Raw genomic sequence first — 144,179 nt, 5'->3', positions numbered from 1 at the left:
AGACTCATTCCATAACAGAGGAAAGCTCTTCTAAGTGAAGGAGAGACACTGAACCCACAGAGGCAAACCAAGATCTAATGCGAGTAGAGAGAAATGAGTCGTAGTAAAACTGAGAGCAAAGAGCTTAATAGATGAAAATGGGTCTGTATTTCTCCTTGGCAGCCATGTTTATCTTCTCTTTGGATTCTTTTCAAGCTGGAGTTTGATTACAAAATGATATCACTAAGGACAGAGGCCTCAGCTCTCTAAAAGTCTAAGTAAAATAGATGTATATGTTAAGTCCTTAACCCAGTTACCTCAACCATCACTGGAAGAAAAGAACCACATCATTACTTCTGTGGAAATCTATTCATTTTAGCTAAGAAAGGCCCTCTCTTCAGGCTGGAGACAAGCACAAATGTTGGTTTACTGTAGGAGCAGACAGACGCTGGGCATTACAATCTCAAGAGTGTGACAAAGACAAACATTATTTCAAAGAGTGAAGACGGTCGGGTGAGCAGTGTAGGCCACGGATCATGGTTGAAGGCATGGCCAGCCGAAGGGTCAGCATCTCCTCAGATTCAGAAGATGGCTACCATGGAAGACTACGGGCTCAACGTGGTAAATCTGATACTCAGAGGAAAGATGAGTTGTCAGACGGGTAAATCTGATCTAAAGCTGGACAGTCATGAAACACGCTAGTAACTTTTCTGTTAATGATGAACTTGTTCACATCAAGTCAGCTGACGTGAAGGAGCTGCCGCTGATAAGCTATATGTACTTAAATGAATAAATCACTTTGCTTCCCCAAATCACAATATTCTTCCTGTCTTACAGATGGCCACCATCTTACTTTGTGGTCTCATGGCCCTTCCTTGGTGTGTGTGGTGGAGAAAGAACTCTCTCCATCTTACAAGGTGAGTCCTATTGGATTAAGACTCTATCCTTATGACCTCTCTTAACCTTAGCTACCCCTAAGGATGCTATCTCCAAATATAGTCACTGTAGGGGTCACAGCTTCAATATATGGTTTGGAGGGGGACACAAGTCAGTCCACTGAACCACTGAGCCCCAGGGATCCACTCAACTCGCTCCTGTCTGTGAGCATTCCCAGTTCTGCCGTATCTGAGGCAGAGAGATGCCAAAAAAATCAGACAGCAGAATGTGTTCACAGACAAAAGTATGCAAAATCGGTGATTCTCCATGTATTACTAGATCTATGAGTCAATTTCCCTTTGCAGAAAAAAAAATTGGAAAAAAAATTAAAAATCAACCTTTTCAGAGCGCAGGAAAACACCCAAAGGCAACCAAGAGCTTGAGAAGTATTTGTTCATGAAAAAGGATTGCTGCATTGTGAACACACACACACACACACACACACACACACACACACACACACACACACACTGAGCTTTTGGGATTCATGCCTAGGGGATTTCTCTAGCCCCCAAGTTCCAGAAGCAAAATTCTACTGGCCAGAGGTGGTGAACTTAGTTTTGGGTCAGTGGTAAAGTGAACAAAATTTTAATGAGGAGATTTTGGAAGCAGGAGAACCATAGAAAGGCTGATATAATCCACTCTCTGGCTGACTGCATGTGGGAGACAAGAGAATCTGGCAAAAATCAAAGGCCTGGGGAGACTCGTAAACTCTGAAAGTGTTCCTCAACCCCCACACGCAGCTTGGGGGGCAGAAGGCGGAAGCCTTAGTGACTTGAGGAGTTTCTGAACAGCCTCTGCTCAAGGCTAACCAGGAGAGCGCGTAGGCACAGGGGACACTCTGGAGAGGCGAGCACAAAGAACAAAGACTGAGCAGCGTGGACCTCAGCGCTCGCACACCACCGGGAAGACCGGTGCTTCGCTTCGAATCCACGCACGCGAATAGCCCACTAAAACGTAAAAACTGTACCTCTCAGAGGAAAAGATAAAGCCCAGACTCATTGTAACGCCTTATCTAAAATACTCACTTTTAAAGCGAAAAGGCCTCAGCCCTACACTTGGAGAGAACGTGGAGAAAGGGAAGCTTGGTGCATGGTCGGCGGGGATGGAAACCGACGCAGCCACTATGGAAACCAGCACGGAGGTGCCTCAAGAAATTCAAAACAGGGCTTACCATACAACCCCGCGATCCCAATGCTGGGTATATGTTCAAAGGAAATAAAACCAAGATATTAGAAACATATAAGCATTCTCAAATTCATTACAGCAGTATTCACAACAGCCAAGACATAGAACCACCTAAGTTCACATCAACAGAATAAAAAACACGAGATATGTGCGTCTACTATATATCCATGTATATAAGTATTTGTAAATCTATCTATATCCATATCCATATATATAGTAAATCATGTATATCTGTATATATATGGATATTTGTGTATCTATATCTGTATGTGTATGTAGTTGTGTGCTCAGTTGCTCAGTTGCGTCTGACTCTTTTCGACCCCATGGACTATAGCCCGCAAGGCTCCTTGATCCGTGGAAATTCCCAGGCAAGAATACTGGAGCAGGTTGCCATTTCCTCCTCCAGACTTTCCCGACGCAGGGATCGAACCCGTGTGTCTTGCATCTCCTGCCCTGACAGGCAGATTCTTCACCACTGTGTGTGTATACACACAAACACATACATAAAGGAAAAAGACAAAGGGAACCCTGTCATCTGCAACCACATGGCGGGCCTGGAGGGCATTATGGTAGTGAAATGAGCCAGGCAGAGGAAGACAAATTCTGCACGGCATCGTGTATATGTGAAGTCTAAATAAAAATCAGACTCGTAGGAACAGAGTAGAAAAGTGATTGCCAGGGCTGGCCAGTGGGGAAAGCAGTGAGAGGTTGGTAAAAGAGTACAAACTTTCGGCTATAAAATGGGTAAGACCTGAGGAGCTATGATCAAACACGGGGACTCTGGCTACCACCATCATACTGTGTAACAGAAATACACCAGCAGAGTGGCACTTAAGTTGTTCTCACACACACACACACACACACACACAAACGCAAAGTGAAACTTATGCCTAACAGCCCAGATGTTGGATACAGCAAAGACTTCTATGGAGCTGTTATGAATATGCTCAAAGCATTAAACAAAAATACACCAAGAATGAATAAACACACAGAAACTCTCAAGGGAGAGATGAAAACTATGAAAAAGAATAGGATCAAGTGGAAATTCTGGAACTTAAGAATTAACTGAATAGGCTATCTGGCATATTTGAGATGGCATAAGAAAAAATTCATGAATTGGGAAAATAGACCAGTAGAAATTATCCAGGCTGAAGAAGAGAAATAAAAATTTAAAGAAAACTGCACAGGCCACAGAAGTCCATGAGACAGCGTCACGTGCCCTAACACATATCTAATCCAGAGTGGCAGAAGCAGAAGAAAAGAGAAGGGAAAGAAAAATAAAGAAATGGTGACTAGGAAATCTTCCAAAATTTCATGAAAAGTACCATCCTTCAAGGCTCTCCTGGCAGCTCAATGGTAAAGAATCCACCTCCAGTGCAGGAGAAACTGGTTTGATCCCTGGGTTGGGAAGATCCCCTGGAGAAGGAAATGGCAGCCCATCCCAGCATTCTTGCCTGGAGAATCCCATGGACAGAGGAGCCTGCCTGGGGGGCTCAAAGTCCTTGGGGTCGCAAAGAGTTAGACACAACTTGGCAACTAAACAACAACGAAATTATCCTTCAAATCCAAGAAACTTAACAAACCCAACCAGGAAAGCACAAAACACACAAAGACACATTCTGATCAAACTGCTAAGAGACAAAGTCTTGAGAGCAATAAGGAAAAGCCACGTGTTATGGGAGAAAACAGCAGGATTTATGGGTGGATGATTCTAAATTTAAATACGGATGAATTTCACTGTATAAAATGGAAGTAGACTGAAGTGCACAGGTACTAATATAGTTAGCGTGTATGTACACACGGCTTCTCTGATAGCTCAGCTGGAAAACAATCTGTCTGCAATGCAGGAGACTCTGGTTAGATTCCTGGGTTGGGAAGATCCCCTGGAGAAGGGATAGGCTACCCTCTCCAGGATTCTGGCCTGGAGAAGTCCATGGACTATATAGTCCATGGGGTCGCAAAGAACTGGACATGACCGAGCGACTTTCACTTTCACACACGGGTGTATTTGCATGAATGTGTGTGTTTGTGCGTTTTCATGACTTTTCATTTCTTCCATGAAGCAACATTTTCTCCCACTTCACCATCTCTGGACTTTTGCTTAAGCATACTGATGAAAAAATGGCTTAGAAATTATTTTCTTGCCTACAACCTAAGTAGCTCAAGATCAGTGTGGCAGGGGAGACTTGAGAGCTACGAGTTAGCATTCATGACTGCCTGCTAAATGCTTTGGTCACATCATGAGAGAGTATGGTACATATTTCCATCTGAGGAAGAAAGGCACAGCTACATGGTATACTTCCTCTGGGAGCAGCAGCGAAGAAACACAGCCAGGATATCTGCAATTACTGTTCATTTTGAAGGATACCTCAAAATACTTCCCCGGTAGCTCAGCTGGTAAAGAATCCGCCCGCAGTGTGGGAGACCTGGGTTCGACCCCTGGGTTGGGAAGATCCCCTGGAGAAGGGAACGGCTACCCACTCCGGTATTCTGGCCTGGAGAATTCCATGGACGGCATAGTCCCTGGGGTGGCAAAGAGTCGGACACGACTGAGCGACTCTCACTTTCCCTTGCAGGATACTTGTAACCACTATTCGTGGTCATGAAGGCCCTGTTGATGGTGGTGAGGACACTGGCAGGGACGTGGGCAGTGGGGATAGTGGCAGCAGCGGAAGCTCGGGGATGGTGGGAGCGTGACTGGGGAAGGAGAGCAGGCCAACGCGTAAATGCAGCAGCCGCGTGCCCTCTCTTCCCTGGAGCCCTTTGCCCGTTCGTCACCACCGCTTGCCTTTAGGTTGAGTAGACCAGCCACTCTGCTGCCTTTTCATGGCATACGTGAAAAGGTGAGTCCAGCTGGCACCCCGTGGTATCTCCGCCCTCCACCTCCTGCACGGACGTCTGTTCTGCCATGTGCGGCTCTCTTGGTAACCCAACTCTTGGGCTCTGTGTGCAGCAAGAGGGCTTTGGAAGGGAAACAGTAACTGGCCATGCTGTTTCTCAGCCCTTAAGCTCCTCAGTGGAAAATGCCGCATGGACACGCTCCACCGTGGGCTTGCGCCGGGTTACTGGGTATTTTGTTCTCTAGGCTGAACAATGCTGTTTTGGTTTGGGCACTGGGTTGCCTAGAGAAGAAAGGGAAACGTCTGTTGTTGCTTGCTAAACATCAACCAGGTAACCAGCCAAACCACAGGAGCTAATCCCAAACTGCAGAGTTAACGTCTCACGGAAGAAGCCCTGTGGTTGGCGTTCCTCTTGAACGCGGCCTCCCGAGTCTCCGTGCTCTCCCACCTAACGCTCCTGTGTGCACGTCAACAGGGACAGCCTGGTTCCAGATCTGGAGCTATCGCAGTCTAGGCACTTTATCTGAATTTTCTTTCGAAGGAGGGAGAGCCCCCAGCTGCATACTTCTGTCCCCAGTGCTAAGTTAGACGGGGGCCAGAGCATGCTTTCCAAAGGCCTATTTTATAAGTTGGTTTGCCTCTTCTGTGTTACTCTCATCTCATCTTAAAAGCAGTATTCATTCATACATGTATTCTTCCAATAAACCTTTTAAAATACTTTCTAGAGACACTTCTAGGGGACTTCCCGGGGGTCCAGTGGCTAAGACTCTGCTCTCCCAGTGCAGGGGCCTGGGTTCGATCCCTGGTCGGGGAACTGGATCCCATACGCTGCAACTACAAGGTTGGGCGTGCCACCACCAGAAGTAACCTACAGTTCAGTGTAGGTAGACCCTGTCCATCAGACACCCAGAAGCAAACAGAACCTTCAAACAAGGTGCCTGAGAAGAGTCTCATGAAGACACTACTTACAAAGGATTCAGAGGAACCAAGAAGGCATGATAAGCACCCATAGCCAGGTAGGTCACAGATCCCTTATCACTGACAAGGCTGAAGAACAGGGCTGGACATGCATTACACACGGGGAGACTCATAGGAAGAGAGCGATAGAGTAAGAGCTACCTCCTTGGGCTGAGAATCGAAGCCTCCGAAACCTCGAGGCCAGCAGAAAAGGAGCTGGAAAACGAACTGTCTCGTTCTCATCCGACCCTCCCACCTGCTGCCAGCCCCACTCACTGGCTGAAGCCAACTGGAAGCCAGAGGCAGGGGAGTTTGGTTGACACGGTCGATAAAACTAAGTCTCCTAAGGAAAAGGCAGGCACAGGAAAAACACAGAGAGAGTCTGGAGAGACCAAGAGAAGATGTCTAGAATGTTATCTGTATCTAGAATACAGTCATATCTGACGATGAAAGCTGCTTTAGAAAAGGACTGAAAAGGTATATAATCGAATTAATTGATCCACCTCTCTATGCCGGGTCATAATTTTTTTTTTATTAGAAGAAAACAGATGCCAAGCCATAGCCATGAGTTTGTAAATTCAGAAATAGTAAGAAAGATGAATAGTGGGTCCTATTTTTTCAGAATAATTATTGCCCTATAATATGACTCGTTGCAATTGTTTTTTTTTTTCAATCTCTATGCACACTTCAATTTTAATTTGATTAGACAAATACTATATCCATATTGAAGAGTGTGGAAAGAGAAAGGAAGGGAGAATTAGCCAGGAGGTCAAGATAAGAAGGAGCAGAGAGGGGAAAGAGGAGATTCAGAGGCAAAAGGGCAACGAGAGGGAAATATTCTGTAGAAATCTTAAACAACCCTAAACAAAGCACGAGGAGTCATCGTCTGCCAAGAAATCCACAGTTCAGGCAAATAGCAAGCCCTGTTCATCCCCTTCACTCCCTCTGCCTCTTCTTTTCACATTGCTCTGCCTTTGAGTTCTCTCCTCTTGCTCTACCCAGTATCATCAAGCCGCATGCTCCAAACACCATCGCTGTTTATAACCACTGTATCTATAAATATATAAATCTAACAGGATTTAGCCTTTATTTTTCCCCAAGTTTAAGTCACATATGGCCAGGAAATTATGTGACATCTCTGTTTGGATTTCAGACACAGACCTCAAACTCAATGTGTTCAACATCCTGTAACTATCTCTACAGGGCTTCCCTGGAGGCTCAGTTGGTAGAGAACCTGCCTGTCGTGCAGGAGACCTGGGTTTGATCCCGGATCAGGAAGATCTCCCGGAGAAGGGAATGACAGCCCACTCCAGTATCCGTGCCTGGAGAATTCCACAGACAGGGGAACTTGGCAGGTAACAATCCATGGTGTTGCAGAGAGTCAGATACGACTGAGAGGCTAGCCCTTTGACCACTCCCTGTAAGCGAACCTTCCCTGTGCATCCACCGTAGACACTCAGCATCGGCCTTGGATCGTCTCCACTCTCATTTCCACGCCTCTCCAGATGCAGTCAAGCGCCAATTCCTTGGGTTCCTACAGGCTGTCTGAATGACCCCAGGCTTCCTCCTTCCTCCCAGCATCTGTAAACACTGCTCACGCTTCCTTCATCCTTTCTGTGCTTTCCTGAGCTTGTACCCCATCAGACGGACTCCAGCCCAAAACTCCAGAGTGCGGCCTAAACCTTCCATAACCTTGAGTCTGATTTTGATGACTCACTCATGTCATCTTAATACCATGTCTTAAAACCCTCTAATTAAAGCATTTTCACACTATATTGTAATTACATTATGCTATATTGTTTCGTATATGCCTCATTTACTAGATTAAATCTCCAGGAGGGACAAAGTTATATTTATTCTGTTCTCGCTAGCATCCCGAGTCTCTAACATCATGTCTGGGTCAGAGTAGACCTACAGATATTCCTTGAGTGAAAGGATGCTTCAGTTGCTTTTTTTGTTTGTTTTTCTTTAGTTTCTTTTATTATACCACTTAGTTATTATATCCAGACTTCAGTTGTGTCCAACTCTTTGCGACCCTATCTCTGTCCATGAGATTCTCCAGGCAAGAGTACTAGAGTGGGTTGCCGTGCCCTCCTCCAGGGAATCTTCCTAACCTAGGGATCAAACCCACATCTCCTGCATTGCAGGCGGATTCTTTACCGCTGAGCTACTGGGGAAGCCTATATTAGACTTAGAATCCTAAAATTAATGTAAAAAGTGTTTCCATAATTTTTTAGATACAAAATTTCTTTCTACATCCCTTTCTACATGAAAATTGAGCATTAATGCTGGCATATTAGGTTAAACTGACTCAGAGCCGTGTTTCTCTGCCCACGGGTAAGTCTCAGGCATGAAAGTCCACGTGCTACAGTTGTGCTTATCAAAGCAGACCCTTTTCAGGCACCGGTTTCTATTTCACCAGGTGCAACCCCAAAACTTGACGACGAGGGGGCTGAAAGGGTGCCACGCTGATCATCGGGCGTGTACTTCCCTTTGCTAGTGGGGGAGGTACCTCCCCTGACATCTCTCACTTACATTTTGCACTATCCAGGGTGCAAACACAGTTACAAATCTGACCTCTTGGAGAGCAAAACCTATCTAAACGAAATACGATTTGAACTTGGACTGCAGTGCTCTTGGGCACCTGGACTAATGAGCTCATTCTCAGAAATCTACTCTGGAATAAAACACAGCTGAACCACATACTGGTTAACAAGCTGGAACTTGGGTTACCTCTGACTATTGATTCATTCCTTGGCATCATCACCCTAAGAATCTTTGCCTCTCTTTAACCTTAGCTGAAGCCACAAACATTGTCTGATCTTGCTGACATCTGGGCTACGCTCGGAATGATGAACGTAAAGCTCTGGCAGGTGATAAAGTCACAATATTCATGACCTGAGACCAGCTCAAGGGCTAGCCATGGATAAACTTGATGACCTGCTGACCGCAGGGCCAGTTTGCAGCCTGCATGTCTGACACCGATTGCTATCCCTAAGGAATCTCAAGCTGCCTGTTCAGTTGAAGAGGGTACAAAAGCACATTTGGGTCTGTAATACACACCAAAGGAGCTGCTTGAGGATTTTGGTTGGCTGGTTTGGATTTTTGATAATGGTTGTAGAGTAAGCAAAATGGGCTTTAATCTCTCTTATATTTGCCTTATGACAGTATCTTTTTAAAATTTACTTTTTTACCGGAGGAAAATTGCTTTACAATGTTGTGTTGGTTTCTGCCGCACAACCATGCAAATCACCCATAATTATACATCTATCCCCTCCCTCTTAGGCTCCTTTCCTTCCCCCCACCCCACCCCTCTAGCTCAGCACAGGGCACCTGGCTGGATGAACAGAGAAAGTAGCATCGACACACATACACACCCATGTGCAAAACAGATGGCTGGTGAGAAGCTGCTGTGAAGCACAGGGGACGCGGCCTGACAGTATCTTCTTAACGAGGTGTATTATAAATTAGTCAATATCTATTGGGTACCTATGGAGGAAAGCACAAGAACACGCTGTTTTATAAGGAATTATAAACTATTCTCTCAATCTCTTGGCCTCAGTTTTTGTTCATTATCTGTTCACATCTGGTCAAAATTTAGGTAGAAGCAATTGATACTTGAGAGTAACAATCCAAGACAGTGGTCCCAATCTCCCGCCCACTCAGAGGCCATCAGAATCATCCAGGGGTGCTTCACAGACTCGTTGATTTTATTTCTGGAGTATAATTCCTTTAAATGTCATGGTAGTTTCTGCTGGACAATGGGGTGAATCAGCTAAACGTCTACATATATCCCCTCCCTCTTGGATTTCCCCTCCAACCCCCAACCCCATCCGTCTAGGTCATCCCAGAGCACCGAGCTGAGCTCATTCTTGACCCCTCAACCATAAAGTACCAGGTTCAGCACATCTGAATGAGGAGTGAGGTTCAGAAATCTCAGTTTAAAAGCCCTGCTGAAAATCCAACATAAGGGGTAGGTCCATCGTCTACACTCTAGATCCGGAAGCCTCTGTATCCAATCAGATAATAGGAAGCATTTCCTGCTGTTCTGGGTTTCCGGATCCTACAGAAGTGCCCTCTTATAGCTTGCATTTATATATGTGTGTGTGTATGTACATATATACACACACATGTAATATTTATATATATGTAATACTGGGGCTCCCCAGGTCACACTAGTGGTGAAGAATCCACCGCCAATGGAGGAGTTGTAAGACGTGGGTTTGACCCCTGGGTCAGGAAGGTCCCCTGGAGGAGGGCACTGCATCCCACGCCAGTCCTCTTGTCTGGAGAATCCCACGGACAGAGGAGCCTGGCGGGCTGCAGTCTATAGCATCGCACAGTCAGACATGACTGAAAAGACTCTGCAAGAGCACATATGTAATATTAATATATTCTGTATATAACAGCACATATCTTTACCTACATATATCTGTGTAGAGACAGGTATCTCTATGTATTTGCCCACCTCACTATTCAATACCATGTATTAATAATTCCTCCTATGACAAGTCCTTCACTGGCTTAGCGTCACAAAGGAGTGTGTCTGTCCTGGAGAGCTGTCTGATTTGTAAGCAGCACATGCTACATAATGCTTCTCTTTGCTGCTTTATCTGAAAAAGTGATAAATTTAAGCTCAGGGGCAATACTTCATGGGGGGGGTGCTATATATTTCCCATTGCTATTCATTAACTGACTCTTTAATTTTGATGAGTCTATTGTATGTGTGCTTTTAATTATATGCCTTTTACATCTTCTTTGGAAACAGAAGTGACACTAATTACAAATGCAAGAAATATGGGTAGAGGTGATTCAGCCAGCGTGAGAGAACCATGGGGAGAGAGCCAATTCAGTCATCGCCTTGCCAGACTAAACTGATTTGCTATTTCGATAGTATCTGGAAACTAGAAAAAAATGGAAGAATTGTGTAACTCGGCTTGTACCAAGTTAGAGGACAAAAATCTGAGCCCCCAATCTACACGACTCTGGCATGCCCAGGGCCTTTGGAAAAACTGCAGTGTCCTTCACAAGCACCGATGGTTATTTTCCACCTCTGACTCTGGACCACTGTCCCGGGCTTCTGGGTCAATAGCCATTTCAGCACTATTGACCCAACTGTCTCTTTCTTTGGCTGCTTCCTGACACTTTTGCTTTCCGAAGCACCGGGGACACGAGGTTGTCCCACAGAACAGGAAATTAGTAAGACTTTAGTCTGCCATAAAGAAATCACAGTGTCAAAAAGAGAGGAAGTGTAGGATTTCTCCCCAAGCCAGCTCACAGGAAGTCTCCTCCTGGGCCCCTCTCTCACTTCCCCTGGCTCGGCCGTGACATCACGACAGTACCGCCACCTGCCCTGCAGGTATCTCTCACATGAATCTCAGACCCGATTCCAATGATCAATGTACAACAGCATCAGCTAAGATACGAACTGTTTCAATGAAAGCTTTCCTTTTCCATTAATAAACAAAATAATTACTATCAAATTCAGAAGCATCTCTAATTTTATTCAGTGACTCAGTAGATACTTGTCCATGGGCAACAGGGGGACATCTTCCAGGGAAGATATTTTTCTTACTGGAATATTCTGAGCCACATGTGGAGCCTTACAAAGGAAAAGGTCAGATTATACCTCCAAATGTTATTTGATAACTGGTTATAGTGATTGTTTCTCATGATGTACTCTGCATAGAAGTTAAATAAGCAGGGTGACAATATACAGCCTTGATGTACTCCTTTTCCTATTTGGAACCAGTCTGTTGTTCCATGTCCAGTTCTAACTGTTGCTTCCTGGCCTGCATATAGGTTTCTCAAGAGGCAGATCAGGTGCTCTGATATTCCCATCTCTTTCAGAATTTTCCAGTTTATTGTGATTCCACACAATCAAAGGCTTTGGCATAGTCCATAAAGCAGAAATAGATGTTTTTCTGGAACTTTCTTGCTTTTTCCATGATCCAGCAGATGTTGGCAATTTGATCTCTCATTCCTCTGTCTTTTCTAAAACCAGCTTGAACATCTGGAAGTTCACAGTTCATGTACTGCTGAAGCCTGGCTTGGAGAATTTTGAGCATTACTTTACTAGTGTGTGAGATGAGTGCAATTGTGCGGTAGTTTGAACATTCTTTGGCATTGCCTTTCTTTGGGATTGGAATGAAAACTGACCTTTTCCAGTCCTGTGGCCACTGCTGAGTTTTCCAAATTTGCTGGCATATTGAGTGCAGCACTTTCACAGCATCATCTTTCAGGATTTGAAATAGCTCCACTGGAATTCCATCACCTCCACTAGCTTTGTTTGTAGTGATGCTTTCTAAGGCCCACTTGACTTCACATTCCAGGATGTCTGGCTCTAGGTGAGTGATCACACCATCGTGATTATCTTGGTCATGAAGATCTTTTTTGTATACTTCTTCTGTGTATTCTTGCCAACTCTTCTTAATATCTTCTGCTTCTGTTAGGTCCAGACCATTTCTGTCCTTTATCGAGCCTATCTTTGCATGAAATGTTCCCTTGGTATCTCTAATTTTCTTGACAAGATCTCTAGTCTTTCGCATTCTCTTGTTTTCCTCTATTTCTTTGCAGTGATCACTGAGGGAGGCTTTCTTATCTCTTCTTGCTATTCTTTGCAACTCTGCATTCAGATGCTTATATCTTTCCTTTTCTCCTTTGCTTTTCACTTCTCTTCTTTTGGCAGCTATTTGTAAGGCCTCCCCAGACAGCCATTTTGCTTTTTTGCATTTCTTTTCCATGGGGATGGTCTTGATCCCTGTCTCCTGTAACTTATATGCAGAGTACATCATGAGAAACGCTGGGCTGGATGAAGCACAAGCTGGAATCATGATTGCCAGGGGACATATCAATAACCTCAGAGGTGCAGATGACACCACCCTTGTGGCAGAAAGTGAAGAGGAACTAAAAGACCTCTTAATGAAAGTGAAAGTGGAGAGTGAAAAAGTTGGCTTAAAGCTCAACATTCAGAAAACAAAGATCATGGCATCTGGTCCCATCACTTCATGGGAAATAGATGGGGAAACAGTGGAAACAGTGTCAGACTTTATTTTGGGGGGCTCCAAAATCACTGCAGATGGTGACTGCAGCCATGAAATTAAAAGACGTTTACTCCTTGGAAGAAAAGTTATGACCAACCTAGATAGTATATTCAAAAGCAGAGACATTACTTTGCTGACTAAGGTCCATCTAGTCAAGGCTATGGTTTTTCCTGTGGTCATGTATGGATGTGAGAGTTGGACTGTGAAGAAAGCTGAGTGCCGAAGAATTGATGCTTTTGAACTATGGTGTTGGAGAAGACTCCTGAGAGTCCCTAGGACTGCAAGGAGATCCAACCAGTCCATTCTGAAGCAGATCACCCCTGGATGTTCTTTGGAAGGAATGATGCTAAAGCTGGAACTCCAGTACTTTGGCCACCTCATGTGAAGAGTTGACTCATTGGAAAAGACTCTGAAGCTGGGAGGGATTGGGGGCAGGAGGAGAAGGGGATGACCCAGGATGAGAGTGGACTCCGGGAGTTGGTGATGGACAGGGAGGCCTGGCGTGCTGTAATTCATGGGGTCGCAAAGAGTCGGACATGACTGAGCAACTGAACTGAACTGAACTGACAGTGATTGTATGTGCAACTATGGGGGTTTAAAGATGTAGGCTTTAAAAACAGAGTTTGAAACAGCTCTTTGCATAAGGTCCTTGAGAAATTATAGAAACACTCAAGTGGCTACACTGAAGCGTGGCTACACTGAAATACCAGTGAGCTGAGAGGGAGGCTTTCTACTTTCTCCTGCTGGGAGATGCTAAGGCTGTAGGTAAATTTGGATGTGTGGGTATAGCCTGTACTCCAGCAATGCCTTGACCTCCAGGATGGTCTTGCTCAGTGGTTACGATGTATCAGAGAAGCTGATACATCAGAAGTATCAGCACTTCTGGCAGGTAGTTCCTCTGAAGTGGCTTTGAACCTTAAACAACCTCAAGAGAAAGTGCCTAAGTGTCTGCAGGCACAGAGGCCACGTCAATGGAGGGAGCCCGGCGGCAGCTCAGCAAGCCCTGGGTGGGGGGCTGCACACACTAGAAGCATCCGGGTCAGGAGGGGAGGGGAGGGCAGGGTGACTGACTTGCAGTGGCTCACAGCATTCATGACCCAGTGAGAGCACCGCTAAACGTTCCTGGAAAGAGTTAGAATGTATTGGATATTTGGACAGTGCTTTGCTGGGGACCACAGCTCGCATCCTCTGTAGGAGGGCATACATGATTTTTATGTAAATATGACCCAACTTACACCCCGAGGCTGGTGTGGTCTGAAGAAATATGGTTTGTACTGACTTTGGCAAAGTCTTAGCCATTGTTTTTTCTTTTTTTTTTTTTTAAGTTAGTCATAGATAAGGCAGCAGGAGATGGTTAATGTGGAGTGTAGTCAGACCTGGCTGAAAGTTATGTCTTAAGAGTGCTGACTAAGGACTTCTTACCACTCTATAAAGGACTCCGCAATAATCTCTTCTACTTCTGGGTTTTCAGAAGCTGTGTTACTGATTGGGACTAACTAAGTGTACCATGTGTATATGTGGGTGTTTGCTATAGTGGCATAGTTACCTAATTTGCTGATGACATAAATGTGAACAGGGCCCTCAACACTGTAACTGACATAAAGATTTAATACAGGCTCATCAGTTTTGGAATGATAAATCAAAACCGAAAAAAGGAAACCACGTGGAGATAAACCCCCAAATAGTTTTTCTGTTATTCAATTACACAACCACAACATGATGGAAAGAGTGCTATAGAGGGAGCCTGGTTTCCAGCCCTTGCCTTGCCATGAAGTTAGGTCAATTTAGGCAAGTTAGATCTTGAAAGAGAATGTAAACCCCCATTTTAATATAACTAGGTTTGAAATAGGTCATCTCTAAACTCTTTTGAGACTTAATTATGGGTGTGAAGGTTGTCTGGTTTTGTTTATTGGAGGAAAAGCTTTCGGTTTAAACCCAGCTGATGTTACTCCAAGGTCTACTGTTTAGCCGCTATGTAAATATCAACAACCTACTTGAATTCTCTGAGCCTCAGTCTTCTCATCTGTAGGATGGAATTCAGAAATATTTTCTAGAGTTTGAGGAAGTATAAACTAAGATAATGCCTATGGAGCACCAGAAGAGAATCTAACACGGAGCACAAAATAATATACATAAGCCCATTCTCTTCTCTCGTTTTCTTACTTCATGGTCTAGTTGAAAGAAAGAAAGAAGGAAGGAAGGGAAGAACATTTCCTTTCCTTCAGGGAGAATTTTCTTTGTTCAGAAATTTAAATGAGCCAACAATATAATATTGACTGACCCAACCCTAACATTCTTATTGTTTATACCACGTAAGAAGAGTCCTCTGCTGATTTTTACACCCAGGAATGATGTCTCCAAATCAGATGGTCATGCTCCAAGCTGAACCACAGCCAATCAGAACTTACTAAAAGGAACTTCCGATACAGAGGAAAGAGTTGTGGGAAAGCGGGACATACAAAGAAAAACAGTGTATCATGGAAGACGGACGGGCTGCAGAGGAAGACTGAAAAATGAGCCCAGTTCTTTGCAGCATGCGGTAACCCATGACACTGGCTAGGGAGTCGTCTGCTTTTGTGCTCCCTTTGAGAGCCAGTTTAGAACCAAGTAATAGATCTGACAGGAGGGCAGATGTCCACTCCACATGAGCTGAGTATCACCTCAGTGCTCTGAGTCTACTGTTGAAAGGACTGCCTTGGGACTCAGTGAACTCCCTACCACTGGAGGCTTCAAGGAGATACAAGTGACCTTCAAATCAACACGGCAGGAAAGACTCTTGCGCTGGGGTAGAGGGTGAACTGCAAGGTATTCAGATTTTCGTGTAACTCGGAGACGCTGTAATTCCAAGAAGGAAGTGGGTTGACAAGGATTATCTTCTGCAAACCAGTTTCATCAGAACGGCTGTGTTGTGACCTGAAACGCGAAGGCGTCTTTCACAAACAATAAGACAGCCTTCTTCCCAGCACAAGAATTTCCCCAGAGGAATTCTCCACCGTTGGCACCTTTTGAAATAGTGCTTAGGCAACATCCAGGGGCCTGGGGCAAATATTTCCAGACCCCATCTGCTCTGCTTCCTCCTCGTCACCCTTTGCCAACACGCTGTACTTGGCTTTATTGATTAGTTCGAATCACTGTGGATTTATCCAGGTTTCAAGCTCCTTGAGCCTCCCTCTCCCCCTCTTACTTTACCGAGTGCTTGTGGGTACACTCATTTAAATATAGCTTTTGGCTCTGGCTTCGACCACAGACATTGAGTTGTTTTTTATTGCCGTGCCTTTAGGAACCATAGAGGAAGGTGGAGAGGGCTGAGAATCAGGGCGCGAGACACACGCTGTGAGAACTCCGCTTCTGTCCTCATAGTTAAAGCGAGAAGCATCAGGGACACGGAAAGGTCATGGCCTGGACCATGGTCTCTTCCCCTTCTCAGAGACTGACTTCTCTGCGCTCTCACTGCCCATCTCAGGGCTTCCCCTAATGGATATTACTCGAAAAAGCCCTGTTTTCGGGAAACTTGGTGCAGCAGCCAGTCTTCCAGGCTAGCCCCTCGGCAGCCTCACCTCCTGCTGCGCACCCCCTTTTCCCTCCCCCTTCCTTTGGTGAGGGCGGGGCCGAGGGACTTGCTTCTGAGGGACAGAAGGTGCCAGAAGCAGCGGGAGTGTTATCTCTGCAAGTATGTTACAGAAGCCTGCTGTGTCAGTACACCCCTCTCCCCGCCAGCTCTGACGAACCGAGCTGCCAGGACCACACGGCATAGAACTGAGGTCAGGGTCCATTTAAAAAGCCAGCAAGGAGCTGAGGCTCTCCCTCTAGCAACCGATGAGGGACTGATTCCACCTAACAAACTGTGAGCGTGGAAGTGGATCTCTCCCCAGTTTAGCTTTGAGACAAGACCCCAGTTTCAACCAATGCCTTGATTCCAGCCCATGACCAACCCTGAAGCACAGAACCCAGCTGGCCAGGTCTGGATCCCTGACCCACAGCAACTGTGAGATCATAAGTGTGTGTCACTCTAAACGACTTAAGTTTTGGGGTAATAAGTGATACAGAAACCGCTGTTGTTTAGTTGCTCAGTCATCCTGACTCTTTGCGACCCCGTGGACTGCAGCCCACCAGGCTCCTCGGTCCATGGGATTCTCCAGGCAAGGATACTGGAATGGGTTGCCATTTCCTTCTCCAGAGGATCTTCTCCACCCAGGGATCAAACCCTTGTCTCCCTGCATTGGCCAGCTAATTCTTTACTACAGAACCTTCAGGGAAGTCCAATAAGCTATACAGAAATAGATACGTAATATACATTTGCTGTAATACATAAAGACTCAAGCCTTGAATACAAATAATGTATGTCGAAATTATTCATGTTGCTAAATAATTTGCTCTAGGGTTCCTTCTAACCAAACACCTTTTGAGAAATTAAGCATCGTGTATCTTTGACTATTAGGAATGATTTGAGTTTAAAAAAAAAAAATACTTTAATATTAAAAACTAACCAGAAAGCACAACAGAGCGTCTTTATAATTCCATGTGAATCATGGAATTTAACTAGAGACACAGAGCAGGAGGTACATGTTAGGAGACTTATTGCTGGGAAGGATTTAACTAGAGACAGGATTTAACTAGAGACACAGAGCAGGAGGTACATGTTAGGAGACTTATTGCTGGGAAGTAGCAGACGTGTTTGTGGGGCTGGTGAGGCAAGGCTGAAATTCACAGAGCGGGCCCTGAGGAAACACAGGCTGGACCCACAGGTACAAATGAAGCTGTCATCCAGGCAGAATTTTTTATTCCTCTGGGCCATCTCAGTTCTGCCCTCACAGTCATGGAACTGATAGAATCATCCAGGCAGAATTTTTTATTCCTCTGGGCCATCTCAGTTCTGCCCTCACAGTCATGGAACTGATAGAATCAGGCCCACCCAGCCTATCCGGGGTTAATCCCTCTTACCTAAAGTCAGCTATCTGTAGACTTTATCACGTCTAGCAAGGATCTTCATAGCAACACCTAGATTTGTCTGCAGCTGAGTAATGGCAGACTATTCTAACGCTGACTGTCTCATTATGAAATTCAAAGTTACCGCCAATCATTTAAATTGAAGGAAAATGCAGAAATGTGACTCACATAGGCTGACGTGTTCATACCATTCTTCTATGAAAATTAAACCAATCTTTTGTTTTCATCTTAATGGAGAAGCTCATATAGTTGAAAAGTTAATAGAGCCAGGTCTACAGTTAACTGTAAAATGTGCTTCTCCAACACAAAACGTATTTTATTATCATCAGAACGCTTAGAGCCACACTTGAATAACTTCACTTATATAAACTGTTCGAATATTTAACTTAATTACTTTCTAAATATTCAGCTGCTTACATAGTAGAAAATGTTAAATAAATATTACACACGTGTTTTATATCATTCTTATTGTTAAAAAGAAGGAAAGCATGATTTAAAATATGCCAAATGGTCAAAAGCATTAATATATTTTCCTTTGACTTGTTTATGGGATCTTCAAACTTGTTCTTTGTTATCCAACGATTGAGCCATCTTAGGGGAAAATGGTATGAGGATTCTTTCCCATTTTCCCAGTTACTGCTGATACTAATACTGGAAACAAGAAGTGACTTGGGACAGTATGCCATAAACTGTGGCTAAATTACCTATTATCACCAAAAATTAATTCATATACTCCTTCATTTTACAAACATTAAATGCCAGGAAGGAGTTTAGGCATTGGCAATAGAAAGATTCTTCCCTTTATTTTAACCTGAACATAAACAAAGAAGCAAGTAAACAAGAGTTGCGTGGACACAGTACAAATTGTGCTGGAGAAGACTCTTGAGAGTCTTCCCTTGGACTGCAAGGAGCTCAAACCAGCCCATCCTAAAGGAAATCAACCCTGAATGTTCACTGGAAGGACTAATGCAAAAGCTGAAACTCCGATATTTTGGCCATCTGATGCGAAGAGCCGACTCATTAGAAAAGACCCTGATGCTGGCAAAGATTGAAGGCAAAAGAAGGGGGCAGTATGAAATGGTTATATAGCATCACTGACTCAGTGGACGTGAATCTGAGCAAACTCTGGGAGATAGTGAAGGATGCAGGAACCTGGCGTGCTGCAGTTTACAGGGTGGCAAAGAGCTGGACACGACTTGGCAACTGAACAATCACAGCAAATGAAAATGATTAGAGAGGTAACGAGAAGACTCCATTTCTAGCAAGATAAATGAACCTGATTTGCCTGGATCCTTGTTCTTACAAGCGTACGTCTTCAAATATCCCACGGGAACATATTTTACCAGGCGTTTTCACTTCCTGGGAGTAGCTGCCACCCAGGAGTGGCTGGCAAGCCCAGAAGGGAAACCTGAGCCATCAGGAATGAAGGGCAAAAAAAATGGTGAGCGCCTCGGTAAACAGCCTGCCCGTCCTGCAAGCTTGAAAAGATGTTCGGTTAAAATCGACATCTGCCTGCCGGCGCTGCAATCTCTGGAGGTGGCTCCCTCCCAAAATGAGTGGACTCTCTGTTCAACAGCCTTGAGAAGACAGAGAGTCCTGGCAACTATGTTACATCAAGTACAATGCGCAGCTGGGGAGCCATTCAGATACCCGGCACTGGGGGCACGTTGAGATACTCTTGCTATTAAGGAGACCTTGGTTCAGTGTTGAATTCATAAAGACTTTATCAGCGAGATTACCACTGTGCTCAGCTCCGCAGCGTGGCGTGTGGTTGCCGCACTGTGTGGATGGGGGTGGGTCATACTCGTATGCCTCCATCCCTCTGCTCCCCCCCCTGCTCCTTCTTTATTCTCCGTCTCAAACTCATGATAAAAAGGCTAGTTTATGAGACACAATGCAGTCTACTGATAGCGAGCTATCTGTGGGTTCTTTGAGAAATCTGAGGCTGAAATTTTGTCACTTTAAGTAAAACATGGATATAAATAAATACAAATAAAGAAAAGAAAGGGTTTGTTGGACAGCAGGAGAAAATCTGAAACAAGTGGGGAAACACCTACGTTCTTACAATCAAATCTGAGCCCTTAAAAAAGAGTAAGTCTGCAGCTCAGTGACCCACTGGCACAGATCCCTCCTGGAAAACGGATCCCTGTCTGTTTCGTTCACTGCTCCATAGGTTGTGCCCAGCACCAAACACAGATAGGGCTAATATCGGGTAAATTAACGAGACGTTTTCAGGCGAATGTAGTAACAAGCACGTTCCTATGAGCTCCTGCTTTTCAGGATGACAGCTGCCAAGAGCTGATCAACTGAGGGGTGTGAATTTTGCAGGGGGGAAGGGGCCAACACTCACCTATCCAAGTCATAATGTCTTAGACCAATAGGACTGCCTTTGCAATAAATGCATTATTTTCAAGGGCATACCGAAGAAACCATCATTGCCCTCTACTTCCACAGCTCCTAGAGGAGTCAGAGAACCTGTCATTTAATTGCAGTCTTGCTGCTCGTCTCTGGTATCCTTAGGCAGGTTTGGACCTCAGTTTCCTCATTTAACTAATTGAGAAGTTTGGACAAATGATTCTTTGTAGCTGAAGGTCACAACAACCTCAAAGATCTCTAGAGTCAAGTGGCAAACACAGGGAAAAAAATATATCAAGTGAAACTTTCCTCACTTCACAGTCTTTTTCTGCAGGCTGGCTACCTCCACCTGCCTCAACATTACTTTGCATTTCAAGAACACATAATTTTTAAGTGATGAAGCCAGACATATTTTTAATATAAACAAAAACAACCCCGGTGGATTCAACATCTTTGGTGGCTAAGCCAGAGTGTAGATAAAACACAAACAGGTCAGCAAGAGAGTCCAGCCACCAACAAAAATATAAGCGAAAGTATGAAGACCATCCTAGTTTATCCTCTTGTTCGGAGTGAAAATGGAGATTAAAATGGAGTGTAAAAAATAAAAAAAAGAACCCTGACACAGAGATCACAGTCTAGAAACATATCCAGGGTTTGGTGTTGACTTGGCATTTGCTACTGTTTTCCATATAATTGCCACCCAAGTGAGGGTGTCTCAAAATAATGGAAACTCTAATAAAATCTGAGAGCGAAATTCTCCCAGACAGGTTCTACCGACAAATCCCCCATAGTCATCCTTTTGTCTCTAGAAATGGCGTGAAAGCCACCCAGAGTGGGGCAGGAAAACTGTACAGACTCCTGTTCATTGTGGGCACTTAAAACCTCACCACCAAATGTAGGCTTTGACTCTCTGCCCAGCGCAGCTTTGAAAGTTTTGCCATGAAGTCCTAATTGCTAAGTAAATGCTCACTCCATATTTCTCCATAAAGGGGAGAAAGATCTTGAAAAACAGAGATGAGAAAGTGGGAGAAAACATATGCCACTTTGTTAGGGAAAATATGCATCCCAGTTGTATTCTTAGGTTGAAAATTATTACTCTTGCCCATAAAATGGATAATTTCTTTATTTAAAAAAAGGTAGCTTTTGTGTTTCTAGGGCTTTGGGTAAAAAATGCGACCCCCCCTCCCCTCCTATTATACAGTCTGTTCTCCCCGAAGCCCACCCTGCACTTTATGAATGAGATGCCTTTCCTGTCAGTGGTATTTGCCGCTTTCTTGTCAGTGGTATTTGCAGAGAGGCTGTATCCAGAATCCCCTGACGTTTCACAAGCTGTGACAGCTTTACTTCTGATTGGAAGCAAGTTTTGTTTCCGGCCGAAAGTGCTGATTCCAGGTTCTCTGAGACTCTGTTAGACTCCTGATGGACACAGGGAAACTGAGTATCTAGGTATTTTCTTGAGGGGCTGATGGTATCTTGGGAGGCAAGCTAACTAACAGGTAAGTGGGCCCCAAACTGTGTACAATAGGAACATACATGCAGTAAGTGTTCTATCCATGGTGAACTTAATATAGGAAACACCATGTCTGGAAATCAGCCCTGAATATTCACTGGAAGGACTGATGCTGAAGCTCCAATACTTTGGCCACCTGATGCGAAGAGCCAGCTCCTTGGAAAAGACCCTGCTGCTGGGAAAGACTGAGGGCAGGAGGAGAAGGGGGCATCAGAAGATGAGACTGTTGGATGGCATCATCAACTCAATGGACGTGAGTCTGAGCGAACTCTGGGAGATGGTAAAGGACAGGAAAGCCAGGCGTGCTGCAGCCCACGGGGTCACCGAGAGTCGGACACAGCTTAGAGAGTGAGCAACAACAACGTAAGCAACAAAATAATGAGAAACAAGTCATTTGGGGTCTGAGTTGTTCTCTGGGTTTTACACCCTGATGCTTTCACTTGTCCCAGGGTTTCAGAAATCTCATCACCATGACTGTTTGGACCATGGCCTCCTTCTCTGCTGTGGAAGCTGACCTGTGCACTGCAGAATGCCTCACAGCATCTGTGGCCTCCGCCAGGGGATGTCAGCAGCAGCCTTCCTGGCACATCTGGGACCAACAGTGTCTCTTGTGCTGCTCGGTCAGGTCGAAGTCTTTGTGACCCCATGAACTGCAGCACGCCAGGCTCCTCCGTCCACGGGATTCTCCAGGCAGGGATACTGGAGTGGGTTGCCATTTCCTCCTCCAGGGGTTCTTCCCAAACCCAGGAATTGAACCCACGTCTCCTGCATTGGCAGGTAGATTCTTTACAGCTGAACCACCAGAGAGCCCCAGAATGGCTCTGGATGTAGTCAGATGTCCCCTGGTAGAGGAGACCAAGTGCACCCCTAGCAGAGAATCATTGATTATTGAGTACTCTGACTATGTACATTAATGGATTATTGAGGAAATTTAAAAAATGTATCTTTTCTTTCTGTAGAGGATGGATGGATGCAAATAATGATGCTTCTCCTGAATAGCTCATCTCTGAATCCAGATGATATACGTGATTTCAGCACTGATGGGCCATTTCCTGAAGGTAGCTCCAAGGTCTGCTGTTAACGCAGCAGCAGTGGGGTGGGCAAGGGGGCAGTTTCCCTGAGTGGCCCCAAGGATGTACAGTGCCCAAGTGACTGGCTGGCTGTAAGGACCTGCTCGCGAGTCACCTTGCCAATATTGTCTGGCGGGCTCAGTGCGCCAGCAAGAAGGTGGAGTTATGGTCACAGACAGAGCCGGGCTAGGTGGGGGGCCTTCCGTTCTTACTCAGAAACTCAGTAAGAGTCTCTGAGAAAGACCTGGGCCTGAGAGAAAACCACGCAGCTAGGTCACACAGAAGCAGGCTAGTGATGCTGTGGACCCCAGGTGGGGAGCCGGGAGAAAGGCCCCCATCACTCATGACTTAGATCTTGAATCATCCTGAAATGGAGAAAACAGCAATCCACATACAATCTATAAAAAATAGTCATAGAAGTCTAAGTTCCTTCTCAGAAGAGGGGGAAAAAAAAAAAAGAAATAAGACATTCTCTGGAGAAAACATGATCTTTTCTCCATGTTTGAGTTGTCAGTTTTGACAAGAATGATACAAGCTAATTAAATTTCTGTTAATTTATTTTGTCTGATTCAGTGACTGCCTGTCACACAAATCCCTCAATAGGTAAGATTTCTCTCTCTGCTATAAACTTCCTTCTCTTTCTCTGCAATGCCATTAGGTAAACGGACCAAAAGTGGACCTGCTATACTCAAATAAACACTGGAAGCACTTAAACTTGATCCGCCCTCAACAGTTCAGCTCCCCATGTCTTCTTTGGAGAGGACCTAAGTCTTCCCAGCTTATAAATCTCCAGTTGGGACCATTACCCTTTAAGAAGTAAAAGCCTTCATGCAGATAAAATACGAAGATGAAGTTAAGAAACTGATGGTGGATAAAGCAGAGGGACACACCACATTCCAGCTGGCCTTGAAATTCCCAAGAAATATGATCGCACATCGTTTCTCTGAACTGAAATTTGAGAATGACATTCTCAAATCACCTCAATCCTAGTTATTTAGAATGATGAAAATCTTTTTTTTTTTTTTTTTTTTTGTCTTGTCAAGTTGTTGTTTAGTCGCTAAGTCAAGTCTGACTCTCTGCGACCCCATGGTCTCTAGCCCACCAGGCTCCTGTGTCCATGGGATTCTCCAGGCAACAATACTGGAGTGGGTTGCCATTCCCTTCTCCAGGGGATCTCCCTGACCCAGGGATTGAACCCGACCTCCTGAATTGTCAAGTGGATTCTTTACTGCTGAGCCACCAAAAAGCCGCTCCTGTCAAGAGTGACACAGTAAAGTCACATTATCATGCATGAGCAGAGCTTGGTGTCTGAACAGACATCAACATACTTGAAAGGGACGATTATCCCATCATCTTCGGCACCGTTTTCACTGAAAGCTCAGTTCTTCCTCATCTTTTGAGATTTAGCCCAAACGTCACCTTCAGGCAGACTCTGCTCTCTGCCTTCCCCTGTCACGGTGACATTAAAAGAGCTTGGTTTTTCTCGCACTACAGGGCAATGTCTTGTGTGTCTGTTAGCTAGCCACAGTCCCTTTAGAGCAGAGCCTCAAATCACTCACTTAATGGATAGGATGGGGGCAGGCGGAAGGAACGAGATGGGTGGGGAGGGAGAGGGAAGGGAGAGAAAGGGGCTTTTTTAACAATTAGGCCAATGGTCCATCCCTCAGACAAGAGCAAGTCCCAGCTGACCTTCCTGTGGCCCCCCAGGGCTCCCCCATGACTCTGTGTGTGTCCATTATCATTATACAAAAGATTCCTCTGTGCATATTCCCAAGACTCTCTCCAGTTTCTGATATCCAGAACCAACATTTAGAATCTCGACAGTTTTCTCAGTTGTCAGTTCTACCACTGTTCTCTTGCAAATCCAGAGCAGAAGAGTATTCATTATACATTATGTTGAGATGACAATCTTACAGTAATAACTAGTCCATTGAGTATCTGTTTGTCCCAAGCTCTTTCCTACATAAACTGCCCTAAGGCTCAGGAGAACCACGTGGGACAGGTGCTGTTACCATTTCCATTGTAAAGATGGGAAAACTGCAACAAAAAGAGGTAAAATAAACTGTCCCTGGTCACACAGGCTAGAAATGGCCATGTCAGTCACTCAGCCGTGCCCAACTCTCTGCCTCCCCATGGACTGCAGCCCATCAGGCTCCTCGGTCCATGGGATTCTCTAGGCAAGAATGCTATAGTGGGCAGCCGTTCCCTTCTCCAGGGGATCTTTCTGATCCAGGGATCGAACCTGGGTCTCCCGCATTGCAGGCAGATGCTTTACCACCTGAGCCACCAGGAAGCCCCAGAAAAGGCAGAGACCAGACTGAAAATCAACAGAGCCCATGCTGTGGGCTGCTCACATGACTGTTAGAAGTGACTTTGATATAACCAATCAATAAGTATTTGATTTGTGGACATTTCATAAATCAGGGCTATGTCACAACTATGGTTTAACTTAAAACAGAGTGTCAATAAACCATGCTCTCTGTGTCCCCTTTTCTGCACTCTCTCAGGAGATAGACCCTTCTGTCACACCTCACTGATCTTTGCAGACATCTGTGCTTCTCTCCTAGACTCTGAACGTCACAGGAATTTACTCATTATCACACCTTTCACAACTGTTTTTGCGGAATTAAATCATTTCTTTTAAGAGAGAGTACAAACTTTCCCTTCTCGCTGCCCACCATAAGCACAATATACATTCACAAATGCGTTTGCCTGATTCTACTAATTCCCACGTTCGGGGGTACACTGTTAACCTTCATTTTTATCACACTTATGAATCTTCTTTTTCACTTTATATGAGAGGGAGAACTGTGTGATGAGCTTCCGTGGAAGAGGTTTGGGAATGCTCTTAGAAAACCAGGTTAGGATTCCAATCAAGGGAGGCAAGCAGGGCCTGTGATGCTCACAGCATCAGCTGAATTCTTCAGACATCCTTCAGAATTTTCTTCATTTGAGATAAGGCATTTTGTAGGAACTTCATACTCAAAGAACCTTTTAACACCAGAACAGGGGTTTTGCTATGTCATCTTGCATAACGTGGTCACTGCTGCATAAAGGCATCTGTGTATTTTCATTCTTCTTGGCAGCAGAACTTGCGGACGTGACTTGACACTCATCGGCGCTCTGGCACGTTGGCCACCCCCTCTCCCCCACACCTCACTTCCCTTCTCTCTTCTCTGTGGCTGGAGTTCACACACAGAACATCGTGCCCTCTCCCTCAGTTCAAACTGAACACCCAGGGGCAGGGAATTAAAATTATAAGGTGTCTCAGATTTGCTGAGTCACCTTGGGACAGGCGTTGATTTACCAATGCCCCACCGGGGGGATTCTCAGTCAGTCCAGTTAGTGCGTCTCAGGTGAGAGGCTGGACCCTCTGGGATGCTCTCTCTAACTGGGTTCCGTTCACTTTGCAGCCCTTTAAATCTGAAGGTGGTGGTGGATACTCCTATCCAAGAGAGCTTCCCACCTGGCCTGCCAGTACAGCAGACATAAGACACTTGGGTTCGATCCCTAGGTCAGGAAGATCCCCTGGAGGAGGGCATGGGAACCGACTCCAGGATTCTTGCCTGGAGAATCCCTTGGACAGAGGAGCCTGGTGGGCTACAGTCCATGGGATCACAAAGAGTCGGACACAACTGAGCAACTGAGCATGCAGCCACACACCCCTATCCAACAATATAGTATTTCCAAGACTGCAAGAGATAAAAAGGTGCGACGTATGCAATCATTGAATAAGCGCACTGAGTTTGCTAAGGTCCTATTTGGATTGTGCTGTAGAGGAACCAGAGATCAAGCTGCCAACATCAGCTGGATCATCAAAAAAGCAAGAGAGTTCCAGAAAAACACCTACTTCTGTTTTACTGACTACACCAAAGTCTTTGACTGTGTGGATCACAACAAACTGTGGAAAGTTATTCAAGAGATGGGAATACCAGACCACCTGACCTGCCTCCTGAGAAATCTGTATGCAGGTCAGGAAGCAACAGTTAGAACTGGACATGGAACAATAGGCTGGTTCCAAACTGGGCAAGGAGTACATCAAGGCTGTATATTGTCACCCTGCTTATTTAACTTCCATGCAGAGTACATTATGTGAAATGTTGGGCTGGATGAAGCACAAGCTAGAATCAAGATTGCTGGGAGAAATATCAATAACCTTAGATATGCAGATGACACCACCCTTATGGCAGAAAGTGAAGAACTAAAGAGCCTCTTGACAAAAGTGAAAGAGGAGAGTGAAAAAGTTGGCTTAAAACTCAACATTTAGAAAACTAACATCTTGGCATCGGGTCCCATCACTTCATGGCAAATAGATGGGGAAACAACAGAAACAGTGAGAGACTTTGTTTTGGGGGCTCCAAACTCACTGCAGATGGTGACTGCAGCCATGAAATTAAAAGATGCTTGCTCCTTGGAAGAAAAATTATGACCAATCTAGACAGCATATTAAAAAGCAGAGACATTACTTTACCAACAAAGGTCCGTCTAGTCAAGGCTATGGTTTTTCCAGCGGTCACGTATGGATGTGAGAGTTGGACCGTAAAGCAAGCTGAGTGCCAAAGAATCGATGCTTTTGAACTGTGGTATTGGAGAAGACTCTTGAGAGTCCCTTGGACTGCAAGGAGATCCAACCAGTCCATCCTAAAGGAGATCAGTCCTGAAAATTCATTGGAAGGACTGATGCTGAAGCTGAAACTCCAATATTTTGGCCACCTGATGCAAAGAACCAACTCACTGGAAAAGACCCTGATGCCAGGAAAGATTGAAGGTAGGAGGAGAAGGGGATGACAGAGAATGAGATGGTTGGATGTCATCACTGACTTGATGGACATGAGTTTGAGGAAACTCTGGGAGTTGGTGATGGACAGGGAGGTCTGGCGTGCTGCAGTCCGTGGGGTCGCAGAGTCAGACACGAATGAGTGACTGAACTGAGAGCCGCCATTTGACCAAGCCCAGCCTAGGGGAGAAGACCACATGGGCACATGAAGGTGGGTAGGAAACGCAGGGCAGAATGCCAGCCTTCTATGACTACTTGGGAACCTCAGAGGTGGGAGGTGGAGGGGAGTCCAGTGTCTTCCACAGTGGACTTTTAAAGTAAAGATCTATTACTCTACGAAATAAACTTCCAGAAGAACATGAGTGGTAACAGCTTTCCCTGTAGCCAAGCTACTTTCCAGGAGCAGAAAGTATGTGGGGAAAAGGGTGGCTCAGACGGTGAGCTCTGAAACATGAGGAGGCTCCGGGCAGGGTTTAGAAGGAAGATTTCCCTGCTTTAGTCACTGGGCGATCCAAATTCGGGGAAATGAATATTACATTACACGTATAATCTTCATTTCCTCTCCGACCTCGGGTGGACCCCAGTGCTCTTACTATAGCTGCCTGGGGGGAGGTTAATGTCCATTCCAGACCAGAAAGACCAGCCTCTAGCATGGAATATGTTGGCGTTGCTCAACCATGCGGTGATTTCTGCAGTCTGATGGGAGAGGAAAAATGACCCAGTCTCCTTGGAGAGTCTGCAAAGATGAGCCAGACCTGGGTCCCTGGTCTGGGCATATAATGATCATATCCCGGGTTCATCGTCTACTGATCCCTCCCACCCCCATGGCTGTAAATGTTCAGTAAATTAGCCTCCAATGTGATTAGTCACTTCATAAGTGGCCTTTTTGGGGGAAATTTGCCAGGACAACTGTTGAGTGATGTCTCAATTTATGGCCCAAGGGGGACACGGCATTGCTGGTAATGCCATTAAGCAGAGAAAGACGAGTGCAAATGTACCATTTTCCCCTTTCGCTGGTAACTTTAAAATGTTTTTAAATATCGCTGGCCCCATCGTCACGGCATTACTCCTGCCCAAGAAGGAAGAGATGGGGGCTCCGGAGGAAAAGAGGAGAACCCTTAAGTGGGGCTCCTCGGATTTCTTCACTTTTACTGCATAAAGTACTTTTCTTCCCTCCCTCTTGCATGGAAAAAAAAAAAAAAAACTTTCTGCTCTCAAAACTTGGATTGTGCAGTAAAGACTGCAAAGATGTAATAAAGATTTAATAAAATTCCTACAGCGGCTGATGGGAGGAAATGACCACAGGGCCCAGTCGTGGAGACGTGTCCCTGGGTCCCTGTTCACTGCAGACAAGGACCTGAAGTCCACGGGGCGCTCCAGGGTCCAGATCCAGGAGGTCCAGGGAGCTCTCACAAGATGGAACTGTGAGGAGCACCTTCTGTGCTTCTGTTTGAAACCGTCCTCTCCCTTGGCTTCTCGGCTCTTCACCGATAGGACAGAAACAAATGGGCCTAGGACCCTGAAGTGGGGCCTACAAACAGTCTGGCTGCTCGTCCAGTCCCATCCTAAGGTTATGGATTTGGTCACAGGTGAAAACAGGCTCCCTATTTCCTCTCGGGGCAAAAATAAAATAAAAGAGTAGTTTGCCAGAGCATCCTCAGATTAATTGGAGGAGACCCCACCCTGTCTAGACGTGCTAGCCCAGAGCCCTCCTGTTCCCCGTCAGCCCTGCCTCTCGGATCACGGAGGTCACTGACTCCCCGGGGGCGGCAGGCATCGTGGGTGTGGGAGGGCCTCGTCCCATTGACCTGCGGGGATCCCAGCACCGCCTCTCAGACAGCAGAGCATCGCTGCCGGCCTCCATTCCCTCCCTCAGGCTGCTTTCACTTCCTCCAGTAAAGCCCACCGGTTCTGCTGAGTTCATCTGCCACACTGACACGGCAAGGTGCAAAGGATGCGTCATCACAGATGCGGGTGCAAAGCATCCCCTTTCCCATCTAATACTAAGAATTATATTATACGCACATGTGACTTACATATATGAAGCAGCCACACACGCCCCCACTTTCGTAACATGGTCCTGAAATGAAGTGACAGCGTTAGCTGCTCAGCCATGTCCGACTCTTTGCCTCCCCATGGATCTTAGCCCACCAGGCTCCTCTGTCCAAGGAATTCTCCAGGCCGGAACACTGGACGGGGTTGCCATGCCCTTCTCCAGGAGATCTTCCAAACCCAGGGATGGAACCCAGGTCTCCCTGGGTTCATTGCAGGCAGATTCTTTACCATCTGAGCCACGAGGGAAGCCTCTTAATAAACCATCAGTTGTTAATATCAAACTTAACTAAGTATTGAAAACCATTTCTGATTATCATCTCCCAGGGGTCCCTTCTTAGAGCACATCTCTAGCAACAGGCTCTGGGCACACACAGTAAGGATGGCAGAAACTAGCAAGGCGGCTCACCCAGTTACCAGGAAGAGCAGGGAGACGTTCGCTGAGCACGACACCAAGGAGCGCAGACAGCACGTGGGCGGGACATGCACCCCAGAGACGGCCTGCAAACCCAGTTCCTCAGACCCTGCTTCCTGGTACCCACGTCTTATTCTTTCCTGGATTATTCGGAACATCTCATCTGTTTCTCACCTGACCTTCACACTCCGAAGTCGATGGGCAGGGCAGGCGTTGCAATCCTCATCTTGTGCTAAGGAGACTAACACAGAGCCCAGCGTCACACAGCTTGCCGGTGACGAAGCTGGGCCGTGAGCTTCCATCTCTGGACCCCGAGGAGGCGGATGCCCTTTTCCAAAATCCAGTCTTAGAGCCTTCTACTTGACGCTGCCCAAGCCGTCCCCAGCAGCCACACAGAAGTGAGCCAAGCACGAGTTCCTGCAGGGGCTCACGACTCCCCGGCAACGTCACACGAGATGCTGTGGTGTAGACGTGTTTGCACTCATCTGCGGGGCAAGCCCTCAGCTTTCAACTAAAGAGCTGGAATCCCAGCGATGTGTGAGAACAGCCATTTGCAGAAAAGCGGGAGATTGCCACTGCACAAAACCATCCCCATGTTTCCACCCGAGGGTCCCTGTAGAGGACCTGTGTGACCCGGAGAAAACAGGGAGGCTGTTCTCTGTCCTCCTCAGAGCAACCGTGGACACCCCTCAGGGACTCGGGCCCCACACGGAAGACTCCCCCCGGGCCCCAGTAACCCTTTCTTGTGGGAGAGGGGAAGAGTCCACGCCGGACGGCTGAGAAGGAAAAGGGTGGCTTTAAAAGTGAAAACGCTAGTCGCTCAGTTGTGTCCAACTCTTCGCGGCCCCATGGACTGTAGCCCACCAGGCTCCTCTGTCCATGGGATTCTCCAGGCCAGAATGCTGGAGTGGGTTGCTATTCCCTTCTCCAGGGGATCTTCCAGACCCAGGGATTGAACCCAGGTCTCCCGCATTTCAGGCAGACTCTTTACCGTCTGAGCCACCAGGGAAGCCCCACCGTTTCAAGTGGCTTTGATCCCTGACATTTTAAGCAGGGTACAGGGAGGTGGTTTTCTCCCACAAATGCTGACTCCTTGGACGAAACGGGGACTGGATGTCGTCAGGATTTCAGAGCTTGCGGCAGGCAGGGCTGGGCCGGGAGGTGAACTGAGGCAGTGAGCAGAGAGAAGGCTCCTGACAGGATGTGGCTCCGTGTTTATCTTTCGAGCCACCAAGGGCACGAGTTGGCCAGGTCTGGCAGAGGCTGGCGTGTGGCACTTCCCGCCTCGTGCTTCTGCCAAACCACCTCAGTCCCGACGTGGAGAACCTTCGCTGCCTTCCACAGGACCTCCCTGGAGATCAGCGGCTGGGACTCGGCACTTCCCCGCCCGGGGCAGACCGTCCAGACATGGGCCGCGAGAGGCCTGGTCTACCCGTCAGACGCCTTTCCGTCCCCCGTCACCACGATTCAGAGTCACGAACAAAAACACCCCAGGAGCTCTTTGGTTTTCCTGTGGCCCTGCAGTCCAGGAAATCGGATGTCTACCGCGAAATTACCCTGTGCTTGAGATGCAGCGTACTCTAGCTGGAAGCCTGCACGGCTGGAAATTTGGAACCTTTTCTTCAGAATCGGGGTCTATCACTAGTCCTGTGACTTTGGGCCCTTAATACAAACTACTGATTCAAGGACAGCTAACCGGGTAAAAACGGCCTTAGCTAAACGAGGCTAAACGGCCTTGTGAAAGCTTCAGAAATGGAAAATGTACAGAGACTGGACCACAAAGGAAGAGAAAACCAAGAGCAGAGTGAGGCTTTGCTGCAGCCAACGTCCTGCATATTCCTGTGTATGCTCTGAGCATCGGCTTCGTCCCCGGCTCTGTCTTGCCTCCCTGGGCTTCCTATTTCCTTTACCTCCATCTTCACGATGCTTTTTAAATGTTTCTTCTATATGCCTACATTACGTATATTTTAAAGCCGTCTTAAATCATTTTTAAAACATAAATTAAGGAAGGGAGAGAGGAAAGGTGGAAGGGAAAAAGGCTGGATGTCGTTCAACAACACCCACCACCGTCTCATCACTCAGGTCACTGAAATCTCAGCCGGTGCCGCCTCCTCTGAAGATGCTGCTTCACCCCTGGTCCTGGAATGATCATGGATGCCAAGGACAGCCGTCAAGATCTGGATCTCTCACGTGCTTGACCTCGTGATCTCCCCTGACCTCCAGTCCTGCTCCGCCAGCCACTTTACCACCAACCACCACGCCACACCACCATCTAGACTTCAAACTCCTGGGACCTTGCCATGTCTGAAACTGCAAATTCTGGCACAGCACTGATATCAGTTAGGCCTCCATATACTGCAGGTAAAGGAAGATGGTTTGAACTGTAAAGGGAACTCACTGGCTTATGAAACAGAAAAAGACTTCAGGGCTAGATGGATTCAGTGACTCAATATGGTCTTTCCAACCCAGGTTCTTTCCATATCCATCCCCTGCCTTCCTCAGTAGCATCTTCAAAGTGCAAATTATGTGTAGTTCTGGGCTTCACCCTGGGCCACTCCATTAGGAAGCAAAAGCAGGTCCTTTTCCAGAAACATCCAGAAAGATCTTCACTCTCACTGATGCAAGCTGGGTTCCATGTTCACCCTGGACTAGAAACGTGGCTCGTCGTTGGATTACTGTATGCTGATGAGCAGAGGCCTAAGACACTTATCTGCACTCCTAGGGCCAGTAGAATCAGCCTTACTATCATACACAGACTGCATGCAGGAAGTGTAGACACCAACGCAAAAGCCAAGTGACTCTGTGAGAGCAGAGGGATGGATGCTGGGCCAGGAACAACAGTGTTAGGCATTGCTTCCTGAACCTAGTCCCCCATTTTTCTGCTTCTCCGTCAATTAATCTAATCTACTAGCTCTTATCTTTATCAGGGGCCCCTAGCCTTAAGCAGCCCAAGATGGTAGCCACTCCTATGTAGCGTAATTGAAAAATAAACGGAATTTACAGTTCATTTTCTCAGTCCCGCTGGCCACATTTCAAGTGCTCAACGGCCCCATGTGGCTCGCAGCCATTGCACTGAACAACATGGACCCACACTTTCACCATTAAACCAAGGTTCACTGGACAATCTGGCTTCAGTTCCCACTATTCCCATTGTTCCTGCTCATCAGCTTCTTTCTACCCTGACTTCCACCTGAGACCCTCTGACCAGTATCTCCAACTTTTTGGTTCACCCACCTGGGGACCGTCCCTTTCTGATGAATTCACCTGTCTATACTCTTCATAAATATATATACTGCAACTGCCCAATGCCACTGGAATCAACCACACACACGGTCAGCATGGGGACCTCACAAATTTCATTTCCAATCTCATCTAGGGTCTCAGTGCTGCCAAGCAGTCTGGTTTTCTTGCCTACGGTCTCTTCTCTTTCCTTTTATCAACTTTTTCGACCTCCTCAAACATGTGCAATGATTCTAAGAAGGTGGCCTTACTTTCTTCCAGGGAGGAAGTTCAGTATGCCTTATCAACACACTGCAAATACACCTATTTTTTTTCTCCAGCCTATAATGTCAGACCTACCACCCCTGTCTGCCAAATTCCTCCTCGCTTAGCTAAATCATCACCATTGTGGTTGTTCAGTTGGTAAGTCATGTCCAACTCTTTGGCGACCCCATGGACTACAGCCCACCAGGCTCTTCTGTCCATAGGATTTCCCAGGCAGGAATAGTGCAGTGGGTTGCCATTTCCTGCTCCTGGGGATCTTCCTGACCCAGGGGTCAAACCCGCATCTCCTGCAATGCAGACGATTCTTTATGACACAGTCTTTCAGAGTGCCACTCGGCTTCTTTTCCTCCCCTCAACCCTCCAGTGTTTGAAGCCACCAAGATCCTAAGTCCACTTCTCAATGCGTTCCCTCACCCTATGCTTTGATTTTGTCTAAACACATGAACCCGCGGGTCTGTGTTTCAGCTCAGGCCTCCTCCTGGACTTTGGACCTGTTCACGCAACTGCCTACAGGTGCAGCTCCACAGGCCAGCAGACTCTAGAGAGCTAACCTGACCCTGTCCTCCACTGTCCACATGCCAGGTCCCTCACGCTGGCTCTCTTCCTACTCAAGCCGGGAACCCAGGCACTATCTTGACATCCTCTCACAACACTCTGGCCATGTTACCACCTAAAGAGCTCTCAGATGTGCTAAACTGGGGCCAGCGTCCACCGTCATCCCCCTGCCCATGCTATGGGGCCAGCGTCCACCGTCATCCCCCTGCCCATGCTACCATCATCTGTAACCGACATTACTGCATCTTCGGGTCTGACTCCTTCTCCAATCCATTTACCAAGCACAGGCAGAATGAACTTTTTAAGGACTATCTCCTAACTAAAATTCTTTGTCTGCTTCTCTTTGGAGAAACTCTAAGATGGAAAAAGACTTACACGGCTCTCCATCATCGGGATAGCGCTCATTCCTGTGACCTTTAATTTTCCCGACATAGTACAGATCCCACCGTAACTTATGGGAAAAGCACCGCACGGAAGCTAAGAGTTTGGATTCTGGTCCCCGAGATGTGGGCTCAAATCCTAGCTCTATTTTCATTGGTTTCTTCCCTTATAAAATGCTGTTAATCATAGTACTAACACTAAAAGGTTAATTTGAAGATGAGCTGAAGTAACAGTATAATTCCTGGCATGTAATATATGTTTAGTAAATATTTTGCAAATGAAAGAATAAACTATAGTTTTTTAAAAATAAGGTATCTTCATAACAATGTATTAGAGTTTAGACCTCGTCTGCATTAAGTGTGAAGAGGCTTGGTACCAATGTATGAAAAGAATACATACTGGCCAAGCTTCAGAAGGAGGTATATTTGGGCTATAGAATACTTTTTTTATCTTACAACAGATAAATACCACTTACTGAAAGGCATAGAAAAAATATCTAATTAATAACACTAAGGTAAATCCAGCATATACTGTAATAAAGCACTAATAATACTGTCAGCAAAGCATAACTCTTTCACGGTACTTTCTTCTTAATGGGGAAAGAAGACGGAAGAAAATAGGAAAATGAAGATATAAAATGTCAAGAAATGATAAGTGCTCTGAAGATAAAGTTTAAGGAGAAACACACGAAGGAGGTTGAGTAGTGGGTGAGTAGGGCGCCGTTGTGGTGGGTGGTTAAGGAAAGCCCGCCCGAGTCCAGGGCTGCAGGGACGGAGCAGGTGACCCCAGGAGCCACTCCAGGCAGGAGGCACAGCGTGCGCTGAGCCTCGAAGCTGGAGGGGGCTTTGTCCGGGCGGAGAACCTCAAGGAAATGTATGCAGCTGCACAGAAGCGAGCAGGGGAGCCGACAGGGGCAGGCGGGAGACAGATGACGTAGGACCTTGTAGGTCAGAGCGGAGACGGGCGCCACTCTAATCCAAGAGGGAGCCGCAGAGCTCTGTAACCAGGCTGGTGGAGACCACCATCGCCTGCAGCCTCCTGCCGCCCCCAGTGCCTGTTTCCCGGTGTGTAGCTGCAACACAGACGCATGGCAGTGAGACAATTTCAACAGAGCTGCCTGGTCTCGGCAGTGATGACAGAGAGGAGTCCGTACGGGGACAGTCAGAGTCTACTCTCGGATTAGCTACCATGCAACCTGGACCCCAAACGGATGGGCTGACTCCGTGCGTCACTTGGCACACAGTATCGTGACCACATGTTATCAACCACCTTCCTCTGAAACTGCATCTTCTCCAAAGAGGAACAGTAACAGGCAGATCTGCCATAGTTTGCTTCCCCCAATAAGGGGGCTCACAACTTTCACTTTTTCTATCAGCATCATTACTTTGCGGCACTTAATACTGCATTTTCCTCTTTGAACACAAGGTGCTGTTGAGATGAATGTATAAAGGTTTAGTACAGAAATTGTGAATCTCATCTGTAGGACTTCACTTGTTTAAAAAACTCCATGCATCACATTGAACAGGAGTGTTTGAACTCTGGATTTTTAGTACAATTATCTTGCTATTTGTCAATGAAGAAATTCTGATATTTGAATAAACAAATGAGAACACCAGTGACATCACCTTAACAGGTTTTTTTTTCCCCATTTTTTTGTAAGCAAACTTATTGAAAGAAAGACACAAGAAACTGCCTGTCTCTACAATTCCCTCTCTGGTCCCCATATTGCAGCTGCCCTGTGAAATAACATTGTCCCTTTAGGTTGTTGTTTAGTCGCTAAGCTGTGTCCGACTCTTTGCGACTCCATGGACCACAGCCTGCCAGGCTCCTCTGTCCATGAAAGATGATGCTGTGAAAGTGCTGCACTCAATACGCCAACAAATTTGGAAAACTCAGCCATGGCCACAGGGCTGGAAAAGGTCAGTTTTATTCCAATCCCAAAGAAAGGCAATGCCAAAGAATGTTCAAACTACCGCACAATTGCACTCATCTCACATGCTAGTAAAGTAATGCTCAAAATTCTCCAAGCCAGACTTCAGCAATATATGAACCGTGAACTCCCTGATGTTCAAGCTGGTTTTAGAAAAGGCAGAGGAACCAGAGATCAAATTTCCAACATCTGCTGGATCATGGAAAAAGCAAGAGAGTTCCAGAAAAACATCTATTTCTGCTTTATTAACTATGCTAAAGCGTTTGACTGTGTGGATCACAATAAACTGTGGAAAATTCTGAAAGAGATGGGAATACCAGACCACCTAACCTGCCTCTTGAGAAATCTGGATGCAGGTCAGGAAGCAACAGTGAGAACTGGACATGGAACAACAGACTGGTTCCAAATTGGAAAAGGAGTATGTCAAGGCTGTATATTGTCACCCTGCTTATTTAACTTCTATGCATAGTACATCATGAGAAACTCTCACTGTAAGAAACTCAAGCTGGAATCAAGATTGCTGGGAGAAATATCAATAACCTCAGATATGCAGATGACACCACCCTTAAGGCAGAAAGTGAAGAGAAATTAAAAAGCCTCTTGATGAAAGTGAAAGAGGAGAGCGAAAAAGTTGGCTTAAAGCTCAACATTCAGAAAACGAAGATCATGGCATCTGGTCCCATCACTTCATGGGAAATAGATGGGGAAACAGTGGAAACAGTGTCAGACTTTATTTTGGGGGGCTCCAAAATCACTGCAGATGGTGACTGCAGCCATGAAATTAAAAGACGTTTACTCCTTGGAAGAAAAGTTATGACTAACCTAGATAGTATCTTCAAAAGCAGAGACATTGCTTTGCCGACTAACGTCCGTCTAGTCAAGGCTATGGTTTTTCCAGTAATCATGTATGGATGTGAGAGTTGGACTGTGAAGAAAGCTGAGCGCCGAAGAATTGATGCTTTTGAACTGTGGTGTTGGAGAAGACTCTTGAGAGTCCCTTGGACTGCAAGGAGATCCAACCAGTCCATTCTGAAGGAGATCAGCCCTGGGATTTCTTTGGAAGGAATGATGCTAAAGCTGAAACTCCAGTACTTTGGCCACCTCATGCGAAGAGTTGACTCATTGGAAAAGACTCTGATGCTGGGAGGGATTGGGGGCAGGAGGAGAAGGGGACGACTGAGGATGAGATGGCTGGATGGCATCACGAACTTGGTGGACGTGAGTCTGAGTGAACTCCGGGAGTTGGTGATGGACGGGGAGGCCTGGCGTGCTGCGATTCATGGGGTCACAAAGAGTCGGACACGACGGAGTGACTGAACTGATCTGAACTGCTTAACAGGCAGATTTAACAGGCAGATTCTTTACCACTGAGCCACCAGGGAAGCCCCCGGCTATCAAGGTAGAGAGAGTTAATCAAATAGAAGCAAGGACCAACCAGAATCGAGAATTACTGCTTGAAAGGCCTGTTTACCTGCAAGGATTACATTATCTTTTCAAAGGGTTGTTTTGTACTTTGAGGGGAAAAAAATTGCACACTACTTTTCATGTCAATTACAAGGACTTAATTGTTTTGAAGCAAAGCAAATGATTTATCAAAACAAATTGCAAGTATCACAAAGCCAGGCGTAAAAGTCAGGCTGTAACTGGTCCCCAGCTGAGCTGTCCTTTCCCCAGCCTCTAAAAGAGAAAGAAGACAGTACTTGTAAATGTTTTCATGTATAATATTTACATTTAGATCAGAAAGAAACAGATGGGCAACTTCGCCCCAAATGTCTACAAGATGTGGGCAGATGTCAGCTCATGGGGTCACCTGAATGGCACTTTATGGCCGAGGACACACGATTCAGCTTGTTGCAGTCTGCTCGAGCGGCGTCTGAGGTCCACCACTCTGCGCCTGGCATATGGTGGGAAGTCATTAACCCGGGAGGCCGGCAGGACCGTGAAAGTGGAACCACATGTGTTGTAGCAAGAAGAAAACTACGATTCCATCGCTAGTTTAAACGTCTAAGTTCTGCCAACCATTCCTTCACGTATTAAATATCATGTTAACACGCTGACGTCTATACCCTAATTAATGTGGCGTTTGGGGGTGCAAAAACTTGGGACCGGATGGGTCAGAAATGAATGCCCTGAGTTTGAGCTGGAGAACGCAGAGGTGAAATACGAGGGCAGAAGGACCGAAGAGCTCCGGGTGCATCTGTTGTCTGTGTGTGTAACTAACGCACAGCAGTGAGGGAAAGGCCCTCGGTCTGTCAGCACGTGGGGCATCTCTGCAGGACCCTGGATGCCTGACCCCATCCGGAGCCACCCCAGGCTCCTGCTGCTCAGGAGCGCTTGCATACGCCGGTGGACATCGCACGCCATTTTTCCGCCACTTAACTTCACACGGGTCTCTATTTCCATTTGGGTTTGTGACGTCTTCATGGTATGGTCTTCCAGTGATGCTCTTGACTCTCTTCCTCCTAACTTCAGCAGGCTGTTTCCTCTAACTAAAGGTATACTTCATCAGAAGGGCCCACCATGGCTAACGGTTTCTTTTCTAAAATATGGTATCCTCTGCAAGCTTCAAGAATTACAACTTAAGTTTGTGAAGACACTTAAGGCTTCCCTAGAAAGTTAGCCAAGTATCTCCAAGTATTCAAACTGCCTGAAAGTTTGTTAGCTGTAATTTCAGTGTTTCATTTCAGATGTACGATTACATAAAACAGGAATGGCTGATAGTTTCATGTGATTTGAACAGTGTCTTTTAAATTACGGTGAAGTCATTCACATTTATCTGTATTGAGTCTTTCTCTCTCCCCCTCTCTCTCTCTATACATATATATACATATACACACACACACACATATTTGGAGAGAAAACAGGTTATCATATCTATTCATAACAGAAAATCTCATGTCCCTCATTTCTACGTTTCTCCTAGAAGCTACAGGAGATGCAAAGACTGAATTTGAAATGAGTTTGGAAATGACTACCAGGGTGTTTTTGGACAAACACATTTTTTCTTTCTTTCTGAGCTTATTTCATGTTCACAGGCTATATTCCCTTTATCACATAGGACTCATAGACTGGTCTGCCATAAAAAGACAATTTGGTGCCTGTGAAATCTATGTAACACATCTCAATGTAACTCCATAAGGAGTGTGTTTATGGATTCTGTTTAATCTTCTTTTGCCATGAAATGATTTCATGAACTGTCAGTAAAGCAGCAGAGACTTAATCCACACTGAATTTTCTAACAACACTGGGCTCTCCGTCTTTTGGAAACAACTATCACGTACAGTCTTGAACAACTTTTGTTAAATTTCAAAAAATTCAGTCTCTGTATCACAGTGATTCCATTTTCTGCTCCTTTAAAAAGATGAAGCTTAGATAAAAGAAGAACACCTTACATGATTCCAATTATACAGAATGCCTCCAAAGCAAATATGTACAGAAAGGAGACCTTCAGTTGCCTCAGGCTAGGGAAGGGATGAGTGTCTCTAAATTGAGGTGGGTTTTATTGGGATACAAGTTATCAAGATGGTTAGACAGCATCACTGACTCAATGGCCGTGAGTTTCAGCAAACTTTGGGAGACAGTGAAGGACAGGGAAATGCTTTAGTCCACAGGGTTGCAGACAGTTGGACGCAACCTAGTGACTGAGCAGCACATTGGCGCAAGGTGTCTTGCTAGGTGTGTCAGTTCAGCTCAGTTCAGTCGCTCAGTCGTGTCCGACTCTCTGCGACCCCATGAATCGCAGCACGCCAGGCTTCCCGGTCCATCACCAACTCCCGGAGTTCACTCAGACTCACGTCCATCGAGTCAGTGATGCCATCCAGCCATCTCATCCTCAGTCGTCCCCTTCTCCTCCTGCCCCCAATCCCTCCCAACATCAGAGTCTTTTCCAATGAGTCAACTCTTCACATGAAGTGGCCAAAGTACTGGAGCTTCAGCTTTAGCATCATTCCTTCCAAAGAAATCCCAGGGCTGATCTTCAGAATGGACTGGTTGGATCTCCTTGCAGTCCAAGGGACTCTCAAGAGTCTTCTCCAACACCACAGTTCAAATGCATCAATTCTTTGGAGCTCAGCCTTCTTCACAGTCCAACTCTCACATCCATACATGACTACTGGAAAAATCATAGCCTTGACTAGACGGACCTTAGTCGGCAAAGTAATGTCTCCGCTTTTGCATATACTATCTAGGTTAGTCGTAACTTTTCTTCCAAGGAGTAAGCGTATGTATGAAACATTCTAGGTGTATGAAACATTCTAAAATTAGATTCTGTCAACTTCATAAATACACTGAAATTTGCTGAATTGTGTACATAAATTTATATCTCAATAAACCATTAAAAAACAAAAAGATAAAGGGTAAAAGGCAGAGAATAACTTTTTCTCCCCAAAGAATATAAAATTGACGTGTGAAAATAGTATTAGTCACTCAGCCATGTCTGATTCTTTGCAACCCCATGGACTATGACACCAGGCTCCTCTGTCCTTGGGATTCTCCAGGCAAGAATATTGGAGTGGGCTGCCATTTCCTTCCCAGGGATCTTCCCGACCCAGGGACTGAACCCACGACTCTCATGTTTCCTGCATTGGGAAGCAGGATCTTTATACTGGGAACCCTTTGTGTGTGTGTGTATACACACACAGACACACACACATAAATATATAAATACACAGGTCGGGGGTATATCATTAAATGTGTTACTGCTACACGGGAATCACTATCTATCTACACATACACGTACACACGGAGAAAAAGAGAGAGAGCTATTTTAAAGGGTTAGACCATGCAGTTACCGAGGCAGGTGAATCCCAGATCTCCAGGGTTGTCTGGCAGGCTGGAGGCCCTGGGAAGAGGCAGCGCTGTAGTTCAAGTCCAAAGGTCGTCGGCAGGCAGAAGTCCTTTCTGCTCAGAGGAGACCAGGCTTTTGTGCTATCCAGTCCTTCAGCTGGTTAGATCAGGCCCCCACCCACTTCATGGAAGGCAATCTGCTTCTCTCAGAGTCCACTGATTCAAGTGTTAATTTCACCCAACAACATCCTCACAGAAACATCCAGAATAACCTTTGACCAGATACCTAGGCATTGTGGTCCAGTAGAGCTGACATGTAAAATTAATTAACCATTATGCCCCACATGGCTTGAGTGGATTTCTGGTGCCCATGAAGTAACCAGAAAAATCACAACAGCTGAAGAGGGCTCACAACCTGGAAGTTACTATTCAGCAGTGACTAGAGTGGATGGTTAACTGTGGACTAGTTAAAATGATCTTCTCCTCAACAGATGCCTGCTTGGACTGAAGACAACTGGGGGACACCCCCACCACCCTGGAAATAGGGAAACCATCAGGAGTTGGCTATAAATCAAGCACAATGCTGGACAGAGCGGGCTTGACTTGATTGAGATCAAGTCTCTCCCACATAAAATACACATGGCTCATGTAGAATTATTAGTCACAAAATCAGATTTCTTTTTAAAAAAAGTGATCTAAACTGGAGTCATAGGAAAAGAGCTGTTTATTCCGGTCGGTTGCAATGGCTTTGTTACGGTCTGACCAGGTGAGGTGTCCCATCTGGGCAACACCTGACCTCCCCCTCCTCTCATAGTCTAGGAGGCCATCTGCAGGTCTGCCTTCATTCGAGCTGTGATATCAGCCATCCCACAGCCATGGTGATTCAATAATACTGAGCATGTGTTCCTCACAGGGTATCTTATTACACCCTGGCTGTTGTTTTTGTGACTTGACCACAACCTAAATTGGTCAGAGATTCATTAAGACCTCTGAAGCAGCTGGCCAGGGACCCCAAAGGAAGGTGTGAAGATTAGCAGCCTTGAGTCGAGGCTGTTGGAGGATGTACTTAATTAATAGTGACAAGGGATTACTGGCTCCATCGCCTTTCTAGATGTGTCTTGAACCACATGGACTGACACTGGTTTATTTTTGTTTGCATTATTGAGTAAACTCTAGAAACTCGCTAGATTTACAGTCTTTCCTGCCCTAATTCAGCAGGACCTCGGGGCCCCAGGTCTCCTGTAAAGCATGCCACTGGTATCTTGGGGAGTGACCTGCTTCTGGGGTTGTTGGTGGGGGTCTGCCTTGCTCATTCTGTGTGTTCTCCACCCTTTTGCTTGCATTGATGGCACGTTCTACCCTTCTTTTGCTCCTGTTCCCTTATTAATATCTTATCAATGTGTTACCTATGACACTCATAGGTCCTAAGGGTGGCATTAAAACTAAGTTGGTTTTGGGGGACCAGTTCCCTGGCAGTCCAATAGTTGGGACTTCACCTCCAATACAGAGGCGGTGTAGGTTTCCCCCTCTTGGGCAGCTAAGATCCCCTGTGCCCTGTGGCCAGAAAACCAAAACGTAATACAGGAGCAATATTGTAACAAACTCAACAAAGACTTTAAAAATGGTCCACATCAAAAATAAATATATTTTTTAAAAAATAAGTTGGTTTTACGTTTCTAACTTAGAATCCATGACGCAGATCAGCAGCGGTGGTAAGCCACAGGGTGCTCCATGCAGTGGGCTTCTTCTGGGACCCCTGAAGTTGTGTTCAAACAAGACGTGGGTTAACAGAGGAAAGACTTACTACTCACAAGCCAAATACTCACTAAAGGCAACTGACATTTCCCTCTCGTTTTGTCCTGGGTTCCCAGCTACCTTCTGACTCTCGTCTTGTGTGCTCAGGACTGACTCTTTGCGACCCTGTGAACTGTGGCCCATCAGACTGTCCGTTCGTGGGATTTCCCAGGCAAGAATACTGGAGCAGGCTGCCCTTTCCTTTTCCAGGGGACCTTCCCGACTCAGGGCTCGAACTTGAGTCTCCTACTAGACCTGCGTTGGCAGGCGGGTTCTTTACCACTGTGCTACCTGGGGACTCTCAGTAGCCTATGATCTATGTGAAAATATGCACTGATCGATTATTTTTTGTTACACGTCTGTTCCTTCACTTACGGCATTTATTTTAAAAATGGAACTCAATCTATTTAAAATATCTACTAAAACATTTGCATTACAACAGCTTGAAGAAAACAGAGTGAATTTTGACTCTTTCATTATTAAGCATTTTATAAATGACCCAACATGCTATGAGGAGTTAGTGCTTTTTAATAGAATTGTTTAAAAAGCAAATAACCATGACAACTTCATACATCCTGAGTCTCTGACCTAAAGCCAAATTATTTTTTAGAATAGCTAGTCAAGTAGTTATTAGGGCCTGAACCATTATACTCATTTTATTAAGTCGGAAAATTGAAATTGGAGAAGTTATCCCTTATTCAAGATATTTACACATACTGCTGTGGGAAAGCCTTCTCTATTATGTAACTGAGAACTCCTGTCACTAAAATAGTAGTCTGTAAATAGGGTCGCCACATTCGGCAAATAAAAATACAGAACACAGATTAAATTTTAACTTTAACTTTTTTTAGCATAAGTATACCCTATTCTCTATTTACAAACCCCGGTCCACGAAATATGAACGTTAGTAGGTCTGCAGAGACCATGTACGGACCCTTGGTGGGGGCGGGGGGCAGACAAGGCTCAGGACTCCCCCATCTCCTCCCCGTTCAGTCAGAAAGGGCGTCAGCTCTCACCCGGGGTTGTCTTTGACAAAAGTTTTCAGCCAATAAAAAGGAAGAGTTTAAGACATTTTCCTTCATTGTGTGAACAAGAGGTTTGATATGAAAGAAATAAGAGCTTCAACTGAAATGGACATAGAAGTTTGCTGAGAATTAAGTGAAACCTACATTTTACAATTTAAAAGCAATAACTTCAATCCCAGCTGGTTTGAACAGGAAAAAAAAAAATTGTAACCAGAAGGAATATAATTTGTATCTGTATGTGTTTAATTGTAACCAGGAAGAAATATATTTTATAAAGCAATTCTATTAGAATCAATCAGGAAATACATGTATATACAGATATACATATGATATGTGATACTCAGTATCACACGCATTGCAGAAGATATATATATATATGTATATAGATATAGAGATAGATAGATCCTCTGTATATATGAATTAGGATGTACCTAAATAAGAATAAAAATTATGTGAACATATTACATCCTCTACATAGAAACATGGTATTGCAAACAAAGAAAAATTTATTGTTTTCTTTCCAGCCAAAATTGAATAAGAAAACGCTCAAAACAAAATGTAAGTTGCCCACAGTTTTTAAAATGAATCTATCTGGTATCACCTACTACAGATTACCAGCAAAAATCATATGATGACATCTATTTACTTCTAAGACTTTAAGAAACATATCCTTAATTCCAAAACACAGCTGACACACTGAGCTTTCGAGGTGAATTCTGGGCAGACTGGAAGTAAAGCTTTCCCTTCGGGCTCACTGGCTTGCTCTGTGCACTGAGTCACACCCTTTCCAAGTGGACCTATTTCAGTACATAAAATATATACGGCGATTCCTGTTTATATTACCACAGCAGCACTAATCTCTCCATTTTCATAAAACTATACTCTGCCGAGTTAGAATAGGAAACTGCAAAAAAAAAGGCAGTTGTGATTCGATCAAGTCCATGCCCAGCATCGTGGCAAACGTGGGGTGCCCGCGCTTATACCTGCAGTAACACGCGGAGGTGTTTATGGGGATGAGAGGGTCGAGATGAAAGTGAGGGGAGACCGGGGACCAGGAGCGGCCCTGCACCTCACAAGGCAGCCTGTGTCTCGGGGGTGCCGCGGGTCACCCGCAGTTTCTGCCCAGGAGGTGGGCACCCGCATTCCTGGGGTGCAGAATCCCGGCTCCTCAAGCTCCTGTTCTAATTCTCGATCTTAGGAAAGCAGCATTCCTACTGGAGGCACGCACACAGTTCATAAAACCTCTTCCTCAAGAGGGCTGTTAGGGAGAGGGGAGAGGGCGTGGGGGCACCAGTGGGAATGAATGGTCCCTCAGAGTCGGGAGGCTGCGGTGCCAACAGCCTGCCAGGCCACCTCGGAGCGCCCGCGGGGCACCTTTCGGCGAAGTGCTCTGGGTAAATATTTGAGTACCTCTCCTCCTCAGCACTTTGATCAATACCCTGCTCATTGGCACATTTTTTCCATAGGGATGCACGGACCAAATCTTTCACCTCTCCCCGTGACTTTCCTGGAAAGGGAAAGAGGCAGCAGATGATATTTTCGGCGCAGATTTTGAATGAGGGAAAGCTGTTCACGCTGTTCTTTCATTATTCTCCAGGCCGCCGTCTCACCAGGGAGCCAGGGGCTCTGCGTGTTTACCCCACATTCCGGTGGTGAATCTGCGGCTTTGTCTAGGAGAGGAGCACAGAGGTGGCCTTGCATGGAGTCAGACCACTGGGAAGAGCTTCCTCTCATGGAAGAAATCACTGAATTCACAGCCACACAAGAAGGGGGATGGGGGTAGGGGGGGTGGTGAGCACGCTGTGTGAGCGCGCTCACTGAATACTTTCTCATTTAAATGGTACTGAATTTTTGTTGTTGTTGTTTTGGTTATGAATTCTGACTTTCTCTAGACACCTAGAACTTGGGCTAGAAGGAAAACTTCAAGCTCTAAATTGTGAATCAAAAGATTGAAAACTAGAGCAACATTCACTTCTGCATCGTATCACACCCGCTTGCTTCTAACCACATAAACTGTAGGCTCCATTGCTGCCTCTCTAGTACATTTCAAGAAGTGCATGGATAGTCTCAGGGGTCTTTCTCAGTAACTTGCTTCAACATCTCAAAAATATGAACATTAGAGCTATTTGGGGGAAAAAAGAGCCCAATGCTGAAGAATAACCTGAAAACAGTTTAAAAATTAAAATATTATATTAACCTGTTCCCTTCCAGTTTAATTTAATTGGAGCATAATTGCTTTACAATGCCATGTCAGTTTCTGCTGTGCAACCACGTAGGTCAGTCATGAGTAAACATATATCCCCTCTTGAGTCCCCTCCCACCCCTGATCCCACCCCTCTAGGTCAACACAGAGCACGAAGCTGAGCTTCCTGTGTTATACAGCAGCTTCTCACTAGTTATTTATTTTACACATTGTAGGTAAATATGTCAATACTACTGGTGCGTTATCTAGTACAGGACCAGAAGCCTGGATCTCTGGTTGGGGTTCTTGGATTGTGTATCACGCAGACCATAAGAAGAGACTGCTGGCCAGTGTCCAGTCCACAGCTCTGAACAACACCAAGCCCCTAAGAGGACCTCTTCCCCGAGGAAATGGAAAACTGAAGAACTGACCACACCAGTGGGTTTCTACATGCTGGACACTTCTGAGTACCAGTGCAGGTATGACCTAACGTATTCCTTGTAATGATGCTATGAGGTAGATATTATTATTAACCCTATTTTACAGATGAGAAAGCTAAGATCCAGTCACTTATTCAGCTTAGTCTCTAAGTCATGTCCAACTCTTTGTGACCCCATGGACTGCAGCACACCAGGCCTCCTTGTCCATCACCAACTCCCGGAGCTTGCTCAAACTCATGTCCATTGAGTCGATGATGCCATCCAGCCATCTCATCCTCTGTTGTCCCCTCCTCCTTCTGCCCTCAATCTTTCCCAGCATCAGGGTCTTTTCCAATGAGTCAACTCTTAGCATCAGGTGGCCAAAGTATTGGAGCCTCAGCTTCAGCATCAGTCCTTCCCATGAATATTCAAGATGATTTTATTTAGGATGGACTGGTTGGATCTCCTTGCAGTCCAAGGGACTCTCAAGAGTCTTCTCCAGCACCACAGTTCAAAAGCATCAATTCTTTGGCACTCAGCTTTCTTCATAGTCCAACTCTCACATCCACGCATGACTACTGGAAAAACAATATCTTTGACTAGACCGGCCTTTGTAGGCAAAGTAATGTCTCTGCTTTTTAATACGTTGTCTAGGTTGGTCATAGCTTTTCTTCCAAGGAGCAAGTGTCTTTTAATTTCATGGCTGCAGTCGCCATCTGCAGTGATTTTGGAGCCCCCCAAAAATAAAGTCTGTCACTGTTTCCATTGTTTCCCCATCTATTTGCCATGAAGTGAATTGACAGAGCCAGAATTCTTACCCAGGCCATCAGAGAAGCGGTGAGAGGCATCCTGACCACTATCCCGTACCTCTTCCCTCTAGCCTCTGAGAATAAGGTCAGAGGACAAGGCCGCAGCACAGAACAGTTTTCCCAGCAAGGGCAGTGTGAACACGGAGGAGCAGAGGAGTGCTGCAGCAGCAGGCAGGCCAGCTGGGTTCTTTGAAGGCGGCAGGGGTGCCGAAGATGAAATGTATTCTCTTTCACTCTGTCCTCTATTGACCACTCCTTTAATAAACAAAGCACCGTGTACTCCTTTAGGGGGAATCCACCTTGATGCCAAAGAAGAAAGACATGTCCTCGGCTTGAAGGGACCATGGAAGGGGTAAGCGGCATGACACTCCTGACCAGATGGACTTTTCCAAATCCCAGGTCTATCTGTCAGCACAGCAGCAAACGCGCTGCCATCCCTACTGTCTCACCCGAGCAATCAGCAGCGCCACTGCTCCAGACCTCCAAGAGTAAGAAAATTTGCCGCCCGATGTGTAAGGACACATCACCAGCACTTCCTTCGTCTTGGAAGGAAGGCAAGGTTTTCCTTCCGGGTTAGTAGAAAATAAAAACACTTTGGGGCCTGTAATCTCCTGCAGTACAATCAGCAACCCTGACTAATGAGTTTCGTTTTTCAACTTTCTCAGTGGTTTGGGTATGGACTGAACAGGGTCTTGGCCTGACCAGGCAGAAGGGCAGCCTGAGGAAGACACGGCCTGTCGAGAGATGGTGAGCCTTCTGTTCGCAGAAGGGCCAGCAGGAGAATCAACAGCTAACGCCCTGATTCAAAGTCAAGTTTCAAAAGCTAGTTGGGAAAAGAAGCAAACTTAGGGCTTGACTCAGGCTGATGAGGATTCTCTCTGGAGACCCCCATCTCTGAGGTCCAGGGACTCAATACCATATCATTTCTGTTCTGCTCACTGACTGAGATCCCACTTATCCCTGAATACCAGGCAGCAGGCTAGATGCCTGGAACAGTCACAGCACAGGAGAACATCACTAGCATGAGCATTTTAATTTTCATTCTGGGATTTAGGGCTTCCTTATTGGCTCAGATGGTAAAGAGTCTGCCTGCAATGCAGGAGACCTGGGTTCAATCCCTGGGTCAGGAAGACATACTGGAGAAGGGCATGGCAACCCACTCTAATATTGTCTGGTTGTCTGGAGAATCCCATTGACAGAGGAGCCTGGTGGGCTACAGTCCACGGGGTTACAAAGAGTCAGACACTTTTGAGTAACTAACACTTTCACACTTTCTGGGGTTTAAAGCCTATCCCTGACAAAAGTTGAGACTATTCTCTTATTTATAAGGGCCAACAGGTCAAAGGCAAAGGCTGTCATGTTTCAGCAAGTAGTTGAAACAAATGGTCATTGAATGTACTAACATTTAGCAAATTAACACTGATATGGAGAAGATACAATGAAGCCACATAAAAATGCGAATAGTGATAATAACACCTGGATCATAAACGTCGGTATCATCTTTATAATGAGAACTTTCCAACAAGTCTCAAAAGTAGAATACTATAAAGAACTCATGTAGTCATCATCTTCTGGGAAATATTTTATATCCTGACTGGCACTTTTTACTCTCAAATTTTCTAAATATACATTACTCTTTTTAGCATCAAAAACCAAACAACGGCTCCAAAAAGTGGATTCACATTAATAATATGTATTTATTATAAGAAGGCTATACTTTATACAGGGGGATTTCCAGGTGGCCAAGTGGTCAAGAACCCGCTTGCCAGCGCAGGAGCTGCAAGAGAGGTGGGTTCAATCTCCTGGTCAGGAAGCTCCCCTGGAGGAGGAAATGTCAACCCACTCCAGTATTCTTGCCTGGAGAATCCCATAGACAGAGGAGCCTGGTGGACTACAGTTCATGGGGTCACAAAGCATCAGACACGAGTGAGCACACACACATACTTTATATGAAGACACCAACACAGAATAACGTGAACGACCCAGCCCCGGTTCTCTCCACCGGAGGCTCAGTCCTCCATTTGGAAGAAACGAGAATCAGCAGCGGGGGAAGCTGGGGGCTCTGATTCCCTATTCTCCCCCTGATTCCTGATTCGGGCAGGGTCAGGGTATGGTGAGTCCGGTAGACACGGAACAAAACGGCTGGAGCGCCCGCCCCTCCTCGGCGGCTCGCTCTGGCTCTGCCCGAGACGACGCTGGCGGGGCCTCGATCCAGGCCGTGGCTGCGGAAGGCGAGGGTGCGGCCGTGGCCTCCAGCCCTCCGCCCACCGGGAAGACGGCCGTGAATCACCCTCGCGCTCCGTGGAGAAGACAGTTAATTTAGAAACGTGCGCTGTGTTGAGCAGGCACAGAACCAAACCAAATGTTTGCAGTAATAGAAATTTCCATATGCTGTACAACCTTTAAAATATGTTATTTGCCGACACCAGCCTTCAACAGCGGGACCTTTCTCTGGGCCTGAAATGACAAGCTGTCTCCAGCCGCCAGTACTAACGCGATGTTACAAACCATACACTATGTGCCCTCGGGGCTCCCGGGCGAGGGGCCCCCTCCCCCAGCGCTGCCCATCCTTAAACACGCGGCGCCCAACTCTGCCCCCAGAGTGTGGGTCTGGGAAGGGGATCCCCCAGAAAGAACCAAAAGAGGCCGACTTTTCAGGGCAGAGCTGCAGGCAGGGCACTCTCTTGGGATCCCATGATTTCACACTAAATCAGTGTGCTTGAGTTATTATTAGGAGAACCTATGTTAATAAGTATAATAGTAACTACTCTTCAAGCAGCAGTTCATCTTTTTAAATGCCACCGTCATCTTCCTTTTACAAATAAGCAAAACTGAAGCAGAGAGAGAATGCAGGAATTCCCTAGCACTGAGCAGCTAACCACACAAAACAAGACACACGCACACAAACAACTGGCAGATGCTCATTGTCATTTGACTGCTAGTAGCAAACTAAAATATAGGAAAAGTCAGCCTGCATTCAAAGCATGTCCATGGTCTCCCTGGCCATGAAGGGATACAGAGAGAGATGATAACGTCAGGCTCAACAAAACTGTGATGGGAGCAAAGTGTCTTTGCAAAACAGACTTTGGACACTTCTTCGCAAGCCTCCACTGGAAATTCCCTCCCTCCCCTCCAGTGAAGCTGCTCAAGATACCAGCCATCTTCACCCCTGGGCACACCAGGCTGCTCATCACACATGCCTTCTCAAGTGCCAACTCCAGGGCTGACATCTGGCGATTCATTTGTTCAAGGACGCTGCTCTCAAATGAATTTTTCCTCTTGCTCAACCAGGCCTCCTGGGTGGGCTTCCTCTCTCACCCTCCTTTGCATCCCTCAGTGCTCTGGGCATTTCAAGATGCCATTGGGCCAGTCTACGCTGCTAATGTGCAAGGGGAAGAAGTAACAGAACCATCCAACGTCTGTCCTGCTCTCCAGAGCAGCAGCTGCACAATAATATACATTTAGGAAAGTGCATTATCAAAATTCACAGTGCTGAGACTTTTCATAAACTTGAACACACGTGTGCAGCCAGTACACGGAGGTGACCAGCCCTGGGTCCGCCCCATGCTTCTTTCCAGTCACTGCCTCTCAACCGAGGATCACCACTGTCCTGACTTATAACAGCATAGACCAGTTTTGCCTTGTTCCCTATTTAAATGTGCACGCATGCTCAGTCACTGCAAAGAGTTGGTTGTGTCCAACTCTTTGCAACCCCGTGGACTGTAGCCCACCAGGCTCTTTCGTCCATGGAATTTCCCAGGCAAGAATACTGGAGCGGGTTGCCATTTCCTCCTCCAGGGGATCTTCCTGACCCAGGGCTCGAACCCACGTCGCCTGCATCTGCTGCACTGCTGGCAGACTTTTCACCGCTGAGCCACGAGGGAAGCCCTCCTATATAACGGAAGCATATAATGCGCTGTTGTGTTTGTCTGCCGTCTTTCACTCAACGGTATTTCTGTGAGGGTCACTCATACTATCGTGTGGGGTTGAAGGTGTTTATTCCCTTTGTTTTTCTATAGCGTGCAATTGTGTGAATATAGAGCAATATATTTACCCCCTCTGCAACTGAAGGGCACTTTTTTTTTTGGTATAAGTACAGCTTGAACATCCTAGTGTGTCCTTTTAGTGAACATAGGGACATGTCTTTGAGGGCCACAAACCTTGGCGTGGAGTTGCTGGATTACCGAGTTTGCACACATTTGCCTTTATTAGATACCGTCCTGTTTTCAAAGTGGTTTTATGAAGGTTCAATGGTCTATGGAGCTTACGAAGCCAAGCATTCCCCTTTCATTGTATCCTTTCTGCCAGGCTCACAGTGGTATTATCCTGCGGTTTCTGTTTGCATTTTTCAGGTATGTATCGCGGGAGACGCTTGTAGAGATACCCATTCTAGTTCAGTGTCCGCTCCCTAGAAGTGACTTTCCGAGAAGGGATTATGGGTGTTCTAGACCAAGGTTCCTGAACCTTGGAACTAATGACATTTAGGGCTAGACAGTCTTTATTCTGGGGGGGCATCTGGGGTTGGAGGGGCAGGTAGACGTCTCGCTCGGCTGAAGACCACTCTCAGAGCTGTGTCAGTCCCGCGAGGTCCTGGAGGTTGTAGTCTGCCAGAAAAAGCCTACAGGAGACCAGCACAGCAGCAAGGCCAGGCCTGGCTCAGTGGGGCAGGGGCCCAGGGAGCTCCTTCCTCCTCCATGTTTGTCCCATGAGGATGGGGGCAAAAGTTCACTCGCAATATGGGAAGAAGGTGCGGTCACCCTGCCACCATCGTCCCAACCGGAAACCTCTGAGATGCTTCTGCACGCTCTCCAACCACCCTGCATGGAGACACAGCCATGCAGAACGCGCCGAGCCAGCCGGGACCTGCCGTCGGCAGAAAGTGGGAAACCAGGCAGCCGAGTTGGATTCCTTGTATTTGGTAAAACTGCAATATAAGAGGAGAGGCAAGTTGCCAGCATATGTTTCTCCAATTCAGCTTGCTTAGAGCAAATACACTTTGAGGCCAATAAATATATATATATAAAATCAGCAAGGAGATATGTCTGTGTGTGTTGCGGGGGGGGTGGTGCGGGGGGGGATGGGGGGGCGTGCATTGTACCAAGGGAGCCAAACAGGGCCTGCAGTCTGGAGATAAACCAGAGTAAGCATGTGAGTCTGATTCTGTGACCAGCATTGCCCACCACTGTTCACAAGTAGGCTGAGGGCTCTGGAGCCAGGGACCTAGGTTTGAGTCCGGGCTCAGCCGCAGGATTGCTGGGTCATTTCATTTCATTGCACCTCCTTGTATCCCAGTTTCCTCATCTGTAACACAGGCTTTATGAGATTAACCTCTCTCACAGAGTTCTTTGAGGATTACTGAGTAGTTAAGTGCTGTAAGGCACACAAGATAGTGCCTGACCAGGGCACCGCTTGGTAAGGGCAGGCTGCGGCACACAGTGGCTCTTACTGCCCCGTCCAGTAGGCAGTGCTGCCTTCCCTTAGGAAAGGGACGCGGATGCAGAAAGGTCAAGCACGTCGCCCAGAGTCATTTGCTTAGTTTCAGAAGCGTGATACCTCAAACTCAGGCAGAGTCCTCGGGCTTTCTACTTATCAAGATGACTCCGTTCTAAGGCAGGGAGCCCAAGGCTGTCTCCGCTTCACATGACTTCTCAGCAGTGAAGGGGCTGAGGAGCATCCTGAATAGCTGTATTCCCATCTTCCTCTGCAGGAAGTGATCTCCATGCTGTCCCCAGTTACAAAGTCCCAAACACCTTGCTCCTGATTTTGATTCTATTTTCTTTTTACTTTATAGTCTTTCAGTGACCTAACGAAAGAACTGTCTTAATTGTAGTAACTACGCTTTGTTATATAAGCAAAAGCATATAAACATGTCGTAAAATCAACTGCTTAAAAAATATCAAGAGTAGGCTTATTGGAAATGGGGTGGCTGACCGAGTTAAGTGAACTAGACAATTCCTTCTTCCACACTTACTGAGGACTTGCTGCTGTGGTTGCTGTTATTTCCTTGGGCTTATCAAACTGTCCCAACAACTTCTGCAGGAAGACTTTCTGGTATTATTTTAGCAAAGTGCCCTGGGCGGGGGGTGAGGGTGTGCAGTGGCGATCCCAGCGTTTGAAAGTAACTGAGGAAAAGGAGGGAGTGATGGCATTGATAAATATGACTTTATTCCATGTGAATTTTGCAAGACGAATGGAATCTTTGGACCTGATGATTTTTGAAAACCGTTTGCGAGACATAATTATACTCCCATGGAAAGTATTTGAGTGGGGCCAATCTTTCACTGCAGAAAATCCAAGGAGAAAATCAGGGGGCCTTTGGGCTACATAAAGGCTGACAATAAGGCCTTATAAGTTAATTAAAGTCAGATTTATATCCTAAATCCCGCATCATTCAGCAGACTTCCTAGGGCAGTTCAAGCTTTCTTACCCAGGAACTTGGCCACGCCAGTTGTGTTTCACTTAACACTGAATCTTAGCTGCCTGAAAAACAAAAGCAATCATGTGGGGGCTTTTGTGGCGGACCTCCTTGGAAAACCGTGACAACTCCCTCCACAACAGGGGTTCCAGGAGCAAGAGCTTTCTGAACCTTTGTACTGTTTGAACTCGGGTTCTTAACTTGGGTCTCTTGCTGTTCACCTCAGCGTTTATCTCCACGCAGGCCTTTCTCTGTTTGTTTTATAAGGAAGAGACCTACAGTTGGTCCCAGGCAGTGCAGAAGAGAAACAGTCCTTTCTGTGGGGACACTGCAGTCCTCCACGCCTGCACCTGGAGCAGGGCAGGTCCTGGCCGGCCCTCCAGACGAGGGGCATCTCCTGTCCCCCAGGCCCAGGTCACCGTCGTCTGTATTCCGCGGTACCCACAGTTGACCCGACGGCTCCAAAGTCTTTCTGCGTGCCCCCACCGTGCCCGTGATGCCTCCAGCAGGGAAGCCGTGACCCAGTCCCGCCGCTGAGGGAGTCTGCTCAGGTCACAGGGGAGCACACCCAAGCACCCTCAGCCCCCAGCTTCTTAAAGGGAAGGCAAAGAGGGAGGGGCGAGTTCCCACGGCCGTCCCTTCTCTCGCCTCACCTGAGCGGCCCGCCACAGCCAGCAGCAGTCCCCGAGCTGCGGGCGGCCCCGTGTGAACACGCGGAGCTCCAGGGGAGCTCCGGAGCCCCCCTGCGCCAGCCCCTTTGGAAAAGCCGAGCTAAGCCCTTCAGAGCCCTTCACGGAAGCAGTTCTTTATCTGGTGGGTCAGTGCAGAGACTCCAGGGCCCGGCGGCCCATTAGCATCACCTGGGGCTGAAACTCCCAAGATCAAAGAGACCTCGGAGGGTGAGGCTGGAGACACGCTTCTGTGGGTTCAGCTGCTACTGCTGCTACAGTGTCCTCCAGGAAATGCCGCTCTCATCAGCACTGTGACCCCAGGTTTTGTGCACCCTCTCAGAGCCACGAACAGTCTTACCTAGAGCTGTTTACACCTGGAGAGCTCAACGTTTGCCCTACCACGCAAATATATATGTCATATGTATCATAGATATACATGGTCTATGCACGATATGTATATATGTACTTACATGATCCATATATATATATCTATGATACATATCTATATCTGTGTGTGTGTATATATATAGACAGATCTGTTCTATATATAGATACATATAGACCTATGTCATATATAACATATGGTATATATAACACAGATCTATGATGTAAAGATCTATGATGTTATCATATATCTATGATATAGATCTCCAATATATATGTATTCAGATTTATATAGAGAGAGATCTATGATATATATCTATAATATAGGTCTATATTATACATTATGTATATTATAACAGGTCTATAAGTATATGTATCATATATATTATATACATATATCATCTTATATATATAAAATATATACAAATATACTATACATGTATAAAGATATATAAAATAGGCCTGCAAGCAACCCTCACCAAGTAAACACTTTCTCCTTGGTAATACAACAAAACTTTCTCTAGATGCTTTGCCTTCCATATAGAGTGCTTTTTACAGAAACTGATATTGCTCAGAGAAATACACTTATACTTTCAGAAAGCACCATAAATATATTATTTGCAAGAATTTACCCTTGAGGAAGAGTGTGATGTTAGAAATCGAATGTTTCTACATGTCTTGATTTCATGAGATTCTAGGATACGTCTTTCTCTTTCTCATGGATAATTTGACATATTAATAAAACTGAAAATATCACTTTAAAATAGAGTTTCCTAGGAGAAAACAGGAGGCCTGACTGTAGGAACAAAGCAAACTTTTTTTTTTTTTTCCTGTCAATTCCCATTACATGAACTGCATGTAAAAAAAAAAAAAAGCTGAATCTAACCACTCCATCTTGCTGATTCTGGTTCCTGATTTACAGGAGGTTCCTGTATTAGAGAAATTTTAAAGACATGGATTGTCCACACCCTGCTTCAGTGTTGGGATAGCTCCCCAGGTATGATTTGCTTACAAACGTCTAACATATGTTCCGGTCAACAAAGCCCAGTCAACTTTCTCCGGCTCCCCCAAGCTACATCTAGAAAAGGTGTCTCAGGATTGATACTGGCACACCTGCCCAAGGCATAGGGGCTGTTCCCTGGAAATATCAGTAAGGTGACGATAAACTGAATAGGATTGTAGTATCAGGCAAACTTTAAGTATTACTGGCCATCTGCCAATTAAGACTGCCTCCATTCATTCACTGAGCCTCACAAGGACTCCATGAAGCCTCCCCGTGAGGCACACTTTTCATATCACCATGATCCAAAGACGGAAACAGAGGAAATGACTTACAAAAAGCTACAGAGCTCGAAAGAAACAGAATCGGGTTAAAACCCGCATTGCCTGCCGCTCAACTCCTCAGGGGTCTCCACTGCCATCCAGTGTGGGGAGATGGTCTTTTCTGCCTGGATGAAAGCCTCTGGGGGTGGTTTCTGTCTCAGGGCTCATGTTTTTCTGTTTTGGAAATTCGCTGATGAATTCTCTACCTTTACATCCTGGACTTGATGGAATTTAAGCCCAAACCATCTGCTAGATTTCTCACTCTGAACTGATACTATGAGTCCTCTCAAGGGCATAACAGACCGGCTGACATTCTCAAATACACCCATAATTTCCACGCCTTGCATTATACGTTTGCACTATTTCCTTTGAAAGGAATGCTCTTCTTCTCTTTCTACAAAAAAAAAGAAAAAACTTTCTCCATTCAGCTCAAAAGCTGCTGCTTCTATAAAGCTTCACATGAGCTATTTAAAAAAAAAAAAAAATTGAGACATATTTGACACAGATATTATGTCCATGGACAGAGGAGCCTGGCGGCAGTTCTGTCCCTGGAGTTGCAGGGAGTCGGACATGACTGAGTGACTAACACAGCAACAAAACGCACGTGTCGATTTGAGACATTTGCACACATGGTCACTACAGCGGCAGTTAGCAACCCTGTCGTGCTGCGTGGTTATCATCTCTTTTTCTGCGGTTGAAATGATTAAATTTGACTCCGATGCTATGACACGGGCTCTATTCGCCACGCTGTGCACTGGGTCTCTAGAACTTATTTACTACTCATTGCAAGTTGGTACCCTTAAACAACATCCCTCCCATCCTCCCGCCTTCAAGCCCATGTCAACACCATTTTACTCGCTGTTTTTATGAGTTTTATTCTTTTAGAGTCTGTATGAAATTGATTACTCAATTTGCCTTTGTTTGAGTTATCTCAGTTAGTATAGCATCCTTGAAGCCCATCCATGTTGTCACAAATGGCAGGACCTCCTTTCTCATAGCTGAACAATATTCCAGAGAGAGAGAGAGAGAGAGAGAGAGAGTGTACATGCGCTTTTTTGCTACTAATTTCCTTCTCTTTGATTTTGTTGCCTGCTCTCTTCCACCCTTTCGCTTTAAAGCCTCTGCCTGAGCACCGTTACTCGGACATCTGCCCGTCTCCCCCTGCACCGTAGTGTCTTGAGAGCCGTGTGTCCAACGCACACTTTCTCACCCTCCATAGGACCTGCACAATGGCTTCTCCCTATTTGGTTTTTTCAAAAATACTTTTAAATTTAAGTATAACTTACATACAGAGAAACGCATCAAATGTAAGTATTTAGCGATAAATTTTCACAAAATGAACACATCACTGCGTGTGTGCTAAGTCACTTCAGTCGTGTCCAACTCTTTTCGACCCCATGGACTAATAGCCTGTCAGGCTCCTCTGTCCCCGGCATTCCCCAGGCAAGAATCCTTGGAGGGGTTTGCCACGCCCTCACCCAGGGGATCTTCCCAACCCAGGGATCAAACCTGTATCTTTCACATCTCTTGCATTGGCAGCTGGGTTCTTTACCACTAACGCCACCTGGAAGCCCAACACACCACCCGTAGTGGATAAAATTATTACCAGCCATCCAGAAGCCTGCTCTATCAGGATCTCCCAATAAGGGAGCTTCCCGAGTGCTACCATGTACATTTCGCCTGCCTTTGACCTTCTCGCGTGGAAACACGCAGTCTGTATGTCTGGGTTCTTCCCTGCAACTCGGCACTGTGAGAGCCACCATCTCTGCATGGCAGTGTTTTGTAAGCTGTTGTGTACCAGTGTGATGCTGCAGGGTACGGATGCACCGTCGGGGACCCCTCCACTCCCCTGCTCGTGGACACTTGGGTTGCTTCCCGTTTGGGGCCGTGGTGAACAGCAATGCTGCCAGCATCCTTGTGCGTGCCCTCGCTGCTCACGGGAAAGCACCTCTTCTGGTGTGTATCTAGGATGCAGTTGAGGCCTATGGTGCACACATGTTCAGTGTTAGTCGATACGGACAGTTTTTCAAAGTGATTGTTCTCAACTCCCAACAGTGATGAGAGTTAAAACTGTTCAATAATATCTTTGTAAAATCCTGGGATCCTGAATTTTAGCCATTCTTTTCGTGTATAGCAGCATTACACCATGGTTTTAATTTCACTTCCTAGTGAACAGTGAGACGGAACATTTTTCTACGGGCTCAGCTCTTTGAGGTGCCTATTCACTCCTCTCACCTATATTTGCATCTTGCTGTCTTTCTTTTTCCTGCTGACTTTCAGAAATTCTTTATACATTATACTTTCAAACACTCCAAGTTTCATGTGTTATAAATACTTTACCCCAGTCTATGGTTTCCTGATGTTAAACTGAAGTTTTAAGATTTTTATGAACTGGAGTTCCTAATCTTAATGCAATTAATGTATCCATCTTTTCATCCATGGTTCATTTATAGTTTCATTTGATTCCTAAAAAAGAAATCATTGTGAACCACACAGTTATATTTATAATAGTTTTCCAGTTTTCTTCTACCAGTAATCAAAAAGGGGAGCGACACACACACTGTGTGTGTGTGTGTGTGTGTATACACCTTTCCCATGTGCTTTATCCACGACCAAACACACTTACTGATCTGCAGTGCTGCCTCCATCAGAGCCGAGTGCCCACGTGTGATGGGTACTTGTCACTCTCTGTTCTGCTCAATTAGCTCATTTTTCCTTCTGCTGACTCTGCTCTTTTGATCCTGCAATTTTAGTTTAAGTTTTAATGCTCAGTAGTGTATGATCTCCAGCTTTGCAAGATTTTACGACTATTCCTGAGCTGCAAACAGAACCCATCTTCCTCAAAACTGAACGCAAGTAGAAGAAATAAATGGTAAGGAGAAATAAACAGTAAAATAAACATTACTGTTCGTACAATGATGAGAGCTGTGGAGACAAACACAGGCAGGGGTCAGATCGCGGTTGGTCCACGGACTGGGGATGTTTCCTACGGGACACTTTAAGAAATGCTCTCCAGGGAGACGACACTGGGGCTTCCAATACAAGAGGAGAGTGAGGCCTGAGCCGTGGGACAGGACCAGGGAGGGAGGGAGGCTAGAGGGAGGGCAGAGGCCATGGCCTGGGGGCATCAGTGAGGAAGAGCGACCGGAGCGAGACTGGAGAGGGGTCGGCAGGGCCGGCTCAGGGAATCCTGTCTCATTCTAGCACCGAACAAACAGCAAACGTTTTTTCAAAGGAAAAATTGGCAATGCTTATTAAAAAAAAAAATCTCATATTTAACTCAGTAGACCCATTTATGGAAATATATTCCAGGAAACGTATTCCACCCTAGGCCCTACAGTGATTAAACATTCCCACTCTCCAAAAATTCCCTATCCCATCTCCCCATCCCTATGATCGTCCCTCTTCCGAGAGGAGGAACGGACCCACTTGGTTTCAAAGGAACAGCAATCTGCTAGGTCACACTCTTCGAGGTCTGCATCCTGACCCAGTGCCTCACCATGACCCCCACCCTGGCCTCCCCGCCCTTCCTCGCTGGGGGCCCTCCTGCTGCTGAGGCCAGCGTCTCTGCACTTTCTGACCCATGCTCCCTGTCCCCTCATCTGCCACCCATTTGGTTATCTCTCCCCTATTGCCTGTGTGTTCAATTGCTAAGCTGTGTCCCACTCTTTGCAACCCAGTGGACTGTAGCCCACGAGGTTCCTCTGTCCAGGGGATTTTCCCTGCAACCATAACTGGGGTGGGTTATCACTTTCTAACTCCAGGTGATCTTCCCAATGGAGGGACCGAATCCAAGCCTTCTGCATTGCATGCTGAGTGCTAAGTCACCTCAGTGGTGTCGACTCTTTGCGACCCTATGAACTGTAGCCCACCAAGCTCCTGTGTCCGTGGGATTCTCCAGGCAAGAGTACTGGAGTGAGTTGCCACGCCCTCCTCCAGGAGACCTTCCCGACCCAGGGATCAAACCCGAGTCTCCTGCATTGGCAGGCGGGTTCTTTACCACTGAGCCACCAGGGAGACCCTCTCCTCTCGTATGACCTTCCATTTCTCCTGCTCTGCCAACTCCTTCCCTTTGACCATTCACCTCACTCAGAATTCATCCACCATTAAAGAAACAAAGCAAAACCCCCCTTCCCTGTTCTCTCTTGACCCTCTGAGCCAGCGTTCCTCCAGAGTGATTCTCCACCCCTACTGACTACCTCCTCACGCCCATTCATTCCCATGCGTCCCACCGTCTCTCTCTCCTCCCAGCCTGCATTTGAAAACTCTCTGGAAAACATTTCCGATGTCCTCACTGTTACTGCGTCTTTCAAAAAATCCAACCTCCTGCTGTGGGTCTGCTTTAGGGGTGGCCTTGATCTCAGGAAGTGAATGCAGAAAGCCACCCAGGAAGCGTGAAAGGTGGGTCCTGAATGTTTTATGATCCTCCCTGTAATGAGGCCTTAATTATAACTTTCTTTTGCACTGCTCTTGGTGGAGATGTTCTAAGCCGTTTTTAAAAGAACATTTGCAATACCTTAGTTTGGATTAATTCCACGTGTACATCTTAGAAAAAGAAAAACATGAGGGTCCAAGTAATGGGTCAACAACCAACGACCTGTGATTAGGAAAGGAAAGTTGCTGAGTATAGGCAGGAGGAGGATTCTATAGAGAGGGGAAGGCAGACAACTTCCAGGACGTAACTGGACGTCGGCTGGAGTCCACCCAATGACAGGACAGAGCACGGACGACAGGGACAACTGAAGACACGCCTTTCTCGTGCGCGATTCAGTCTAAGGATCTACAGGAAGCTGGAATAGGCGTGCGCCTGCGTTTCCTTGAGGGTTGGAGGAGGGCTGTCTCATCTTTGTTCTTGCCTAACTAAGGACTCCATCTTCATGAATCTGGGCAAATAGACTGTTTAATAAAATGGAAAACCAAAAAAAAAAAAAAAAGTATTCGCCCAGGCAAGAGATGCCACCTTCTATTCATTCCTGATGCATCCAGTTTCTCAACGCAGCCGGCCAAGCTGCGGGATAAAGTACACAGAGTGAAATTATACAGACTTGCAAAAATTCTGATTTGAATTCAGGGTATTAATAGCAGAAGGAATGTTCTTCTGGGAGTAATCTAAGTGTTATATTTACCTTTGGTTGGCGAATATTTGCAGCGAGGAATTTCAAATGCAAATATTTTAAAAGCATAGTGTGTTGGTAGAGAGACACTGTGGGCACTTCTGTTTTCCTTAAAAAAAGGTTTTTCTTGACTTTTTATTGGAATCCTAATGAGACCATAATTACGACAGCAAACGGGGGGGGGGGGGGAGGGGAAATGCAGCTGTTAAAAGCCTGGTGTTACTGTATATATAGTCCTTGCACTAAATTAAAAAAAAAAAATCTGAAGCCATTCTAAGGGGGGAAAAAGCATGATTTAGCAAAGTGAATGTTGAACACTTTATATCCTGGGTGCGCATAGATTTTTTTTTTTTAATGTAGATTTCTGAAATTTGGTGGTTATGTCTCTTCATTTTCTTTCCATTCTAATTAGTTGACAATGCAAAAAAAAAAAAAAAAAAAAACTTGAAAAAATGCCAGCCTTTGTTTCTGTCCCGTCCACATGTATCCAGCCTCCCTAAATCTAGTGTTATGATGTTATGATTATGAAACTAAACACTTCCAGAGGCTAAAGATTCCATTATCTCCTCAGCTACATCCCCATGTAGAAGCGCTGGATGTCTGTGCATGGAGACTGTGTATCTTTTAACATGAAATGTGGACGAGGGAAGGGGTACCTGTTAACAGAGGACTTGTGATCCCAAGTACTTCCCTGGTGATTCAGACGGTAAAGCATCTGCCTACAATTCTGGAGACCCAGGTTCAATCCCTGGGTCAGGAAGATCTTCTGGAGAAGGAAATGGCACCCCACTCCAGGACTCTTGCCTGGAAAATCCCATGGACGGAGGAGCCTGGTAGGCTACAGTCCATGGGGTTGCTAAGAGTCAGGCACAACTGAGCGACTTCACTTTCACTTTCACTTGTGATCACAGGGACTTTCTCCTTCTGGGTCAAAGCAGATATCGGCCTTTCTGCTACACTAGACCAAGGGAAGCCTTGTGTCCCTTGAAGAAAGAACCGTAATCAATTGGATGCAATTCATTAAAAAAAAAATTTACCAGTTCCCAAGTGGCACTCTAATTCTTCTGGTCATGCCCTGGACCTAGATTCAAGCAAATGAATGTTTTAGAACAAGGAGGATGTTCAGAGGAGAGACTAAGCAAAGGTGCTCAGACTGACGGGCCGTGAACAGGGCTTGTTCACTAGATAGACATGTTCAACCAGAAGCTGGGGTGCTGCTGCTGCTGGCGGTGGTGGTTTAGTCACTAAGTTGGGTCTGACTCTTGCAACCCCAAGTACCATGGCCCACCACGCTCCTCTGGCCGTGAGATTTCCCAGGCAGGAATACTGGAGTGGGTTGTCTTCTCCTTCTCCAAGAAGTCAGGGTAGAGATGATCTAACCCGAATCCTCCTCTTTTCCTTCCTCTGATTGGGAGAATGAAGCTCTGTGAGTTAGCACAACAGTGGGGGAAACACCCACCAGCGAAGAAGAGTGAGGCTTCCAAGCATGGACACAGATTCATGGGAGCCTGACGTGCTCCTGAGCTTCACCCAGCATTTCCTCACGGGCATCGCCTCAAGCCTGAGCCCCCTGCATGGAAATTGGAGCCTTCAGGACACAGTTGGGATGAGCACTGAAACCCCCCTTCCATCTCACTGTACCCTGAGATAGGAGGACACCGCTGTCACGGCTGCTGCTGCTGCTGAGCCGCTTCAGTCGTGTCCGACTCTGTGCGACCCCAGAGACGGCAGCCCACCAGGATCCCCCGTCCCTGGGATTCTCCAGGCAAGAACACTGGAGTGGGGTGCCATTGCCTTCTCCAATGAGGGAAAGTAAAAGGTGAAAGTGAAGTCGCTCAGTCGTGTCTGACTCTTAGCCACCCTGTGGACTGCAGCCAGCCAGGCTCCTCCGTCCACGGGATTCTCCAGGCAGGAGCGCTGGAGTGGGTGTCATCGCCTTCTCTGTGGCTAATTAACTACATTTATGTCTCAAATGCTGATTAATGTGAGTCTCGGATACAACCACCCAGTCATCTTTCAGATAGATATCTTAGAAGCCTAAAGTTCTCAGCCCTGGGAGAGCTGAATTGCCATCACTTCCAGAATTTACAAAGTGTTGTAAAACAGTGTGCTCTGAGTTTGGTGACTATGTCTGCTTATATGACAGATGAATAATCCAAGCCTGAAGAGCCAGCTATTGTCAGAGAGCTGTTATCTAGTAGTAAACAACACGAGAGAGGTGCCTTCAGGATGAGGTGAGGTCATGTTAGAAGTCTGGAGCTTAATGAAGAGGATAAAAAGTTGCTTTTCACATATTTAATTTCCCAGTGTCTCAGACAGTAGAGACCTGCGTTCAATCCCTGGGTTGGGAAGATCCCCTGGAGAAGGGAATGGCAACCCGCTCCAGTATTCTTGCCTGCAGAATCCCATGAACAGAGGAGCCTGGTAGGCTATAGTCCATGGAGTTGCAAAGAGTCAGACACAACTGAGCGACTAACACTTCGCATATTGACTAATTGTAGACAGTGTTATTTATTTTGAGTTGCTTAAGTAAGTCTATTTGATAAACGCAGCAGATTCATTTTTAATGGATTACTGCCAGTATTATTCAGATTCTGACACCTCCAGCCCCACAACAGCTCCCAATTCTGGTATACATTTCTTCCCCACCCAAGAATCTTCAGTTCAGTTGCTCAGTCATGTCCGACTCTTTGCGACCCCGTGGACGGCAGCATACCAGGCCTCCCTGTCCATCACCAACTCCAGGAGCTTGCTCAACTCATGTCCATAGCGTCAGTGATGCCATCCAACCATCAGCTCAGCTTTGTCTTCAAGCATCCTCTGTGCATCTCCCGTGAGCCCCCTTGTCTCAGCTCAAGTTGCCATAATAAAACTCCATAGACTGGGCAGCTTAAACAATAGGTATGCATTTTCTCGCAGTTCCGGGGGGCTCAGAAGTTTGAGGTCAAAGTGGCAACAGGGTTGGTGTCTGCGAGACCTCCTCTGCTGGGCTATAGCTGGCTCCTCTCTTGCTGGGTCCTCACATGGACTGTCCTTGGTACCTGTGTTTGGAAAGAGCACCCTCTTCCTCCCCTGAGCCTACTGAATCAGGATCCTCCCTAATGACTTCATTTAGCCTTGAAAGTGAAAGTGTTAGTTGCTCAGTCATGTCAGGCTGTTTGTGACCCCATGGACTGTAACCTGCCAGGCTCAGAGCTCTGTCCATGGGATTCTCCAGGCAAGAACAGGGAGTGGGTTGCCATACCCTCCCATGGGGATCTTCCCGACCCAGGGATCTCCTGGAATCTCCTGCCTTACAGATAGATTTTTAACTGTCTGAACTTATCTCCTAAATGCCCTGTTACCCATATTAGCCATATTTCAGGTTGGAACTTCAAATGTTAATTTGGGAGAGGGGCACAATTTAGTCCACAGCACCCCCTCCAAATAATGCACAGATTGTATCCATGTCTTGATGACTACAAATTCCTTCCTTAAGGAAATGCTCACACTCCCCAACTGGTGCCAACATCACCCTGAAAGCAGGCACCCAGCACAACCCAGATGCGCCGACAAACCGCCTTCAGCTCCAACAGAACGTGTGCTAGTCAGCGCTCAGATGTCTCTGCAGTTGCCTGTCGCCCCGGCTCACTTCTCTGCTTTAAAAACAGCACCCCTCAGACGGTGCTTCTGATTACAAACCTGTCTGGCTCCCAAGTCACAGAATAGCAGCAAATTGTAACTAATCAGTGTTTTACGGCCATAATTAAACCACACACTTACAAATAAAATGCAACACTTAAAATGGAGTCCCAGTTTCTCAAAGCTGCATTAATATTTATAAAACGATTACTGCAGACAGGCACATTCTTTTACTGCTTATTGGGGCACACAGTATGCACGCAGGGGCAGTAAATTCTTAATTGTCATCGACGCTGAAGACCACGGTTCCTTGGTCCCACAGCCCTGTCCTGACAACTTCCCACCTTTCGAGGCCTGTTTTATGGAGAAGCTTCTGGTCTTCTTCACTTCCCTACCTTTCTATTCCCAAGAGATGCTACCTTAAGAGTGGCCCTTGAGAGCACGCTGGAGGAATTATGATCGTCCCTTACAACCCCATGGAATACGTGAAATGAAATGGTTCACCCTTGGCTCAGGGAGGCTCCTCTGTGAATTCTGCAGCTCAGATGAAGACAATTTCTCTCCCTCAATGCCCCCCCCCATAGCTGTTTCCACCAGACCACCACCATCGTCTCTTATTAGCCAATATAAGACTTGTAATTTCTCAACGGAATTTTTGTTGGGGTAAAAATCACGTACTTATACAATGGAGGTGGGAATTGATTTACATGGCGATAGCATGTGCTCTAAAGCGATACAGTATTTTAGAAACAGTCATTAGCCCAAAAGGAAATTTTAAACGGTAACAGTGAACTAACCCCACCAGCTGGCAGCAGAGCCGAGACGGGACAGCACTCGTGGCCAAGTTCACATCCATCTGAGCTCTGAGACGCCACAATCTCAGCCCCTGTGGAGGTTCAGGTTCCTTTTATACTTGGCAGGATGTTATTTCCTGATGGACACAGAGTAAGAAAATGGTTTTGAGGGAAGCACTCACAGGGCTCCAACAGTATCAAATGGCTTCTCACAAAATATCTGATGACCTAACTGGAAATTCATCAGAAGTGTACAGATTATATTTACTTCGTGAAAATGTTCTTTTCATAGAATTATGTGCTAGGTAGGGGGACCTATGGGGCTATCCAGTCTAAATCTTCCATTATAGATGAAAGCACCAAGGCAAAGCGAAGTTAGTTGTCCGTGGTTGATCCATTATACGCTCAGAAAAAAAGTTGGCAGAACGGAAAACATCCTTGTCTCTGCGTAGACGGATTCAGCGAGAACTTGCATGCATGTGTACTTAATAGAAACTGCTGACAGTGGGCTTCCCTGGTGGCTCAGATGGTAAAGAACCTGCCTGCAATGCGGGAGTCCTGAATTCGATCCCTGGGTCAGGAAGATCCCCTGGAGGAGGGCATGGCAACCCACTCCAGTATTCTTGCCTGGGAAACCTCATGGACAGAGGAGCCTGGCAGGCTATAGTCCATGGGTGCGCAGAGAGTCGGACACGACTGAGTGATCAAACGCACGCACGGACAACGGCAGTGGAGAAAGCGAGAGAAAAGGCGATCCCGGCGAATCTAATGCACGACAACCGTGTGCTATGAGCTCAGAGCGCCGCAACCGACATCTCCTCCATACGCTTCTTACATCTGGCTGTGGAGGCTGACATGCCCACCGTTAGAGTCCTCCTGTGGACCTGAGATTTTTATCACCACGGAAACTCAGGTAGTATGCGAATAACTGTGCATACAGAATGAAGATTTAGCTCATTCTTACAGCAGCATGAATTAGATGGTCAGCATATCCACGAGTGAGACAAGACAAGCAGATTGATTGGGAAGAAGCTGAGGGAAACTGGAGAGCTCTGGTGTCTAGTCCATCCGCCTAAGAGAAGAAAGCAAGAGGGTGCAAAGGATGGGAGGGGCTGGGGAGCTGGGACATTTGAGGATTGTGTGGCAGAAACACGAGAGAGGATTTATAAGAGAAAGTCAGAGAGGTGCCGAAAAAGAACCTTTCCTTCTTGGTCATTCAGGATAGGCTGATGGACATCTGTTCGATGAATAAGAAATATCAAATTCCTTCTAAGCAAGCAAAGTTGAAAGAAGATCAGTAGCGATTTAAGTAGCAATCTGTTTAAGGAGAAGAACACGGCACTTGGGGTCAGGAAGACAGGGCAGTGTAGCACACATCTTTTAACAGACCGTCGAATCGCTGCATGTGCTTGAGAAAACCATTAAAAGTGAGTGTCGGAATCTTTCTACGTAAAGCAAGGATAACATACTTTCCAGGAGTACTTACAAGAATTGTGTCTGACATAAATGTGGCAGGTATTCAAGACCTAGTACATGGAAGAACTAAGGGGGGATTCTCTGTGGCTGGAAACTTACAGTTATAAATGGAACGTCCTCAATTGCCAAAGTCCAGTCTGAACATTCTGGAAAATCCTCAAAGGATGGGACTTCCACCACCCTGCTCCCACCCAGCTTCTGCACCAGTTTCTTCTTGGCAGTATTGAAACTCAGAATCCCTCTTGCAGCCCGCAAAATGCCTGCTGAGGGTCAATTAGGAGGACGATTGCTTGTGGAAACAACAGGTCACAGGGCCTGGAGGGATCTGGGGAGACAATGTGGGTCTCTCCCTTCATCTCCTTCCTTCTGCCCACAGTGTTTATTTCCTTCAGAGACGCCGAGCACTTGGTGCAGAGTTGAGAGAAAGCAGTGCGCGCAGGACTCTCAGTCAAGACCTGCTGGCTCCTCCTGGCAAAATTCTGAGCCTTGCTGAGGCATCAATGCCTCAGCTGGTATTTACAACATCACTTGATATTTACCACAACGTCATCTGTAAAATGCACTCAGCTAAGGTTTTGCCACAGGGGACCTGAAATTCGAACATAAGAAGAGAAATGCCAGGAGACCAACACCTAAAAGGACCTGGCTTTCAGAAAGGAATTATCTGGGAACCGTGTGCCCACTTTCCAATGGACAGTGAGCACCCAGGAATGATCTGGAGGGATGTGTGCAATTTTACACCAGAGTTTGGCGGATAATGTGGGCAGGGATGTGGCTAAGGACACAGACTCGCCGGATCTCATGATTTAGAAAAAAAAAAAAAACAATGCTGGAATTTAAAATTTTTTATTTACCTATTTATTTTCTTGCACTATGATTTTATAGTCTTGAAAATGGTGATTTCTTTAAATCGCTGATGAACTATATAATATTTAGATTTTACTCTATAGATTCCCTCGTTGTCAAATCTGATCCCTGCATATGTGTTTAGGCAGTCCTGATACACCTCAAATAGAATCCTTATATAGCTTAACATTGTATACAGGTAGAGTGATTGGGTGGGATTTTCAGCGTTGGAAGAAAATCTATGACAAACCCAGACAGCATATTAAAAAGCAGAGACATCACTTTGCCAACAAAGGTCCATCTAGTCAAAGCTATGGTTTTTCCCATAGTCATTATGGAGGTGAGAGTTGGACCATAAAGAAGGCTTAGCACCAGAGAATTGGCGCTTTTGAATTGTGGTGCTGGAGAGGACTTTTGAGAGTTCCTTGGAAAGCAAGGAGATCAGACCAGTCAATCTTAAATGGAGGGATTGATGCTGAAGCTCCAATACTTTGGCCACCTGATGTGAAAAGCCAACTCACTGAGGAAGGTCCCTAATGCTGGGAAAGATTGAGGGCAAGAGGAGAAGGGAGAGACAGAGGATGAGATGCTTGGATGGCATCACTGACTCAATGGACGTGAGTTTGAGCAAGCTCCAGGAGACAGAGAAGCGCAGGGAAGCCTGGCGAGCTGCAGTCCATGGGGTTACAGAGAGTCAGACATGACTTGGTGACTGAACAAGAACAACAGCAACGATAAATACCACGAGAGGATACTTTTAGGTGATCACCCTCAGATGCCCTACTCCCCACACCTATCACGTGACACAAAAAAAGCAGCCTGTGGACGTCCTAAGTAGCCACTGGGAACCATGAGAGGGCCAGTCTCCACGTCACTAGGCTGTCGTCCATCCTGAGAGAGGTCCCGCACTGAGCAGATCCCATTCAGCTTTTTCTGGTGTCCCCAGTGGTTCCCTGCAAACCCACCGGAGCGTCCACAGGCCCCAGCCCCTCCGCGAGTCTTCATCAGGAACCATCCTGATTCATCTCGTTCTCCCGAGTTTTACCAGCCATGCGGCTGCTCTCTTGGGCCCACCTCCCATCGCTGAACTAGTAACTGTGAGTTCTGTTCTTGCCTGAAGACACAGCTACGTCTATATCTATATCCGTCTATCTCTCTCTTTCTAAATGTAAAATTTTTCGATAGTGAAAGTAAGCATAGTGTTTGCTATTAAAACTTAAGATAAGGTAGAACATAAAAGTCGGGTCTCCACATGCACACAAAACAGGTATTTAGGAAGATCATACTGTGGGGAAAATCCTGCGCCTTGTTTCTTCTCTGGGAATGGCACCACAGGTGGTTTTATAATTCTGTGTGCTGATGCATGCTTATATCTCTGTTTTGATTTCTGGTTCCTTTGGTTTGATGCTTATTCAGACAATTTGTTTAGCTTCTGGCTCCGCCGTTCCTTCTTCAGTGTTTTGCCATATTTTTCACTCTTGGCTCCAAGTCTGCAGATGAAGGCTACCAAGGCTGGGTTCTTACCACAGAAAAGCCAGTTGAAATGTGCAATCCTGGACTGGATCCAGGACTTGGAAAAAAAAACCATTGCAAGGACTTCACTGGGCCAACAGATGAAAAAGGAACAGGCTACATAGATAACAGTATCCGTGGTTAAAAACAAACAAACAAAAAACAACCTTCCCACCCTCTCCCACCAGGGAAAAAAAAAAGTTCGGTCAATATTCTTTAACAGTGGAACTGAATATCCTTATTATTAAAAGAAAACATACACTTAAGAATTTACAGTTAAAGGAGCAGAATTTCTACAACTCACTCTCAAGGAGTTAACAAAAAAGATAAAGAATAAATGGTAAAATGGTCAGAAGTGATATATTTGAGTAGAAGGAATATAGGAACTTTTCTTGAAACTGTTCTATGAGCTGTAATTATACCAGAATAAATGTAAAATTAAATGCCAACTCCTGAATGAATTTAAGCCAAAGGAGCAAGTAAATCAAGACAAACAAAAAGAGAATGAGAGAGAGAAAGGATGTTTTTGTCTAATGGTCCATCTTTGCCCCTTGAAGTTAAAATTAAGCATATTAGGATGAAAACCCCTCAGAAGTCATCAAGTACAAGTCATCTCACTTGGAAAACAAAATCAAAAGTAGTTGCTTTTTCTAAAACAATGCATTTCCAATTCTCTGTCTTAAACACTACACAGGCCTTGATCTCTGTTGCAGGGAAACGAGTGAAATTTAGTTGCTTGAGATTTCTCTATTCAAGAATGTATATTAAAATTTACCAGAAAGATAATGAGCAAGATCCTAATTTCTTATAATTGAAACAAGAGATGCCAGACAGCTCAGTTCAGAGTCCAGACGACATGAAATCCTTTCTAAAATCAACGCTAGGGGACTGAAATGTCACACACACACACACGCACACACGCACACACTCTTACCTTTAAACCAAGACAGTTTCATTTTTGTAAGGAATGGTATCATGTGGACAGTTTATGGTTTTCAGTAACATGGCAACATTTGCTACGTGTATAATAGCAGCATCTAAAATGACATAATAAAAAAAGAATTATCTGTGATTAGAAGTGAACTGTTAAAACTACTCTGGTCAGTGCCAAAAATCAAGAGAGTTTATTATTTCAGTAGCTGCAGTGAAAAACCCCTCTGGGCGCCTAGAAAACCTACCCCCTGAGCTTTTCACCCATCCTCCTCACTGACACCGTAATGGGCTTTGTTAAATTCAAAGACAGTTACGTCAGCAATTTGTGGTCTCTCGTGGATTTTCCAGGCCTATAAAGCACACAAATTATACCCAAATATTGGCCTGAAAAATTAGTAAGCTATAGGGTTTGTGTTATTTTAGCCAAGCTTTACTGGAGTAAAAGAAACTCAGGGACCCTAAAACTCAGTAGTTTCTTCACTGTTTTATTATTTTCTTTTTTGGTGGGCTCAATTTTGATATGTTAATGCTGTTATTTTTCTCTCTTCTTTCTTTTTTTCTTCATTATTACATGATTTTTATTATTTTTGTCTTACTTGCTTTTCTTTGACATCCAAGGACAATTTTGGCAGCTGTTAATTAACATTACATTTCTTGCACCTTTATAAAACTCTGTTCTTTGGCTTTTGCTTAGAATTGAGTGATTCAAAAAATATCTAAAGTTATCCTACATTTCTAGAATTGCCCATCAATATCCTTGAATATTATAATCCCCGTGTTACAAGTCACAGATACCTGGCAGGAACTGAATTGATATAATTCCATACTTGAGCGTGAAACAACAGTTGATTGGAGTCATAGCTTCAGGCCAGGCCAGGTAAGAAGCCTGCAGTGACTAAACTACTAACTTCACAGCTACTAGAATGAACCTCTGCAGTGATTGAATGACCAAACGCACTTGAACAAGGAAAAGCCTGAATCTGCAGCAGATCCGCACTTAGAAGCTTTGCCCTCCTGTGGCCAGTTTCTGTTTGTCTTTTAAATTTGAGGATACTTTTGTACTTTACAGTAAAACACAAGTATGGAAAATCACATCTACACAGCAGAAGGAGTTAAGCTGAACATCCTTATAAACAGCCACCACAGGAAGCCGCCTTGTCTCGCATCCCCATCGCAACTCCTCCGTCTCCATAAAGAACCATCATGCTGACTTTTACAGCAATAAAGATGCAAGGAAGTACTTGCTATAAATGTCAGGACAGTAGTTATTTGTGGCCAAATTGGTGAGCCTCGTTTTCTTCACTGGACTGCTGTGAGGCACGATGGTAGCGCTAACTAACACACAGTGGTGTTTGGAAAAACAAAGCATAATAAACACGCACGTGCACACACACACACACACACACACACAAGATAACATGGCCAAGATTCCTACAAGCTACAAAGCTCTCTACCAAGAGAAGTCATTCTTATTTGACTTACAGAGTCTCAGGCAGGGGGTCTGGAGACCAACCTAACTGTAACCCATGAATCTGACGAGATGTATTGCTCACAGCTCTTATCATTCATATTTATGTGCGGGGAGCTGCAGGGAGCTGGGCTCCAAAGTTTTCCATAAGGTTATTTATCCAGTAGGCAGATAATTATAAGTAGCAATGGGGAAACATAACTGATGACAAATATGTGTTTACTTTAGACTCCTGATACTTTGATATGACATTTTCCACTAGACCGTCACTTATTTTCCGCACTTCTGATATTTCATGTTCATAATTTAATTCCCACAAACACTAGTCCTGAGCTCCGAAGGTCAAAAATCCAAGAAGGAAAAGGAGACTTGGGTGAATAAAGTTATTTACATAGTTAATCAGGGGCTGAAGCCCAGGAGAAATGCAAATCGTCATGTTTCCAGAGAGGGAACAGTAGTATAGTTTTTGGCCAGCGTTCACACCCCCGGAGACAAACAAAAGCTCTGAATTTCTTCCCTTGAACTTCTTTTGTGTATGTGATCTTACTCGGTTTCAGTTTTCAAGTTTATAGAAATAATCTTCTGGGTGAACCAAGGTCAGAACAGCAACCTGGGGTTTAACTGCTGATCAAGCAAACAGGATGTCCAAATATTTCCCCAAAGCAATAAACCATCAGTTAATGGTGTCATTCCCACCCACAATGCCCTCTTAGACCAACAGGAAATGTACCTTCGTTCGCTGCCCATGCGCAGGAGGAGCCATTTTAAACACTATATAAAAATGATCGCATTCGGATTTCTAGTTCCAACTAAGAAAGGTAACTTTTCAGGGAATTACAGGGTCTGTGTCTCCCCAGCTACTTAACTCTCTTTTACTCAGTTGTTATAGGATCCTGCTGGCTCCTTCATTTTATTTTATTTTTCAATTTTTATTTTTACTTTATTTTACTTTACAATACTGTATTGGTTTTGCCATACATTAACATGAATCCGCCACGGGTGTACATGAGTTCCCAATCACAACAGGAAGTACCAGAGAAGGATAGGAGGCTGGAATTCAGAAGACTTAGTTGCTGTTGTTATCATTGTTTCAGTTGCTAAGTCACCATCGATTGTAGCCCGCCAGGCTCCTCTGTCCATGGGATTCTCCAGGCAAGAATACTGGGGTGGGCTGCCATTTCCTTCTCCAGGGGATCTTCCCAACCCGGGGATAGAACTCACGTCTCCTGCACTGCCTGCCTTGGCAGGTGAGTTCTTTACCACTGAGCCACCTGGGAAACCTTGACTTTAGTCCAATTTCTATCTCTATGTGGTTATTTTACAGGTCACTTGAAAATAATGAACAGAATTCTAAGAGGTCTGACTTAAATTCTGAACGCTATTATGATTTATAACCTCCTCACATGATAAAAGGCTTTGCTGTGAGTTATAAGGGGTGTGAAAGAGTTAGTTGCTCAGTCATGTCTAACTCTTTGTGACCCCCTGGACTATAGCCCACCAGGCTCCTCAGTCTATGGCATTCTCCAGGCAAGAATCCTGGAATAGGTAGTCATTCCCTCCTCCAGGGATCTTCCCAACCCAGGGATCCAACCCAGGTCTCCTCCATTGCAGGCAGGCTCTTTACATTCTGAGCCACCAGGTAAGGGGTGTTTCATCAAAATAAACGGCGGTGAGGATGAAGGAAAGCGGGAAACAAAAGCCAAAAGAGGGCTGGAGGCGTCGGGTAAAGTCTTGGGGGGTCTGCACTAAGGGACATCTAAGAGATATCCAACAGGCCTTGGAAGGCTGACACTCTCGTGGCGCTTCGCTAACGCCTGGACAATACCACTCATCTCACTAAGCTGTGAGGGGTGTTTTGTCAAGAGCTATATTGGTTCATGTTGGATCACAAAGTTGAAGCTTTTCTTCTCACATATCCACACCTGACAAACTACTTAACATGTGCTGAGCTCTTGTTGTGGCCTTAAGTCCAGAATCTTTTCATGTTCCTAGGCCAAATTCCCTTTTCCCCAGATCTTAGTTCTGTTTTTTTAAACCCCTTACCTAGACTCAGTGAATTTCATGTTCACATGCTCATTTTCCTACTGGGTCATTTTCAAATTTCTCATTGATTTATAGTTATTTATAAATTCTTGATATGGACTAATTGCTACTTATAACTTCTAATTATATTGATTTTATTTGCTAATGGCTACATTTTATTGAAATTATGTTTTATGCTTTAAATAGCACAAGAGTTTAAAATATGTAAAAACATTTATAAATCTTTTTAAAATGTGGTTTGTTTATTTCTTTTCTTAAGTATTCCTAACCTGAGGTCAAAGATATTTTATTCTGACTTTTAAAAAAATGTTTTACATATGAACATTTCTAATCTGTCTAGAAGTATTGTATTAAGTATAATGTTTTAATGTATTAAGTATAATGTCTACTTAATGTATTAAGTATAATGTCTACTCTTATATTGTATTAAGTATAATGTCTTTTCCCCAGATCAATCAACTGAGAGCCAATTATGAAACAGTTTATTTTCCCCCAACTAGTTTTTAGCGTGATACATTGAGCTTCCAATCATGTGTTAGACCTTTTTCTGACCCTATTCTCCTATGCTGGACTCCTGTGCAATATCAAAAAGCTTCAGTTACTATCCTGTTAAAATATATTGATGTCTCTTGTGTGCTTCCACTTTATTACTATTTTTCAAAATTATATTTGGTAATTTTGGTCCTTTGGGAGCTTCTTATTAAGAATTGTAGGACCTGCTTCCCTGGACTTCCCTGCTGACTCAGACAGTAAAGAATCTGCCTTTAGTGCAGGAGATCCAGGTTCGATTCCTGGGTTGGGAAGATCCCCTGGAGGAGGAAATAGCAGCCAACACCAGTATTCCTGCCTGGAGAATTCCACGGACAGGGGAGCCTCGCGGGCTACCATCCGAGGGATCGCAGAATCGGACATGACTGAGCGACTAACACTTTCACTTTCAGCACCTGCTTATCAAGCTCCATTAAAAATATGTTGGAATTTTCATTGGAATTAAAGTTAATTTATTAGCTACTTTGGAGAAAAGTTACACTTTTATTTCACTGTTGTTTTCACATCCATGAACATGGTACATTTTATCATTCAGTTAGCCGTTATTCTGCTACTTATTTCTAGATACATTGTGCATCTATTTTTCTCACTGTGTATTGCAGGTGTATAAAATACTAATGATTTATTTTTGTTGAGCATTCATCTGGAAATCTTCCTGAATTTTTATAAATTCCAATAGTTTATTGAATTTCTGGATTTTTTTTTTCTAGTGGACAATTATATGTAATAAGAGCTATCATAAGTCAGAAAAAAAGACAAATATCACATATTATCATTTATGTGTGGAATTTTAAAAATGATACAAATGAACTCACTTACAAAACAGAAACAGACTTACAGACGCAGAAAACAAGCGTAAGGTTACCAAAGGAGAAAGGAAGAGGGATAAACTTGGAATTTGGAATTAAGAGACATCCATCACTATATATAAAACAGATCACCAACAAGGACTTACTGAATATCACAGGGAAGCATATTCAACATCTTGTAATAACCTATCATGGAAAAGAAACTGAAAAAGAACATATATATATATATATATGTATATATACACACACACTTATCCAAATCACTTTTCTGTACCCCTAAGACTAACACAACACTGTAAACCCACTATCCTTGAATAAAATGGAAAAAATCAAAACAAGGTTGAATTTCTTCCCCTCATGGTTCAGAATCCCAACCCTGCATATGAAATTCTAAGTAACTTTATGGAAGGAGCTTGATTTTTGCTATTGTCTCACATAATCTCCAACCCTGTGCTTTGATGTAAAATGAGTTCTGATAAAAATGCTGAGCTATTATTGACAGAGAAATACAGCAGTGCTTATTCCTGAGCTGGGCAGAATGCTTAGATGCTTTTCTTGTATTCTCACTGAGAATTAAATGCATGTCCTGATAAACTATGCTTGTACCTATTAGTCACAAAAAACATACGTGCCCACCTACAAAGTTATCATATGGTTAACTAGGGAAAACCTTTAGCACCAGCAATTTTAGTAGAGAGATAAGTCAAAAATAAACAGATTCAATCTAGTTCAGCCCTACTGTTTAATTTTGAAAAAAAGGAAAGAAAAATAATGGAAGCACCTACCTCTACTCTTGGTGAATTTGCCCTCACCCCCGACACACACGCACACTTAATTGGTTCCATGATTTATATGGTGTGCTTTACGCTCCTTTTCTTCCCACTCACAATATTACAAATATTAATCATTTTCCATGGTCAATTATAGGGATTATAGCCTTGTGCTGTGTGTGTTCATGAGAAATATGACATCAGATGCAAACACGGTCTGCTTCTTGTTCCCCTCACCCCACGCCCAGCTGTTCATAGATCATATTTTGATCTCTAAGAGAAAGGAACATGGATGTCTCAGTACAGAGTTAGGCTAGAAAAGCGAAGAGTAGACAAAATTAAATGAAAAGAGAAAACTCCTCTTGGCAAAAGCAAATCACATAAAAACTCCCAGAGAATGAATACTTTTCATCCATGGACCCCAGGTTCAAGATATCAGAGGGCAACGTCCATATTCAAGCTACTGAAACCAAGAAAGCAGCAGTGGAGAACCTAGGAAGTCAAAGGCGTTGGAATTACTGAGTTTCTCCAAGGCTCAGCACTTGTACCAGCCTTACTTCAAATGTGATCTGAGACGGCGTCTCTGCTCTCCAGATGAGCTCAGGTGGGAGGATGAACCAAAGGCAAATGAATGCAAAGCAGCCAGGCGCATGCTCCTTCAAGAAGGAGCCCATGTTCTTTTGTACGTAGTCAGTAAAGAAATTCCTACACTTTTCGTCCGTGTCTCAGCCCGATGTGTAAATTACATAATTTTGTTCAGCAGAATCAGAAATTCAGAAACCATGTTGGATTTGAGTAAATAGGACCAACTTCTTAACACGCCAGCAGTTCGGGGAATCATATATGGAACACTGTGTATCATCAAGATAAGCAAGGTTACTCTGCAGTAAGGAATGATCCCAGCACTCGGGGTAATAAACACAATGAAACCATACCTTTTGTTCATCCTACATAGCGAGCAGAGAATAGAGAATCAGGGGGATTTGTGCATCAGAGTTAAAGAGAGATGTAGGCTAGAGGCCGCTCCATCTTAACAAGTACCTGTGGGACCACCCAGGCAGGAGAAGGCGGCATGGTACACCACGTCCCAGGTCTCAGAGTTTCTGCCTGTAAGGGACACACACCACAGGTGTTCCTATTTCAGGGCTTAAACTCAGAAGGAGCAAGGACCTGTCATCTTGCCATGTGCCAAGAAAAAAAGATCTGGAATAAATGATAGCAGCCTTCATGACCTCATTCCACTTCATAAAATGTGTCTAAGTCATATTCCTCACCATCCTGTGCTTGGTCATCAGTCCTGTCGGACTCTGCGACCCGTGTGTGTGTGTGTGTGTCTGTGTGTGTGTGTCTGTGTGTGTGTGTGTGTGTGTGTCTGTGTGTGATTTTTTTAAGTCCCTCCTCCACTCTCCAGCATCCCCTGCAGTGACCTGCCGCCTGGCCTGTTATTATTTCTTTACTAACGGCTCAGAGAACTGTATGGTTTGGCTCCTTCCAGAAAAATGAATTTGCTGCAAAATATATATATATATATATTTGCCTTTTGTTCTGTCATGGGTAAGAGAGACTGTCTGAGTGGCGGAGGGAACTATTATATTTCTCTGGCATTTGTCAGTGACTGAGAAACCTGAGGGCTTCCCTGGTGGCTCAGGTGGTAAAGAATCCGCCTGCAATGCAGGAGACCCCAGTTCAATTCCTGGGTTGGGAAGATCCGCTGGAGAAGGGATAGGCTACCCACTCTAGTATTCTTGGGCTTCCCTTGTGGCTCAGCTCTGCCTACAGTGTGGGAGACCTGGGTTCGACCCCTGGGTTGGGAAGATCCCCTGGAGAAGGGAAAGCTGCCCACTCCAGTATTCTGGCCTGGAGAATTCCATGGACTGTAAACCTGAAGCTTCAGTGCCACAAGATTTTCCAGCCAAGAACCCTTGCATGACGCTTCTGACAGCTCAAGTCAGTGTGTACAGTAACAGTCACATCTACATTGGGAGAATTAGCCAAGTGCTTCAGGGCAGGCCTTCATGGAACCAAGGAGTCAGAAATCAGCACGTCCAAATTACAGAACTAGAATCGGGGGGCGACAGAAAACACAGACTGCAAGGAGCCAGTCTCAAGGGCCATCAGGTCTCTCTGTTTACCTACGGAGAGGCCGCTTGGTCACAACAACCCGTGAGTTTTCATAAATTACAGAGGTGCCCATCACCATCTGCCGTGGCAGCGGATAAAGTAACACGACAGTGCAAGGAAACAAATCGACCTGTTTCCTTTAAGATTCTAAATAAAATTGGGGCTATATTATATTAGGGAATATCTCTTTGGCTATTCTTTTAAAGTTGAAAGAAAGTAAAAGTCACTCAGTCATGTCCTGCTCTTTGTCCTTGGAATTATCCAGGCCAGAATAGTGGAGTGGGCAGCTTTCCCTTCTCCAGGGGATCTTCCCAACCCAGGGATCAAACCCAGGTCTCCTGCATTGCAGGCGGATTCTTACCAGCTGAGCCACAAGGGAAGCCCAAGAATACTGGAGTGGGTAGCCTGTCCCTTCTCCAGAGGATCTTCCTAACCCTAGAATCGAACCAGGGTCTCCTGTACTGCAGGCAGATTCTTTACCAACTGAGCTATCAGGGAAGCCCTTTTAAAGTTGAGGAGGTGCTATTTATTTTGAAAGTAAGAAAAATACCGTTACTAAGAATTAGAGATATTTCCTTGCGCTTCTTTCTATGTTATCCTATCCCAGGGCAAATAGGTAATATTTCCATGGTCACTATCATTCTTATGCATACTTTTAATACTGTTCAAAGTGTTACAGCAGCAGAGAAACACTGGGCTAACAAGCTGGCTCACGTGGACCACTGCCCCGGAGGAGCTTATCACCTAAGCCACGTCTGATATCAGGTCCCAGGTGTGAAGAGAAGTGGGAAGGGTAGAGTCCGGTGCGTAAGCAGTGATGGACTTTCTCAAGATCATCAGCCTCATCTGCCTGCTTCTAGATACGACCATCCCCGGGCACTGCCTTTCCACCTAACTTTCAGAATGTTTTAATTATTAAGGACATGTCAGCTTACATTCAGATCATAAATCCTCATTTTCTGCAACTTTTTAAAAATCCTCCCCTCTATGGAGAAGTGGAGGTAAGGAGAAAAGACTCTGTGCGTGTGTGTGTGTGTGTGTATGTGTGTGTGCGCACACATGCATGAGCACATGTGTGCAGCCATGTCCAACTCTTTTATGACCCATGGACTGTAGCCAGCCAGGCTCCTCTACCCATGGATTTCGCAGGCAAGAATACGGGAGTGGGTTGCATCTCCTTTCCTAAGGGATCTTCCAAGCCCAGGGATCGAAGGTGTGTCTCCTGTGTCTCCTGCACTGGCAGATGGATTCTTTACCACTGAGCCCCCTGGAAAGCCCCTACTGTGCCTGTAACCTGTCCATAATAGAATTCCCATCCCTGGAACTGTCCCTCATTAAAAGAAAAAAAAAGACGGAGAAGAGCACAACTTTATAACAGCTTTCTGTCCGTGTTCTTGCCTGATCACACCTGATCTGAGGAGCCCTCTGACAAACTATTTCACTGGTCTTGGCTTTCCAACATCACAAGGTCAAAGTCTCTGCAGCTCTGGATTAGCATCTCTGCATAAGTGAATACGGCACTGATGCACTTTAGGGCTGCGTGAAGAGCCTTTGGCTTAAGCCGCAAAACTGACTTTTTTTTTTTCACAGAAGCTGACTTGGAATATTACAATGGTGGTGGGGGGGAGCCAAGAATTTTGTGATATTTATGCTTAGAGGCTGAGCCAGCAGGACAACATTTATGAGGCTTTTGCAAGCGAAGTCCACCGACCATCGGTAGATGGCTGGGCTCTGCTGAACATCCTGTATTTCTCATCGTTTATGGGATCCCTGTTGGCCCCGGAGTGCTGTCTGAGAGTCGGGATGTGAGACATAAATCTTTGCTGGTCCTTTTAAATAAGACTTCAGTTGTCTCAAGGGAGCGTGTCCCTGGGTCAGTTCCTCGTAGGAACCTGAGGAATAATGGAATAGAGAGTACATGTCACGGTTACCCTCAGAGGATGGATAACCTTCCTCTAAGCCTGATTCTTCCTTACAGGGGTTCAAATATTTCTTTCCTGATTGCCAAGTTCGACTTAAGCTTTATTCTTGAAGGAACCAGGTTTTTGTGAAACGGAAGCTGCAGCTTTGAGGTTCTTCTGTGTCTCTGCAGCTTATGCACATAAAATTCACATTATATCATCTTAAATGGGTTATTTCCTAGCTTCTTAATGTGTTATTTTTCCCACAAAAGAGTATTTTCCTGAATATCTGACTCATCTTTATAATCGACTCACCTATTAGTTTTCAAAATCTCTGCCAACAATAAGTGTATCATAAATAATCATTGACTATATGTGTGAATAATTCTGGCTTCTTAAAACAGTTCATTGACAATCCTTAAAAACATTACCAGGAGATGCTGAGCTTCCATTACCCCCTGGAGAGAACACGAAATCTTTCACATCCTCCCCTTAACTCCTTCTAGTGTCTCCCCATGTGATGGACTGAGTGTTTCTGTCCTATCAAAATCCATGCTGAAATCTTACCCTCCAGTGTGATGGTATCGGGAGCTAGGGCCTCTGGGAGGTGACCAGGTCCTGAGGGTGGAGCTCTCATGAGAAAGACCAGGGTTGCAGAGAGCCCCCTTGCTCTTTCTTCCACCCAAGGACACAGGGAGGACACTGGCATCCTTGCACCAGGAAGAAGGCCCTCCCCAACACCTCGATCCTGGGACTCTCAGCCTTCAGAACTATTAGAAACAAACTTCTGCTGTTTGGGACACTTCAACTACGGCACTTTGTTGTATGGACTAAGACATCCCAGAATCCCACAATGGACCTTGTGTTCATGGCAACCCGGAGGTCTTCCTTCTCCGCAGAGAAGAAAGAGGATGGCCCTCTGTAACTCTGGAAGCCCTTCTGGCTTTTCCGCTTGTGAACTTGAATTTACCCTTCAAGTCACAGGGCACATGTTACTTCCTTTACGTATCCTTATTTGATTCCCGACGGGAACCTTCCTTAGTACTCAAGCGACACTTTGTAACTGTCTTTACCACATCAACAATCCCACTCTAAGTGATACACTGTGGTTATCTGTTTCCCAGGCACTCCACCTCTCTTTCTCTTTCTCTCTCTCACCACACAAATAGCGTGAACATTTTCCTGAGCATAAATATTAAGCACCAAACATAATACCTGAAAAACCATTTACTAAATGCATTTATGCAGCATGTATTTGTGGAATGAAAGACTAAAATAATAATGAATGGATGGATAGATGGATGGGACAGGTAAGAATTTAGAGATTTAACAAAAGATCGGCCTGAGTTTGAATCCTGTTTGAACCAGTTGTAGCTTCTGATCTTGGGCAAGTTCCTTGTCTTTCTCAACCTTCAGTTTTCCACCTTTAAAACAGAGTCACAGAATACTTTTATAATAGGGTTTCGATAAAAATTGCACAAATTAATCCATGGAAACGGCTGGCAGTATCTGGACAAGGAGGAAGAAATGAAAACAAGGATAAAAAGGAGGTAAAGAGCAGGAGGAGAAGGCAGATGAAAACGTGGGAAAAGAGAAAAATGAGGAAAGCAGCGAAAGGAGGTGGAGGGAAAGCAGCAGAGATGAAACTTATCTTCAGCAGAGGGGGCGGGGAGGCGAGAACAAGGCAGAGCAGACCCCAAGCAAACACAGCTCTTCCCAGGACCCCGCCCTGAGCTGGACGGGGACGAAAAAGAAAGAGTCACAGCCAAAGAAAATTGCCACATCATCCATGTGAATATCTCTTCAACTTACACAGATGTTCAAAAGACTGGATGAGTACTTAAAAGAAAAATCAGTTACAATGTTAAGCAATCAATGTACTAGGGGTTTTGGTCTCTTTTCAAATATGTTAACAATGAATGAAAACGTCACTGAAAGATAGGACGCTCATGGTGCATTTCATTGGGCAGGACACCCACAGTGCGGGCAGAGCATCAAAGGGGTATTCCTAAGACAAAAATATCCCAAGTGTGGGAGGAGCCTGAGGAAGCTTGCTATAGGAGGATTTTTTATCCCCACAGTATGCTGTCCCCCCACCTTTATGACATGAGTTAGAGAGGAAAAATGGAGAGGGGCTTTCCGAAGAGTCCAATTGCATTAACAAAACAGTTCCTGAATCAATTGTCAGACCTACAGCAAAGCCATTGAAAATAAATGAGGTCCCACGCACCAATGTCAAGTTGGATTCTAAAGGGGATTTCGGTGGTGGAGAGTCTGGTTCAGTGTTCATAGCCCAAGGGAAAATGGAGACAGAGGAGCGGATTCTCCTTTAAACTTACGAACAAACATTATCCCTAGATAAGTGAGACCTATTGCAATGAGCTTCCCCTATGGCTCGGCGGGGAAAGAAACAATCCATCTGCAAAGCAGGAGACGTCTATTCAATCCCTGGGTTTAAAAGATCCCCTGGAGGAGGAAACGGCCACCTACTCCAGTATTCTTGCCTGGAGAATCCCGTGGACAGAGGAGCCTGGTGGGCTACAGTCCACGGGGTCACAAAAGAGTCAGACACGACTGAGCGTCTGAGCAGCAGTGTAATGCGGGCTGGTGTCTCCAGCAGCACCCAGAGGTACCTCCCTAGATATCAGGCCACCTTTTGCTACTAATCAAGTAAATCCAGGGAAAAAGGAATCAGCATAAATCCTTCATATACTGCCCCTCCATACTTACCTATTTGCCGTTACGATATATAGCATTCTTACTGTTGAGAAGGTTCTGAACGGCATTAATCTACAAACACAGACACACACACACGTATGAAATGAATGAAAATCTCTCCAATCTTGTCTCCACTCCCCTGAACCTGTGGTAAACAGATATTACTCGTGCCAAGGATTCTGCAACATGTATTTCAGGTCACATTGTCACAGGGCTCAGGAGTGGAAGCATGATGCAGAGAAAACTGGATTTTAAGAATTTTTCATGACCTCTAAGTTACTTGCTTCTTTCAAGAAATGTTCCACATGTGAAAAAGGAAGTTCTTTAGCTGAAAGTATGTTTCCAAAGTGTTCTTCTGCATAAAATGTAAAAAAGTGTGGATTTAATTTTAAAAGCTGCTATGTACATGTATGGGCACATAACCTTGGTATATGCAACAACCCAATAGCAACGTATGTATGTCTATATTATATATATACACACATACATGTATACATATTCCCTGGGAGTCAGGACAAGATTCAGTATTATTTTTTTGCCCCAGATGCTCAAACAAGTGATTTGTACAGAGTGGAACTTCAATAACTTTCTTTTCTTTTTAATGTACCCGAGCTGTAACCAGACTGGGTATATGTGCCCACATACATGCAGTTATTGATGTCATTATAAAAGTGATTAATAGGTCCTCAGAGGTCTTTCCGTTTCCAACGTGCTTGCCAAAATGAGTGGGCTCTGGGAATGCTGGGGAACTGAGGGTCGGAAAAGGTCCAGTTTCCATCTCCTGTAGCGGCCCCCAAAGCTGTGATTATTTACTGAAGGCCAGGATGTGCTTGGCACTGCACAGCTCATGGGGCAAAAGCTCTGACTCTGCCTAGTGGGGTTTGAGGAACCAGGCTCATAGGACATAAAAGACGAGTAAGAACTGGCAAGAGTGAGGAGCAATCTAGGCTTGTGGCTTAAAATATCATTAAAATAATCATTAAAACCAGGCGCCTAACACACCCCATGATCTAGGCCCAAAACAGGAAAATGTAAGATTTCTCACCCTGCGACCGCAGGCTCCTTTTGTAATTGGTAGGCATCAGGAAAGGGAGTGATGAACTGCTTCCTACGTGTTCTAGGAGAGAGTTGTGAATTTTGTGCTGGTAATGCTGCTATTATGGATCATACGCCCACCGTTTCACAGCTTAGGCTGGGATGTATACAACAGTGATATGCAACTGTGATGGTTTCAACAGGAAAAACTGTCAGGATATATAATTTGCAAAAAAAAAAAAAAAAAAAGACCATCTTCTCGAAAAATGTCGAGGTGCAGGCTGATACCTGCAGTGTGCCATGTGGGGGCACGGGTGACTTGATTTCCAGAGAAAGGCACACCTTCGAAATGCTAATTCCCCAAATATGGGAAGCTGCCTATGAAATGACATCAGGCAGAATAACATCTCACAAAGACGTCCCCGGCTTATTCCCAAGAAACTGTGCAAACACTTGGCAAAAGGGTCTTTGCGGACGTGATTGAGGGTCTTGATCTTGGGAGATTATCCTCAATCACAGTGGCCCTGATGATAGGGAGTTCAGTCAGAACAGAAGATGTGGTGATCACAGAAGCAGAAGCTGAGACGACGGGAGAAGGAAACCACAGGGCAAGGAACACAGGAAGCCTCCAGAAGCTGCAGAAGACGAGGAGGCGAATTCTCCCTAGAACCTTCAGCAAAAATGCAGTCCTTCAGGAATCCTTATTTTAGGACTTCTGACTTCCAGATTACCAAGAAAATATATTAAGGCATTTGAGTGAAGTTGCTCAGTCGTGTCTGACTCTTTGCAACCCCATGGACTGTAACCTACCAGGCTCCTCTGTCTGTGGGATTTTCCAGGTAACAGTACTGGAGTGGATTGCCATTTCCTTCTCCAGGGGATCTTCCCAACCCAGGGATCGAACCCGGGTCTCCTGCATTGTAGACAGATGCTTTACCATCTGAGTCACCAGGGAAGTTGGTTATGGTAATTTTTCACATTTCTTTGAAAGGTACAGTTAAGAAGATGAAATAGCAAACAGCCTGGGGAAAATATTTGCAAAGTATATATCTGATGTAGGAATTGTACTTAGAATATGAAAAACCCATGAAATTGGCAATAGATCAAATCATTCTATAAAACAGGCAAACACTACCAGATGCTTCACAAAAGAAGGTATACAAATACTCAACACATAAAAACAGGTTCAGCATCTTTACTAATCAAGGCAATGAATGCTAAAACTACAAATAGATAGCATTACATACTGGAAACCAGTCAATCCTAAAGGAAATCAACCACAAATATTCATTAGAAAGATTGACGCTGAAGCTAAAGCTCCAGTAATTTGGACACCTGATGTGAAGAGCCAGCTCCTTGGAAAAGACTCTGATGCTAGAAAAGATTGAGGGCAGGAGGAGAAGGTGGCAGCAGAGGATGAGATGGTCAGATGGCATCACTGACTCAGTGGACATGGGTCTGGGCCAACTCCAGGAGATAGTGAAGTTTGGGGAGCCTGGCATACTGCAGTCTATGGGGTCACAAGGAGCTGGACGTGACTTAGTGACTGAACATCAATAACATACAGAATGGCTAAAATTAAAAAGAATCTCAACATCAAGAGTTAGCAAGCATTGGAATGACTTCCTGTCTCACACACTGCTGATGGGAGTGCAAAATGGTACAACTACTTGGAAAATAGCTTGTTGGTTACTTATAGGCTAAACATACATTTCCCATCTATGACTAGGAATTCAGCCTAAATAAGTGTATCTACAAAAAGACTCATTCACGTCCGCCTCTTTGTGACCCCATGGACTGCAGCACGCCAAGCTTGCTTCCCTGTCCAACACCAACTCCCAGAGCTTACTCAAACTCATATCCATTGAGTCAGTGATGCCATCCAACTATCTCATTCTCTGTTCTTCCCTTCTTCTCCTGCCTTCAATCTTTCCCAGCATCAGGGTCTTTTCAAATGAGTCAGTTGTTCACATCAGGTGGCCAAACTACTGGAGTTTCAGCATCAGTCCTTCCATTGAATATTCAGGACTGATATCTTTAGGATGGACTGGTTGGACCTCCTTGCTATCCAAGGGAATCTCAAGAGTCTTCTCCAATACCCACAGTTCAAAAGCATCAATTTTTTGGCATTCAACTTTCTTTATAGTCCAACTCTCACATCCATACATGACTACTGGAAAAACCATAACTTTGACTAGATGAACCTTTGTTGGCAAAGTAATGTCTCTGCTTTTTAAAATGCTGTCTAGGTTGGTCATGGCTTTTCTTCCAAGGAGCAAGCATCTTTTAATTTCATGGCTGTAGTCACCATCTGCAGTGATTTTGGAGCCCCCAAAATAAAGTCTGACACTGTTTCCACAGTTTCCCCATCTATTTCCCATGAACTGATGGGACCAGATGCCATGATCTTCATTTTCTGAATGTTGAGTTTTAAGCCAACTTTTTCACTCTCCTCTTTCACATTCAACAAGAGTCTCTTTAGTTCCTCTTCACTTTCTGCCATATGGGTGGTGTCATCTGCATATCTGAGGTTTTTGATATCTCCTCTGGCAATCCTGATTCCAGCTTGTGCTTCATCCAGCCCAGCGTTTCTCATGATGTACTCTGCATATAAGTTAAATAAGCAGGGTGACAATACACAGCCTTGACATACTCCTTTCCCAATTTGGAACCAGCCTGTTGTTCCATGTCCAGTTCTAACTGTTGCTTCCTGACCTGCATACAGATTTCTCAGGAGGCAGGTCAAGTGATCTGGTATTCCCATCTCTTTAAGAATTTTCCAGTTTGTCGTGAGGCTTTGGAGTAGTCAGTAAGGCGCAAGTAGATGTTTTTCTGGAACTCTCTTGCTTTTTTGATGATTCAGCGGATGTTGGCAATTTGCTCTGTGGTTCCTCTGCCTTTTCTAAAACTAGCTTGAACATCTGGAAGCTCATGGTTCACATACTGTTGAAGCCTGACTTGGAGAATTTTGAGTGTACTTTGCTAGTATATGAGATGAGTGCAATTGTGCGGTAGTTTGAGCATTCTGTGGCATTGCCTTTCTTTGGGATTGGAATGAAAACTGACCTTTTCCAGTCCTGTGGCCACTGCTGAGTTTTCCAAATTTGCTGGCATATTGAGTGCAGCACTTTCACAGCATCATATGTCAGGATTTGGCATGACTCAACTGGAATTCCATCAGCTCCAGTAGCTTTGTTCATAGTGATGCTTTCTAAGGCCCACTTGACTTTGCATTCCAGGATGTCTGGTTCCAGCTGACTGATCACACCATCGTGGTTATCTGGGTCATGAAGATCTTTTTTGTACAGTTCTTCTGTGTACTCTTGCCACCTCTTCTTAATATCTTCTGCTTCTGCTAGGTCCATACCATTTCTGTCCTTTATTGTGCCCATCTTTGCATGAAATAGTCCCTTGGTATCTCTAAGTTTCTTGAAGAGATCTCTAGTGTTTCCATTCTATTGTTTCCCTCTATTTCTTTGCACTGATCACTGAGGAAGGCTTTCTTGTGTCTTCTTGCTAGAGAAATATTAATCAGAATTGAAGAGGTACAGACAGCATGGGTGAATCTTGAAAATATAATCTGAGTAGTAAACACTTAACACAAAAAAGTACATGCTCTGAGATTTCAACTACGTGGAACTCCTGGAAAGGCAAATCTAACCCATGTCTGTCTGTGGCCAGAGAAAAGAGGGGAAATGGCTGTAAAGGGACAGAACCTTTGAGGGTACAGGATGGGTCTATATTTTGGTTGTGGAAGTGATTAGAAAGAACAATACCTCAAAGCTTACCAGAGAGAACCCTCAAAGCTGGCTTCATTTATGAAGCCTGCGCATCAATAAGACTGCTGCTTTCTCCTCCCAGAACCAAATTACAGAAACATCTACCAACTATACATGATCCTACTGAACCTTCGTTTTTATATCAGATTGTGCTCTAACCCTTTCTTTTACTGGATGAGTTCCTTTCCAAGTGGTGTTTAAATAAACTCCAACAAATAGAATCCTGAATGCAGGGCACTTCATGAATACTAGCAGTCGGGCCAGCCATTAAAGAGCTGTCAGAGTCTATATGACTCTGCTGTCTCTGGGGCCTCTGCTGCAGGCACGCAACTCCACAGCACAGGATTGCATACTGGTGACAAAAGGTAGGTATTTAAGGAATGACAGAAACAGGAAGAAACAAACGTCTAGGGAGAGTCATTAACCGTCCTCGCTGTGGTGAGTGATTTCCAGAGACCAATATGTGGCTACATCAAAGTGTCCCTGTATGCTTTTGAAGAAGGTTATTTCTGTCTGCTCAAAGATGTTATGAAATGCTACCCTCGGTGATAACAGTTACTGCTCCTCCACTCCCTCGTGAGGATAGAATTACAACACAAGGGGCTAACAATTAAATATTATTAGAGCCTGTGGTTTCCATGGCGAGCATCCATAACTTAGCATGTTGAAAAGGACTGAAAGTGGGTGGCATTGCTGAAAAATTCCCTCTGAAATGACAACCAAAGCCCTGGAAAAAATAAATGGCCATCCCATCAGGAGGCTTAAAGTCAAGCCCAGTTAGAACATTGCACCATCTTAGAACTATTTTGACTTTCCAGAGCTTTACTGATTTTTTAGAAAAAAATTCCCTGAATCATCTCACTTCAGATCAGAGTTGGAGCTGAAACAGCAGGCAAAGAGCAGTTCAGTAAAATTAATCTTTCCTCTAGCTGTATACATTTTTTACTATTTGTATGAAGGAAAGTCATGTGGATATGCCAAAACTGATGGGATATAAAAAAAGTCACTCCTATCTCAGCTTCGAATGCTCTTTTGTGTGTACAGCTCATGTCCTGTTCTCATTCTGGTGTCGTTTCATAAAATGATGTCATGAATAGCAAAAGAAAACATGAGGCGAACAGAGGAAGCCATCTGAAATTAAAAGTTTTCCAGGAAAATGTCAAAGAGGACAGTACGGATGTGGATAATGGAAAGATAACCATCTGAGGGTCTCCGGGGAGATAAACTTCTAAGAAGCATCAAAACGTGTTATCACGATGTCTGCCGGTAACTTGAGCTGACTTCAAAGATTTCCTTGGTGGACTATACCAAAAGGCCCCATTATCAGAAAGGAGTAGTTAATTAAAGTGAATTATCAGAATGTGCAACTTGCCTTCGATGGAGCCCAGCTGCTGAGTCACACTGTAAAAAGGAATCTGGACCACTCATGTTCCTCTATACCTGACAATGCTTCTTTGAACTGGATATCTGATTTTTAAAACTGGAACAGAAGGACACCAGGAAACATTGCTTAGCAGATGTCATATTTATATGAGCTTTTCTTGATGAATTGCAATCATTCTACAAAATCTCTTTTCTGGATATTTAAAACATTCTAACTCGTGCTGTCTTGGAGTGTTACTTCCATCGTTAAACAACCTTTGTCCCCAGGTGTGCGTTTTAACTGTACCGACAGTGCCGGCAATACTTGGGGTTGCACTATTTAAAACCACTGCTTCACAAGGGGGAATTGAGACTGAAGGTCACAATATAATAAAATCATTTTCTTCGTCATTCCTGAAAGGAACTTGAAAGGAACAGGTGCATAGTCAGGGAGGAAGACTGAGCTGATAGCATAAAAGACCTTTTCTTTTGTTCTTATTTTTTTCGTTTCTCCCCAGTAGGTTATAAAATATATGTATATATATATAATGACAATGCAGGCTGACACAAATACAAACAGCGACCGTGAGGAAACGATGGCACAGACTGCTGATAAAGAGAGGGGTGCTGCACAGCTTGCCTTCCTGCATCTTTGCTGCGCACGCATCTGGGAACCTGACAAGCTGTCACAAGGCTGAGGACGTAAACAGATGCGGACTGCTGATAAGAATCTCTGGTGAACTTTCAGAACTGATTTGCCCGATGGCTTGCTCGTTATCGGAACACCACTATAAACTCTCACCTGGGGAAGCGCTCCAGCCTGCCCGAGCAACTTGCATCTGGCGTCAATCGTGGCCATAAAACCAGCCCATGAGTCATCTAACAGCCCAGGTGTCTACGATTCCCCACTTCCACAGCACCGGCCGGCATGTGGCCACTTTCAGATCACAATCTCCCTGTCTCTAAGGACAGTGAAGAGAGCTCTAAGAGGTGTAGTCCACTCCCGGACATGCTCGGGGCTGAATGAAACACTCTCACTCATTTCCCGAAAAGTCAGCAAACACTGTTTGAGTGATCAAAGTGGAATGACATGCTCAGGGAGGGTGCGAGCAACTGGACGCACACCAGCAGTGCGGCTTGCATAACCGGCAGATGCCTGCTCTTGAAAAAGATTGTCCCGACTTGCAAAGCTGGTCCTTGTTCGACGGCGAGCACAGTGCGTCAGTGGTGCCCACACTTGGAGGCCTCAGTTGTCTAGAGAGCGTCTGCACAGCCCAAGACAAGGCAGCAGTTAAGATCAAGCTTGTTTCTCGCTGAGTCTGTGATTTTTCCAGGGTTTGAGACAGAAATGATGCAAAAATGTTAAACTATTTTTTTTTTGTTTGTTTCTGAAGTTACAGAAGAAGAACTTACGCACAGCACTGAATGGAAGCCCGCTGTACATACAGGGGTAAAGAACTCTCCTGTCAGTGAAGGGAACATGGGTTCAACCCCTGGTCCAGGAGGATCCTACACACTGCAAAGCCACGCAGCCTGAAAGCCTGTGCGCCACAACTGCGGGAGAAGCCGCAGCAGCGAGAAGCCTGCACCCAAGAGAGCAGCCCCACCCGGCGCAGCTAGAGAGAAGCCTGCTCAGCGACAAGCGTCCAGCGCAGCCAAGAATAAAAGAAATACGAGTCACTTTCTAAAAATGGTTAACTGCACATCACAGGAACTGTACCTCAATAAAGTGTAATTTTAAAATTCTAGGGGGGAACGTAGCTGAGGAATTAAGCCCAAAACATCTAGAAATCAATCTTGGATTAATTCATTCTACAAACATTTTTGCACACTCAGTAAAGATCGAAGGCAAAAGAAGGAGGCAGCAGAGAGTGAGATGATTAGACAGCTAATCACTGACTATTCAGTGGACATGAATTCGGATAAACTCTGGGAGACAGTGGAAGACAGAGGAGCCTGGCGTGCTGCAGTCCATGGGGTCGCAAAGCGGTGGACATGACTTAGCTACTGAACAGCAACAAATTTCTTAGCACACCCCCATGACTGCACAACATATTTTAATGTTAATAATACAAGCAACTTTTGAAGCAAATTAATTTTTAAAAGGTTATAAATTTGGACCATGGAACAATAGATTCAACTGATGAGTTCAGAGTGAATTCTTTCCGTTGCCTTCAAGTCTTCCTACCCCAAAATCTTACCTAGTAAAAGCTGGCCAATCTCTAGCTACCTGAAAGATTCCCTTACATCGTTAAGTTAGGCTCAGTATGACATGAATAGCCTTCAATCAAGTCAATGAAAGTGTTTTAGAAGGATAAGGATAAAATAAATATATCTTGGACTGAGTTTATTTCTCTTTCTCTTCACTTATTTTGAAAATCAACAATTTTGAGGTATAATTTACATTTAATAAAATGTCCCGTGGTAAGTGTATAGCTGGTGAGTTTTAATGCACAAGTACTTGTATATAACCACCGCTCTGATCAAGAGATCAAATATCCCTGTCACCCTAGAACTGCATCTGTACCCTTGGTAATCAACCCTGCCCTGTCCCTGGCCCCAAACAACTACTTATCATCTCCTCCCTGACACTTATTTCAGTATAATCTGGTCTACAACAAAGTGTTCGCAGACTATGACTCATGGGATAAATCTAGCCCACTCTTTGTAAGGCCCACCCACAAGATAAAAAGGTTTTGTTTTTTGCCCCGGTTAAATGGTTGGGACCGGCAAAAACAAAAATAATATTTCCTTATGATGAAATGCTTATGAATTAAAATTTTAGTGTCCAAAAATAAAGTTTTATTGTAACTCTGGCACGCTCATTTGTTTGCCTACTGCCCATGGCTGCCTCTGTGCTAAAATGGTAGAACTAAGTACCTGTAACTGAAACTAAAATATTCACTATTTGGTCCTTTATGGGAAATGCAATCATACGGAATGCAGTCTGCTGAATCTGGCTTCTTTTGCTCAGGACAACTTTGGAAATCCATCCATGTTACTGCATGAAACAATAACTCAGCCTTTTCACTGCTGGATAATATTCCATTGTTTGAATATACCAGAGCTTGTCTCCTCATTCACATGTTGACATGCATTTGGGTTGATTCTAACTGGGGGCTGCCATGAATTAAGCTGTTATAAACATTCTTCTACAAAACTCTTTCTGTAATATGCTTTCATTTCTCTCGGGAAGATATCTAGGCATGGATTTGCTGACTCAACTTCCCTGGTGGCTCAGATAGTCAAGAATCTGCCTGCAATGTGGGAGACGCGGGTTTGGTCTATGGACCGGGAAGATCCCCTGAAGAAGGAAATGGCAACCCACTCCAGTGTTCCTGCCTGGAGAATTCCATGGACAGAGGAGCCTGGTGGGCTACAGCCCATGGGGTCACAAAGAGTCAGACAGGACTGGGCCAGTAACACTCTCACTCACTCATGAGAAGAGTTATGGTTAACTTTGTAAGAAACTACCCCGAAGGAAGATTCCACCTGCTCTGGACCTTTTGCCAATATTTAAACTTTTGTACTCTTAGCGGGTATATGACAAGCATTTCTAAGCAAAATAAATGATTTAATTTGGGTTAACTTCTTGGGTTATTTGTGTTGCAAAACTAACGATGCTTGTGTCTCTGCCTCTCTTGTTTTCACATAAATGATATTCTCTTTGAATTTCTACTTAACAACTTCATGGCTCTTATAGACGACTGAAATACTCTGTGTTTCTCAGTTCAGGTGAGGATGAAATAGATCATGGTCCGTCTGCTTGTCCTGTGAAGTGCCAGATGACGTGGCTTTGTGAGCCCCAGAAGGTCTCCACTATCTCCACTGTCTCTCCTCCCCTTCTTCTTTTTTAACAACCCTTTAAAAATGTGAAAATCATTCTAAGCTAATGGTCTATACAAAAATAGACCACGTGCCAGATTAGACAGGCAAGCTATGGTTTACCCTTCTTTGACATAAACCGTGTTTTTCATCATTTAACAATGCTCAGAGTTTTCTATGTGTTTCCTTAAAAGTACTGATTAAAGGCAGGTCAGTCTGACATAGCATGGAACAGACAGCTTTCAGGGAAAGTGTGCTAAGACACAGAATATTTTCTTAGGTAGGCGAAAAACCAGTGTTCTGCTGAGTCAGTGTCTATCAGCTTGAAGAGCGGATTACTAAATCCTCGTGGGGCTTCCCTGTTGGTTCCATGGATAGGAATCTGCCTGCGAACGCCGGAGACACAGGTTCAATCCCTGATTTGGAGCCATCCCACATGCCTCGAAGCAAGCAAGATGAGCCCGTGCTCCACAACAAGAGAAGCCTCTGCAACGAGAAGCCCCACTCACCGCGCCTCAAGAAGGCCCTCGTGCTGCAGTGAAGACCCAGCACACCCATAAAGAAAGAAATGCATTTACTTTAAAAAATAAATGCTCATGAATTTTATTCAGATGGGTATTTATGCCATTGCTAGCCTGAAATGGGCCATGGTGCAAGCGTTTACACCATCAGAATCAGTAATTGTTTTCTTTTTAAAGAGGTTTACCTGCGCACCATTGGCAACAACCTCTCTGAACGCTGGTGCTTCTGAAACCTGCATGCACAGACTTGACTGTGTATGAACAAGGACAAATAACCCACCAACCACAGCCCCTCGGAGACAGCCTGCACCCTTCTTTCCCAGGGTAATGTACAAAAGCCATATTTTTCTCACTCTCGTAATCTAATTCAAAACCTAGAAATCCTGACCATAAACTCAGGAGTTCAGTCATTCAGAATCCCTCCCCAGAAGGCTAAAGAAATTAGGAAAATGCTTGTCTATCTGCATATTTCTGCTCTTATTTCTTCTGTCGCTAAGCAAACGCACATTCTAGCTTCTCCCTGGATATAATCAGAATTATAAAGTCCCCCATGTTTTTAGTTTAACATTTTGCTCTTGCTGTATGTATAACAAGTTCAGATGACGGCTTCTTTCTGGTTGTGACTTTTGTGAACTGAGTCGGGTTATTACGTAGGTCAAAGGTCAGTTGCATACCAAATCTGGCCCATGATGGCTGCCCTGTCGTGAGCTACTATGTGTCTTACATTTTAAAGAGTTTATAAAAGGAGAAGAAAAGGAGGAGAAGGAGGAGGAGGAGGAGAGGGGACAGAAAGGAGAAGATAGGACACCAACCGTGTGGTCTGCAAAGCCTGAGACGCAGACCGTCAGGCACTTTGTAGAGAGAGAGTTTGCTAGCGCTCAGCACAGAAAAGCAGCACAGCGTTATCATCTCATAACCTACTTATGAGGTAGATTTACGTTATGACCTAGGATATGGGACGCGGTGTTTCCTCCTACGCAGTCCCTTATGTTAGCATGCGTGCTCGCTCAGTCGTGTCCAGCTCTGTACCACCCCACACACTGCAGCCCGCCAGGCTCCTCTGTCCATGCAGTCCTCCAGGCAAGAATACTGGGGTGCGTTGCCATTTCCTCCTCCGAGGGGTCTTCCCAATCCAGGGACTGAACCTGTGTCTCCTGAATTGCAGGCAGATTCTTCACCATCTGAGCCACCAGGGAAGTCCCCATTCCTTTCTAATCTAATGACCAATATATAACTGAATAGGAAACAGAGCCACAGATTCACGGAAATTCACTTGTTTTCCTCTCTTCAGACCTTTATTTCAACCTTCCTCCTTTTTCATAGGCAAGAATATTCATTTAAAAATAAGAGAGACAATGAAGCAGGGAGTAATCAATGTCCCACGCCTATCACTTCCCGTACCATCATGTGTACCGTCGTCAAATAGTCATAAGTTCTAAGTCTTTAAAACAGGACACACAAATAAGTTTTACTCACTGCTTGTGATTGACAGGGCACCACAAGACTGCAATATAGTTATCTGCGTAGAAACCCTGTCCTTCCGGTATTTACGAGCTCAACTCAAGATCACGTTGAGAATCTGCTATACTCTAGGCATTATATCAGCAGTTTGAAAGCAGTCTAGATACACATTTATCTATAACTAAAAAGTAAACCAGTCAATCCTAAAGGAAATCAACCCTGAATACTCACTGGAAGGACTGACGCTGAAGCGGAAGCTCCAATACTTCAGCCACCTGATGCAAAGAGCCAACTCACTGAGAAGACCCTGATCCTGGGAAAGACTGAAGGCAAAGGAGAAGAGAATGGCAGAGGATAAGATCGTTGGATAGCACCACCAGCTCAATGGACATGGCTTGAGCAAATTCCCAGGAGATAGTGAGAGACGGGAAGGCCTGGCGTGCTACAGTCCTTGGGATCTCAAAGAGTCGGACATGACTTAGCAACTGGAAAACAACAACAGCAAAAACTTAAACATACAGCCACACTGTAAATGGTCCATTTTATTCAGGCATTCCTCCAAACACGGGTGTCTCCTCATTACCCAACACAGGGCCAGCATGCAGGACAGTTTGCATTTACAGAGGGGCTAAGCAACGAGCCTATTGACAAAAGAGACCCAGGGTGGAAGTGTTTCTCTAATCCTGCTACTGTTCTCTCAGGCTTTCCCCACAAAGCAAACAACATCTCCGCTTAGTGGAGGTAGCTGCTGATGGACGTCTAGCTATAAGCGGTGGAGCCTCCGGAGCTAATCATGAAAATCAAGGTCTGGATCTGCATCGGATTATCAGCATCTCAAATGAGGCAGGGTGGCTTGTGGTGTTTAAAATATAAAATCAGGAGACCTCACTCTGCCCAGTGAGGGGGTTCCTGGCAGCAAGGACACCAGGGCGGAGCTCTAGAGGCAGGGGAGTGGGCGGAGTGCAGGGCAGAGGGAAGGGGCAGTGCAGGAGGGGTGAGACCCCTGCTGGGTCACCAGGGGGCCCGCAGGCCTCAGACAGAGCTTGCACATCAGAAGGAGCAGCCTTTTCAGTCGTAAGGCCTGCAAATGTCTGAATGGCCTTCCCTCTCACCCCTGCCCCCACTGCCCTGTGTCCTTCACAGGAAGGCCAACCAATAAATCCCTCCACGCCTAGTTCCATCTTGGCACCTGCTTCATTAGAGGCCCTGAGCTAACACTAAAGGTAATTGCAAATAGTCATCTCATTATCATGCAATTTAGTACAGCTATCTCCTGGGGGTGGGGGGGGGGGATCAATAAAATGGTAACAAGGAAGATTCACTAATGTCCAAAGAATCCCAAAGTAGCAGGAAAACTCCATGGATAGAATCAAGCTGCTCAAAAGTGAATCACACCTATAAGTGCAGATGGAAAGACGCTACGATGCTAAGAGAGATGGACAAGGACTTCCCAAGGCAGGGCTCTGGTGAGGTGCCCTGGATGTCCTGGCGGGCAGGTCTCAGCAGTCGTCTCATGCTAACCTCTGACCAGTCCCACCTACGAAGGAAACGGCTCTCATGTTAGAATCTAAACTCCCTGTTTTATAGCCCAACAAGCCAGACTCTAGAAATTGGGTCTAGAAACCAAAGCAGATTTGGTTTCAAGCGTATTTTTTTTTTCCTCTTCAGAGAAAGAGACTTGTTTAGGCTTTGGCCTGAGAGTATCCTATCCTGTGAAGAGTTTCCAAAACCAAGACAGGGTGTGGTGAGCGGCCCTGGCACTGGAAAGAGCCGAAGATGGATGCCCGGTGGCATCCCGCCATGCATCACACCCACAGCCTTCATTGTCATTAGTACAGATTAGACACCACCGCCACGCCCTACCGCGCACTCGTATTTTCAATTAGAAAACCTCCTGAGGTCTCCGTGTAAATGTTTTACAAAGAGTAACATGCAGGCCATTGTCTGTGAGGACTCTGAACAAAGACTTCGTGCTCCCTGTCATTGTTTCATTGAGACACAAAATGAATAAACAGAGTCCCCGAAGATGCTGCAGGAGACCCCCCCAAAAGAAATGGAGCCCAACTTAAAACTAAAGATCTTTACAACGTCAATTGTTCTTACCCTGATGGCTCAGACAGTAAAGAATCTGCCTGCAATGCAGGAGGCCTGGGTTCAGTCCTTGGGTTGGGAAGAACCCCTGGAGAAGCAAATGGCAACCCACTCCAGTTATTCTTGCCTGGAGAATTCCACGGACAGAGGAGCCTGGTGGGCTACAGTCCATGGGGTGGCAAGGAGCTGGCCACGACTGAGCAGGTAGCACTCTGTCTCTCTTACTACTTCAATTATGCATGTTTTGGGCAATACTGCATTGTTTTACATTTTGGCATCTACTGAAATTCCTTTCTGTTGCACTGTTTAACCTAAAAAGTCATTAAACTCAAGAGAAATACAGATTGGCACATTCGGAATAAGCCATCGGATTAGAACATAATGATGTCCCATCCACCATGTCGCCACAGGCACAGCTAGAGGGGAAAAGAGAAACACCAGACCACATTCACGAGCGAATGCTCTGGTCAGACTTACTATAAATCTCAACTGGGAAAACCTGGAACTTCATATAACTTGAAAGAAATGAATAAAACTCTGTGCAAGTTTGTATAGTTTTCAAAACTTGTCTTAAGAAGAAAATAAACATGAAGAATTTGGACAACATAGGGTAAAACTGAAGTGTCTAGCAAGGTGGTGCTATGCTTTGGGAACTGTTATCAAAATATATCCGTTTTGTTGCCTTTTTTACAAGTAAAAAGATAAAGAAGTATGAAGCCTATAAAAAATTAAAATAAAAATGTGTCAATATACACTTAAGATTAGAAGATGCAGGCTCCTAAGGGATCACAGTGGCAGGCTCTCCCTGCCTCCTGTGAATGAGTCAAGCTCTTTTGCAGGATGTTGGGAAACTGCTCAAATGAACCATATCCATCCTCCACATAAACTGTGACATTAGCCTCTACTTACATAGGAAGAAGGTGAATGGAATACTTGGTGTAGTCATTCATTGTACTGGGAATTTTTTATAAAGTTTCCCTTATACTAGGCATGGGGTTGAAAATAGTGATTAGGAGAAGATGATTTATTCTCCTTTGGCTAATTTGCCAATGAAACAAATTATCTACTAAGTATGCTTCCTAACGGAGAAAGCAATGGCACCCCACTCTAGCACTCTTGCCTGGAAAATCCCATGGACGGAAGAGCCTGGTGGGCCGCAGTCCATGGGGTCACTAAGAGTTGGACACGACTGAGCAACTTCACTTTCACTTTTCACTTTCATGCATTGGAGAAGGAAATGGCAACCCACTCCAGTGTTCTTGCCTGGAGAATCCCCTGGACGGGGGAGCCTAGTGGGCTGCCATCTCTGGGGTCGCACAGAGTTGGACACGACTGACGCGACTTAGCAGCAGCAGCAGCAGCAGCAGGCTTCCTAAAGCAATCTCTGTGTTTACTTCCAGGAAAAAAAAAAAAATTAGAGACCCTAATTATGACCCCAGCCCTGAAGGAAAGATCTGGAAACAAGTGATTCAAATCAGCAACCTTTCCATACATAGCCCTTACCCTAATTAATGACCATAATGACACAAGGGCTGGGACCCATGCCAATTATTAGCTTCATCTCTGGGTTATATTTCTCAACATAGACTCGATAAACAGTTCAAGACTTGCTGGGAGTTTAAAGGCCAAAATCAAAGCCAAAACCCCGGGTATATTAAAACCATTCCTGCAACAATAACCTCCAACTGGGAAATGAACTAATCATTCCCATTGTTCAGCTCAGCTCCAAACTGAAGGGGCTGAAATCAGCCCTCTCAGAAAGGAAGCTCCAGCTTAGCTAAGGAGAGAAAAGTGTGGGCTGACCCTCAGGTACCCTCCATCTCTGGGCTCCTCTGACCACCTGCCCCCCTTCCACGGCACAGGCCTCTCATCCCTCCACGCCAGTATTCATCACTGAGCTTAGGACGGTGGATGGTCCTGGGTGACTCAGAACCCATCGTATACACCCCATTAGAAGAAAACAAGCAAGACAAAATGTCTGCTAACAGGCCTTCAGCCAGATGGCTTTCATATTTTCTCTTACCTGTGCTTTTTAAAGGCACCCAGTGCAATCAGAAAGTAAGACGGATTGCTGTTTAGGGGGAGCTGAATCTATCTGTTGAAATCACTCTTTAACTGGAAATCACTGAAACATAAAGAAGTCCTTGCCACAAATTCCATCTTGTGGTTTATCATACTTAGTATACACTAAGTGATTTGAAAACATCTGTGTCCCTGGATTGTTCCTATAAGTAGCTGGTCCTTTGAGTTCAGTATGAGCCTGATTACATGCAATGGAAAATTGGAGAGGATAATATATTCAATCAGCAACTCCCCTTGTAGTATCAAAGTAAATTAATGATTCTTTCTGAGGTGGCGTGGTAAGGAATCTGCCTGCCAATACAGAAGACTCAAGAGATGCAGGTTCGATCCCCGGGTCAGGAAGATCCCCTGGAGAAGAAAGTGGCATTCCACTCCAGTATTCTTGCCTGGAGAATTCCGTAGACAGAGGAGCCTGGCTGACTATAGTCCATAGGGTCGCGAAGAGTCAGACATGACTGATGTGGCTTAGTGTAGCACATACGCACTGATCTTAGCATGAGCTTCTAACACAAGTCCTGTGACTGGAAGGCTTGTCTGCAAGAGGAAGGTAACTACGGCAAACTTCACACTGAACACCTGACTTCACAGAGGATTAGTGGGTGGTCTCATTCCACGTGACTTGGTTATGTGTTGTGATCTGAAATTTTCCTCCAGACAAAATCTGTCTCTTAATATACCAGTAAAGTCTGGATGCACAGATTTTTTTTTTCTGCTTTTCAGAAATATCTCATTGTCCTCTGGTAAAAGAATACTAAATATCCATGCCTTCAACTGCCTCGTTAATTCAAGTGCATCAGTGACAATTAGGGTAATGTCGACCTTTCTTTGAAAGTTGTAGGCACAAGGTTTTGCATAACACAACAGCTATGTTCTGTCCCTTCCTTAAAACTGAAACCGTTGTCCTCCCATGAGTAGGCAACAGATGCAGGTGCTCATCTTCCCAGCAACCCTTGCAGCCAGGAGTGGCCATGTGGCCAACTAGACACAGGGCAAGTCTGCTCGGGGTCTGCTGGGACGAACTCTCCACCTACTGCAAACAGAGAAACCACGACGCTCACTCTCTTCCTGGATCCTTTCTTCTAACACTTGGGTGCCAGGTAGTGAGGTCATGAGGTTTGGAGCATGAAAGGTGAAAATACTGGCACTTTGGGTGACCCAGGAAACCAGAGGAATCTGACCTCTTGATGAGACATGAACCCAGCGGACCTATCTCAGGACCACATGACTCCAACCCTCTTCATACATGAGAGCACGCTACACTTTTCTCTAAACAAGGGATGAGCGGCCTGAGTTGTTTAAGCTACTTCTGGTCTGGAAGTTTCTTACGCGCTGCCCAAAAGAAGTGATAGTTTAGAGATGGGGAGACAGAAGCCAGTCCAAGCCAGCACAGCAGCAGGAGAGAATTTTTCAGGACTCCCGGGTAGAAGAACCTACCAAACGTGAACAATGAGGCATTTTTCTCCAATTAGTGCTGATGGCTGTTTGAGACCTCGAAATGAGCTGGCCTGAGAACGAGCCCATAGGCTGAGAATGGCTGAGAGGAAAGAGGGAGCGCATCTGTGCCGCTGATGACGTCACTGACTCAGTGCCGGCAGCTCCACGCTCTGCCTGAATCCTGGCTTTCCCGGCTGCGAGGTGAGTGATCAGGGAAAGGTTCACGGAATTTGGATTTTGTGTGTGGCAGGCTGACTGCACTTGCAGCCTTAGCTAATGACATCCCTGGATCCACATTCTTCGGCTTGCAGTTTCCCACTCTGTGAGAACGGCTTTACTCAGTTGAAAGAGACAAGAGTGACGGGAGGCCGGTTCTCAGCCTAGACCACGTGAGACCTCGAGTGTCTCAGCTTCCTCTTGGAATTCTTCCACCGTCATGACTACCAGCCTGGGCCAGCCCCAGAAGAATGACAGGCCACGTGGAAGACAGCCTGGTCACTTCAGCTAAGGTCATCCTAGTCTGGTTGCCGACTAGCCGACACCCAGACATGAGAGTCAGCCAAGAGCAGGTTCAAGATCAGACATGCCTCCTCAACCACCAGCTGACCACAGACACATGAGTGAGCCTGGCCAAGCCCAGAAAGTCTGCCCACCTGACCCATAGACGCGTGAGCAATAACACACGTCCACTGCTGTGAGACACGGAGACTTGGGATGGAGTATCACACACCAAGAACTGACTAATTCAGTTACTTGTGAACAAAAGCATCCTCGCTGATGAAGCAGTGAAGAGACAGGCGGGTATTTGAGCAGCTGGGACATCTGTGAAAATCTTTGACTAGGGAAATGATCACATTTGTACTTTAGACATTTAAACATTCTGGCATGACCATGGAGGATGGTATTAAGTGCTAAACTTTTATTGAAAATAGTCGAGCCCATGAAGGAAGAAAACTTTAATGTGTAAGCCTACATGATCTAAGAAGAGGTATCTGAACAAAAAAGAGGAAAAGAAGATGAAGCACAGATGAAGCACAGGTCATAGAGATGTCTCGAGTCCCCACCACTATAGGCAAGTTGACCTACAGCAAGAATCAGATGCTCAACGTGAGGTCCCCAAACCAACAGTATCATCAGCACCTGAAACTTACTAGTAATTCAAATTCTCAGCTCCTCCCCAGACCTGCAGTGTCAGAAGCTGGGTATAAGTGCCAACAATCTGTCTTCACAAGCCCTCCAGATTCTTCTTACAGTTTGAGAACCACTGACCCGGGCCATGGTGAGAAGCTATTAAGGAGGCCAAGTCATTAAGGACACCAGCACTGATTTCAGATCATCTCTGCCAAAAGGACTTCAGCTGAGATGTCACCAGCTTTATCTGGTTGAAAGTCTTAGTCAGCAGATACAAGGCTTGTTCCCAGGGCTATTCCTCTGGGCTCTGACCTCTCCGTGGCCATGTCCTGACGCTAGCCATAATGTCCTCCACTGGTCCTGAGCTTCTGCTGTAACATGGCTCAGAGGAGTGACTTCCTGAGCCACAAGCAGAGATCGAGATTTTCCTGAACCATAAGCCAAGACTGGAGTGCAGAATGTATATATGGACAGAGGAAACTGAATTTACAACATCAGCAAATTAATGATCTTGCTGCCTCAAAGGGACCCAGGTCTGGTCCTCCTCCTTCTGCCTGGAGAGGGGTCAATCGTGTGCTCAACAGGATGCTCCCCACAAACGGCCCGTGCTGATCCCCGTAGTCAGTATACCACGTCTTACACCTTACCCCATCAGAATATTTTTGGAGACATCTTCACTTTCCAGTTATCCTTAATTCTAGGGGCCGCAGATGTATCAGTGATGTAAGTCTATGAGGAAAATTGTAAGAATTAAAGTCTTAAATGCTAACAAAAATATAATGATTTCAATTAAAGGGAAAGTAAGGAGTTGTGAGGAAATTCTTTTGGTGAAAGAGAAGCAACTATTTATTAAGTTATTCCAGGCATTCCACTCTGCGGAAGAGAACTCAGAGATCCTTGTCTACAGGAGGAATCAAGGGTTGTGTTAGGAAGACATCTAATAAGGCCTTAGTATATGCTCTAGGGATTTCCAGTCTTTGGTTAGGATTCAGCAGAGTCCTTCAATAAAGCAGCCACACAGACGTCCAGGTGTGTGGGCCACTATATTCCTAGGAGAGGATCATCACATTTCTGCAGAAGAAGCACCCAGATCCACAATTTGAAAAACAAAATCCTCAGGTTAGAGGAGGGGGGGTGACAAACAGGGGGACACAGAGGATGTTCAGGGCAGCAAAACTACGCTCATGAGGCTGTGACGGTAGACACATGTCACTATACATTTGTCCACCAGCCTTCCCCTCCTTCAAAAAGAAAATCGCTAAAGCTGCTAGAAAAGGCAGAGGAACCAGAGATCAAATTGCCAACATCTGCTGGATCACCGAAAAAGCAAGAGAGTTCCAGAAAAACATCTATTTCTGCTTTATTGACTATGCCAAAGCCTTTGACTGTGTGGATCAAAATAAACTGTGGAAAATTCTGAAAGAGATGGGAATACCAGACCACATGACCTGCCTCTTGAGAAATTTGTATACAGGTCAGGAAGCAACAGAACTGGACATGGAACAATAGGCGGGTTCCAAATAGGAAAAGGAGTATGTCAAGGCTGTATATTGTCACCCTGCTTATTTAACTTATATGCAGAGTACATCATGAGAAATGCTGGGCTGGAAGAAGCACAAGCTGGAATCAAGATTGCCAGGAGAAATATCAATAACCTCAGATATGCAGATGACACCACCTTTATGGCAGAAAGTGAAGAGGAGCTAAAAAGCCTCTTGAAAGTGGTGGGGACTTGAGGAGAGTGAAAAAGTTGGCTTAAAGCCCAACATTCAGAAAATTAAGGTCATGGCATCTGGTCCCATCACTTCATGGGAAATAGATGGGGAAACAGTGGGAACAGTGTCAGACTTTATTTTGGGGGGCTCCAAAATCACTGCAGATGGTGATTGCAGCCATGAAATTGAAGATGCTTACTTCTTGGAAGAAAAGTTATGACCAACCTAGACAGCATATTGAAAAGCAGAGACATTACTTTGCCAACAAAGGTCCGTCTAGTCAAGGCTATGGTTTTTCCAGTGGTCATGTATGGATGTGAGAGTTGGACTGTGAAGAAGGCTGAGTGCTGAACAATTGATGCTTTTGAACCGTGGTGTTGGAGAAGACTCTTGGGAGTCCCTTGGACTGCAAGGAGATCCAACCAGTCCATTCTAAAGGAAATCAGTCCTGGGTGTTCATTGGAAGGAGTGATGCTAAAGCTGAAACTCCAATACTTTGGCCACCTCATGCGAAGAGTTGACTCATTGGAGAAGACTCTGATGCTGGGAGGGATTGGGGGCAGGAGGAGAAGGGGACGACCGAGGATGAGATGGCTGGATGGCATCACTGACTCAATGGACGTGAGTCTGAGTGAACTCGGGGATTTGGTGATGGACAGGGAGGCCTGGCGTGCTGTGATTCATGGGGTCGCAAAGTCGGACACGACTGAGCAACTGAACTGAACTGAACTGACTGAAAGCTGCTATTCAATGTGTTTGTGATATGAGTATGTGATGTGTGTGATATGTGTATGTGATGTGTGTATGTGGTGGGTGTGATATGTGTATGTGATATGTGTGTGATGTACATGTGATGTGTGTATATGATGTGTGTTATGTGTGTGCTGTGTGATATGTATGATGTGTGTGTGATGTGTGTGTAATGTGTGTATGTGTGATGTGTGTGATATGTGTGTCTGATGTGTCTGATATGTATGTGATGTGTGTATATGATGTGTATGATGTGTGTGTGTGTGTGATGTCTGTGTGTGATGTCTGTGTGATGTGTGTGATATGTCTGTATGGTGTGTGACATGTGTGTATGATGTGCGTGTGTGAGATGTGTGTGGTGTGTGTATGTGTGATGTGTGTGATGTGTGTGTCTGATGTGTCTGATATGTATGTGATGTGTGTGATATGTGCGTGTGATTGTGTGTGTGTGATGTCTGTGTGATGTGTGTGATATGTCTGTGTGGTGTGATATGTGTGTATGATTTGCATGATATGTGATGTGTGATGTGTGTGTGATATGTGTGTATGGTGTGTGTGTGTATGGTGTGTGTGTGTGTGATATGTCTGTGTGTGTGTGATGTGTGTGATTTGTGTGTGTGTGATGTGTGTGTGATATGTGTGTATGGTGTGTGTGTGTGTGATGTGTGTGATTTGTGTGTGTGTGATGTGTGTGTGATATGTGTGTATGGTGTGTGTGATGTGCGTGATATGTCTGTGTGTGTGTGTGATGTGTGTGATTTGTGTGTGTGATGTGTGTGTGATATGTGTGTATGGTGTGTGTGTGTGTGGTGTGTGTGATATGTGTGTATGGTGTGTGTGTGTGATGTGTGTGTGATATGTGTGTGTGGTGTGTGTGATGTGTGTGATATGTCTGTGTGTGTGTGTGATTTGTGTGTGTGTGATGTGTGTGTGATATGTGTGTATGGTGTGTGTGTGTGATATGTCTGTGTGTGATGTGTGTGATTTGTGTGTGTGTGTGTGATATGTGTGTATGGTGTGTGTGTGTGATATGTGTGCATGGTGTGTGTGATGTGTGTGATATGTCTGTGTGTGTGTGTGATGTGTGTGATTTGTGTGTGTGTGGTGTGTGTGATATGTGTGTATGGTGTGTGTGATGTGTGTGATATGTCTGTGTGTGTGTGATGTGTGTGATCTGTGTGTGTGTGATGTGTGTGTGATATGTGTGCATGGTGTGTGTGTGAGGTCTGTGTGTGATGTGTGTGTGTGATATGTGTGTTGGGTGTGTGTGTGTGTATGTCTGTGTGTGTGTGATGTGTGTGATATGTCTGTGTGTGTGTGTGATGTGTGTGATTTGTGTGTGTGTGTGATATGTGTGTATGGTGTGTGTGTGTGTGATGTGTGTGATGTGTGTGATATGTGTGTATGGTGTGTGTGTGTGATATGTGTGTATGGTGTGTGTGATGTGTGTGATATGTCTGTGTGTGTGTGTGATGTGTGTGATGTGTGTGATATGTGTGTATGGTGTGTGTGTGTGATATGTGTGTACGGTGTGTGTGTGATATGTGTGTACGGTGTGTGTGTGTGTGTGATATGTGTGTATGGTGTGTGTGTGTGTGATGTGTGTGATTTGTGTGTGTGTGATATGTGTGTATGGTGTGTGTGTGTGTGATATGTCTGTGTGTGTGTGATGTGTGTGATTTGTGTGTGTGTGATCTCTGTGTGTGTGTGATATGTGTGTATGGTGTGTGTGTGTGTGATATGTCTATGTGTGTGTGTGTGATGTGTGTGATTTGTGCGTGTGTGATGTCTGTGTGTGTGATATGTGTGTATGGTGTGTGTGTGTGTGTGATGTGTGTGTGATATGTGTGTATGGTGTGTGTGATGTGTGTGATATGTCTGTGTGTGTGTGATGTGTGTGATTTGTGTGTGTGATGTGTGTGTGATATGTGTGTATGGTGTGTGTGATGTGTGTGATATGTCTGTGTGTGTGTGTGATGTGTGTGATTTGTGTGTGTGTGATGTGTGTGTGATATGTGTGTATGGTGTGTGTGTGTGTGATGTGTGTGATGTGTGTGTGTGTGTGTGATATGTGTGTATGGTGTGTGTGATGTGTGTGATATGTCTGTGTGTGTGTGTGATTTGTGTGTGTGTGATATGTGTGTATGGTGTGTGTGATGTGTGTGATATGTCTGTGTGTGTGTGATGTGTGTGATGTGTGTGATATGTGTGTATGGTGTGTGTGTGTGTGTGTGATATGTGTGTATGGTGTGTGTGTGTGTGATATGTGTGTATGGTGTGTGTGATGTGTGTGATATGTCTGTGTGTGTGTGATGTGTGTGATGTGTGTGATATGTGTGTATGGTGTGTGTGTGTGTGTGATATGTGTGTATGGTGTTTGTGTGTGTGATATGTGTGTATGGTGTGTGTGTGTGTGGTGTGTGTGATATGTGTGTATGGTGTGTGTGATGTGTGTGATATGTCTGTGTGTGTGTGTATGATATGTCTGTGTGTGTGTGATATGTGTGTATGGTGTGTGTGTGTGTGATGTGTGTGATTTGTGTGTGTGTATGGTGTGTGTGTGTGATATGTATGTGTGTGTGTGGTGTGTGTGATGTGTGTGTATGGTGTGTGTGTGATGTGTCTGTGTGTGTGTGTGTGATATGTGTGTATGGTGTGTGTGTGTGTGATATGTCTGTGTGTGTGTGATGTGTGTGATGTGTGTGATATGTGTGTATGGTGTGTGTGTGTGTGATATGTGTGTATGGTGTGTGTGTGTGTGGTGTGTGTGATATGTGTGTATGGTGTGTGTGATGTGTGTGATATGTCTCTGTGTGTGTGTGTATGATATGTCTATGTGTGTGTGATATGTGTGTATGGTGTGTGTGTGTGTGGTGTGTGTGATATGTGTGTATGGTGTGTGTGTGTGTGATGTGTGTGATTTGCATGTGTGTATGGTGTGTGTGTGTCTGATATGTCTGTGTGTGTGTGATGTGTGTGATTTGTGTGTGTGTGTGATATGTGTGTATGGTGTGTGTGTTGTATGTGTGATAGTGTGTATGGTGTGTGTGATATGTGTGATATGTCTGTGTGTGTGATGTGTGTGATTTGTGTGTGTGTGGTGTGTGTGATATGTGTGTATGGTGTGTGTGATGTGTGTGATATGTCTGTGTGTGTGTGATGTGTGTGATTTGTGTGTGTGTGATGTGTGTGTGATATGTGTGTATGGTGTGTGTGATGTGTGTGATATGTCTGTGTGTGTGTGATGTGTGTGATTTGTGTGTGTGTGATGTGTGTGTGATATGTGTGTATGGTGTGTGTGTGAGGTCTGTGTGTCGTGTGTGTGTGATATGTGTGTATGGTGTGTGTGTGTGATATGTCTGTGTGTGTGATGTGTATGATTTGTGTGTGTGTGGTGTGTGTCTGTGATATGTCTGTGTGTGTGTGTGATGTGTGTGATTTGTGTGTGTGATATGTGTGTATGGTGTGTGTGTGTGATGTGTGTGATTTGTGTGTGTGTGATATGTGTGTATGGTGTGTGTGTGTGATATGTCTGTGTGTGTGTGATGTGTGTGATTTGTGTGTGTGTGATCTCTGTGTGTGTGTGATATGTGTGTATGGTGTGTGTGTGTGTGTGATATGTCTGTGTGTGTGTGTGATGTGTGTGATTTGTGCGTGTGTGATGTCTGTGTGTGTGATATGTGTGTATGGTGTGTGTGTGTGTGTGATATGTGTGTATGGTGTGTGTGATGTGTGTGATATGTCTGTGTGTGTGTGATGTGTGTGATTTGTGTGTGTGTGATGTGTGTGTGATATGTGTGTATGTTGTGTGTGTGTGGTGTGTGTGATATGTGTGTATGGTGTGTGTGTGTGTGTGATGTGTGTGTGATATGTGTGTATGGTGTGTGTGATGTGTGTGATATGTCTGTGTGTGTGTGATGTGTGTGATTTGTGTGTGTGTGATGTGTGTGTGATATGTGTGTATGGTGTGTGTGTGTGTGATGTGTGTGTATGGTGTGTGTGTGTGTGATATGTGTGTATGGTGTGTGTGATGTGTGTGATATGTCTGTGTGTGTGTGATGTGTGTGATGTGTGTGATATGTGTGTATGGTGTGTGTGTGTGTGTGATATGTGTGTATGGTGTGTGTGTGTGGTGTGTGTGATATGTGTGTATGGTGTGTGTGTGTGTGATGTGTGTGTGATATGTGTGTATGGTGTGTGTGATGTGTGTGATATGTCTGTGTGTGTGTGATGTGTGTGATTTGTGTGTGTGTGATGTGTGTGTGATATGTGTGTATGGTGTGTGTGTGTGTGATGTGTGTGTATGGTGTGTGTGTGTGTGTGATATGTGTGTATGGTGTGTGTGATGTGTGTGATATGTCTGTGTGTGTGTGATGTGTGTGATGTGTGTGATATGTGTGATATGTCTGTGTGTGTGTGATATGTGTGTATGGTGTGTGTGTGTGGTGTGTGTGATATGTGTGTATGGTGTGTGTGTGTGTGATGTGTGTGATTTGTGTGTGTGTATGGTGTGTGTGTGTGTGATATGTCTGTGTGTGTGTGGTGTGTGTGATGTGTGTGTATGGTGTGTGTGTGATATGTCTGTGTGTGTGTGATGTGTGTGATTTGTGTGTGTGTGTGTGATATGTGTGTATGGTGTGTGTGTGTGTGATATGTCTGTGTGTGTGTGTGGTGTGTGTGATTTGTGTGTGTGTGATGTGTGTGTGATGTGTGTGTATGGTGTGTGTGTGAGGTCTGTGTGTGATGTGTGTGTGTGATATGTGTGTATGGTGTGTGTGTGTGTGATATGTCTGTGTGTGTGATGTGTATGATTTGTGTGTGTGTGTGATATGTCTGTGTGTGTGTGTGTGATATGTGTGTATGGTGTTTGTGTGTGTGATATGTGTGTATGGTGTGTGTGTGTGGTGTGTGTGATATGTGTGTATGGTGTGTGTGATGTGTGTGATATGTCTGTGTGTGTGTGTGTATGATATGTCTGTGTGTGTGTGATATGTATGTATGGTGTGTGTGTGTGTGGTGTGTGTGATATGTGTGTATGGTGTGTCTGTGTGTGTGTGTGTGATTTGTGTGTGTGTGTATGGTGTGTGTGTGTGTGATATGTCTGTGTGTGTGTGGTGTGTGTGATGTGTGTGTATGGTGTGTGTGTGATATGTCTGTGTGTGTGTGTGGTGTGTGTGATTTGTGTGTGTGATATGTGTGTATGGTGTGTGTGTGTGTGATATGTCTGTGTGTGTGTGTGGTGTGTGTGATTTGTGTGTGTGTGATGTGTGTGTGATGTGTGTGTATGGTGTGTGTGTGAGGTCTGTGTGTATGTGTGTGTGTGATGTGTGTGTATGGTGTGTGTGTGTGTGTGGTGTGTGTGATATGTGTTGCGGGAGATACGGGGATCTAAGGCTGGGTGTATGGGAGACAACAAAAGAGGGACAAAAATCCCCACAAGCCAGAGAGCTCTTACTCCCCCACGGAAGACAACTGGGTAGAAATGCTCAAAGTTTTGAGGGGGGGGAAATTGGGGGCATGTGAACTTCTGTGGCGGTGAGCTCACGTCAGATGAAACGCGCTGCTCCGCCGTGAAGCTGTGCAGCCCCGCGGCGCCGCGGCCCGCACAGAGTGCTGCGGCTCTCGCCGTCATCTGGCGCCCGCACGTTGCGCCTTCCTGACCTGAAAGCCTGTCTCCACTAAACACCAGCTTTCGTTCCCCGCCCCACCCGCCCTGCCTGGCCCCTGCGTCTACCAGCGCACTTCCTGACTGTTCTGAGTTCCTCATATAAGCGGCATCAAACAATATTTGTCTGTACCTACTGTATACTGGAATGCATTTTAAGGATAACTTTTAAAAAATTAGTATTTCATCTTGAACAGTCCAAAGCGTAAACAGCGCTTCCAACTTAGAACAGAAGCAGCTCAGATAGATTTTACATGCAAGGCCTGGAAGATACAGCCTACAATAAAGTAAGGAACAATGAACTGTCCACGTTGGGAGAAGCCAGTCTGGATAACTCAGATCCAAGCTCCCACAGGGAGAGGGCAATGGCACCCACTCCAGTGCTCTTGCCTGGAAAATCCCATGGACAGAGGAGCCTGGTGGGCTGCAGTCCGTGGGGTCACACAGAGTCGGACACGACTGAGCGACTTCCCTTTAACTTTTCACTTTCATGCACTGGAGAAGGACATGGCAACCCACTTCAGTGTTCTTGCCTGGAGGATCCCAGGGACAGGGGAGCCTGGTGGGCTGCCATCTACAGGGTTGCACAGAGTCAGACACAACTGAAGCGACTTAACAGCAGCAGCAAGCTCCCACATGTTTTTATGCAACAGGCCCAGACAATGGGGGGGGGGGGGTGACAAGTGACACAGATTCCTCTCAAGTCTTGAGAAGCTGGGAACTGTGACTAAAACCCTCATGTTCTAGTACTCAGCTTTAACTAATTTTGAATTTTTATGCTTTTTAAAACATATTACCATTAATATTTTAAATATGCTTAAAATAAATAGCAAGCTATGTTAATTATAGAAACACGAGAAAAAAGGATTTAAAAAGTAGATTATTAAAATCTCCTACAATCCCGCCACCCAGATATGACCACTGGTTATTTTGACGTGCAGCTTTCATGGAATTCTCTGCCTAAGTATGTATATAATTTTAATGAAACTCATTGAACATAATACTTTGTAAACTGATCTTTGCTAGAAGTACAGATGCAAGGTCAGAAAAAATTTTTTTACTGAACTTGAACTTAGAATGCTGATTTAAAGAATTTCAGGAGAAAATGTAGTGTGTAAGTTAAAGTTTTTTACTCAAATTCCATCACCGTTGACATCTTATTAGGAAGTACTGTTGCTGCTGCTGTTGTTATTCATCCCCTCAGTCACATCCGACTCTTTGCGACCCCGTGGACTGTGGCACGCCAGGCCTCCCTGTGCATCACCATCTCCCAGAGCTTGCTCAAATTCATGTCCATTGAGTCGGTGATGCCATCCAATCATCTCATCCTCTGTCATCCCCTTCTCCTCCTGCCTTCAGTCTTTCCCAGCATCAGTGTCTTTTCCAATGAGTCAGCTCTTCGCATCAGGTGGTCAAAGTATAAAAAATGTGTTTGGTAAAAAAATAAATTGCATTAGAAGGCTGGATTCTGCAGAATGTCTCCTCTCTTGCTCCTTTGGGTTTTCTCTCACTCTGTCCAGAGCACGCTTTCTCTGTCCACGATTCTCTCCACCCTTCTTTGCTCTTCGCTTTCCCCAACCTTTTCTTGCCCAAATGACGGTTTTCCAGCTAGCAGCTTGAACCGCCAACAGGGGAAGGCACTGCCGTCTGGCAGCCTCGCAAGCGTTGCCATGGAGACTTGTTTTCCATTGTGCATTGCTCTGCGTGCCATATCCACTCCGGCCATTGTGCCAGGTGAAATACCAATGCTCGCCCATGTGGAAGATGGTTCATCCGGAGGCGATCGGCTCCACCAAGGGAAGGGAGAAAGAAAAACACGTGTGGTTCCTGCCGCCTTCACCTTGGCAGAGAAAAATGGACTTGAAACTGGGGCCGGGGTACAGAGCCTTCAGAGCTCTGGGCGATCAGCGGGGCCGGCCGGAGCCAAGAAAGAACACATAGAGGTTGTGTGTGGCAGTGACACCTCAAGAAAAATCACTCTGAGTCGTGCGCCTGATCATTTAACTGCTGTGGGCACGGGCCCAGCCCACTCCCAAGTCAAACGTAAATGGCTTAAGGAAGCCGGTCTTTTTTCCCCCTCCGCTTTTACCGGACTGCATGTCTGACAGCCATTTTACTGTGTTTACAAATTATGAAAATTCTGGGCAGCTAATTATGAAAATATTGAGAAGTTGTAGGAGAAGTAACTCTTGGAGCGGGTTAAGGCAGAGAACAGACTGTAAAGTCCTTGAAAAATGAGCTGCTCGGTCTCCACGTCTGCCAGTAACTTTTGGTATTCCAGAATATTGCTATGCTAATCGGAAACCCAAGAAAGAGAGAAATCAATAAAAATCTTAGAGAAGCGGAGGGGAAGAGGTGGGCTGGCCATACTGAGCAGACGAAGGAGAGTGGATTCGTTCCTCCGATCTATCCGTTTCTCTTCCAGAGGATCAGCAGTCAAAGAATCCAGCTAGTTTCATAAGCAAACAAGAGGTGATAAATTTTCAGTTCTGTGTTTTTTTTTTAAAAAGGACGGCCTTTCTTCAAATTTGACCTTGCTGCTTTCACACCATCTGGAAAGAAAACCTAGTTGTCTTCCCCCATTTGTTTTATGTTGAAGAAAATTAATGCATGTGCAACAGTAACAGAAAGAATCTAAGCAAATTCTAGACTGAAGATACAGTTGGTGAGATTTCATGATATACCACAATAAGGTAGCAAATGTTGTTTTTCTACAACGCCTTTCTTTCTTGTAGCGGATCTCCTTCATTAAAGGTTCATGTTGAGCAAATCCTTACAAAATAGACTTACTGTCAACCTCTCTGGGTCGGAAAGAGGAGTCACAGCAGTCGGGTCAGTTTTTAGACGGTCAGATAGTTCTAGAACACAGCTATTTTATGATCCAGCCCTATCTTCCTCCCATCAGAAAATGAAGCCTTCTGTTTAGATAATGATACATAAAGTTCATTCTATATTCCATACTACAACATTACAGACAACATTGTCTTTGCTATAAGACAACTTAAAAAAAATTTTTTTAATCGAAATCTAGTCGATTTACAGTGCTGTGTTAGTTTCAGATGTGGAGCAAAGTGATTCAGTTAGACACGTACAGTACATATATTCTTTTTCAGATTATTTTCCATCATAAGGTATTAAAAAATATGAGTAGAGTTCCCTGCGCTGTACAGTAGGGTCTTGTTGGTCACCTACTTTATGTTTTGTTGTTGTTTTTCAGTGGCCAAGTCGTGTCCAACTCTTTGCAACTCCAAGGACTGCAGCACACCAGACTTCCCTGTCTCCTACCATCTCCTGGAGTTTGCCCAAGTCCATGTCCACGGAACCAGCGATGCCATCTGTCACCCTCTGCTCCTTCTGCCTTCACTCTCGGACGTTCAGATTGCTTCTGTGTCCTGGCTATCGAAACAAGTGCTGCAATGAACACTGCGGCGCGTCCTTTCTAATTATGGTTTCCTCCAAATGTATGCTCAGGAGTGGGATTGCAAGATCACATGTTAGCTCGCTCGCTTTGTCTTCTCTTAGGAACCTCCATACTGCCCTCTACAGTGACTGTACCAACTCACATTCCCGCGAACAGTGCAAGAGGGCTCCTTTTTCCGTGCCCTCTCTGCATTCATTGTCTGCAGACTCTTCAGTGATGGACATTCTGACCTGTGGGAGTGCTTGGATTTGCATTTCTCTAATAGTCTAAACTTCTTTTCATGTGCCTGCTGGACATCCTTCTCTTGGGGGGAAATGTATATTTAGATCTTCTGTCCATTTTCTGATTGGGCTGTTTGCTTTTGGACACTCTGCTAAATCTGGAGATTAATCTTTTGGGTCACGTGCTTTGCAAATGTCCTCTCCCATTCTGTAGGCTGACTTTTGTTTATGGTTTCCGTTGCTGTGCAAGAGGTCCTGAGTTAATTAGGTCCCATCCATTCGTTTTTGGCTCTATTTTCATTATGCTAGGAGATGATTCCAAAAAGATAACGCTAGGCTTTATGCCAAGGTGTGTTCTGTGTTTTCCTCTAGGAATTTTACAGTACCTGGTTTTGCATTTAGGCCTTTAATCCATTTTGAGTTTATTTCTGTGTGTTGCTCGATGACATCCTGATTTCACTCTTTCACGTTCATCCTTCCCAGCGCCACTTGTACATGTGCCGTCCTTTCTGTTGTAGATTAATTGACCATAGGTGTGTGGGTTTATCTCTGGGATTTCTCTCCTGGTTCACTGATCTACAAGCCTATTTTTCTGCCAGTACCATGCTACATATATAGTGTACATATATAGTACTATACTATAAAGCTGCAGTCCATGCGGTGGCTAAGAGTTGGACACGACTGAGCAACTTCACTTTCACTTTTCACTTTCATGCATTGGAGAAGGAAACGGCAACCCACTCCAGTGTTCTTGCCTGGAAAATCCCAGGGACGGGGGAGCCTGGTGGGCTGCTGTCTATGGGGTCGCACAGGGTCGGACATGACTGAAGTGACTTAGCAGCAGCAGCAGCAGCAGCACTATAAAGCTACTGCACAAGAAATCAGGGAGTCCGATTCCTCCAGCTTCATTTTTCTTTCTCAAGATTGCTTTGGCTAATTGGGGTCTTTTGTTTTTCCATATAAATTTTAAAAATTTTGTTCTAGATCTGTGAAAAATGCCATCAGTAATTTGACAGGGACGACACTGAATCTACAGATTGCCTCGGGCAATACAGTAATTTTTACAATATTGATTCTTTCAAGCCAAGAACATGGTCTATCTTTCCAATCATTTGCGTCATCTTCAATGTCCTTCATCAGTGTCATAGTTTTAAAATACAGGTCTTTTGCCTCCTTAGGGAGGTTTATTTTTAGGTATTTTCTTTGATATGATGGTATGTGGGACTATTCCCTTAATTTCTCTTTCTGACCTTTTGTTGTTAATGTATAGAAATGCACCATACCTCTGTGTATTAAGTTTGCATCCTGCAACTTTATCAAATTTGATGACGAGCTCTAGAAGTTTTCTGGCAGCATCTTTAGATTTTTAATGCCTGGTATCATGTCATCTGCAAAGAGTGACAGTTTTACTTCTTTTCTAGTTGGACTCTTTTTTATGACAATCATTAATGCTTTATAATGCACCAAAACCATAAGTGAATTTTGTGTAGCATTACTGGAAGCAGTCCCTGAGTCATATTATGGCAAATTAGAGCTTCATATGTGGATCAAACGAACATGCATCAGAAATTCAGAATACTGTAATCTCCAAAATCACTGCAGATGGTGACTGCAGCCATGAAATTAAAAGACACTTGCTCCTTGGAAGAAAAGTTATGACCAATCTAGACAGCATATTAAAAAGCAGAGACATTACTTTGCCAACAAAGGTCCATCTAGTCAAGGCTATGGTTTTTCCAGTGGTCATGTATGGATGTGAGAGTTGGACTATAAAGAAAGCTGAGTGCACAATTGATGCTTTTGAACTGTGGTGTTGGAGAAGACTCTTGAGAGTCCCTTGGACTGCAAGGAGATCCAATCAGTCCATCCTAAAGGAGATCAGTCCTGGTTGTTCATTGGAAGGACTGATGCTGAAGCTGAAACTCCAATAATTTGGCCACCTGATGTGAAGAACTGACTCATTTGAAAAGACCCTGATGCTGGGAAAGATTGAAGGTAGGAGGAGAAGGGAGCGACAGAGGATGAGATGGTTGGGTGGCATCACCGGCTCAATGGACATGGGTTTGGGTGGATCGCAGGAGTTGGTGATGGACGGGGAGGCCTGGTATGCTGCAGTCCATGGAGTCACAGGGTCAGACATAAGTGAGTGACTGAACTGAAGATTTCTACAACATATCCTGCTATTTTCTTGTTCTTCTTGATCTAGCTTACTCATAAATTATAAATCAAATAATTTTATTAATTGATAAAATGTAAGGTGTGATCACATTTTCAACTTCCCCTCTACTGTTTGTTGCCATAAGAAATAGGATAAGCTCTGGTCCCGAGCTCCTTTTGCTATGTTATAAGCCAAGAAATGTACTAAATTTTCTGACTTTCCATTGGCAGAAAGCTTTTATAAAAGCTGTGATTTATTTAGAGTATGGAAAGGCAAGGGACACGCACAGTAATACCTGTGAAGAAGCAAAAGGAGAAAGGATGAAAGAAAGAGTGAAACGAAATGGACTCTCCATGCACATGTTATTTGACTGAAATACACAGCTGTGTAGATAACTGACACCTTGTGTTGTCCAGTTACCTTTCAAGTGGGCATTCGTGTAGATATAAACGCGTGTAATTTGAGTATCCTTCCGTCACGCGAGTGTATGTTTCCTGGGTCTTCTAACAGGAACATCATAGACGGACCTTGTAGGTATTTCGAGTTTGGCTCCAGATCACTGAAATAAAGCAGATATTGCGATAAAGCAAGTCCTGGGAAATCTGTTTTGTTTTGTTCCCCCGGTGCATACAAAGCTGTTTGTACTGTGTGAGAGCTATGAAGTGCACAGCAGCATCATGTCTTAAAGAACATACATTCCTTAATTTAAAAGTATCTGCTGAAAACAATGACCATCAGCTGAGCCCTCAGTGAGTCGTAGTTGAAACATCAAAGGTCACTGATCACAGATCGCCATCACAGACCGAATAATAATGAAAAGTTTGAGATACTGTGAGAAATTAACAAAATATGACAGAAACATGAGGTGAGCAAACACTTGGAAAAATGGTGCCAATAGACATTCTCGACTCAGGGTTACCAGAAACCATCAATTTGTAATAAAAAAAGAGAAAAAGATGCAATGTCTGCAAAGTACAAGAAAGTGAGGTATGACTATCAATTAAAGGTCATGATGAAGACCAGCTACGTTTGTGTCTGCCCTATGGTCCTATTTTAAAAGTTCAGCCACTTTTCCAGAAGAAAATTCTTAATTCTTCTGGGAGCTTAAAACTCATCTTTTCACATCAGCCCTAGAGTTTATCATCTGAATGCACACAGTCATATAGCTTGAAGAATTCAAAGGGGACTTCCGAATGCGTGTCTGTTTTCAGTCTTCAGGTGTCCTTCTCACTTCCCTTTTTTTTTTTTTTAACGCATACTAATTTGTCAGTTTGCTTACTTGCCAGTGTCGCCAGAATTCTACAGGAGATAAATCGACAGAGCCCCACGAGTTTTGTTCACTTAGAACAGCCATGTATGCATGCATGCTCAGTTGCTTCAGTCATGTCTGAGTCTTTGCCACTCTATGGACTGTAGCCTGCCAGAGTCCTCTGTCCATGGGAATTCTCGAGGCAATTGGAGTTGCTCACCACGCCCTCCTCCAGGGGACCTTCTGAAGCCAGGGATCGAACCTGCGTCACTCGCATCCCCGGCACTGCAGGCAGGTTCTTGACCCAGAGAGCCACCTGCGAAGCCCAGAACAGCCAGGGACGTATCTAAAGTATGCTGTCAGTCCTTGGCATCACGCCCTCCTTAGCAAATTTAGCCTACCCCTTTTCTTTTCAAAGCTCACCCCTCTTGATTGTAAATACAGAAATCAAAGGAGACTTAAATAATTGCGACAGAATTCGGTTTATGGCCACTAATGACGGTTGTCATATCAGAAGTGTTTATCTGAACCAACTATTGATTTGGAAATTGGAGTAAAAAGAGTCAGTCGCAGCAGGAAAAAAAAATACTAATTGTGCTTCCTTGATGCAGGCATTCTCCCATTATTTGTCACAAGCTGGGAGATCAGAGCCTGGTTATTGCTTCAATAAGTAGTTACCTGACTTTTATACATGGAGACAGTATTCAAGAATTAGAATATAATCACCATCTTTCTCCCTTGGGCTAGACATGCTAAGTTAAGCTAAATTTGCCTGAGTATGATTTCAAAGGACAAAGTGAAACACTCTGGTCAAGTTTTTTTTTTTTTTTTTTAAAGCCCCAAATAGAAGAGCAGATTCTTTATTAAAACTGGGAAACACCTGATATGTGGAGACAGGGGTGGTTTTTTTTTTTTTTTTTTTCCTCTCTCTCTCCTCCCTCTTGCTTTTGCCCTCTCTTGAGAAGGAAGCGTTCAATGGAATGAGGCAGCTAGCTGGCTCTTTTTAAAATTGTCCTAATTCATTTGTTTTACATTCTTTCTGCTAAGGTATAATTTAAAAATCAACAGCGCGCGTCCGCCCACGTGGAACCGTTTCGAGGGCCTGGGAGCGCGGCGAAGGCCTGCTGCCCCGCGGGCTCCCTGCAGCTCGGAAGGGCGCGTGCTGCTGATAGCCCTTCAGCAGGCTCGGCTTCACCGGGAGCGGGTGCTGTCTGAGGACCCGGGTGCGTCCGGAAAACAGCACGCCCATCCCTCTCCGGGGAGAAGTCAAGCCCTGAGTTTTCAGGCAGGGTTTCCTTCTTTGGCTTTTACCACCGAATCCTGATGGTTTGGAATGAGGTAGACCCTGCCTTGCGGGGCCTCACATTCTGTCTACAACTGCTCGGTACCAAAACCTACCCATTCCTCTCCTTTACAGTGTGGACCAGAATCTCCTCATTCGTCACAGTCAAAGGTCTCTCTGGTGTGCAACTGAATGCCTCATTTTCTCTAGCTTCCACTCCCTCATTGCTCCAATCACGCTGATCGAGTCTCCAAACCTAATAAGCAATTTTTCGAATTAAAAATATACTTTCTATTGAGTATTTGTAACTATTTTGGAAAAATATGAGCAGTCATGGCACACCTCAGAATTCATCGTTTCCTTTTTTGCATGTAATCTCCCTATCCTTCTGTACGTGTATTTGACCTACCATTGAATATTCTGATTTTAATCGTCACAACTATGTCACATTTCTGAACGGTCATTACCCATTAATGCACTGGGTGAGACAACAGTGTGGCCAGGCTTGCCCTTTGCTGCTCAGTCCTGGCACGCGGCAATAAGTTGTTTGCACCACCACCACCACCACCATCATCGTGTTATTAGGATTCAGATGGTTTGAAACATTTAAACCATTTATCTTCTCAATGAGCCTGTGCTCGCCTTTCAGCTGATCTGTTGTGGAATGTGTTGTAATCATATCATATGCATCTACCCAAACTGCTTTTGGATTTTGTTAAAACTGTTTAGTCGAGATAAATTCCCAGGAGAGTTAACGAGACCTAAGAAAATGAGTATCTTTGTTCCACCAAAAATTTTCACACCTTGCTGACATTTGCTATCCTGTCTCCTTATTTGAGAAAACCGCCCCCAGCCAAACACACTCTGACATTCTCTTTCCTTCTCTGTCTCTCCTGCCTGCTAAAATCTTCCTCTCCCTTCGAGTCCCGCTCTTACTCTTATGCCTCTTTCTCCACATAGCTAAGTCTCTCTTAGTCTCCATTAGACAGCTAAATAAGGATAATTACTACCCCAAAGAGTTAAGTGACAGATCACCTGAGATGATGCCTAAAAAGTGGCCAACATGTATTACATGTGTTAGCTGTCTTTACCATCACGTTAGTCTCCCCAAACATGGCTTTCTGTTGTTTTCCTTCAAGAATATTCAAGAAGGCTGAGTAACTAAGTGGGAGACAGATATTTGAAAAGACTTCATTCTCATAAATCATCAGTTTTCAAGCTTAAGGCATTGCGGGAAAAAAACCTGGGTAAAGAGAGGATAAATACCAGCGGTTACATCCACATGTCCTCCTGGTGATGAGAGGAGCTGCAATGTAGCCAGCCAAGCTTACAAGGAAAATACCACGTTGATCTGCACAAAGCGGAGCTCCAGAAATCAATTCCCAACTCCCCGGTGATTCAAAGACTGCAGGCAGGCTGCTTGTGTGTAGAGAAAGAGTGGGCTCCCCTTCCTGAAGTGGCTGACGTTTTCTCTGCTAAAACCCATGAGATGGCTGGCTCTCTTGGGAAACATTTGGAAACAGAAAGCTATGCCATGAGGAGAGAGGACACACAGACTACTATTCCTGAACATGTGGGAGAACTATATTCTCCATCGTGCATGAAATATCAGCCTGGCCTGCGCCGTCTAAAGCTAAATTGATCCATATGATTGGAATTTTGCCCAGATCCTTTAACCAAAGGGGGTGGAGGTGGGGGGAAGGCACCATCCCGAAATTAGCATTATCAATACGGTAATACATTGTGAATGCTAGTGGGCCTGACATAGGAAGTGATGTAATAAGAGACTGCTTACTGCTCCTGCCCCTTGAACAGGAAATATTTTCCTTGAGGAATAGAATACTTGAAAACTGCAGATTGCATTTTAATATTAACCAGATTTCTACATTAAACATGATTTCCGAGAACAATCTGATTTTTCTCTTTTTTTTCTTTTTCTCTTTCTCTCTCTCTCTCTTTCTCCCCACCGCACCCCTCAAGCAAGTGATCAGAACTGTGCTCAACCATGGGCAGCTCCTGGAATAGACCCTGGGCTGCCTGCAATTTAAATGTCAAACTGTGTGCCTTTGAGCAGCACAGACTCTCAGCCAGCAACACGCGTCACTCACTGCTGCCTCTCGATGCGTTCAGATCACTACAGATTCTCTCCTGGTTTCTCTGATTGTCTCCCAGTGTGAAATTTCAAGCCTTGTTTCTTCTTCTTCATTCAGTTTTAGACAAGTGAGTGTAACCACTTTCTAGAACAAGAAGCAACGAGAAAATGACCAAACCTGTTTTAAATTTTGAAAGCAGCACCGAGCAGCTTTCCTGAGCTCCTAGAACTAATTTCTGCAACTAACTGCAGAGTGAAAACTAGCTTTTTTTTTTTTTTTTTTTTTTAAACAGGCTAAACAGATCTATCCCCAATGGACAGATACACAGGAATTCTAAGCTACCAAAAGTGGCCTCTCTCAGGGCAGGTTGACAGCAGTGACAACCCCTGATTGGTTAATGGAGGCACTTCAGGATTTATCCGTTTTGATCGCTATCAGCTTTGGCAGCAAAACGGCGAAATAAAGGCGACTTAAGCACAGCTGTGCAGGGACGGGGAAGGGTGGGGAAGGACTGCTGCAAGAAACGAGCTGTCGCTCCTGATTTGCAGAAAGCAGATGGCTGCGAGATGGGGGCCACAAAGGAGGGCGGACAAGGAAGGAAAGCTAGAGTTGCAAGGTGATAGACCAAAAGCATGAGTATCTGGTGCATGTAATGAGATACATGACGGTGACTGTCACCTAATAAGATAATTAGGGGAAAATGGTTATAAATAGAGTTTCTAACAGTCGACGTAACTAAATAAGAATTTCTAGCAAAATAGGTGAAAGAAGGAATTTGCTGTTGTTGCTTGTTGTTTCAGTCACTAAGTTGTATCTGACTCTCTGTGACCCCATGGACTGTAGCCCACCAGGCTCCTCTGTCCATGAGATTCTCTAGGCAAGAGTACTGGACTGCGTTGCCATGCCCTCCTCCAGAGGATCCTCCCGGACCAGGAATCGAGCCCACACCTCCCGCGCTGGCAGGCAGATTCTTACCCCTGAGCCACCAGGGAAGCCCCCAAAGAAGGAATTAAGAGAACAGAAAGCCACGCTGCAGTCTGGGGATCTAGGAATACTTGAGAGCACCTCTCACCCCCAGAAAGAATGGTGGTGTGATGAGTAAGGGAGCCCAGGAGCTCTTAGAGGTGTCTTTCAACAGGGCCACGGCCGAGAGAAGCGGCGGGTGGCATTCGCCTGAAAACCACACAACCTTCTCTTGGCAGTAGGGTTTCACTTTTCCACCACGGAGGAGAGGTTTTGTCAAGATCTGCAGGTTTCAAACATTAGAGGCGCCTGAGAGTAAAACAGCACTGTTTTTTAAATAACTTCTTTCAACTCAACATAAACGCCTCGAAGCTGCCTGCTCTCCTTTTCTCCATTCATCCTGGATCTAGCTTCCCACAGCAAGAAAGAAATCGAGCATTTGTAGAAACCCTACTGTGGGCTGGGCTGCAAGTTTTGTAGTTAAATCTCATGACATCCTCCCTCTAACCACCTTATGAAACAGACATTGTCTCGGTTTTTAAAATGAGCAACCAGGCATAGAAAGGTCAAGTACCTCTTCAAGATCAGAAAGCACAAAATATGTTCTCTCAATCCTAAAGGAAATCAACGCCAAATATTCATTGGAAGAACTGACGCTGAAGCTGAAGCTCTCATACTTTGACTACCTGATGAGAGGAGCCAACTCATTGGAAAAGACCCTGATGCTGGGAGAGATTGAGGGCAGGAGGAGAAGGGGGTGGCAGAGGATGAGAGGGTTGGATGGCATCACCGACTCGATGGACATGAGTTTGAGCAAGCTCAGGGAGATAGTGAAGGGCAGGGAAGACTGGCATGTTGCAGTCCATGGGGTTGCAAAGAAGTGGACATGACTGAGCGCCTGAACAACAACAAATAAGACAAAGAAGCGAATTTTGAGCTCGAGGTTGCTTGAATCAAAGTTTAGTGCCCCTTTCATCATATTCCATCTACTGTCCAGATCAGTCTGCACGTGTCTGACCTGATACCTGATGTTATAAGTCAATGGTCCTGGGCATCCGTGCTTCAGTGCTCTCGGGATGCCTGCCTGCACAGACGCACCATCCAACGGGGGCCTTCTGCTCTGATGTCTGCTCCTTTCTCTAGACAGTTGCTCTGAGAGTTAGCACTCCACTCTCTGTGCCTACAGTCAAAGTCCTCTGCTAATCCTCTGATGTATTTGACTAAAGACCCTGCCTGGAGGTTCAAGAGGGAGGGGACCTACTTATACCTATGGCTGATTCATGTTGAGGCAGAAACCAACACAGTGTTGTAAAGCAATTATCCTTCAATTAAAAATTAACAAATTTTAAAAATAAAGGCCCTGCTTGGAGGTACATCCTCTTTATAAAATCATCCATCCTCCCTTTACGCTAGCAGTTTATGCAGAGAATACGGAAGCATTCATGATAGCTGCCTCCCGTCTGACTTTTCCACGGACTGTTTGATCCCATACCCTGCTCCCTCCTCATTCATCCCCCGTTGGGAGGACTCTAATTCCAGAAGCGGCTGGAACCTATAGATAATGTTCTACCAGAGCGTCTACCACAATCGCAGACAGAAATTGAGATGTCTAATGTTCAACTGTCGAAACACTTAAGGAAAAACTTCTAGAAGAGAGAAAGAGAGAAGTGCAGAATTACAGTTAAATATTTCAGTGTTTCCATCTTAATACTTGGTAGAATATATAAGTAAAAATTCAGCTGGTTAACAGTTGCTCCGTCACTTCTGACTTTTTGCGCCCCATGGACTCTAGCACACCAGACTCCTCTGTCCATGGGATTTTCCAGACAAGAATACTGGAGTGGGTTGCCATTTCCTCCTCCAGGGGATCTTCCCAAACCAGGGATCAAACCCAGGCAGACTCTTTACCATCCGAGCTACCCAGGGAATCATGGTTGACGTAACTATCAACCAATTTAGTTTATATCTATAGAAAAACAGATGCCAGATTCACAGAGTACAAACTCTTTCCAAGTACACATGGGTTGTTTACCACTATAGAGCATATGTTGGCTATAAAATAAATATCAACAAATTAGCAAGGATTGAAATCAAGCAGAACATGTTCTCAGACTGATGAATTAAATTACAAAATAACAACTATTTGGAAATTAAAGAAGATAAATAATTCATGAAGAAAAAAATCATAGAGTATAGCAAATATCTCTAACTGAATAAAAACGAAAACAAAGCATATCAAAATTTGTAAGATACAGCTAAAGGAATATTAAATGAAACATGCGGATTTAAGTGTTTTTATTAATAGAAAGTCCAAAATCAACAATACAAGCTTCCATCTTACAAACTGAGGGAAGAGGAGGAGAGAAAATTAAATCCAAAATAAATAAAAGAAAGAAAATGATAAAGATGAAACCAGGAAACAGTGAAATAGAAAATACAGAAATAATTTAAAAATTCAATGAAACCATAGCTAGTTATTTTTTAAAAATGAATAAAACTGACAAACCTCTCACTAAAGATCATAAAATTCAGGAATAATATATACTTTTCAGAAACTAAAGGCTAATATAGGAATATTATGAATAATTATGCTAACAATTATGCTAATAATTATGTTAAATTCGAAAATCTAGATGTAATGGATAAATACTTTGAAAAAGAAATTTGCCAAAACTGACACCAGAAGAAATTAACCATCTAAACAGCCCTTTGCCCTCTATTCATTAAATAAACTGAATGTGCAATTAAGCATCTCTCCCCCATCAAAAAAAATAAAAACAAAACAAAACTCCCAGACCCATATGGCTTTACTGGTTACTGTTTTAGAATATGAGAACCTCCCTGCCACCCTCCCTGTCCCACCCCTCTAGGTCATCGCAGAGCGCTGAGCTGAGCTCCCTATGTATGCAGCAGCTTCCTCCTTGCTATCTATTTTACACACGGTAACGTATATAAGTCCATGCCACTCTCTAAATTTGTCCCACCCTCTCCTTCTCCCACTGTGTCAAGTCCCTTCTCTGTGTCTCTCTTCCTGCCCTGCAAATAGGTTCATCAGTACCATTTTTCACGTTGTTGTATGGCTGAAACCAACATATCATAGTAAACTAATTGTCTTTCAAATAAAAATTTAAAAGAAAAGGAAGACAAATACCATGCATAAATTTCAGGAAGAAAAAATAAACATTTTCCAACACATTATTTAAGGCAAGTATTTCACTGATAACAAAACAATAAAAGAATATTACAAAAAAGAATCAATATCCCTCAGAGTTCCAAACAAAATTTTAAGAATATTTAATTTTAGAAATATGTAAACTTCATGGTATATCATCAAGTAGATTTTATTCCAAAAATATAAAATTAGTCTAACTTTCAAAAATCAGTGGAGGTAATTCACAACATTAACAGAACAAAAGAGAAAAACCATATGACCATCTCAATAGATGCAGAAAATAACAACATTGAACACTCATTTGTTACAAACATCCTCAGTAAATTAGGAACAAAGGGGATTTTCAACTTTGTTATTTTTATCAACAAAAATAAATCTTCAGCTAATATCAGACTTACTGGTAAAAGACTGAATACTTGCTACTTAAAATCAGGAACAATGCAAAGCTTTCCATTCAACACTGTACTGGAATTCCTAAGCAGTGCAGTATGACGAGGTGGGAGTGGGGGTGCGGGGAAGGCACAATGATTGGTGAAGTAGTGCTCTGTTCACTAATGACATGACCCATATACACAGACCTTCCAAAGAAAAGCTATAGCAAAGCTATGAGAACTCGGCAAGTGAGTCTACCTGGGTCACAATAAATAAGATTAATACAATGCATTGCTATACACTTTTTTAAACATATATGAGTCACCTTCAATTGCATGCTTCAGAATATACTTTTCCACTTTTCTCTAGGTTTAGAGAGAGTAGTCTTGACTTTTTAAATTAAAAATTGTATTGGGGTAGAGTTCCTTCACAACGTTTTGTTAGTTTCTGCTGTAAACACACACACACGCACACCCCCAGTGTTCACTACAGCACTATTTCCAATAGCCTGGCCATGGAAGCAACTTGCACGCGTGCCAAGTGACTTCAGTCACATCTGACCCCTTGCGACCCTGTGGACAGTAGCCCGCCAGGCTCCTCTGTCCATGGGATTTCCCAGGCAGGAATACTGGAGTGGGTGGCCAATTCTTTCTCCAGGGGATCTTCCTGACTCAGGGATCAAACCCAGGTCTCTTCTGTCTCCGGCAATGACAGGCGGGTTCTTGACTACTAAATGTCGATAGACAGATGAACGGATAAAGAAGACGTGGTGTATATACACAGTGGAATATTAGCCAAAAAAAGGGATGAAATTGGGTCACTGGAGAAATGTGGATGGATCTAGAGACTGCCATACAGAAAGAAGTGAGTCAGAAAGAGAAACACAAGTATTGTAGATTAACACGTATGTGTGCGATCTCGATTTGTACATGCTTAAAAATTGGAAAATAATATTTTTAAAAACTGGATAGTATTTCACAGTGCGGTTCTCACATGTTTCAAACACACGACAAGATATGAAAAAAACAATGTTTTGACAAGAATCAAGAGATTCTGAGGACATTAGAGAATCAAGAATATAGATTAGCAGAGACAACCTCTCTTAGGGGCAGTTAAGTCTTACCACAAGTATCACTCGAAAACCCAACAATATAGACGTTACTCTCACAGAAAAGTTGAAAATGAGATATAATGACAGGCCCCTGTTACTACCAATTAAGAGAGGTAATATCACGTTCAGTTTATGGAAACTGAATTCCAGCGTGTGAGACATTAACTACCAATCGGGAGAGAGATGCCATGCATATTAAGAAGTCCTGGAGGGAAGAATAATAATATGGGCCCTAAATCAGTTATGCCACGGGATCTAACATCATTTCAGCACCTGTAATTTGTCATTATTATTAAGCCATGAAATGAAAAGGTGAGCCAAATGGTATGTGCTTTCCAGTGGTAAGTTTTTGTTGGAATGAGACACTGGGCCACCAGAGCCGCTAAAATATTTTTTAATGAATTCATAAAGAAAATCCAGACACTCAAAAATAACAAGGCCTACAACAGTGCATTTCAGCAGAGTTTGCTGAAGGGGAATCAATATTTTTCCCTGCGACTCGCTTCCTCTGATTCTCTCCTGCAAGCATAGACGTTAGAAAGTAAAGAGACCATTAGTTCTCTCTTAAACATTAATGAGTAAAAGGCAGATGTTTCAAATTTAAGACCAGGATTTGTGATAGAACCGCTTCTCAAACAGGCGAGTTGGCTTCATATGCTCCAGGGAATCTAGCAGCAGGAATAATTTTTCATATGTTCCTTAAGTAGAATGACAAACATGTACAGAAACTTTATCACCAAGTTAAAATGATCACAGCTGCGAATAAATGATTAAAATCATATAAAAATTATTACAACTCCAAAGTTTTATTTTCTATTAAACTTCATGTAACAATGGTTAATTATTCCTGAGAAATGCCAGGTAATATGGCTATTACTACTGCTGCTAACACTAATAATAATAAAGACTTTGCTTATAATAAGTATTTACTATGCACCGCATGCTACGCTATGAAGCTTTCAATCATCATAACAACTTCACGAGGAATGGATCATTATTATTACTATTATTCCCCATCTGGGAGGTCAAACAATCCAGGCATAAAGAGTTTAAATTGTTGCCCAGGTCTTTAGCTGCAAGTAAATGGTATGGTTGACTAACACAACATTGTTAATCAACTATACTTCAACATAAAATAAAAAGCTTTAAAAATAGTATGGTTGAACTTCATAAACAAGTTTGTCAGGGTCGAGATTCACAAATAAGCATGTCATACTCTGAAGATTAAGTTTTTAAACACGATGATGTTCTGCATAATAGAGACAAAAGGAAAATACCCAGAAGTACTAAACCGTCTATAGCTTCTCCCCCATCCTTTCACGCTTGAAGCACAAAGGAAAAGTAGAAAAAGCCACAGTGGCAATTTGGAATTAAGATGTCTCTACTCTCTGAGAAAGGTTCTTCTCACAGTCTGCGGTGTGAGGGTCAACTGTTAAGGCTTACTCAAGTTACACAATCCTATTGGAATAGTCACATGGAAAGTAATCAGAATGGATCAATCCTATTAGAGTCTATCTGAAAAAGATTTCTAGATATAAAGTTCATAGGTTCATACTTAAACACACACATCCTTTCTTGCAGTTCCTTGAGTTAGTATACCATAATCAACACTTTCTACATTCTTGGTTCTCAGTTAAGGGAAAAAAGAAAGAAAAAAACAATTCGACAAAATTGCCATGGAGAAGTGAAAATCAAATCGCTTCTAAACACATATAACAGTAGGGAGGATGGCTGTTGTGGGGAAAACAGCTCTGGGCTGAGTGTGTGAGGAAACTTGGCTAATGGCGAACTGTGGCAAAGGCTAATTATTCATGTAGAATTACAGAGACTCCTGAGGAAGTCTGAATCCACTCTGCCTGCCCCACGCTACCAGGGAGCCTTAATCCAAACAATTCTAGATAAATGGGTCTCTTCTTTGTTTTAAGGAAATCTCCAGAGTCTCAGGTTTCGAAGCTGCCCTCACTTGCACATTTCATATATTTTCCTCAACGTTCATAAATCTCTCTTTTTATTAAGTAAATCTAACTTTCCCATAAGAGTAGGGGGTTTGGAGGAGAAATATTATACAAACTTTCTCTATTTCCCCAAAGTTCCAACATAACCGTAGGAAAATACTGGTGATCTTGCAGTATCTAGCAGTGAAAGGGCCGCTTGTCCTCCATTTTTACCTACTGGTATCACCTTTCAAACAAAAACACTTGCAGACACACAGCACACACACAGGTCTTCCCTAATAAGCTGCTGGCTTAGCCGTTACGTCGTGTCCAACTCTGGTGACCCTGCGGACTGGAGCTTGCCAGAGCTCTGTCCATGGGGTTCTCCAGGCAAGAATACTGGAGTGGGTTGTCATTTCCTCCTCCAGGGGATCTTCCCGATGCAGTGATAAATTCTGGGACCATCTCACTCAGAACCAGTCCTCCTCTGCTTCTCACGTGTGATCTCTGGAAGACACAGCGCATTTCCCATATGAACACGTGCTACTTATTCAACACGTGCTCTGAGATTTCCTCTCCAAGCGCGCTACTCCCTTGTAACCAATGACTATGACTTAGAAAACACACAGATGGTAAAACCAATAAACATACATATTAAAATAGCTCCTCCAAACATATTATGCCACTGAATCCAACAACTTAGGTGAAATGGACGAATTTCTCAAAGAGCAAGCTATCGAAATTCATTCAAGAACCTTTGACTAATAAAAACACTCAGAATAGTTCCTAAATCTGACAAAGTGAAAGTGTCAGTCACTTAGAGTGTCCGACTCTTTGTGACCCCATGGACTGTAGCCCACCAGGCTGCTCGGTCCATGGAACTCTCCAGGCAAGAATACTGGAGTGGGTTGCTGTTGCCTTCTCCAGGGGATCTTCCTGACCCAGGGTCAGACCCAGGTCCCCGCGTTGCAGGCAGATTCGTTACTATATGAACCACCGTGGAAGCCCTAACCTGACGAAAGGAGTCTACAAAACCCACACAGTTTACATCAGACATGGGGATAAAAGATTGGATGGTTTCTTCCCAGGATTTGCAATGAAGCAATAACATTTGTGCTCACCCTTTGTTTAATGTTTTACTGGAAGTTCTGGGGGAATGCAATAGGGTAAGAAAAGAAAACACACACAGATTGGAAACATTTAAAGAGAGGAAAAAAAAGTGAGTTTAGTGAGCTTGCAGAACATAGGACAAAAATAAATTATATTTCTATATTAGTAATGAACAATCAGAAAGTGAGCTTTTAAAAGAATGCCATCTACAATAGCACTGCTAATATGTGAAAACTCATCAATTGCACAAACTAAACTGTACATGTAACTCATTTCCTTAACAAAACTGTAAAAAGGAATTTAACTGAAACATTATACACAATATTACTTGTACAGTAAATCAAACAAGGTCAGAGTTGACAACGTTGCCATTTCTGTATATCTTTTTCCACTGGAATCAAAATGCTGTTCTTATGATAAATACAGTTCCCATATTAGAACCGTCAGCGTATAGTGCAAATTACGTTAAGTCATTCTACATCAAGAATAAAGAGAAAAGGGCCTAGTCAACAGACACTGGATGGGAAAACGCATCCACAGAATTTTATCTGTCTACATGGAGAGGATGAGAGACAAGAAAGTATGCTTTGAGCTTGAGTTTCCCAAGAAAGAAAATAGGGACTTCGGGGCACCTCTATGTAAAAGAAAGCTGAGTCTGGATTTGAAACATGTTAAGTCTTCAGAGGCAGCACAACTTGTCTGAAGGCTGGAAATACAGACTTCGGCCCCTCCACACACAGTCTTCGTTCCGTTTAGAGCCGTGCAGCCCAACTGAGCCTTCCGCGAGGGTAAGAATGTTCCGTATCCACACTGTCCAACATGGCGGTCACTCCCTGTGTGTGTCAGCTCAGCACCTGAAATGTGTTTGGCTGATAAAGAAACTTAATTCAAATCAGTTTAAACTGAACTAGCCACACATGGCTAGACAGGTTTAAAGGCTCATTATTCATTCAACAGTCCAACCAAGAAACTCCAGATAAGCCTGTCTCCTTCACTTTCTATTTTTCCATTCAGTCATTTACTGAATGAACATGGCTTACTTACTCTGCTTTGTTCATTATTGTGTACCCACCATTTAGCACAAACAAGGCCCTCATCCTCATGAAATTTATGTTCTAATGAATCCTGTTAAGGCAAGAATACTGAAGTGGCTTGCCATTCCCTTCTCCCATTAGGTCATTAGGTACCCAATATGCTACCAGAGATCAGTGGAGAAATAACTCCAGAAAGAATGAAGGGATGGAGCCAAAGCAAAACCAATACCTAGCTGCGGATGTGACTGGTGATAGAAGCAATATCCGATGCTGTAAAGAACAATATTGCATAGGAACCTGGAATGTCAGGTCCATGAATCAAGGCAAATTGGAAGTGGTCAAACAGGAGATGGCAAGGGTGAGTGTTGACATTCTAGGTATCAGCGAACTAAAATGGACTGGAATGGGAGAATTTAACTCAGATGACCATTACATCTACTACTGCGGGCAGGAATACCTCAGAAGAACTGGAGTAGCTATCATGGTCAACAAAAGAGTCCAAAATGCAGTACTTGGATGCAATCTCAAAAATGACAGAATGATTGCTGTTCATCTCCAAGGCAAACCATTCAATATCACAGTTATCCAAGTCTATGCCCCAACCAGTAACGCTGAAGCAACTGAAGTTGAACGGTTTTATGAAGACCTACAAGACCTTTTAGAACTAACACCCACAAAAGATGTCCTTTTCATTATAGGGGACTGGAATGCAAAAGTAGGAAGTCAAGAAACACCTGGAGTAACAGGCAAATTTGGCCTTGGAATGTGGAATGAAGCAGGGCAAAGACTAATAGAGTTTTGCCAAGAAAATGCACTGGTCATAGCAAACACCCTCTTCCAACAACACAAGAGAAGACTCTACACATGGACATCACCAGATGGTCAACACCGAAATCAGACTGATTATATTCTTTGCAGCCAAAGATGGAGAAGCTCTATACAGTCAACAAAAACAAGACTGGGAGCTGACTGTGGCTCAGATCATGAACTCCTTATTACCAAATTCAGACTCAAATTGAAGAAAGTAGGGAAAACCGCTAGACCATTCAGGTATGACCTAAATCAAATCCCTTATGATTATACAGTGGAAGTGAGAAATAGATTTAAGGGCCTAGATCTGATAGATAGAGTGCCTGATGATCTATGGAATGAGGTTCGTGACATTGTACAGGAGACAGGGATCAAGACCATTCCCATGGAAAACAAATGCAAAAAAGCAAAATGGCTGTCTGGGGAGGGCTTACAAATAGCTGTGAAAAGAAGAGAGGCGAAAAGCAAAGGAGAAAAGGAAAGATATAAGCATCTGAATGCAGAGTTCCAAAGAATAGCAAGAAGAGATAAGAAAGCCTTCTTCAGTGATCAATGCAAAGAAATAGAGGAAAACAAGAGAATGGGAAAGACTAGAGATCTCTTCAAGAAAATTAGAGATACCAAGGGAACATTTCATGAAAAGATGGGCTCAATAAAGGACAGAAATGGTATGGACCTAACAGAAGCAGAAGATATTAAGAAGAGGTGGCAAGAATACATGGAAGAACTGTACAAAAAAGATCTTCACGACCCAGATAATCATGATGATGTGATCACTAATCTAGAACCAGACATCTTGGAATGTGAAGTCAAGTGGACCTTAGAAAGCATCACCACAAACAAAGCTAGTGGAGGTGATGGAATTCCAGTTGAGCTATTTCAAATCCTGAAAGATCATGCTCTGAAAGTGCTGCACTCAATCTGCCAGCAAATTTGGAAAACTCAGCAGTGGCCACAGGACTGGAAAAGGTCAGTTTTCATTCCAATTCTAAAGAAAGGCAATGCCAAAGAATGTTCAAACTACCGCACAATTGCACTCATCTCACATGCTAGTAAAGTAATGCTCAAAATTCTCCAAGCCAGACTTCAGCAATACGTGAACCGTGAACTCCCTGATGTTCAAGCTGGTTTTAGAAAAGGCAGAGGAACCAGAGATCAAATTGCCAACATCTGCTGGATCATGGAAAAAGCAAGAGAGTTCCAGAAAAACATCTATTTCTGCCTTATTGACTATGCCAAAGCGTTTGACTGTGTGGATCACAATAAACTGTGGAAAATTCTGAAAGAGATGGGAATAGCAGACCACCTGACCTGCCTCTTAAGAAATCTGTATGCAGGTCAGGAAGCAACAGTTAGAACTGGACATGGAACAACAGACTGGTTCCAAACAGGAAAAGGAGTCCATCAAGGCTGTATATTGTCACCCTGCTTATTTAACTTCTTTGCAGAGTACATCATGAGAAACGCTGGACTGGAAGAAACACAAGCTGGAATCAAGATTGCCGGGAGAAATATCAAAAACCTCAGATATGCAGATGACACCACCCTTATGGCAGAAAGTGAAGAGGAACTAAAAAGCCTCTTGATGAAAGTGAAAGAGGAGAGTGAAAAAGTTGGCTTAAAGCTCAACATTCAGAAAACGAAGATCATGGCATCTGGTCCCATCACTTCACGGGAAATAGATGGGGAAACTGGACACAGTGACAGACTTTATTTTTTGGGCTCCAAAATCACTGCAGATGGTAACTGCAGCCATGAAATGAAAAGACGTTTACTCCTTGGAAGAAAAGTTATACCCAGTCTAGATAGCATATTCAAAAGCAGAGACATTACTTTGTCGACGTAGGTCCGTCTAGTCAAGGCTATGGTTTTTCCTGTGGTCGTGTATGGATGTGAGAGTTGGACTGTGAAGAAAGCTGAGCAGTGAAGAATTGATGCGTTTGAACTGTGGTGTTGGAGAAGACTCTTGAAGGTCCCTAGGACTGCAAGGAGATCCAACCAGTCTGTTCTGAAGATCAGCCCTGGAATTTCTTTAGAAGGAATGATGCTAAAGCTGAAACTCCAGTACTTTGGCCACCTCATGCGAAGAGTTGACTCATTGGCAAAGACTCTGATGCTGGGAGGGATGGGGGCAGGAGGTGATGGGGACAACCCAGGATGAGATGGCTGGATGGCATCATGGACTCGATGGACGTGAGTCTGAGTGAACTCCGGGAGATGGTGATGGACAGGGAGGCCTGGCGTGCTGCGATTCATGGGGTCGCAAAGAGTGGGACACGACTGAGCGACTGAACTGACTGAACTGAATGAATCCTGTTAATCACCAAATCCTAATTATAGTCTCAACTGAAACTTTATTCCACATTATCCACTTCATTGCTGCTATTTTCAACATAGCCTCAAAATCATTAAATTCATCCCAAAGGATGAAATAATCCAAACATTTTGTCTTGGTTTTTGCTGTTGCTGTTTGTTTTTGGTGTTGTGAAAAGAAAATCAAAGTTGCTCTATAATCAGTTCTGGTGTCAAGATATTATACTCTAAAATGCTAAGTTTATGAGTTTCTCAACTAGAAGACATTAAATGTTCAAGGTATCATTTCACATGATGCTTTTTTTTTTTTCATTGCCAAGGAAAAGCTGACAATAAATGTTGGTTGAAGTACACAGCAAACTTTGATTCAGGCCTCATAGTGTTCACACTGACATGTGTCTATACATTATTTAACTATGCTCATATTTATGTCTATCTTTCCATCCCTAGGTCAGAAAAATCCCCTGGAGGAGGAAATGGCCATCCACACCAGTACTCTTGCCTGGAGAATCCCGTGAAGAGCGGAGCCTGGCGGGCTGCAGTCCGTGGGGTCGCAGAGAGTCAGACATGACTGTGCGTGAGCACAAGCACATGTTTTGTCATCGATTATGTATTTTTATCCAGGTTAAAATAATCATCTTACAGAGAAAAACTCATTTGAAGTAGCCCTAATTCTTCAAAGACTCAGTGAAATTGTCCATTATATTTGAAGCTGCAAGTGATAACATACACAGCGTATGCAGAAGTGTTTCCCATGCAAAGCACACAGCATAGCTTCCAAATGGCGTTTCATTAGAATCGTCTTTAGATAATTTGATAATAAAGCCATGGTAATCCGACTGAAAATTTTAATTAGCAGAGCATGGTTTTGAGTCACGGAGGCGAGAAGAAAAACTTGTCGAAGATTTTATCTTATGATTGCAAATCCATCCAGGGCTCGAAATTTGTCAGAGAAACCCACCGAACAATCCTGGGGGAAACCAAGAGCGTTTATTAAGGAAACACGAACCTCATACAAGTGTCAAAAGGATAGGAAGCCGACGTCTGCGAGTCTTAGACTGTTAAAAAGACCCGCTCTCAGGGCCCGCGCTCTGCCTCTCTGGGACACCCAGAGGAATTATTAGAGCCTTGGAACAGCAAGCTTCATCACCGTAGAGGTAATAAGACTTGTTTTCTGTGCACTTTCTGGTTATCACTATTTAAAAGCAGTGAAATGCTGATATCCCCAGTACGCTAATGAAAGATGGGGTAACTAAATCTCATCTCTTGAGTCTGAAATCGCTAACCTCTTAGCAGAGTCAACAGGAATGACACGAATGATTTCACTTTTACACTCATGATGGAAAGTAATTCATTACGTCAAAAACTTGCTACAGTTTAAAGAAATGGGGGTGGGGTGGGGGATAAATATTTCCAACCTAACATCATTGAGACAGAATCAAAATAATGTGTGCTGATGGGTCAGAAATAAAAAGTACCACAATGTTCTGTAGCCATGAATTAGTTTAACATATGGCTATGTGCATAGCACATTAACTGGCGTTTGGCCGCACCTTTTGTAACATAGAAAACAAATCAAGGGAGCAAGCCAGTCGTGTGCAGCGGCTCCTAACCTTTTTGGCACCAACGACCAGTTTCATGGGAGACAAGTTTTCCACAGACTGGTCGGGGGGATGGTTTCAGGATGATTCAACCACATTTACATTTATTGTGCACTTTATTCCTAATCTAATGCCACTGCTGATCTGTCAGAGGTCCCTGACCTGGAGGCTGGGGACCCCTGATCTAGAAAGAATATTGGAACCTCTGGAAACCCGGAGAAGGAAAGGCTTTTGACACCCATCTGCAGGCGTGAAGTTGCAGGATCCAGCTCACGCAAGCAGGCATTAAACCTGCTTTATCATCATTGATCCTGAATCCTGTACACAGAGGGAGGTACTAGGTCATCAGCCCTTCTAGCCTCGAAAGGGTTCTGCTGCTCTATCAGCAGGGAGCTTAATTTCCATCGTGAACAAACGGTGCTTTGAGAAACTGCACATCCAACTTGTTGACTGTTTTTATTAGTGTGGTTTTCTTGGTAACTAATACGGGAGTTGAAGAAGTCGTTGTTTGGACCTCAGAACCCGCGAGTCAGGCTGCTGGTAACAAAAGAGGGCTCTATGCAGATAACCTGTTGTTGGTATTTCTGTAGAGGTAATTTCTCTCAACAGCAGCATCTGGCAAACTTTTGGTCATAATTTAATTTCCCCAAACTTGCCTGAATATAAGAATCTCCTGGAATGATTGTTAACTGTGGGTTGTGAAGACCCTCCCATGGGGATTCCGATCCAGTGAAGAGGGTCTCAGAATCTGAATTTTTAACTTTTAAGGAACGTTGCCCTAAGTTATCACCCTGCTGCAACCAACAATGAGAAAGCAGAGCTAGAACTGGGGTCTGAGCAAGTCCATTAAATCCTGCTTACAACTAGCTCCTTTCAGCTTCTCTATAGCTCTTAGAGTCTTATGGAGATGTTTCCAGACAATTGCACATTTATGCAAACTCTGATGTACAGGATGGATAAACAATAAGGTGCCATGGTATAGGATAGGCAACTATATTCACGACCCTGTGAAAAACCAGGATGGAAAAGATATGAAGAAAGAATATAAGTGTACGTAATTGTACTTTGCAGAAATGAACACATCATAAATCAGCTATACGTCAATACAATTAAAAAAATAGAAAAAGAAAGAAAGCTGCCCATCTGACTTTTTATAAAATGAGGCAGAGGAGACTCTGTACCATGTAAAGCAGTCTTCATGTTTATCACTAGCTTCCACACTGTAGCAGCTTCAAAAATAGCTTGTTCATCTTCTCGGCACTCTAAAATGGATGTGGTTCAGGGTTCCAGGAACCAGACTCTGTGATGGAGATGTGTGTGGTAAATTTATTGGGGACATTTAGGGATCAACTCTTTTAAAGGAGTCAAAAAAACAAGTGCAGCTGAGGGAACACACTGGGCAGAAATGCAACAAAGGCTTAGCTGACTCCAAGGAGAGGTCTGAAGCCAGGACGGCCCTTTTGAGTTGCTCCAAATGCAACAAGGTGGCCAGGCCTTTATACGGCTCCAGTGATATTTAATGGAGGTGTGCTACCCTCGGGCTATGGTCCTGAGTTATCTTCCAAGAGCAAATCGGTAGAAGAACTCAGTCGGAATTCATCAGCAGTTAACATCAACTGGGGAAATGAGTTGACTGGAAGGTTCCAAAGGCAAAAATCATTGACACAGACCACAGAATCCACTGCAAAGTCCAGCCACCGGTTCCAACCTTGCTTATTTACCTTCGCTCATGTCTGGTTGTTCCACATTTCGATAAGAAAACAAACAGACCCAGGCCCACCGTCACCTTTGAGAAAACTAAGAAGCTTCAAACACTTCAAGACTGGAAACTTACACACAGTTTCAATGTACAATAAGGGCAGAGTGGGAGAGTCCACGCACCTCAGCACCAAGATGTCAGGTTTCATTAAGGGTTAGTTGTTCCAGGGACGCAAAGGAAAATAGAACACAGGGGAACACTAACAAAGACTCATGTTACCAGCCTTCTAAACACACTGCCGTACACTGGTAGCTCATATTGCAAAGCAGAAAATGTGCATTTTACACATTTCAGTGAATCAACGTTCTCGCCCACTAAGACCTCTCATCAATCATTCAGCGGTCAGACAGCCCTGCAAACAAGGAGTGTATCCTCGCCCACCTCTGGATCATGCTCTTCAGCTCTCGCGTGATAGCCCTGCACAGGGAGCACTTTCACAGGGCGACAGGCAGCGTGCGGCACCCATCCACCGCTGAACGGTCTGGTTCTCAAAGCTTCAGCTGCGGGTAATCACATGTGAGTCTTGAGTGTCAACAGAGGTCTTATTTAACATGAAAAAGCAGAGAGTGCAACCGAGGCTCGGGCACTGCCTGTAAGACTAGTGTTCTGCGGGGCTGGGCTTTTTGCTGTCTGTACCCTCTCTCACTAGGTGACTTTATGCTATCCTCTGGCTTAAATATCATCCATAAACTATGACTTCCACACTCCTGTTACCAAGACGGAGCTGTATGTCCTCTGTGCAATCAACATCAATATTTGGATATGCAATACGCATCCGGTAAGCCTCTTACTTGGCTATAATTTCTTCCCTCCAAATCTGCCCTTCCCTCTATTGTTTCCACCACCCACCCAATTTGATCAAGTCGAAGATCTGCACCCTAACCTTCACTCTTCTCTTACTGTCTTGGGGTGGTTTAGTGGCTAAGTCGTGTCCGACTCCTGCGACATGGACTATAGCCTGCCATGCTCCTCTGTCCATGGGATTTCTCAGGCAAGAATACTGGAGTGGGTTTCCACTTCCTTCTCTAGGGCATCTTCCTGACCCAGGGATCAAACCAGGGTCTCCTGCATTGCAGACAGATTCTTTACCCACTGAGCTACGAGGGAAGCCCTTACTCTCTTAACTCACATCAAATTCATCATCCATGTTGTCTCCTTAAATTCAAAACGCAGCCCTAACTCAGCCCATCAGATCTAGCGCTTGAATTCTCAAGATCCTCTCTGACTTGCACACGTAAACAAAAGCCTCCACCTCACCTCCCGTTCTCGCTCTTACCAGGAGTCTTTTTTCCACAAAGAGCCCAAACTGTATTTTAAGAACATGAATCAGATAGCGTTGCTCCAAAAGCTTCCATAGGATGTAGGACAAACCCTAAATGCCCTACCGAGTCTGGCCATGAAGACCACACATGTCCAACACCATTTATTTTCACTCCTCTCCTGCCTTACTCCTCACAACAAACTGGAAAATTCCTAAAGAGATGGGAATACCAGAGCACCTTACCTGCCTCCTGCAAAACCTGTATGCAGGTCAAGAAGCAACAGTTAGAATTGGACATGGAACAATGAAATGGTTCAAATTTGGGAAAGGAGTATGTCAAGGCTGTATACTGTACCCTGCTTATTTAACTTATATGCAGAGTACATCATTCGAAATGCCAGGCTGGATGAGGCAGAAACTGGAATCAAAATTGCTGGGAGAAATATCAATTACCTCAAATATTACCTCTCTGCCTTAGGGCAGAAAGTGAAGAGGAGCTAAAGAGCCTCTTGATGAAAGTGAAAGAGGAGAATGAAAAAGCTGTCTTAAAACTCAACATTCTAAAAACTAAGTTATAGCATCCGATCCCATCACTTCATGGCAAATAAATGGGGAAACAGTGGAAACAATGACAGACTTCATTTTCTTGGGCTCCAAAATCAGTGCAGATGTTGACTGTAGCCATTAAATTAAAAGACATTTGCTCCTTGGAAGAAAACCTTTTACAAACCTAGACATCATATTAAAAAGCAAACATTACTTTGCTGACAAAAGGTCCATTTAGTCAAAGCTATGGTTTTTCCAGTAGTCATGTTTGGATGTGAGAGTTGGACCATAAAGAAGGCTGAGCATTGAAGAATTGATGCTTTTGAACTGTGGTATTAGAGAAGACTGTTGAGAGTCCCTTGGACAGAAAGGAGATCCAACCAGTCCATCCTAAAGGAAATCAGTCCTGAATATTCATTGGAAGGACTGATGCTGAAGCTCCAATACTTTGGCCACCTGATGTGAAGATCCGACTCATTAGAAAAGACCCCGATGCTGGGAAAGATTGCAGGCAGGAGGAGAAGGGGACGACAGAGGATGAGATGGTTGGATGGCATCGTTGACTCAATGGACATGGGTTTGAGCAAGCTCCGGGAGATGGTGAAAGACAGGAAAGCCTGATGTGCCGCAGTCCACGGAGTCGCAAAGAGCTGGACACGACTGAGCAACTGAGCAACTCCTGCCTTACTCTGCATCAGACAAGACTGTTTTCTGGTTATTTCTCAAATGTGCCAATGCATCTGTTCAGGCTTCAGGTCCTCTGAAATTTCTATGCAACGTGTCTGGAACATTCTTCCTGGATGTTCACGACTGGTTCCCTCAATCAATCAAGACTGAGTTCAAACAGTGCTCTGTCAGAGTCTCTTCCTTTCTCATCCTTCCTAGGCAGTATCCATCCCTGCCATAACTCCCAATCACCTTACTGTGCTTCATTATCAGAGCACTTAGAGCATCTAAATTTACCTTTATTTCTTGTGAGTCTTATTAAAGCGAGATCCCTGTGGCTCATGTGTAATCCCAGAACACAGACCAGGGCTGGGCATGGGATAGACACTCAATTCCTATTTGCCGAGTGGAAGAATCAAGTTCCTTCTCTGATTTCTCCCTTTTCTCACTTATCACTTCTTTGTGTTTCTCCCTTTTAAAATGTCTCCTTTCGTTGGCAACAAGAATCAGGTTTTAATTAAACCATGCTCCTTTTGAAATCTCTATTCCAAGTTACACACAGATCTGACCTACCCTTTAAAAATCATCCTTTGGTTGAGCTGGTTATTGGATAAGCCACCTTGTCTAACAAGCAGTTGGGAGGGTCATAATGTTTTCTTCTCATCACAGAGCTATGTTATGAATCACTATGGTGGGGAACAAACCGGTGCTTGATAAATACACTATGTGGATAAAAAAGGTTTTAAGTAAGACTCACTCTCCCTAGATTCCATCCTTGACTGATTCAATCATATCTTGCCCACTGAATATGTATTTTATGTTTAACATTCTGCTCTCTGATTAAGACTAAATTACTATTAGTAGTTCCCCTCTATTGGAGAAGGAAATGGCAACCCACTCCAGTATTCTTGCCTGGAGAATCCCAGGGATGGGGGAGCCTGGTGGGCTGCCATCTATGGGGCCACACAGAGTCAGACACGACTAAGGCGACTTAGCAGCAGTCCCCCTCTACTTTCTTTTGTATATAATTGGAAAAGTCCAATTGAAATCCAAAATCTATTTTTTTTTCCGAAATAGCAAAGTTATTTTCTAAGTTTTACAACAAACTTTCTTGGCAAAGTTTGGGCTTCCCTGGTGTTGGCAAAACATGGTTTAAACAGATATAAAGTTATAGTCATGTATTTTACTTTGTGTGAATATTCATATGCTTACCTGCAGAATTACGGACATGTTTGATTATAGGGTAAAATCTCAGGCCCCAGTGAGTGTGTGATGTAATATTCAGGAAAGGCACCATATTACCTTTGTGATTTTAAAAACTTCTGCTTCACATGGCAGGAGGGTGGGGTGCCTCTCACATTCTCTATCAGTTCTGAGGGCGTGGGCAGAGCATTATCTCTAGGCTTGAGTTGCCAGTTTTCAAGATAAAATCCACCAGTTACACATACTCCATTCTTAACCATCCTGCTTTCAACATACTACCACCTGAATGCTACAGAGGAATGCCTAGCTGAGCCTTTGCTAAATAATTTAATTATTAACCACCAGCAACAACCAAGGCTTCTCTGGTGGCTCAGCTGGTCAAGAATCCGCTTGCAATGTAGGAGACCCTGGCTTGATTTCTGGGTCAGGAAGATCCACTGAAGAAGGGATAGGCAACCCTCTCCAGTATTCTTGAGCTTCCCTGGTGGCTCAGCTGGTAAAGAATCCACTTGCAAGGCGGAAGACCTGGCTTTGATCCCTGGGTTGGGAAGATCCCCTGGAGAAGGGAAGGCTGCCCGCGCTAGTATTCTGGCCTGGAGAATTCCATGGACTCTATATAGTCCACGGGGTCGTCAAGAGTAGGACACAACTGAGCGACTTTAACTTTCAACAACACCACTCCCACTGCAGGGTTATTAATTGGCCAAGTTCAGGATCACTGTGTCTCAGGGGAATAGGGAGCTCCGAGGAGAGGGAGAGAGATGGGTGAGCCGCAGACTGGTGGAGCAGTCAGAACACATGAATGTTTCTTGGTCAAGTGTGCCATCTTGTACCAGCGTGGTTCATGGCAACCCAAAACAATTACAGTAGTATTAATAACATCAAAGACCACTGATCACAGACCACCAAAACAAATAGAAGGGTGATGAGATAGCGTGAATCGTGAGAACTGCTGAAGTGCAACAGAGACAAGCAGTGGACAGACGCTGTGGGAAAGTGCTGATAGACTTGCAGAAGGTGGGGTCGCTACAAGCTTTCAACTCATAAAAAAATGCAGGCTCTAAAGCACAGTGAAGTGACATGCAATCAAATGAGTATGCCTGTAGTCTTCTCTTTTTTGCTCCTTGTGACTACTCACACGTTTAGCTGCAGAATTATCAACGTGTTTGATGACGGGTACAGTCTCCCTCAACTGTCTCCATGCTCCTAGTTTTCTTAACTGCTTTTTTCTGAGTTTCCCCCCAGAGATATATGTGTTTAGAAGCAAATGAGAATAGGTAATTTTTGCACCAATGGAGCACACCAGGAATACTAGATGCACACATATTTCTTCAGCTTTTTCTCATTTACTATCTCATAGATACCAATTTATAACAATTAAAATGGTCATTTGAGCTCTTTTCTATGTTTGTACTATATGAAAGCTCTTTTTCTATGTTTTTTTTCCAAATTGTCACAATTTCTTTAGCTGACCTATTTATAGATATTGCAATTATTTCCAGTATTTTGTTATCATAAACTATAAAGCAGTGTTCAGATGTCCAGGCATAGCTCTCACATAAACACTTATTTTTAGAAACCTAGCAAAATGGAAAAACCATATGAACATATAATGCAAAACAGGAAAATGTGAATATCATTTTTACTGAACACTGTTAGAGAAATTAAACCTTTGTCTCTAGCATGTTTTACATATACATATTTCCCAAGCTATCACTCAACTTTTCACTTTCTTCGCGGCATTTTTCTAAGAATTTGTTAGAGCTTTTCTGTAACCAAATGGTTGGCTTTTTCACGCTTTTTAAAATTGTACAGACTTGATATGGTATTTCCACGCTAAGGTAATTGATGCAATGCTTCTATGTCATTTTCTGTGCTGATATATACCTATCTATATCAGTTTTGCTCTCTCTGGATATATTTTGGGGTAAGATGCCTGGTCTGACCCCTTATGGTCACCACCCCTCTCCCACCCCCTCACCAACAGTTACCCAATATTCCTAATACCATTTATTGAGTGGACTTGTTTTTCCTTCAGTTTTTTTCAGTTCTCTTTTCATTACACAAAGTACCTCAGAGTACAGGATGGTAACCAGTGCAAAGAACTGTATTTATTTTCTTTTCATACTGACCAGCTGCCAGTAACATTTCCATTAAGGCTGGAGATGGCTCCCTCTGCTCTGGGCCTGGGATCCCTATTAGGTTGCAAGATGGAGTGAGGGGGCAGGGCCAGGAGGCTGCGCTCTGATGCATTTCAGACAACTTGACATCTGGGGACAGCCCCAGGGGGTTTTCTTCCTTCTGCTTCCTGGTACCTATTTTGGAATCTCAAATACAGAAAATACCTGAAGCAATAAAACAGATAAATTCTTAGGAAGTTATTCTTCCTTTTCATTGCGTTAAACACACACACATACACATTTGACTATCAGGCCCTCTATAATGAGAGCTAATAAATGTTTTTATTATAAATATCATATTTTATAAAATTACTTGTGTTTCAATCTTTACCCAGATATTTTCTTTGTTGGCAAGTTCTGCCAGAAATGTATTCATTCATTTAAGAAAATTCTTGAGTATTTCTAGGTGCATTTTATTCTTCTAAGGACTGTGAAGGACTCATAAATGAAGAAGTCCCTGTTCCATCACCGTTTTCACTAGCAGACTTTAACAGATGAGACTGGAGCACAGCATCTTCCTGGCAGGAGCAGCGGACACGTGTAACCCATGGGAGGATGTGATAAGCGTTGCTATGAAGACTCAAAGAACACCTCTGGCATGCCAATTCTGAGAGACGGGATAATACGACAGGTTCTTTCTCAATGTATTTCTCTTTAAAAGACTTCAGGGGATTTACATGAAAGGTTATCCTTCAAATAGGCAGGCAGAGTTTACCAAATGTCTGTTTCAGTTCAGTTGCTCGGTCGTGTCTGACTCTTTGCGACCCCATGGACTGCAGCACGCCAGGCTCCCCTGTCTAACACCAACTTCTGGAGCTTACTCAAACTCATGTCCATTGAGTCAGTGATGCCATCCAACCATCTCATCCTCTGTCGTCCTCTTCTCCTCCTGCCTGTAATCTTTCCCAGCATCGGGGTCTTTTCTAATGAGTTGGCTCTTTGCATCAGGTAGCCAAAGTACTGGAGTTTCAGCTTCAGCATCAGTCCTTCCAATGAATATTAAGGACTCATTTCCTTGACAATTGACTAGTTTGATCTCTTTGCAGTCCAAGGGACTCTCCAAGAGTCTTCTCCAACACCACAGCTCAAAAGCACCAGTTCTTCCATGCTCAGCTTTCTTTCTCCGTCAGGTCAAAGCTTTTCCAGTAGTAATGTATGAAAGTGGAGCTAGACTATAAAGAAATGTCTGGTTACTCAAGTGATTATATACAGCAGAAGACCAGAGAGCTGTAATTCCTACTGTGAAGACTCTCTTCTTTATCCACATCAATCCTTTGATGTCTTAGTCAAAATATCATCTACTCATTATATCTGAAACATCAATTTGTAACAAAATTGGAAAAGGTGCTTTGAAAGAGGGTAAATTTAAAATCACATACTGCACGCCATTGTCGAGAGTGCGTCCGTCACTCACATCAGGCTGTGTGTGCGTGGAAACTACTCAGTGTTCAGGGTCTCTTGCTCGCTTGCTAATACGCGCTAAGTTTAGTCTCAGCTGCATGTGCCTGCAGTCAGGCCTTGTGGTCTCAGCCAGCTCTTTAATCTTGCTTCTGTTTACTATCCTCCTTGTAGCTGGGTGGCCTTGTTGCCCACTGTTGTCAGGGACACAGAGGGCACTGGTGGAGGGGACGGAGGAGAAAGCTGGGCTGACCCACGTGGCCTCTTTCTCTTCGGCTGTGTCTCAGAGCTGTGTGATGACCAAGAGGCCAGAGGAAAGACATTTAATACAGTATAGCAGGGAGAGACAGCTTGCAGGGTTCGGGTGATTTTCGTAGAACCAGGGGATCAGTCCCATCTGCTTGTTATGTGAGAAGCACGGAACTGCTCTTCATCGGGTAGGCCGCTAATTGCAGGCAAACACACTTCCAAAGGCAGAGTGCGCTGGGTAGTTGAGAAGAAAGCCTTTCACTAAAGACTTCCCACTTTTTGTGCCAACCCTTCAGAAATT

This window comes from Capra hircus, chromosome 19 (genome assembly GCF_001704415.2).
Source record: "Capra hircus breed San Clemente chromosome 19, ASM170441v1, whole genome shotgun sequence".
Classification (NCBI taxonomy): domain Eukaryota; kingdom Metazoa; phylum Chordata; class Mammalia; order Artiodactyla; family Bovidae; genus Capra; species Capra hircus.
Note: the sequence above shows the minus strand (reverse complement) of the source record.